General features: G+C 46.5%; 1 protein-coding gene, 2 long non-coding RNA genes, 18 other non-coding genes and 1 pseudogene across 21 annotated transcripts; 12 read left to right on the top strand and 10 right to left on the bottom strand.

Moving 5' to 3' along the window:
* Positions 1 to 8,171: 8,171 nt before the first annotated feature.
* Positions 8,172 to 10,415, bottom strand: LOC148665948 (T-cell surface glycoprotein CD4-like). Its single transcript, XM_088631686.1, has 5 exons — positions 10,292 to 10,415; positions 9,815 to 10,147; positions 9,207 to 9,485; positions 8,625 to 8,909; positions 8,172 to 8,300 (listed from the first exon to the last, which is right to left on the bottom strand). Exons 1-3 carry the CDS (start codon positions 10,332 to 10,334, stop codon positions 9,454 to 9,456), a joined length of 408 nt encoding a protein of 135 aa, XP_088487812.1. The 5' UTR covers positions 10,335 to 10,415; the 3' UTR covers positions 8,172 to 8,300; positions 8,625 to 8,909; positions 9,207 to 9,453.
* LOC148665949 (uncharacterized) lies at positions 10,358 to 16,772 on the top strand (annotated as a pseudogene).
* A 4,750-nt stretch (positions 16,773 to 21,522) lies between these two features.
* trnad-guc (transfer RNA aspartic acid (anticodon GUC)) lies at positions 21,523 to 21,594 on the top strand. The gene has a single exon. It is a non-coding gene; the product is annotated as a tRNA-Asp (tRNA).
* A 1,393-nt stretch (positions 21,595 to 22,987) lies between these two features.
* On the top strand, positions 22,988 to 23,059 carry trnah-gug (transfer RNA histidin (anticodon GUG)). Its single transcript has one exon. It is a non-coding gene; the product is annotated as a tRNA-His (tRNA).
* Positions 23,060 to 23,633: 574 nt separating this feature from the next.
* trnav-aac (transfer RNA valine (anticodon AAC)) lies at positions 23,634 to 23,706 on the bottom strand. The gene has a single exon. It is a non-coding gene; the product is annotated as a tRNA-Val (tRNA).
* A 109-nt stretch (positions 23,707 to 23,815) lies between these two features.
* Positions 23,816 to 23,888, bottom strand: trnaf-gaa (transfer RNA phenylalanine (anticodon GAA)). The gene has a single exon. It is a non-coding gene; the product is annotated as a tRNA-Phe (tRNA).
* Positions 23,889 to 27,098: 3,210 nt separating this feature from the next.
* On the bottom strand, positions 27,099 to 28,246 carry LOC148665954 (uncharacterized). Its single transcript, XR_015936591.1, has 3 exons — positions 28,098 to 28,246; positions 27,433 to 27,491; positions 27,099 to 27,261 (listed from the first exon to the last, which is right to left on the bottom strand). It is a non-coding gene; the product is annotated as an uncharacterized LOC148665954 (long non-coding RNA).
* A 1,669-nt stretch (positions 28,247 to 29,915) lies between these two features.
* On the top strand, positions 29,916 to 30,080 carry LOC148665955 (U1 spliceosomal RNA). The gene has a single exon (XR_015938234.1). It is a non-coding gene; the product is annotated as a U1 spliceosomal RNA (small nuclear RNA).
* A 620-nt stretch (positions 30,081 to 30,700) lies between these two features.
* On the bottom strand, positions 30,701 to 30,819 carry LOC148665956 (5S ribosomal RNA). The gene has a single exon (XR_015937273.1). It is a non-coding gene; the product is annotated as a 5S ribosomal RNA (ribosomal RNA).
* A 6,803-nt stretch (positions 30,820 to 37,622) lies between these two features.
* On the top strand, positions 37,623 to 37,792 carry LOC148665957 (U1 spliceosomal RNA). The gene has a single exon (XR_015938662.1). It is a non-coding gene; the product is annotated as a U1 spliceosomal RNA (small nuclear RNA).
* Positions 37,793 to 42,627: 4,835 nt separating this feature from the next.
* Positions 42,628 to 42,709, top strand: trnal-aag (transfer RNA leucine (anticodon AAG)). Its single transcript has one exon. It is a non-coding gene; the product is annotated as a tRNA-Leu (tRNA).
* Positions 42,710 to 43,722: 1,013 nt separating this feature from the next.
* trnat-agu (transfer RNA threonine (anticodon AGU)) lies at positions 43,723 to 43,796 on the bottom strand. The gene has a single exon. It is a non-coding gene; the product is annotated as a tRNA-Thr (tRNA).
* A 9,212-nt stretch (positions 43,797 to 53,008) lies between these two features.
* trnav-gac (transfer RNA valine (anticodon GAC)) lies at positions 53,009 to 53,081 on the top strand. The gene has a single exon. It is a non-coding gene; the product is annotated as a tRNA-Val (tRNA).
* A 562-nt stretch (positions 53,082 to 53,643) lies between these two features.
* On the bottom strand, positions 53,644 to 53,715 carry trnah-gug (transfer RNA histidin (anticodon GUG)). Its single transcript has one exon. It is a non-coding gene; the product is annotated as a tRNA-His (tRNA).
* A 694-nt stretch (positions 53,716 to 54,409) lies between these two features.
* Positions 54,410 to 54,482, top strand: trnav-cac (transfer RNA valine (anticodon CAC)). Its single transcript has one exon. It is a non-coding gene; the product is annotated as a tRNA-Val (tRNA).
* A 621-nt stretch (positions 54,483 to 55,103) lies between these two features.
* Positions 55,104 to 55,175, bottom strand: trnad-guc (transfer RNA aspartic acid (anticodon GUC)). Its single transcript has one exon. It is a non-coding gene; the product is annotated as a tRNA-Asp (tRNA).
* Positions 55,176 to 56,381: 1,206 nt separating this feature from the next.
* On the top strand, positions 56,382 to 56,454 carry trnav-aac (transfer RNA valine (anticodon AAC)). The gene has a single exon. It is a non-coding gene; the product is annotated as a tRNA-Val (tRNA).
* Positions 56,455 to 62,646: 6,192 nt separating this feature from the next.
* On the bottom strand, positions 62,647 to 62,719 carry trnav-aac (transfer RNA valine (anticodon AAC)). The gene has a single exon. It is a non-coding gene; the product is annotated as a tRNA-Val (tRNA).
* A 1,204-nt stretch (positions 62,720 to 63,923) lies between these two features.
* On the top strand, positions 63,924 to 63,995 carry trnad-guc (transfer RNA aspartic acid (anticodon GUC)). The gene has a single exon. It is a non-coding gene; the product is annotated as a tRNA-Asp (tRNA).
* A 1,383-nt stretch (positions 63,996 to 65,378) lies between these two features.
* On the top strand, positions 65,379 to 65,450 carry trnah-gug (transfer RNA histidin (anticodon GUG)). Its single transcript has one exon. It is a non-coding gene; the product is annotated as a tRNA-His (tRNA).
* Positions 65,451 to 73,159: 7,709 nt separating this feature from the next.
* On the bottom strand, positions 73,160 to 73,232 carry trnaf-gaa (transfer RNA phenylalanine (anticodon GAA)). The gene has a single exon. It is a non-coding gene; the product is annotated as a tRNA-Phe (tRNA).
* Positions 73,233 to 88,414: 15,182 nt separating this feature from the next.
* Positions 88,415 to 92,625, top strand: LOC148665969 (uncharacterized). Its single transcript, XR_015936582.1, has 3 exons — positions 88,415 to 88,548; positions 89,516 to 89,654; positions 91,351 to 92,625. It is a non-coding gene; the product is annotated as an uncharacterized LOC148665969 (long non-coding RNA).
* Positions 92,626 to 106,440: the final 13,815 nt, after the last annotated feature.

Below are 106,440 nucleotides of genomic sequence, written 5' to 3' on the forward strand. Positions count from 1 at the left end.
AATTTCATCTTAAAAATCTGTGTTCATTTACTGGCCTTCAAGCAACAACAGTAATGCTGTAGTACTGGGGTGTTTCCCGAATGCATCGTAGTGCTAAGATCACCTTAAACTCGATCTTAAGATCGATCGTTAATTTAAGGGTGTTTCCCAAAATCCATCGTAACTAAAGTAGCACATTAAATCATTCGCAATCTACGTGGTCCCCGACCCACTCATTAATCACTAAGTGCTTCTTGCACCAACCTTAGCGGCAGAGATCGCCAGGCAGAGCATATTAAATTCACGTCATGACAATTCTCTGGAAATTTAGTATACAAATATTTTATATTAAGGATTTTGATATTTTGTTGTACCATGTAAGAGGAAATTTGGAAAAAGAACATTTATTTATACAGTAATGAATTTATAAGTCTGCCTGGGTGAATTTCATATTCATAAGTCAAATGGTCCAATAATACTCCCTCCTTTAGTACCTTTGAGGTGAAGTTTTAATTGTATTTAAATTCCATAAAGAACGTGCTAAATGTTAAAGCTTAAGCTCACATTTGATATATGTAAACATATAACTTGGTTACATAGATATTTACCTCATTACCGCTGGCAGTTAATTGTTTTTTTGTTCTGTTTATGTTTTCTTTCTTTTATCTGTATTTTCTCTTCTACTTGTATTTGTATGGGAGCGGCGAGGGTGCATGCCCAGAGATCCCCAATCCGTTACAATGCACACACAAAAAAAAGTTAAGTTTTATACTTGACAAGATGATATGATTTTCATGAAGAAATGCAGTAATGCATTAAGTTAAATCATTGGGCCTAACATGTATTTATAATGTAGCGCCACGCAGGGCGCTTTAGCATGCGCACGCAAGGCGGGCTGAGAACGGCACCTGGGGACTACCGGACGCTATATAGTGGGACAGAGGCAGGGATAGTCTCTCACCCCTTCGTGTGTGTGTATGTTAGTGTAGGTGCAGTGCTGTAACCCCTGTCCCTGTGTGTGTACCTTTCACGAATACATGTGTTGTTCAACCCCATTCCCTGAGTCCCACGCCTGCTCCATTCCCTACCGAAACCCGCAGTCGATACAATATTTCAAGTTCGAATACCGTTTTATGTTCTGTCGTGGTTGTTGACGGTAAAGTTTAGACCTACTTGTTTTAAAATGTTATTATAGGTCCTGTATTTGTTGAGTGACACATGCCAAGCTTTGTAGTTAATTTTTTCAGATGTCATGTTAATAAGGAGTTCCAATAGTATTTTTCTCATGAAACACTGAAACACTTAACAATGGCAGCGCGCCAAAAATATTGCTTTAAATCAAAGATGTCGTGCAGGACGCATAAACTGTCCACGCAGTCAATCTTGGTTTTGTTTTATGGCATGTCAGTAATTTATTTTATTTTCTCTTAGAAACAATGTGTCCCATTTTGTGCCTGTCTATACGCTTTCGCTTACGGTAAATGGTTGTTAAATTATGATGTCATGTTGACTTCATATTCCTTTTCACAACTCAATTTCATCCCACTGAAGGACCAAAACCGACACCATATAATGAAAGTATTGTCAATCGATTGTTTTTATCGACTTGTGATGCTTTTTGCTAAGCGACTTCACGGGCGGGGTTAGCAAAGAAGTACTTTATACTCGCTCGTAAAATGACCGATTAAGAGGGGTTTGGGAAACGCAAGAAAAAGTAGCACGTACGTTACGTACGTACATCGTAAAGTTGCTCGTTAGTGTCTAAGATTAATCATTTTCGGGAAACTCACAACAGTCCAGTTCACGGTCAGCTGCCCAAGTGCAATGAAAGGCTTATGCGCATGTAGGCTCCAGGACAGAGACATTGAGGAAACACCAGAAACATAAACAGCAGCAGCAACAACGAGTTAAATAACACACATCTTTAAAAAGAGAGCATCAGTGTGAGCTGGTGGTGGGGGTAGAGTTCAGAACTTGAGTAACGTGTCAGAAAACACAGAAACGTGCAAGTAAAAAAAAAGATAAAATCGCTTTTATAATTGTAAACATTAAAATAAGCCCCATGTAGGACCAGCAGTAGTGAGGTACAACATCAAAATAATACATCAATTTAATAAACTAAGGGGGTCTCTTTAATTCAAGACTCCAACCCAGCCTGCACTCAGGGTGAAACCCAGGATCCGTCTCTTCTCGGCTCGGGGACAAGGAACATTTCGGAAGCTTTGAGTCCCAGTTTTCCCGTCTCTCTGGGTGGGAGCCCGAGAGCCGCTGTCACTTCAGATCCGGACAGCAGCTCTCGGGCTTGCACCCAGAGAGACCGGGAAACTGGGACTCAAAGCTTCCGAAATAAGAACACCTTCCGAAGACAAAGGACAAACAAGCCCATTGTGTCTGATTCTTTTATTGATAAAATAAATCTTTTACAACAAGTGTTCCAAACCAAACTGGTGTTTGTAAGTGATAAAAGTACAGGTCTATGTTATCTTCTGAAAGAAGACCGTTCCAGTTATCGTGCCCAGCCTCAGGTTTGGGAACAAATATCTGAAATATCACAGCAGCAGTATTGCATGATCTGGAACATATTTTAAGTGCCTGCTGTGTGATAAAAAATTACAACTTGGCTCATTCCATCTTCTTCTCCTCTGAATCTCTGATTAAGTCTCAATATTAAAGCAACATTCAAGTGTGTTTGTTTTGTCTCAGAGACTAGGACATGGCCTCCTGTAACAGTAACAGTTCCCTCATACTGCCAGCACCCAACACAAAGACGGCACTTGAAGAATAAAAGTAAGGCCAGCAACAGGAAGAGGATATTGGTAGTTAATGGCTCATTAATGATTCTTTGGCAAGGATTCGCTTCAACAACAGGGCTGGGCAGCTTGTTCCCCACCCCCACCACCCTTTGTGTAAAGAAGAGCATCCTGCCCTGACTTCTCTGCAGCTGTGTCTGGAGAAAAGCCAGGGTATCGGCTTCAACCACATGGCTGGGCAGTTTTGCTTCCCACTCCCACTGCCCACACAATAACCTTTTATGTACCTTGGGTGTGCAATGAATAACACTCACATACAGTACATGGCACATGTATTGAAGCCATTCCAGTGGGGAGCCTGTACAGGCTCCACAGGAAAAGGTAAAGGTTCATTCCACAGCTCAGGGCAAGCAGCAGATCAATAAGGCACAGGAGAACAGCAGGAGCCGGGAGGAGAAGGGCATTCAGCAGGCGGGAATGAGCCCCACTCAGAGAGAAGAGGAAAGGTCTGGAAAGCCAAAACCTGCAAAGGAACTGAACAAACTCCTACTGAACGAAGCCACAAGTGAATCTGCAGGTTTCGGCTTTCCACTCCTCCCCGAGACTGGACGACAACAGATCTGCTGCATACCCTGTCTCTCCCTGGCACCTGGAGACGAGATCACAGACCCCCCACAGACAAGCTGCAGCATGAACCTTGACCTGCTTTTATAAACAGGCCTAGTCAAAGCCCAGATCTGAAATCTCAAAACTGACAAGAAAACTTCATGTAAATACTGCACAAACCCAGAGAGCTAAAATCCCTCTGGTTCATATGGCTCCAATAGACACATCTCACAATTAACAACATTACATAAATCTATACAAAGAAAAATTCACAAATACATAGATAAAAAAAACGTCTAGACAGCTGAAGGTCAGATTTGAACCCATGCCAGATTTGAAAGCCACATGTATCTGACACTTCAAAACACCCCAAACCCCTCAGTACAAACCCCATACATCCGTTCATTCCAGCTGTCAACACTGAACATTTTCCACACTCAGTTTGTACAGCAGCAACTGTATCAGTGTGGATGTGACACCCCATAGACAAAAATCCCATCAACGCAAAACCACAAAACCATGAAATTCCTATGAAAGCTCAACCACAGGGCACAAGACATGAAGAAATGTACCGAACATATAAAATTACAAAAAACCTAGTACGTACACATCTAATGGGTACTTTTTTACCACACTACAGGGGAAATCACATCATGGCTTGTAATCTGTTGGCAGCTACACTGGAAACACTGCCACTTGATTATTGACATTCAGCAACACCGTGTATCTTCTAGTCCAGTGGTTCTCAAACTGTGGTACGCGGACCGGCAGTGGTACGCGGCGTGCCGCCAGGTGGTACGCCAAATGACCCTGGAACTGTGTCCTGTGCTGTGAAAAATCGGGACGGGTTTTCATATTTTGTATTTTAATACGTGTTGAATACGCAGCCTACGTACTACAATACAGTGCGCGCTAATACTTCAGTGGACACAAGAGATACTCTGTAATTCTATACCACTCTATAGGAATGCGTGCTACGGACGCAAGTGACCAACTGTATTTAAAAAATGCTACTGTATCTCCCGCAAATAGGGAGAAAGGAGAATGTGCGTGATTTTGGAACAATGCCAACGTTGTAAACACAGGAATGCATAGAAATGCGTTGCTAGAACGGTGGTGATCTTGTGAGCACAGGAAAGTGTGATAGATAACAGAAAAATATTTAAGAACTGTTCTAAGTTAATTTGAGAAAAATACACCGAGCGTCTCTGTGTTTCGCTCCCATGCGCATGAAATAAAAACTTAAAATAAATACGGAAATCAATACGTAAAAGCGGAAAAATGCAAGCTTGCAGATTTCTAAAGCGCTATTTTTGAAGAACCTTATTTGCCATTGGCAAAAGAGCTGACACGTATTATGTGTGGAGAAAAAGCTGCTAAACAGCTCGACCTGCTGCCCCCTCTGAAAGACAGTCACTCACAGAATTATTGAAACGGCGGATGATGTCAAAAGTACGCTGATAGAGCGCGTTCAGATGAGCCGATGCTTCTCACTGCAATTAGATGAGTCTGTAGTCGATTTGGCCGGTTCGTTTGCTTACGTTAGATACGAGTTTGAGGGCACGTCCCGTTAGGACTTTCTGTTCTGTAAACCGCTACCAACAGGAACTACAGCAGAGCACGTTTCAGCTTCTGAATGAATTTATCGAAGAGAATGGCATCGAGTGGATAAAACGCGTCAGAGTTTGTACAGACGGAGCTAGAGCTTTGACAAGCAGACATAACGGTGTAGTTGCACGAATTAGAGAGGTTGCTTCAGAAATGAATGGACGAATTGCAACATCCACCGCGAGAACTTTGCCGTCAAGAAAATGAATATCGATTTAAAATCTGTTAGACTCTGTTGTGAATTGTATCAAGGCTCGAAAAATTAATTCACCTCTGCTTTGCTCGACTGAACAGGCTCACCCCCTCACTGAAATGGTGCTTTTTTATTAGTTGTTTTTAGTGTTTTTATTCTGTAAAACACTTTGGGAAGCCACCTTTAAAGGGGCTATATCAAATAAAGTTTTTTATTATAATATTTATTATATGTGTGTGAGTGTGTGTGCACGCGCGCTCATGTTGGTCATTGAGAATTTCTGGGGTTCCCATGAGATGATGACTTGTAGGTGGTACCTGGATGCTTTAGTTGGATTAGGGGTGGTACTTGGTCCAAAACGTTTGAGAACCACTGTTCTAGTCCCATTTAATACAGTCTAGATTCTTCTGCAACGATTCATATTATTCGGCAAACCGGTTTTAAGAATCTTTTTTATTCCCAGAAATTATATTGTTTAGCTTCCCACTTTGGGACATTCAGGAGTTTTGTATCCAGACTCACTTCTATATGTTAAGTGCTTAAAAGCTCTTTGAGCAAAATAAAAAAAAAACTCCTAGGGCTCCAGATTTCTCTTATACTCTGTGAATGACTGGCAATAACCTGTGCACAAACCAATTCATCATTTTAAAAAAAACAAATCTCTAATCAGTGCATAATCCAGCCTGGAGTGTGTGATGCTCCCAGTAACACATATAGAGATGTTGTATGATATAGAGATGCTGTAGCAGTGCAATGATACACTCAAAACACTCAGATCTGATCGATTCAGAGCCGAGTGTTACACATAAAAAAACGTCCAAAGGAACGTTCCTAACACACTTCCTTCTAGATATGTGCAAATGAAAATAAGACATATCAATACTGTAAATTCCCTCTGCAGTCTTCTGCTCCCTCTCCCTCTCTCCAATTTTTCAGTTATTCCCGAAATCCCATAGGACACAGAGGCATCTAGGCTTCTGGTAACTTGTGTTTTGGTTCCTGAAAAATGGTGGAGCTGATTCTCCAGTGTTTAGACACCGTCAGTAAAATGTACAATCCCAGATCAAGATCAGCCCTGCTGGGAACTGGGGGAGGTATTGAGCATGACAGACCGGTAGATCTGAGGAAGTCAGGAGAACGAGGATTCAAGAGTGGAGAGCAGAAGACCGTCGCTGTGAAGTCAGACTTGTCAGTGTGCAATGAGCTTCATATTGTGTCAGTGTATGGCACACACTGTAGACCATCACAGACTCCTTCTGTGGTCGTCCCTCAGCACTGCAGTTCAGTCTGGAGACAGTGCTGAGAAGCTGCTGTTAACAGAGGGAGCGACATGGACCAGAACACTGAGCAGAATAAATAACACACCCCCACCCTGAAGGGATGTTCATAAAGCACCTCCTACTGGATAGGTACAAGAAAAAAAAAAGTTATCAATATTGCATTATCGTTCTTCCTAAAGGACCCGAAGGTGCTTCACACATAGGAGGGCACTGTTCACCCATACACCTTAGCCTGTTCAAGCTCTGATCTTGCCAGGAATGAGGTCAGGACACTTGACTATGAATACTGCTAATCTGTCTCTAATCAATACTCATAAGAATTGAAAGAATACTGCTGGCATTAATTGATTATTAATACTGATTTGCATTCATTTGGCACTTGTCTTTCCAAACAATCCCAGGGTGTTTCATGTGTAGGAGGGGATAGTTCAAGCTCAGATACAGCCGGGACTCTGGGACGCTGGGACTCCACACGCCTGCTCCTACAATCAATGTCTCTGGAATATTAACCAATTAAGCAATCAGGACCTCAGCTGTAATCCTTTTTTGATCTAATTCTGACCTCCTACGGCTCAGTGTCCCTGGTCATCTCTAGTTTGGAAATGACATCAGACAGAGCGCCACCTACTGGTCCACCAGTACTAGGTGGCCGAGCTGCCACAACCCAACTGGATCCAGCCACCAAGTAGTAAGACTGCTCCCCACAGGCAGCCCCACAGTGGGGAAACCAGAGAGTGGGCTCACTCGTAACCACAGCTGAGCAGCACTGTCTGTACAACAACAATAAGAGGAACATGCGTACAAGCATGAAAAGCACATTGATTCAATTTCACGTTTGGCACATGAAGTTGTCCTGAGAACAGGTTTTTGTCCAGGTCCATCTTTACAGATACAGCGCTTAGGGCTCTATCAGCAGGGCTGTGCCCAGTAGAACCAGCAGAGGGAAAGTCCCAGTCAGTACCCAGGAGCTGCCACTAGGGGGTGGGAGAGTGTCAAGGCTGCCTGTGTCCTGAGGCTCTTTTCCTGATCTCTTCAATGTTTTGTCTAAGGGAAACTGGTGGTCTTTGTTCAGCTCTGGAGCAGGCAGGAGAGGGAACCCTCTTGTGAAGGTGAGGTTCCTGTGGGGAGAGTCGCCCCTGGATGAAGATCAGACTGGTGGAGGTGAAGAAGAGCTGTCGGTCCAGGGGGTCTCTCTCTGATCAGTCTGTCTCCCCAGTACAGCAGGAGAGCTGGGAGTCCCTTCACCTTGACAAGTGAAATAATCTCACCACTGTGACGTCAGCAGCTCTCGTCCTGGGCTTGACCATGTCTCTCTCCGTCTCTGCTGTCATTAATGTCCTCCATCAAACAGCAGAGCCTCTTCCAGACTCGACTGCCTCTCCTCCACATAGCAGCTGGGCTCCTGGTCTTCAGGGTCAGCTGGGGTCGTCACTCCACTGAGCTCCAGGACTAATCCTTCTTCACCTGGAGGAGGCAGCTCACCTTCCTCCTCCTCCTCCTCAGATGGATATCCTGAGACTGTCCCCTGCTCTGGGTCTTTCACAATAACTGTGCCTGAAGGGATTCCTGGAGTAACACTGGGAGAATGATCTACTGGGAAAACTGGAGTAGATTGGGGTTTCAGCGCTGGAACAATCTCTCCTCCTGTTCCATCGTCTTCTTCCATGCGCAGGGACACAGCATCACTGAAGCTTTCAGACCCCTAAAGGAATTCATTTTCTTTACGGATATTAATATTGTTGCATGCAACTGGTATCATGCTTCTCTCCTCTCTCATCTTCAACCATTTCTTACACACAACAGCACCCAGTCCAGCACTCATCAGCACAGCCACTGCTGCTGTGATGACTAAAATAATTCCAACCCATGACACACTCCTCATCTCTAAAAAAACAAGAACAGAGACAGTTATACAGAAAGCAAATCTAGAACAGCAAGAAGGAAAAAAAAACTATCTAGCAGCCAGTGTCTGACAGCGTTCTTGCTGCCCGGTTTCACATCCCAGCTCAGAGCCCAAGAAACACCAGGAGAGGAGCTGGAAAACTCCAGTTTCTGAAATACCAGCTGAAACACTGGACCGGTGTGACTGGTTTCAAACCACAGGAGAAAATCAGCACTAAAACAGCTGAAGTCAAGTATTTTCTTTATATGCAGGTAAGTTCAGGTGGAGATCAGTTTAACTCAATTTCTCCTGTACTAAAGACTCACCTCCCACAGTGACAGTGAGGGAGACAGTGCTGATGGCGTTTCCCTTAAGGTCCCTCACTGTGTAGTTGCCCTGATCAGCTGGAGTGAGGGAGCGCAGTGTCAGAGGGCCGTCCTGCACCAACACTCTCTGCTCGTACCTGGGGCCAGGGAGCCCTGCGCTGCTCAATAAGACTCTGGGAGACTGGGCAGATCTTGCAGGATCAAAAAGCACCTCTACTGGAGCAGCAGTGTGGAGAGGAAGAGTCAGATTGTCTTCAGACCGCAGGGTGAGGACTTCTGATCGAGCTGAAATTCAAGGAAAGGAGCAGAGTGTAAGAATGATGCAGACAGCAATTAAACAGCTGTCAAGACTGCACGCACTCAGAAGAGAAAGTATGTCTTGAAATTGAAGATAGTTTCATAAAAGCAACACTGATTTAGAGTTTTAAGTTAAAATATATTCAGGTGCTATAATGAAAAATCCTTAAATATCAGGAAATCAATACCTAATCACATTTAGCTCCTATAAATGCAGATGTCAGGGACTGACACTTGTGAAAGAGTCACACTGTGCAAGTTCCCCATTGGAGCCCCACTACTCACCTCCCACAGTGATGTGGACAGTGCTGATGGGGTTCCCCTGGGAGTCCTGCACTGTGTAAGTGTCCCCGTCTTCAGCTCTCACACTGGAGATTTTCAGCACCTGGTCTTGAACCCAGGCCTTCAGCCTGCTGGAGTCTGGGGTCACAGTGCTGTTGAGCACAGAGCACAGCCTGCGAGACTCTCCTCCCTCAGGCCTGAACCACAGCTCTAAAGCCTGCTGTGTGCGCAGAGGGACACTGAGGGGGTCTCACCAGGAGAGACTGATGTTCTCCTCATGTCCTACAGGAAGACATTGACAAGTGATCAGTCAGCAAGACCAGACAAGTCACATGGCCTTCTCCCAGAATTCCCTGTCTGTCCTGAAGAGTGAATTCAGTCAACATTGTTTAAGCTGAACCCCGGCTCAAATTCACCAAGGGCCCTGGTCTGGGGTTTGGGATGAAGGAGAAGGCAAAAAAATTATAAACAGAAGATGCTGGTGCACCCTAGAGAACTGAGAGAGAAAACAACTGTAGGTCAGGTTAGTCGACACGAGTCAGGAATCACTACACTGTAAACACCCGATTCCCTCAAACTGCCCGGATCACAAGGAAGGAAAAGGAGATTACCTAGAACTGTGAGCTTCACATCTTCGAGGAAGTTCCTGTTGCTCTTGTCATCCACAAATCGACACTCATAGATATCTTCATCCAAGAACGTCACGTTATGAAGGATCAGGGAGAAATCCCCATCTCTGATCCTCTCTCTGGACAGCTCAGCTCTATTCTCGAACCCAGGGCCAGTGGGGTTTAGCCCTCTGTTGAACTCCAGCATATAGCGGTCAGCTGTCTCCCACTGTATAATCTTTCTCTCCTCCAGAGTGTCTCTGTAGGAGCTCCCATCACAGGGTAGAGCAACTGTGTCCCCATAGAGCCCAGATACAGAGAGGAGAGCAGAGCACACTGGGAGACAGAGGACAGAGACAGAGAGAGACTTCAGCTCCCTTAAAACACACAACAGTGAGACACAGCTCTCTGGATGTGACTGTAACTGCTTGTGGACAGCATTTCTTCACAGGCGAGGGAACGAGAACTCTCATCTCTTACCTTGAGAGTAAAACACCGTCAGGACGATACTCAGGACCAACATGATAAGGGACCTGCAGTAAGGATATGAGCGACAGGAGTAAAGCTATAACAGAAAACAATGACCCTGATGCTTTAGTAGTAGCAGAGTGAGGAGTTCATTGCCCTGTGTTCGTGAACACTGAAATTCTTATTTGCACTGAGCTCTCAGGGCATGCACAATACTACACACGTACTGTAGAGCAAACGGGTGTTGGTATAACACCATTTTTACCGTTATTGTGATTAAACAAGCAATGACTGAAATGACATTTAATTCGAGAAACTTCTCAGACCGAACAGTTTTCAAGAACATTACTTGCTTTCGTAAACGGCGCGCTGATTATCCGAGATCAGCCTCGCCCAGAAATGTGAACTACGCGTCACTGGCCCTATGTACAGCCGCCGTATCACCTGTCAGCCAGACTAGTCCCGATTTCTTTCAACCTTGGAGTGAATCACAAGAGACCTGCAGAGTGCTATTCGTGTGTCAGAGGACGCGGGGGGGTTAGAAAGATTGAGGATCTCAAAGCGTTTCCTGGGTACCTTCCCCGGTGCAGTGTGTGATCATACACGTCTGCACAATTGTCACGGAATAACAGCATTTATCTGACTCGGTTTTAGGCAGTGGGATCGATTTCATCGCACGGACGACGGGTATGAGCGACCTCGTGGTTACACGACTGTGCTTACACGGGGTGCAAACTGTATCGTGTTGTAACGCCCTCGCCTGGTGGTGAGGAGGAAGCGCCCCTAGGCGCTCGTAGTGCTGCTGGGCATGCTGGGAGTGGTAGCAGGGAAGAGTCTGAGGGTCAGCACGATGACCAGCGGCTGACCCTACCTGTGTAAATAATGTCCTAGTAATTCTAGTGCCCTGTGTAGTCCTGTAAAAGTAGAGTGTGTTGTTAGGTAATTACCACCCTAAATGTGTGTACGTGTTCGTCAGTCTCCTCATGTGTGTGTAGATCCTGTGTTTGGGTTTGGTGTGGTTGTTAAATAAAGTCAGTGCTTGGTTAATTGTGTCTCCACTGTTCTTTAGTTCTGAAAAAGAACCTGCAAACGCTACATTGGTGTCAGAAGCAGGCAGAATGAACAACTTGTGGCAGACACTACCCGATTCCGTAAAGCGCCGGCTGACACTGAAAGATGCAGAACCCATCGGCGGCGCACATAGGGAGCCTGAGCAACTCCTGGGTGCGACAGGTGGTCACAGCCCTTACCAGGGCTACCCAGTTGTGGTCCCGCCAGTAGAATTGGGGCGGCCGCCCCGGAGAGAGGATGCCCTCCCTGCTGGAGCCGATCAGCGATTCCCACACCCATCGGCGCGGGTGCGACCAGGTCGCTACGATGGTGAGGCGCCTTGGGAGACCTATGAGGCGCAGTTCCAGCTCGCGGCCCGGACGAATGGCTGGAGCCGGGCGGAGATGGCCGGCCACCTGGCGGCGGCGCTGGAAGGAGCGGCCTGCCAGGTGCTCCTGGACGTCCCGGAGGAGGACAGAGGCGACTACACGGCGCTGGCAGCAGCCCTCCAGCTGCGCTTCGGTGTAGAGGAGGCGCCGGACTTGATGCGGGAGAGGCTGGCCCTGCGGCGGCGCCAACCAGGAGAGCGACTGGGCCCGGTCGCCGCGGATGTCATGTTCCTCGCCCGCCGAGTATACCCAACTTTCCCCCGGGAGGCGCAGCGGGAGATGGCTCTCCAGGCCTTTCTCAAGGCCCTCTCGCCCGAGGAGCTGCGGCGCCACGTGCAGCTGGCCACGCCAACATCGCTGGAGGAGGCCTTGGCCCTTGCTACACGGGCTGAGGTAGTGTTCGGGGTGACTGGCAGCGCCAGCAGACGCAGTGCGCCCTGCCGGCTGATCGAGGCGGCGACGGAGGAATCCAGCGAGGGGGAAGAGGAGCCAGCCCGTGCAGCGACCGCCACGGAACAGCCCCGCACGCTGATTTGCAACCGCTGCGGGAAGAGAGGACACCGAGCTCGGTTCTGCCGGGCACCCGAACTTCGCTCTCCCCGATCGGCGTCGGGAAACGGGAACGGGGCGGCTCAGCCAAGGGGAAGGCCGCCCTTGAACACCTCAACCCCCGCTCCGGAGAGCGCTGTAAAAACCGGCGCCCCTCACGCCACCGTGGGGCGAGTCGGCTGTAGCCAGGGCCTGTACCTCCACTGCCCTGGCTCCACTGATTGAGGACCAACCCTGCAAGGCCCTACTCGACACCGGTTCATCAGTAACCCTACTTCGGCCGGGCGTCCTCCCCGACACCGAGGGCACCAACCCCCCAGGATGGGAGGCCTCCAGCCTGCGGCTGAGGACCGTGACGGTGCGCCACCCCTGCTACCTTGCACCCATCCAGGAGGACTGCATTCTGGGGCTGGACCTACTGCAGCGAGTGGGGGCCAGGTTGGACTTGGACCGGCAGGAGTTGGTGTGGCAGGGGGAGCGACTGCACCTGGTGGAGGGCAGGTCCGGCGAAGGCCGAGGGATGCGGGCTTGCCGGAGCCAGGGGAACAAGAGGCAGCGGCGGCGGCGGCGGCGGCGTCAGTCGCCGGGGCAGACCAGGCCTGCGAGCCAGGGAGCGAGCGTGCCGGATCCTGCCCCTGAGTTGGCCGGGGGGCCAGACAAGGCGGCGGCGGGGGCCGAGCGTTGCGTGGAAGCGAGGTGTGCCGTTGAGGACCTCTTCCAGCGGAGCTGCGAGGGCCTCGATCAGGACCAGCGGCAGCGGCTCCAGGAGCTACTCGCCCAGAACGAAGACCTCTTTGCGGCGAGAGATGAGGACTGCACCCGCACTGCCCTGGTCCAGCACGAGATCAACACCGGCGACGCTCGGCCCATCCGCATCCCACCGGGACGCATGGTCCATGCCAAGCGGACCGCTGCCGAGGAAAAGATCCGGGAGATGGCCGCAGCGGGGGTGATTGAGCCCTCCGCGAGCCCGTGGTCGGCGCCAGCTGTACTGGTAAAAAAAAAAGACGGCTCGTGGAGGTTCTGCGTCAACTACCGCAAGCTGAACGAGGTCACCCGGAAAGATTCCTACCCCCTGCCGAGGATAGATGATGCCCTGGACTACATCACCGGGTCGACCTGGTTCAGCTCCCTGGACCTCCGCTGCGGCTACTGGCAGGTACCGCTTGCTCCCGATGCTCGCCCGAAGACGGCCTTTTCCATCGGCCAGGGCCTCTGGCAGTTTACTGTCATGCCTTTTGGCCTGTGCAATGCCCCGGCGACGTTCGAGAGGCTGATGGAGAGGGTGCTGGCATCGGTCCCGCGGAACCAGTGTGTGTTGTATCTGGACGATCTGCTGGTTCATGCACGGAGTTTCGACCAGGCCTTGACGAACCTCCAGGCGGTGCTGGCCTGCATCTGCCGTGCTGGCCTGAGGCTCAACCCCCGCAAGTGCGAGCTCCTGCGGCGGGAGGTGACCTTCCTGGGACATGTTGTTGGACCGCGAGGGGTGGCTACGGACCCAGGTAAGGTCGCCGCAGTGAGGGGCTGGCCGACTCCACGCACCGTCGCGGAGCTCCGCAGCTTTCTGGGGTTGGCCTCGTACTATCGGAGGTTCGTCCGGGACTTTGCCAGCATCGCTGCCCCGCTGCACCGCCTCACCGACAAGGGCCGCCGTTTTGACTGGGACTCGGGCTGTGAGACTGCCTTTGGCCGGTTGCGTGAAGCTCTGGTGGGGGCCCCCGTGCTGGCCTACCCCGACCCGCGGTTGCCGTATATTCTCGACACCGACGCGAGTGACTCGGGGGTGGGGGCGGTGTTGGCGCAGGAGGGGCCGGATGGGGAGCGCGTAGTGGCTTACTATAGTCGGGCTCTGACTAGGCCTGAGAGGAACTACTGCGTGACCCGTCGCGAGCTGCTGGCGGTGATGGCGGCGGTCCACCACTTCAGGCCGTACCTGTTTGGGACCCGGTTCCGGTTGAGGACCGACCATGCGTCCCTCACCTGGCTGCTCCACTTTAAGGAGCCAGAGGGACAGATGGCGCGATGGATAGAGATCCTGCAGGAGTACGACTTCACTGTCGTGCACCGTGCGGGGTCTCGCCATCTCAATGCCGACGCTCTCTCGCAGCGCCCCTGCGAGGCCGCGGACTGCCATCACTGCGCCCGGCGGGAGCAGCGTGAGGAGGCTGTCCGCACCGTGGCGGGGGTGAGCGCCGCGGCCACGGCCCGGGAGGGGCCGCTGGGGGTGGGCCTGCCAGACCTGGCGCAGCGTCAGGCAGCTGATCCTGACGTGGGGCCGGTGCTCCGCTGGAGGGCAGCAGGAGTGCGGCCTACGCGAGAGGAGCTCATCCCGCACCCGAAGTCCGTCAAGGCCCTCTGCGCCCTGTGGGAGGCCTTGGAGGTAAAGGACGGGGTGCTGCGCCGGGGGTGGCGGGTACCCTCCAGTGGCGAGGTACGGTGGCAGCTGGTGGTGCCTCGGTCGCTCCGCGGGGCGGTGCTCCGAGCGGTGCACGGCCAGCCGGGTGTGGGCCACTTCGGCGGTAAAAAAACCCTGCAGCGTCTCCGAGGCCATTTTTATTGGGGTCTTTGCCACCGGGACGTGGAGCGGTACTGCCAAACGTGTGCGGTGTGCGTGGCACAGAAGGGTCCCCCCGAGCGCTCTCGGGCCCCCCTCCAACAACACCCGTTTCTGCGCACCGAGGCCGGGAACCGCTACGTCTTGGTGGCCATGGACTACTTTACGAAGTGGCCGGAGCCCTACGCCCTCCCGGACCAGAGTGCCCCCACGGTGGCCGATGCACTGCTGGAGGGGATGTTTGCCAGGCTGGGGGTGCCGGAGGAGTTACACAGTGACCAGGGGCGTAACTTTGAGTCCCAGGTCTTCGCCAGAGTGTGCCACCACCTGGGGATTACTAAGACGCGGACCACCCCGCTGCATCCCCAGAGCGACGGGTTGGTAGAGCGGTTTAATCGGACGCTCGCCACCCAGCTGGCCACCCTGGTGTCCCGGCACCATCGGGACTGGGACCGCCACCTCCCCCTTGCGCTCTGGGCGTATCGGACCGCGGTCCAGGAATCCACCGGGTGCACCTCGGCCTCGCTCATGCTGGGCCGGGAAATGCGAACACCGGTGGACCTGGTCTTCGGCCCGCCGCCCGGAGACGGGTCGGCACCGCCGGCTGGACCGGACTACAAGTGGGACCTGTGGCAACGGATGCAGCGGGTGCACAGCTTTGCACGGACCCACCTGACACAGGCGGGGATCTGGCAGAAGCGGTACTACAACCTGCGCTGCAGGGGGCCTGCCTTCCAGCCCGGGGACTCGGTTTGGGTGTACAACCCGCGCCGCCGCAAAGGCGTCAGCCCTAAGCTGGCGCCGTCGTGGGAGGGGCCCGCTGAGGTACTCGGGGTGTTGGGCGAGGTCTGCTACCGTGTCCGGTTGCGAACACGGGGGAGAGTGGTGGTCCTGCACCGAGACCGCCTGGCCCCCTACCGGGCCCGGGAGGAGGAGCCGTGTGGGTAGGCTCCAGAGGAGCAGCCGGGGCCGGAGCCAGCCGATAGTGGGGCGTCCGTGGATCGCCAGCCGTCACCGCGGCGCAGCGGCCGCTCACGCAGGGTTCCGCAGCAGTTGGCCGAATACGAGTACAGCCTGAGGGGGGTGTTCGACGTCGGCGAGACGCCAGACGCTTCAGGTGGGGGCAGTGTAACGCCCTCGCCTGGTGGTAAGGAGGAAGCGCCCCTAGGCGCTCGTAGTACCGCTGGGAGTGGTAGCTGGGAAGAGTCTGAGGGTAAGCACGATGACCAGCGGCTGACCCTACCTGTGTAAATAATGTCCTAGTAATTCTAGTGCCCTGTGTAGTCCTGTAAAAGTATAGTGTGTTGTTAGGTAATTACCACCCTAAATGTCTGTACGTGTTCGTCAGTCTCCACATGTGTGTGTTGATCCTGTGTTTGGTTTTTGGTGTGGTTGTTAAATAAAGTCAGTGCTTGGTTAATCGCGTCTCCACTGTTCTTTAGTTCTGAAAAAGAACCTGCAAATGCTACAATATTTTTGCCACTTTATATCGAACCTATTATACTCTCAAAAGTGCACAGTAGATTGTACTTAAAAAAATGCACAATCCACCGCTGGTATAAACAGATGTGTGCCATGTTTGCCTTTGTCAGCATTTGTTTCAAAAATAAGTTCATGATACGTTAAAAACACAAAAAGCACAAACTTAATAACACAACGATACAAAATCAAAACCAAATCATAAAGCCAATTAAGTACCTATCCTTTGAAAACAGAGAACACCTTTATATCTACAAAAAAACCGTGACATTTGTATCTATATTTGAATTACAAAGCAGACCAAGTAGTCGCTGAATTCAAAGTTCAGATCTTGGCCAAAACAAGAAAATCAGACCTGAGCTAAATTCGGAACAAAAGCCTCTGCTTGAGCTTTTGATCAACATCTGAGTGAAAAAGCCACTCTCTGGCACATACTGCCCAATGTAGCGTAATGTTTCAGGTGATCTAAATCCCAGTTCGACATCAAGTTTCCAACTCGTTTCCTTAGTCTTGTTTACCCACGAACCAGGATTCTACTGTATGAACTTCCGGGGATATTACAAAATGTTTGATGGGGCATCAATCATTCCAGGCGGAAATGGCCTCTTTTTTTTTCTCGAGGGATCATATTAAACATTTCATTCATATCGAGAGGAGGATCACCATGAGACACAAAACAAACAGTTTAATTCTGTCTTTTTTAGAAAGTAGCGTTTGTGATACATTAATAATATTTTCGTGGAAATATAGAAGTTGTAAATTTTTTAATTTATATTTGAATCGAAATGTGGTTTTGAGTCAAATATTAGCATGTTCATGTAATTGGTTTGTGTTTGTCATTACTATATATATATTGCCATGTTACTAGAATTTGTAACTAAAGTTTACTAGTTGTGTTTTTTTATGATGATTAGCCATTTGTTGATTACAATTTAAAAGGTATGGGTTCAATAGTCGTATATTCTACATCTTTTGCCCACTGGGATGTGCCGGTTTTAATTGAACAAAGCTAGTTACACATTTTCTAATGCAGCCTTCATTACAAGACAGTTTATTTCTCAAAAGCGTGATATGTAAAAAAGAGAAAAACGAAAATATATGGATGACAATATTTCAAAGATGAAGATATTACTTTTGAGAAATTGTCATTTTACGTATCAAGATGCTTTTCAACCGCTGGTTTTAGACCTTTGCTATGCTTCCTGAATCATTTTCAGTGTTATAAACTGGGTGTGGAGGTAGCGATCACTTTGTAGAGCAGTTGACAGGCTGGAGCTGTTCAGACTACTCTTGTTATTTCTCAAATGCTTCCATCTTTTTTCTTTCACGCTAGGACGCGAGTGTGTACATGTGTTTGGTTTTCATTTCACTGATTCTCATTGAAGATTTGGGAATTAACGACGAAAGAATCAGTTGCCTTGGAAAGCAGAAGCTTTGGTTCACAACGATCTTGAAGACACGCCCATGTAGTGCAGCGTGTGATATTTGTACTATAAAAGACCAAGTGCTCAAAGTGACGTCTGCGTTTACCTTTTAGACTTTTCATCTTGGGCGCACTTTTAGAAAGCAAAGATAGAGCAGTTGTGTTGAATCACACCATGACAGCTGTCAGCAGAGTGGCGCAGCGGAAGCGTGCTGGGCCCATAACCCAGGATCGATGGATTGAAACCATCCTCTGCTATACACACCGTCAGTTTAATGAAGTGAATTAAAACGTTTTTTTTTTCTCTCGTGTGTGTGCAAACTTCACACTTACTGTATTCATTAATCTTTACCAATAGCAGATGCCCAAATGTATCTTTGGTTGTTCTGAGATCCTTGATAGTTTCCTCAAATACTTCAAATGAACATCCATATCAAAGCACAGTGTACGAAGTTAATTTATTATATTTATTACTATATTTATTATACACGTGTAAATTAATTACTTTTTCGCAGTAATTAATTTATTATATTTATTACTATATTTATTATACACGTGTAAAGTAATTACTGCGAAAATAATTTACTTCGTACACTGTGCAGAGTGCCGTATACTCCTAGTTGCGGCACACACGATACATACTGTAAAAAGCCTCAGGCACTGTGTTAGATGTGTTTTCGACGTTATATATGCGTTTATTAAGGTCGTCGATTTTACGGTTGCAATTCGACGTTGATTATACGTCGAGGCGACGTATATATACGTATAGCCGTATTTTCGCCGTGAATATACGTATATTCGACGAATCAATGCCCACAGCTTGGCATACAAGGGTTTTGCTGAGGGGGTCTTGCCACCTGCCTGAAAAAAAAACAGTAAAATGTTTGAGTGCCTATAGAGTTTCTATTTTTATTTTCTTGACAAAAGTTGATACCATTTCCTGGACACCCCGTCCCCCATCACTGCGTGGTGCCCGGGGAAAAATCTGTAGGGGGGCGTCTGAAATTCTGAGGGGGGGTGATATTTCGGTTGAAACGGAGCTGTACGGTGCAGCTACCCAAATGAAATCTCGCAGCTATGCCATTGATTAGTGCTTCATGATAGAAGATAACGACTAGCAATCTGGTATTTGCGATGAAGTTCAGTTTCACATTTTTCGTCACTCTCACGGTTTGTATTGCCTGGAGCGAAAAGTACCATAAGCGTTCATTTTTGCAGCTACATGGATGTTCTGAATCGTTAAGAAAAAAATGTTGTAAAACCAACAGAAAGCACAGACTGCTATAACTAGTCCTAGTTATATAACGATTTTAAGTATAATGATAAACTACTGCAAGGAATCGGTCCACCTGAGCAAACAAGATCGTAATGTTGACACTCAATAACGACACTGATATGTGCAGTTCCTGGACGGATAGCCCTCCTGCCCATCAAACAGACTGAGTGACTGTTCGTGTCATTTAGTGTTGTCTGACCATTGACAAAGTACAACTATTTTTTTAGGGCGCAAATTAAGTTAGGTAAATCTTTTTGCCCAAAACTGAAGGGGCGACATTCCCCCCTCCCCCCGTGATGCCAGGCCTGTCCCCATCCTATTCCATAATGTCATTATATATAATACCATACAACAGTGACCGATCCTTACTAACTGCATGCGTTAAAATTGCACATCAGCTCATAGCAGGGGGCACATAGCCGCGATGTATTATCAATGTTAAATTTCAACCATAATATCGACAACATTAATAAACGCATACGTTGAGAAAATATCGAACCCAGCATATTTTCCGGTTATATACCACAATGCATTGCTAGTATTCGTTGGTCACCATTTTGGACACGTTTTTCAAACGTAGAAGTATATCTGCAAATATCTCAGCAATCCTCTTTTGACGAGTAAGTATGAACAATAATAATACTATCTGAATACATACAGATCTTTCTTAATATTATGTGCTTTCTTAATGGCACATAAAATAGTGTGAATGGGGAAGATGACACAAAATCGTTTTGCCGTTTCTCTTATTCTTATTCTATGTTGTACTTTCAAAATTTGGGTAATTAGGACAGACTTTATTGCTCAACTGCTATGATGCAAGCCAAATTCTATACATTTATTTCAGCTTTGAGCTTAGTAAACCGTTCATTTTTTAGATTATACTAAAGAAGATATTAATCATCATTTATTTGGGAAGTAATATTATATAATTTTCTCCTAGCTGCGGTGCTGAAGTCCCACCCTACATCAACAGAAAAAGAAATAAAGGAGCACGCAATGTGTTACTTGAAGAATGCATATGCAAGGCAGGGGGCCAGGAGATCTGGACTCTGAAAATAATAGGTTTTTGGTTCTAACTGTTAGGACAATTAGACAGGGTTTGCAAATAGTGGACAAAAATCGTCTTAACTTCCATTGTAATATTTTTTTTCTTGGAAATATAGAAGTTGTACATTTTAAAATGTATATTTGAATCAAACTGTGGTTTTGAGTTAGTGTGTTAATGTAATTAGTTTTGTGTTTGTCATTACTATACTGTATATTGCCATGTTACCAGAATTTGTAGCTGAAGTTTAAGACTAGTTGTGTTTTTTATGATTATTGCCCATATGTTGATTGTTGATTGATTGTATACAATGTATAATTTGAAATACGTATGTTTCAGGTGTGAATGTGTATTTTCAGAATAAATTTCTAAACCTAATCATTGGCTTGGTTTACTTGTTTCTACACCTATAAAATCTATCTTTGATGTATAATAGACCTCTAATGTTATCCGTATAATAGACCTCTAACCATATACGTATAATAGACGTCTAAAGTAATCCGTATAATAGACCTCTAACCATATACGTATAAAAGACGTCTAAAGTTATACGTATAATAGACCTCTAACCATATACGTATAATAGACGTCTAAAGTTATCCGTATAATAGACCTCTAACCATATACGTATAATAGTCCTCTAAAGTTATCCGTATAATAGACCTCTAAAGTTATCCGGAACTCTAACCATATATGTATAATAGTCCTCTAAATTTATCTGTATAATAGAACTCCAACCATTTATGTATAATGAACGTCTAAACAAAGACGTATAATTGACGTATAACTTTAGACGTATATTAGAATTTCATTCTAGATGAATTGTAGACCACATTTAGACGTCTAAGGTATACGTTTGATAGACGTATATTATATGTCTTTTGCCCACTGGGTTCCTCCCAGGAGCTCTTGGACACGACGCACAGACAGGGCGCGGGGAGCCGCCGCCTGCAAACACGGCTCCAGGCGGGACTCCACTCCGCAGGAGCCGCAGAGCAGAGGAGATGAGGGCAGCTTAGCTCCTGTGCAGAGACCTGAACTGTTGTTGCTGTGGATGCTGTCTTTTCTGCACTCGGGGTAGGAGTGAATGTTGAGTTGCCCTTAGAAATGAAGCAGAGCACTTCAACGGCACGGGTGTGTGTGTGTGCGCGCCCTGGTGATTCTGGGAGACAGATCGAACCTGGGCTAAAAGAGAGGGGGCTTAGCCCTCTTCCATTTGCTAGTTCAAAGTTGTACAACCCATTTGTATCTGCTAGGCGGCGCAGTCGTCGTGCACAAAGAACGCTTTGAAAAGCGTCAAAGGCAAGTCATTCCGAGTTGGTCGTTTGTGTTTTCCGTTCAGACGCGAAATGCGGAAATGATCTCTCGGCTCCTCGGTTGTCATTTCTGCTCCGTAAAGGGATCACAGCACGCGTCGGCTTCCAGCATGCTGGGTCGGGACACGATGCCGGGGGTTGGAGAGAGCGATATCTTCCTCGTTAGTATAGTGGCAAGTATCCCCGCCTGTCACGCGGGAGACCGGGGTTCGATTCCCCGACGGGGAGTAGCTTTTCTTTCACCTCCTTAGAGAAATGACTGCCTTTCACTTCTCTGTTTTCTTTCACAGCGTCGTGCACCTTTTCATTGCTCTCGCTTTCAGAGCCTCCGCACGGCACACGACTCGACATCAGGAAGCACATTGAAGTGAAAGCAGGAAGCGCTGCGACATGCACTGTGCAGATCCCGCCACACTAAGAGGTGAGTGGGTCTGTTCGATGCACAAAGAACGCTTTGAGAAGCGTCAAAGGCAAGTCATTCCGAGTTGGTAGATTGTGTTTTCCGATCAGACGCGAAATGCTGAAATGATCTCTCGGCTCCTCGGTTGTCATTTCTGCTCCGTAAAGGAATCACAGCACGCGTCGGCTTCCAGCACGGTGGGTCGGGACACGATGCCGGGGGTCGGAGAGAGCGATGTCTTCCTCGTTAGTATAGGACCTGTCACCTGTCCCCACCTGTCACGCGGGAGACTGGGGTACATCAGGACGCGCCTTGAAGTGAAAGCAGGATGCGCTGTGACATGCACTGTGCAGATCCCGCCACACTAAGAGGTGGGTCCAGTGGGTCTGTTCGATCACAGCGCTAGGCGAATCCCCAATCCCCTTTTGTGCCTGGCGACAAAAGATGTCTGTTTCCGCCCGATTTCGAACCGGGGACCTTTCGCGTGTGAGGCGAACGTGATAACCACTACACTACGGAAACGGTGGTAAGACGTGTCCAGCGGCCCAGCGCTGAGCTTCGCCAATGCGATTCAGCTGCTTCCAGTGCCTTTATTGGAGTGCGCTGATGGACCGTGCTCTCTCTCCAGAGACCAGCACGCCTGTCATGGACGGAGCAGGAAAGGCGGCGCCACATTCTACAGCCCTCTCCACGCAATCGATGAAATCGGGCTACTGAAGTGGAGAAAATCGCCTCTCCAGAAAGTGCAAATATCATCTTGGAGACTATAAATCCTATTGCCGAAGGTCAGCCCTGTCTACCAAAGTAACCCTCCCACCTGCAGCGATGATCAGCTTGTCTCACACGCGAGAAGTTTCGGCTGGAAACAAGCGCCCCCTCTTCTCGCACGTTTTGCACATTCGAGTAGTTTTAATGCGGCTCTTTCGTACACGGTGCTGATCTTTTGGAAAGCAGGAGGCAAAACCGAGTCGAACCGCCTGGGTGAAAACCAGGAACCCTAACCGCTAGACTATATGGCAGCGAACAACCATGCTGTTCCCGGCATCATGCAAGCAAACTACATAACTATGAGAAAACACGCAAGAGAGTTGTCACTCAGAGTGTCGAAGGGTCGATGTATACTGGGGCTCAGTTGAAATGCAACGTCAGGACTTTTCCGAATTATGTCACACGAAGAGAGCACAGCCCTTTTCCGCCCTGCCGCGTGTGTCTCGGTAACTCGCTGTGATCGTATAGTGGTCAGTACTTTGCGTTGTGGCCGCAACAACCCCGGTTCGAATCCGGGTCACGGCAGAATAGGGGCGTCTGCTTTTACTACTCGCACGAATGAAGGCAAAAAAAAGCCAATCGATGTGAACGAACGGCGCTTTACAGAGGAGTACTGCCTGACTGGATCGTTGATGAACGACAGAGGCCACTCCGACCTCTTCTCGGTTTTCTTCAATGACTTACTAAGGATCTTCTTCACATTCGCCCATGCAGGGGAAGCCAGTTACACCAAAGCAAACGCAGGAAAGTGCATTTCAAGCAGAGACCAGGAGGGACTTGTTTACACCGAGAGTGGGCGGAGAATGGAACAATGCGCCCAGCCCTGTTGCTGGAGCCGATTCTTGATGAGCTCTTGGGCTCACTAAGAGGCCCCCGCTGGATGCTAATCTTTCTGTTGTTCTTGCAGGTCCTGCGCTGCTTTTGAGCCGACAGAGCTCGTCCTGGTCTGTCGGCACAGCCCAATTGCAAACGATCGGCTCCGCGTACAGAAGGAACGTGCGTTTGGTACAAGAGTGCACGAAGGCACCGGAAATACATTGGGAACAAATGACCGGTCGCTCAAGACCTCTGTGAAGTACAGGAGCGTGCAAAACGAGGCTGTTTCCGCCCGGTCTCGAACCGGGGACCTTTCGCGTGTTAGGCGAACGTGATAGCCGCTACACTACGGAAACCTGCAGGAACCGCTGCTGGTGTCTCGCTTGCGTTTCGGGCTGAGAAAGGGACGCGTCACTTTAGGCAGGGGGCGCTGGAGAGAGGAACAAAGGGCGCGATGAAACAAAATGCCGAAACCCGGGATCGAACCAGGGACCTTTAGATCTTCAGTCTAACGCTCTCCCAACTGAGCTATTTCGGCGGTGCGCGAAGCCCACAGCCACCTGCTCCAGCCTTCCTGTGTTGTGGCATGAGCGCACCAAGAGTAGCGGGAGAGTGTTGCAGGAACGTCACTCAGAAGGAAAGCCACCCAGCTGCGCCCTCTGAGCTCTGTCCAGCGCATCTTCCTCGCATGGACTCCTGCCTGCGACGGGCAGGAAACAATTAGCAAGAACAGAACGACACCCCATGGGTGTCTCATGACCGCACCTTAGGTTGTGACACGTGCAGGTGTGAGGGGTTGCCGGGCTACTTTGGAGCAGAGCTTGGGCGGAGGGGGGGCGGGAAAGCAGACAAAGAGGTGACACCTCAAGGTCTGCACGATCACAGCAAACTTAATTCTAATCACGACTAATTTCACTAAAAATAATGTAATATAAAACGGATGTTTTTAACTTTATTGTAGTGTTTTAGAAACGAATATGTCTTCAAAAATTGTTATTTTTCACTCCTAGGAATGAAAGCTGTTGTTATATGATGTTTATTTTCAAATTTTGAAAAAAGGATTCTAGCTTTCTCCCCTTGCAGGCATCGGACACAGAGAACCTCATGGTTTTCCTAAAAATCTTTTTTTTATGTTCCCTGGTGTTCCAAACTTAGTTTTAATCAATTTTAATTTGTTATTATGTTAAAAACAAGGTAATAACTTCTTAATTGGACTATAAATAATGTCATATTGTCTGCTATAAAACTGATGTTTTCAACTCTATAGTAGAGATTCAAGAATCAACTAATAGAGAATTGAAATATAAAAAGGGCATAAGAAGACAACAACGACCACAAGATAGAGATATTGTCCAAAGAGGCAAGAAGGGCAAAGCCGCAATAAGGTAAAATCCTTTTTTGAAAGAGATTGCTGTCAGAATGCACATCCGTATCCCAAACAGAATCTCTAGTAAAATATGATCATTTGTGAAACAGACAAATGAGTGTCTGCTACAATATGATTGCAACATATCTGCATTTGTTGGTTTTTAAGGAGTAAGAGTGCAGGGGGTTTAAACCTGCGATCCAGTGTGTTGAAGAATTTCACAACACTACCTCTAGCACATCTGGAAATAAATCCTCAGGCTGCTTACTGCCCTGGGCATATACCAGGAAATTACAGGAGCACATCTATATATCACTGCGTTGAAGGAGGAGACACACAGTCACTGCAAACACATCCTAAATACAGTGTTTCAGCACTTTTGACCTCATCCAGAACGTATCATTTCTTGAAAGGGATTGCTGTCCGAATGCACATCTGAATCCCAAACAGAATCTCTAGTAAAATACGATCATTTGTGAAACAGACAAATGACTGTCTCAGGGGCCCATTCCTCATTCTCAAGACACATGTATGCAGTACGTATACCATGCATTGAGCAATAGGGACTGAAGACACCACAGGTAAGGTTAGATGTCATGTTCTATGATCATTTCATTCAGCATTAGGGACTAAATATAGTAAACGTATGATGCTAAAATGTTATTTTCACATATATTAATGTAATAACTGATTGCTTATGCTTTATAAACAAATCTTATTAAAATAAAAGCTTATGTTTTGTATTTATCTTGTACCATAGAACATGATTTTCATTGTATTTCAAGCCCACAAAGTGTCCAAATGTTCTATGATTATTTCTTTCAGCATTAGGGACTAAATTTACTAAACGTATGATGCTAAAATCCTGAAAAAAGGATGTGCTCCATCTCGTCAGTAGATTGGATTCCAAAACTGATTTGGGTCAATATACATTACCTTTGAAGATAAGGTACAGTCTACTGTAGGGAACCATCAACTTAGAAAGCATTGGCCTTCCCTGGGGGGCAGGTAGGTGCAAAAGATAAACCTTTATCCTATCTTTATCTTAAGATAAGTGGCCAAGCAGTATTTTTCCAAGTTTCACCAAGCTCATCATGTTGCCATAGTAGACAAAGTTCTATAAAATGTTAAATAACTTTTAAAAAAAGCATCTTGGTCTTTCAGTACTGTACAAGGTGAATTAAACTGTCCCTGGTAATGCAAAGTAATTAGAAGCATCCCAGAAACTTTATCTCTAGAAACATTAGCTGTTTTATATCATGTAATTTAGTGTGATGTTGTCAGAATTCAAGGACATTATCACACACAGAAATTGGTTCAGTTAAATCTAAAAAACACAGCTAAACATGGGTTTAAATGTAAAATAGAAGTCTTACCTATTGTCAAAAGATTTAATTCAAGAAGTGATGTAATAAATGATTGCTTATGCTTTATAAACAAATCTAATTAAAATAAAAGCTTATGTTTTGTATTTATCTTGTAGCATAGAACATGTTTATCTTTGTATTTCAAGCCCACAAAGTGTCCAAATGACGCACTACATGATATAAGGAAGATTATCACATGCATATCGGTATTATCTTTCTTATGAAAATGCATTCCTTTCATTACCGTTTACTTTTTAAAATGAACTCAAATTGTGTATAATGTAATAATTTAAGTAGAATAGATTCAGGTAGAAAATATAGAGTCATGATGTTTATGGCTAACATCATTTCACATGGGTGAATTTTAAGCTAAGAAATAAAAACATTTACAATGAAGATACCATTGCTTAATTTTAAATGCCTTTAAAAAATAAATACCTCCTGAGAATAATTTGCCACTACCAGATCCGTGGTAAGGTACTGTTTGAATCCAATCAGGAGAGGAGCATCCATCTATAGAGTCCAGCTTGGGCCGCTCTCTTCTGGAGAGCCTGCTGATACTTTTTAACTACTCGGGGCCTGTAAGGATATAAAACACCGGTTTAAACATTTTATACCTATAAGACAAATTAGAATTTTAGTAAAAAATAGATCTGAAAATTAAAAAGTCTTACTGCTGATAGAGTTCTTCAGATCTCACATCTTCCCCTTCCTTATCCGCTTCTGCTTCAGTTTCTAGAGCAGCCTCTGGCATCTCTTCCTCCTGGACAGTGGCCTCTTGCTCTGGGCCGCTGGAATGCAGGTAGATTCTTTTCAACATGCTTTTACATAATATGTTGTAACAATGATTTCAAAAAGAAACTACAGAAGCCTTACAGATTAATAATATCTCACCTTGCCAATGTGTCTTCAGGCTTCCCATGTACAAAAAGGCCCAAGGACTCTAGCAGTCTTACAACCGCTATCCTGTTTGCCTCACCAGACACGATCTCTATTCTGTTGTAATCCACGATGACCCGTTCTTCAGGTGATTTATCATGTCCTTCCTCGCCTGTTGAGAGGCCATCCTGATCTCTTCTGCCGTGGCGTGCTTCATACACGCCCTCTTCAAGTGAGCAGGAAGCTGATCAAAAGTATTCAGGCACATCTTGCACACCAGGGGAATCCTCGCGGGTTTCCTTTGAAAATAAATAATACCATCTGTGTATAGAAACAAGCTAAGACTGATTTCTTAAATTATCCTTAATTTTCTCTCTCATAGTTTGAGCATAATGATTTTATTGCATTTATATAAGAAATGCTCATTGCTCCAAAATAAATAATGGTTTCATAAAAAAGTGAACACTTACTTGGTCTCAGTCACAGACTTTCTAATAGGAGCCATTGTGGAGTTCAGCAACTGCAGGTCCTAGAAGTGGGGAAGGAATTTTAAAAGAGAAATTGACTTACAATACAGAAAGAATGGCTGAGGGATCACTAAAATATATATATATACAAATTCCAAAGACTGAGTCCATATAGAAACAACTACCTTTCATATTCAGTATAAGATGGAGAGATGAATTGGCCCTGAAAATCCACTGCAATGAGAAACTGCTCCTGCCATTGTGTAAGAACAAACATACATTCTCATCTATATTAATTTGCAGTTACACTATTGCAATTAATCTGTATCCATTCTGCATTCATATCTACTAGAAAGAGCTCTCAATTAATTAAATGCCCCATTGAACTGGCCCTGATTATACAATGCAAGGAGAAGTCTTCTAAGCCAATACTTGTAACCAGAAAGAGGCTGTATTTCAATTATACAATATATAAAACAATACCATTTAACACAAAGATATAGTCCACACCTCAGCATGCACATGATGAGATTCTTGATATTAGATTAGTAAAAACAATATCAATGCACTGAGAGATGCTTAAGAATAAAGATGCATCTGCCTGACTGCATATTAGTTTTAAAAGGTTATCAGCAAATGCATTTAAAAGTAAAAATGTCAAGTCTTACCTCTTGATCGTAGTGGTGATTCAATATCCAGGACCTTAGTCAAGTCTCAGAGTTACTGTACCTCCTGTCTCGATTGCAGGTGAAAAGTGAAAGGTATATTGCACTCAGCAGAAAGTTACCCCGAGCAAAGACTCCACCCCTCCCAGAAAACAGCACTTCCCTTTGGCAAAGCAGTGGGTGGATGAAGCCTTTGCTACCATTATCAAACACAGAAATCGTTATAATATAATTTTAAAAACATGGCTAAGCATGGCTTTAAAGTATATTCAACAGTGCAGGTGCATTCAAAGAAACAGAGTTTCCCAAGCCCTCGGAAAGAATGACCATTTCTAAAGATGTCTAGTTTCAAGCATTAACATCTGAAGTACCTGTCTTAGCTGGGGCAGGAAGTTTGCCAAGCCACCTGAAAGAATTACCATTAAGAGTGAGATTTTTTATCAGAACTGGAGGGAGCCAAAAGAAGGACATGATCTAAGGCTGCAAGAGAAGAGAATTAAGGTCCTGGGGGTGTATTTTGGAGAAGAGGTGGGAACAGTAAATTGGCAGAACAAATTGCCAATCTTAAACAAAAAACTGATGCAATGGAAGGACCGAGACCTCACCATGACAGGGAAGGTGCTGGTCATCAAAGCCGAGCTCTTGCCTGTCTTGAATTTTCTGGCTTCTACCTTCCCAATCCCACACCGTGTTGCGGCGGTGCCAAGGAGATTGATGTTTCAATTTCTATGGGGTGGGAAGCAGGAAAGACTCAGAAGGGAAATAATGTACAGGCCGCTACCCTGAGGGGGGAAGTCTGTCCCAGATATTCTTACGAAGCTGCTGTGCATTTTCCTAGCCTCTGTGCTGAGAGGCATTGCAACAGCACTTGCAGCACGTACCTGGACTTATTTTTCCAGGCTCTGGGTAGGTAGGGAGGTGTTCAGAGTGTGGGGTGTCAGACCCAAGCTGGATGTCCCACTCTCTGACACATGCCCTGCAATTTATGGGACAGTTAAAAGTTTTCTAAGATCTCACCCAATTGGCCATATTCCCCTCCGAGATGTCAGCATCCAAAAACTGGAAGATTTCGTTGCAACCCAGAACAATGGGCAGACCCCTGTGGGCATTTTAACATCAGCCCAAACAAGGAAGGTGTGGAAACACACATCCTCTAAGTTTCTGTGCAACATTCACAGAGATTTAGCCTGGAGTGTCGTCCACCAGTGCTTACCGGTACGAACTTTCTTGTACCGTAGGGGCCTCACCCCCAGCCCTCGCTGCGTTAGGGTGGGCTGCGGCGAGGAGGAGACTGTGACCCATCTCCTGTGGTCCTGCTTTTTTGCTAAGGCCTTCTGGGCACAGTTTGAAGATTGGTTGCAAGCTCTCTCGCCCCAATTTACCCTGACCGCTGCTTTTGTCATATACGGCATCTCTCCTGTCAAACTTCCTCCTGACGTGTTTGACATCTGGGCCGTGGTGAACAGTGGGAAAGACGCCCTGTGGAGAGTGAGGAACATGGGGCTGTTCAAAGGCATCGAGGTCCCAGTCAAGGCAGCAGGTAGCCTGGCCCTGTTCATCACCCGAGAGAACTATTACCTCAGAGAAGGGAGAGAAGGGAGGGAGGAAGCAGAAAATCTGTGGGAAATAGAGAGCATAAGTCAATATCTCAAGAAACTGTGAAAAACATTATCATGTTTAAGTAAAGAATGTGATTTGCACCAGAAAAAAAGAAAATTGTTGCTATGTAACTGGTACCGTGTCAAAATGTAATGAGATGTGATCATATATACTGTTTTAAGTATGTATATTAATGTAAAGCTTTCTAATTTGTGATGTCCTGTATTTTTTGGTGAAAAGAAAATAAAGTTCTTAAAAAATCGGTTCACCCAGGGTGAGGCTCGGCCATTGCACTCCGGCTATGCTGACCCCTGCGAATTCCCCAAATGTGGGAATCTCGACTGCATAATTTCTGGTAGTGGGGGACTGCGTTCGCGCTCTCCCCTGATGTGCTTGGTCCAATATCAGATACAGAAGAGTTACGACACCACGATCTGCGATAGGATCCCAGTTCGAAAGGAGTCGATGCCACTGCTGGTTCCCAGTTTCTTTTAGTTAGAGGTCCGGAGAAGCATTTCAAGCTGGTTACACTACTCCTTCCAGACATTCATTCCCTTTTCAAAGTCAGTCGTTTTGCTGTAGTCTGCATTATTTAGGCTGATTATCGAGGTTAGCCTTTATTTGGTCATGGGGGCCTCAGTACTGTATGCTAATTCTCAAGACAGTTTCACCCGTTTTCTGATTGCTAGGTTCTGTACCAGTGCAGACAAGTCAAACAGTGAATGGTTGTACCTCTATTGTATCCGTGCTCAATGAATGAAATCAGTAATAAATGAATATATATATAGTTATACGAAAAACAAGTGGTTTATCGACTCATCTTTGCAGATTTAGAGGCAGCTTCGATATTCGTTTTACAAACGGGTTTTTTTTTTATATGGGTCACACACATGCCATAGCAACAAAACATCTCTAGAGATGAGGCTATAGATCACCTTTCCATCCTCCAGGTTTTCCTCCCAAAGCCTACGGTACCAATGGCGACCCCTGCTGGCCGAGAGAGCAAAAGCTTGCAGCACCTGGTATTCCCAGGAAGTCTCCCATCCAAGTACTAACCAGGCCCAACCCTGCTTAGCTTCCGAGATCAAACAAGATCGGGCACATTCAGGGTGGTGTGGCCGCAAGTGAAAGCCATGGCGCCTAACTCGCTACTTGAAGCTGTGTGTGGCTGGGGCTCTGTGCCCCCCGAGCGGGACTGAAGGATCGTTCGTGTGCAACTCTTTGGGAAGGAGCCTCTTTCCAAATCGCATTGCGTACCTGGATGTTGGCGAATGTGCTCCCTTGTGTTGGCTTGTCCCGCACTGGAGGAGAACAAACAAACTGCACGGAGGAGCACAAGCCAAGTCTTCACAAGACAAAAACCTCCAGTGCACAGCACTCTGAAAACATTTCTGGGCTGTCGCGGGTTTATTTCAGCACATAAAGCGCACCAGTCCAACACGTTCGCGCTTTGCCCCCGGTCTCTTGCGCGAGTACTAAATCTCACGGCGCCAGCCAGCGGCCAGGAGACAAATACAATATCGCGGGACAGGGGGGCCTCGTCATTGATTGTTACATATGAGACGGGGATTAGGAGGAGACCCCGACTGATTGGTAAAGGGGAACACTAACACCAGAGAAACACCCCCGGAGTCTCTTTTTGAGAGACGCCCTGGGATTTCTTAATGGCCAAGGAGGGTCGGGACTTCGGTTTTATGCCTCCCCCGAAGGACGGCGGCTGTTTGTGCAGCAGAGTGTCGCCATCAGGATGCTGGGGCATAAGAAAGCCACACAGACCGCAGGGTGAGCGCTCCCTACTGGTCCCAGTCACACCTCTTGTAGGAGCAGCAGCAACCTGAGCTTTTCCGGGGGGAATCTCCCATCCGGGTGCCGGCTAGGCTCACACCTGCTGGACTGCCGTGGGTGAGCCCAGTCGAGAGTCGCAGGGTGAGATCTAGTCACCGGGGAGAAACGATACAATCGAAGGATTACTCGACTCCCAGCACTTGAAAAGACCGACAAATGACTCGTTCCCACCGGAGCTGAATTTACCTGCATGTGTCGTGTCGTCTTCTTCCCCCGCCCCGCTGTGTTTGCTGTATTGTCTTTGAAGCCGACCCCCGAGACGAGACGGGCTGTTCCTGTGCCCCAATTAACACTTTACAGGTGCCATTCCCCGGTATTGTGGCCATTGTCGGTGGTCACACACGATAAGATAAGGTGGAGGAGAGCGGGGCATGCCCAGCGCCAGACATTCAAGGAGGGGGCTGTGCGAGGTGAGGTGAGGTGCGACATGCCGGAGCCCCGACGCTGCTAATGCGGAGCACTTGTTGAACTAGCATTGAAAGGACGTGTGCGCACGGAGCGAGCCTTCCCTGCGGCGGAGTGTGGAAACTTTCTCCCCGCGCTGCAGGAGTAGTGTGCGCTGCAGCGGTGCCGAGAGAACAGCACAGAAGGCAGCAGGCTCTGGAGAGCGGGTAAGAGACGGAGCCTTGTGGGCAGGCGAGCAGGCCCGTTTTTTGGAAATTGCCGAAAAGGCTCCGGTGTTTGTTCGGTGCGTGGCAGGCGCACGACGCGAGCTTGCGTAGCGATTTGCGGGTCTGGTGCTATGCAAATGAGGCCGAATTGCGTCCTGGGACATGCTGCGAATGCGCATTTGCGACTGCAGATGTGTAGGAAACGGCGCGCTCGTTTTCTCGTTTTGCCCACCCTTTTGAGTGATAGTGTGGCGTGTGAGTGTGCGAAAGAGTGGGCCCAGCAGGAGGCGGTGGCGTGCGGGGCGAGGAGCTGGCCTAGGCTGCGCGCTTTGTGCTGTGGGTGCGGGCCGCTTGTACAGCTCATACTTACCTGGCAGGGGAGATACCTTGATCAGCCTGTAGGTGGAGTAGTTGGATTGTTTTCTTGTTTTGTGGAAGCAGTGTTTGCTTTGCAGTTTACGAAATGGCAAATTTTGGATCCCGCAAGAATGCTGTGCGTTTTGAGCTTTTGGATGATCTCTTCATGGATCGTATGCAGTTCAGCAGAAAATTGTTGCAGAAGGAACTTGGCTTTGAACCTCGGCACTTGGATTTCATCTTCGCTCTCCCAGGTCAGAAAGCATTTGAGGTTGTTTTTGCTACCTATTCTCTGTTTGAACAATGTGTGGATGTGTTTGAGGCAAAAAGAGGGAAAGTTCCTGCCCTTGAGAAGATCAACTTGCAGCCTCTGACACAGAGAGAGAGGAAAACAGTGCATGTTGTTATGTTCTCGAATCTGGCAAAGACGGAGGACATTCAAACCTGGCTTAACCAGTACTGCACCGTCCACCATGGAACTGAGGTTAGAGATGTTGACAGTATAAAAACAGGAGGCAAGGAAATTCGAGGTTCGTTTGCTACCGGACAATGTAAATGGAGGCTTAAGGCACCTGCCCTCTACAATCCGGCTGGGCACCTGCAATGGCTATGTTTTTTATGTGGGACAACCAAAGGTGTGTCAGCGCTGTGGTGCTGTGGGACACCTGGCATTGTCCTGCACTGTGAAATGCTGCAAGACCTGTGGCAAACAGGGATATTTAGCCTCTGACTGTTCAATGCTGCCAAATTGCAATTTATGTGGCTCGGAAGGACACGTTTTTAAGAACTGCCCTCACGCCTACGCCAATAAACTCAAAATGAGAAAGGATGAGGCAGTGCTTGTTTCAGCCAAACCGGCCCGAAAATCCAAAGCAAATAACAAGTCAAACAAAGAACCCTTGTTGGACAAAGACTCTCAGCCTCCAGCCAGGATCAGTCCTGCTGTGGCTCCGGGGCCGGTGGAAAAGAAATCCACTACGCCCCCACAACCGCAGACTGCACCAGACAAGCACGAGGGTTTGAAAACCCCCGAGAACAGCGAGGACCCCTCCCCCACTCCTGCTCCTCAGAACAAGGGCCAGTGTGGGGCCCCCCGGTGGAGCGGGTCCAGCGAGGATACCCAGGATTCAGCGGAGCTGCTTTTCTCAGACTCTGCAAGTCCTACAGATGCCCTCCTCTCCTCCATCCAGTCCATCACGGAGGATCTGCAGCAGATGGTGGGTGAGGGGGAAGAGGAGACTGGTGGATCGGCTGCACCTCTTTCCCCTCAGTGCTCCCAGGAGCTGGACTTGAGGAAAAGGAAAAATGACTCTGTTTTCTCCCCGAGCGAGGAGGAAGGAGAGCATGGTGATGGGGACAGCTGGAACCCCTCCACCCCTCCCTCTACCCCCTTCCTTGAAATGGACTCCGTGAACGCTTTTACTGCTGCCACCCTGATGAAGGCTCATTCAGAGGATGGCTGGCAGGAAATTGGTAAGAAGAAAAAGAAAAAGGTAACAGGTGAGACAGAAGAGAAATGTGTTTTGTAAAGACTGGTTCCACTTTATTATGTAATATGGCTCTAAACATAATTTCTCTTAACACCAGAGGTATCAATGACAGAGTTAAATGCCAGTCTGTCTTTGATTACCTCCAGCAGAGAGGGAGATGTGTTGATGTTGCAGGAGTGTGCTTTAGCCTATCAAGAGAGGTATAAAAGCTTTGAAGATAGGTGGGATAAAGGGCCTTCTGTTTGGTCAGGGGACAATAACAACAGAGCCTCTGGCGTGGCCATTCTTTTCAAAGGATGGGCTTTCAAATTGAAAAGTATTCAGAGGGTCATAGATGGCAGGTTGCTGGGTGTGGATGTCGAATGGGGGACTGTTAACCTGCGTCTAATCAATGTGTATTGTCCTACTGACGTGGGAGGAAGGGTGGAGCTACTCAAAGCACTCTCTCCCCTATTGTTATGTAGCACAGACGTGATAGTGGGAGGGGATTTTAATTGTATCTTAGAGCACACAGACAGGCAGTCTAGCTCTCCGATAAAATTGGATTCCAGCTCACTGGCCCTGCAAAACTTAGTTCAAGACTTTAAACTCTCAGACACATATAGATGTATATAGCCCACAACAGCAGGATATGCATGGTCAGGGAGGAATCAGAATTGACTATTGCTTTGTCTCAGAGAGAGTGAAAGTTGTTGGGGTCACTCTTCAGCCTGTCTTCTTCTCAGATCATCAGGCTTTAGGGTGTAGAGTGGAACTCCAGGGCGGGACTGTCTTTGGCCCAGGCCTCTGGAAACTCAACACAAAGCTGCTAGAGAACGAGGGGGTAGTATCCTGCTACAAGGAGAAACTATCACAGTGGCTGTCCTTGCAGTGTCGGTACAGGTCAGTAGGAGAGTGGTGGGAGGAGGTGAAGGTGAGGACAAAGGCCTTTTTCATGGCTGCGGGAAGGAAGGCTGCTGCCAGACGATGAGGAGTGCTAGCCAGGAAACAGAGGCAGCTGCAGCGTCTCTACACGATGCTGCACAGTGGCTTCGATGTGCTCGAGGATATCACCCTTTTAAAAAAGGACATCCGGAGCATAGCCGAAGAAAGTAGTCGAGGAGTGCTGTTAAGAAGCAGAGTGCAGTTCTTGGAAGAAAATGAGAAGTGTACTCGCTTGTTTTTCAGGAAAGTGGTAGGCTCCAAGTTTGTCATGGAAAGTGTAGTTGATGAGGAGGGATGAGAGAGAACAGAGCCGAGTGCTATCCTCTCCTGCACCGAGGCCTTCTACTCAAGACTGTACAGCTCTACAGAGATAAAGGATGAAGACATTCATTTTTTTACCTCAAAGCTAGAAAACGTTTTGAGTGAAGAAGATAGGGAAGTACCTGAGAGGGATTTGACAGTAGAAGAGCTGAGACAGGCTATGGAGAGCTTACAGAAGGGGAAAACTCCGGGTGCTGATGGGCTCCCTAAAGAATTTTATTGCACCTTTTGGGATCTGCTTCAGGATCCGCTACTGCTCCTATTCGAGGAAAGCTATAAGACAGAATTGCTGCCTGACTCATTAAGAGAAGGCACTATCTCTCTCTTGTTTAAGAAAGGAGCAAAGAATGACATAAAGAACTGGAGACCCCTCAGCCTGTTAGGCGTGGACACTAAGATCCTGTCCAAAGCCCTTTTCCTGTGCCTACAAAATGTAGTGGCCTCACTGGTAGGGAAAGAACAGACTTGTGGGATAGCAGGACGCCTGATGAGCGAAAACCTGGCCTTGTTGAGGGATGTCTGTCTGTACTCAGAGGATCGCTCCCTCCTTCTGTGCATTTTAGGTGTAGACCTAGAAAAGGCCTTTGACCGCCTAAACCGGCAGTACTTAACATCGGTACTTGAGCACATGAATTTTGGCCCCATCATGAGAAAGTGGATTAACCTGCTGTACACAGGTAGCAACAGCAGAGTAATGGTTAATGGCAATAGATCACGCCCCTTTGAAGTCTGTTCAGGGGTGAGGCAGGGCTGCCCATTATCCCCCTTGTTATTCGTTTTGGCTATGGAGCCCTTAGCCTGTGCCTTGCGCCAGGATCAGGCCATTAATGGGATACCAGTGCCTGGAAGTGGGGGAGGAGAGGTAAAGACATCTCTATACATGGATGACATCACCCTGCTCCTCTCTGACAATGCCTCAATTAGCAGAGCTCTGCAGCGCTGTGATCGTTTCACTTTGGCTTCCTCTGCAAAAATTAACAAATCTAAGAGTGAGATTTTTTATCGGAACTGGAGGGAGCCAAAAGAAGGACATGATCTCAGGCTGCAAGAGAAGAGAATTAAGGTCCTGGGGGTGTATTTTGGAGAAGAGATGGGAACAGTAAATTGGCAGAACAAATTGCCAATCTTAAACAAAAAACTGATGCAATGGAAGGACCGAGACCTCACCATGACAGGGAAGGTGCTGGTCATCAAAGCCGAGCTCTTGCCCGTCTTGAATTTTCTGGCTTCTACCTTCCCAATCCCACACCGTGTTGCGGTGGTGCTGAGATTGATGTTTCAATTTCTATGGGGTGGGAAGCAGGAAAGACTCAGAAGGGAAATAATGTACAGGCTGCTACCCTCAGGGGGGAAGTCTGTCCCAGATATTGCTACGAAGCTGCTGTGCATTTTCCTGGCCTCTGTGCTGAGAGGCTTTGCAACAGCACCTGCAGCGCGTACCTGGACTTATTTTTCCAGGCTCTGGGTAGGTAGGGAGGTGTTCAGAGTGTGGGGTGTCAGACCCAAGCTGGATGTCCCACTCTCTGACACATGCCCTGCAATTTATGGGACAGTTAAAAGTTTTCTAAGATCTCACCCAATTGGCCATATTCCCCTCCGAGATGTCAGCATCCAAAAACTGGAAGATTTCGTTGCAACCCAGAACAATGGGCAGACCCCTGTGGGCATTTTAACATCAGCCCAAACAAGGAAGGTGTGGAAACACACATCCTCTAAGTTTCTGTGCAACATTCACAGAGATTTAGCCTGGAGTGTCGTCCACCAGTGCTTACCGGTACGAACTTTCTTGTACCGTAGGGGCCTCACCCCCAGCCCTCGCTGCGTTAGGGTGGGCTGCGGCGAGGAGGAGACTGTGACCCATCTCCTGTGGTCCTGCTTTTTTGCTAAGGCCTTCTGGGCACAGTTTGAAGATTGGTTGCAAGCTCTCTCGCCCCAATTTACCCTGACCGCTGCTTTTGTCATATACGGCATCTCTCCTGTCAAACTTCCTCCTGACGTGTTTGACATCTGGGCCGTGGTGAACAGTGGGAAAGACGCCCTGTGGAGAGTGAGGAACATGGGGCTGTTCAAAGGCATCGAGGTCCCAGTCAAGGCAGCAGGTAGCCTGGCCCTGTTCATCACCCGAGAGAACTATTACCTCAGAGATCTGTGGAGAGAAGGGAGGGAGGAAGCAGAAAATCTGTGGGAAATAGAGAGCATAGCTCAATATCTCAAGAAACTGAAAAACATTATCATGTTTAAGTAAAGAATGTGATTTGCACCAGAAAAAAAGAAAATTGTCACTATTTAACTGGTACCGTGTCAAAATGTAATGAGATGTGATTATATATACTGTTTTAAGTATGTATATTAATGTAAAGCTTTCTAATTTGTGATGTCCTGTATTTTTTTGTGAAAAGAAAATAAAGTTCTTAAAAATCAAAATCGGTTCACCCAGAGCAAGGCTCGGCCATTGCACTCCGGCTGTGCTGACCCCTGCGAATTCCCCAAATGTGGGAATCTCGACTGCATAATTTCTGGTAGTGGGGGACTGCGTTCGCGCTCTCCCCTGATGTGCTTGGTCCAATATCAGATGCGAAAGAGTTACGACACCACGAGCTGCGATAGGATCCCAGTTCGAAAGGAATTAATACAAATATATTAAAAAGCTTGAATAGTAAGATTGTAACTCCACTTTAAAACGTGGCAAGAAATAGACACATGGCAGGCTAAACCCTGGGAAGGACTCCAGTCCATCCCAGGGCAAAGATATAAAAAATAAACATATAGGCAGCACATATCAAGCCTTACAAGAAATCATTAACACCCTCAACACACACCACAGGTCCATTAAACTCAAATACACCAAGCATGGTAGCCTGATAGACTTCCTAGACACCATCACATACAAGGTTTCTTCCTTCAACAACACAGACAAACTGGACATCAAGGTATTTTTCAAAGACACATTTACACGGCTTACTGCACAAGGATAGCCTCCACCCAAAACATACTTTAAAAGGACTGGTAAAATCACAACTCCTACACTTCCACAAAATCTGTACACAACAACAAGACTTTGAGGAAGCCAAATACACACTCTTCCAAGCTTTATGCCAGAAAAGATACACACAAAGTTTCCTCAAAAATGTGGCACAAACATTTCTAAATAAAAAAACTCCAGATGACAGAAAAATACCCCTCAACACATCATATTCTCAACTCCAAAACCAACCAACCAAAAACCATGATATTAGAAAACACAAACATACTGAGGGAGCACAAAATCATATCTGCACACAAAAAAAAACAAAAACCTTCAGCATTAATTAGTCCAAAGCAAGCTAAAACCTGTACACAACAGATCATATACACCAAGAGCCAAACATTTCATAACAGAAAACAACGATCCAAAACAAAGAACTAAAGAAATCTTCCATTTGCAAAGGGCACTCTCAGAAAACATCAATAACGCTATCTACAGCATCCAGTGCAAAAAGTGCGGGGTGACCTATGTGGGGGGAACGGGTAACTCCATCCGAACCCAGCTGACACAACACAGGTACATCAGGAACCACGGGACTGGAAAGCAACCCCAACTGGACAGAGACAGAAAGAAAGAAAAAGGAAAGGGAGTGGATCAAAAGACTTAATACTATCTTTACACAAGACCTGTACATCAGAAAAACTGGGAGGGTTTTAGTCGTTGGAAGGAGAGTCCTCTCCTTGTCCCAGATGGTCCACTCTCGGATAAAGTCTGGGAGAAGGAGCTTCGTTCCCCTCTCCTAACTAGCCAGATCCTACAGGGACTGGAACTCTTCACCATACTAACACGCAACAAACAGAAGAATAACTGAAACCAATCAGCTATGGAAACTCACACAGCTTGCACAGTCCTACTAGGGAGGAAAACAAAAGACCCTGATTGCCTATTGAGATGTTAATGGTCCATGCATAATCCCCACCAGGGAAAGCAGAAACCCATTCACCAACTGAAACTGCACCTACTCATACAGAAACGTACAGAAGGAACACAGACCATAGGATACAAACTAGCCCCCTAGGAGGAACTACAACACACTGCCCCTTACAAAACAGGATAAAAACAAGCCAGCATGGACACAGTGTTCCAGAACAATGCCTGAAGAAGACCCAGGCAGAAACATAGCGACACACAGAAAGGCAAGATAGTCTTCCTATGGAGCCACAGATTCTACAGAGTTAAAGCTGCCTAACAGTGGAAACCTAACGGTGGATCCTGGAGTGGCAGATTGCTCTCAGGAGGTATTTATTTTTTAAAGGCATTTAAAATTGAGCAGTGATATTTCCATAGCACATGTTTTTACTCCTTAGCTTAAAATTCACCCATGTGAAATCTCAGCCATAAACATAGTGACTCTACATTTATCAGGTAGAAAATGTTTCCAGATTCCTGTTTTTATGGATCCATCTGCATCTTCCTTAAACTTTGTAAAGGGCCTATCCAAAACAACAATTATTGTAACCAAATGAAGACCACTGGACTGTCTCACCAAATCATTGCTAATTATATTAAGAACATAAACCATTTTCCGGGCTACATCCTAAATGATATCAGTGTGAAAGTAGAGGATCCCAGCCTGGCTAACCTCATCATCAACTTCCAAAGTATCCTAAAGGATATTCAGAAGAAGAACAGTAAGAATGTTGCCAAGAGATTACTAAAATTAGGTCATTTTCATTATAAAACTTCTTTCAGTTGTACTTTTAATTTGAATACAAAAAAAGTTGATGAGTAGTAATTTCTCCCACAGATATAGACAGTTGCAGAGTCCAGAACCAAGTACGAAGGATTGCTGGAAGGTGTTGATGGTTGCAAAGAGAGATGTGTTGCACAGACTGGGCAAAACATCACCTTGCCTGAGCAGCTTCTTGTACTGTATTACCTGCAGGCCTTTCTCCACCTGAAGCACCTGCAGCACCCAGGGGTGGTAAAGAACATGTTAAATCTTTGCGCATAGCGCTCCTTTGGAAGTACTTTGTCCAAGTTCAAAAGCAATCGTGGGATTTACTTCATGCGTGCAAAAAGCATGCCTCGCACGACAGATTTAAATGGGGAATGGAGCCTGCTTCTTGCTGTTTTTCCTGTGGTTGCAGTTACAAAGTTGATCGTGCTTTCACATTCTGTTAACAGTATTCACTGGCTGAGCTTTATCAGTTGGTTCGTAAAGGAATCTCTGCTTCGGTTCCAGAAAAGTCATCTGTAGTGTGTTTTTTTCCGTGCCCATGGCAGACTTTTAAAGCTGGTAGTAATGGCGGCGAAGTTAATTTTTTATCCTCTTTAAAAGAATAAGGACGGGCTGGGGCGAGCTCCATTTACCACTCTTTCAGCTAACCGCCGAACTCGCGAACTGATTACACTGCAGAGCCACAGGCGCCTCGCTTTTCTCCATTCTCTGGGTTAGGGTGAAAAAAATTTTTTGCTGGTATTAGCTGGCCTGCTGGGAGTACCTCTTCTTCACTGATAAGCAAGATTTGTGTTTCATCTTTCGCAAGCTGTATAGATTTCTTTCAAAACAAGTTGTTCCAGAAAGGAAACGGACACTTGCATTCACCTGAATTAAAAGGCATGAGATTTGCCCATAAGGATAAATTCTGTACAGTAAGACAGGAAGAAAGGCACCGCTGGGAATCGGACCCAGGATCTTCTGTTTACTAGACAGGCGCTTTAGCCAACTAAGCCACGGCACCGGCAAAGTGCTGTCCTTTGACAGCCACTTGGACACGTCTCAACTGCTCTGAGACATCTGCGTTCGGTGTGCACCGAGCCTGCTCGCCTTGCAAGTTGCCTCATTTACATGCGATAGTTCCACCACTAAGAGAAAGGATGAGAAATGGCTTTTATCTGTCACTTTTCATGTCAGAGGATCTCAATCTGCTTTCCCTGTACAAGAGGATGTCCAACTCATGTAGCTAAAGACGTAGACGACAGTGCTCCACTGAAATCTTGATCTCACAACCCTCGGCATGACTCCGCTGTGTTCCGCTTTAGACAAAGGGGGGAAAAGACTTCTTTCATCACACGTTTTGCACTGTTTACGGTGTTTGCAGTGCTCTTTCTTAAATGAAAACCAGGAATCGGCACCATATGAGGTGAGACTAGATAATATTGGAACAAGTAGCCTCGCCATTCCATGCGTGACGTGAGCAAAGTGTAATTCCTGTCTTTATAGTGTGCTTGTTAGAGACATAGCTGGCACCCAGAGCGCTTTAAATCCGGGAGTCAGCAGCCCAAGACAAGAGAGTTTCCTTCGTCTATGTTTTTTGCGTGAAGGGGGAAACCATGCGTGTGCTGCAAACGATCTTAGTATCGAAGTGCCGTCCCACATAACCGATCCGAACAATCTGCTTTACAGAGGAGCACTGCCGGAGCTTATCGTTGGCAAACTGAAGACCAGGCTGACCTCTTCTGTGACTCTTGAACACTGAGTCTCAAGGTTGTGAATTCAATCTCCACGCTGGCGGGAAATTCTATAGGTAATGATCACATTTTCTTGCATGCTAATCAAAAGAAATATTAAGAAACTTTTCCCGATACCAGTTTTTTACAAAAGTAAAGGCACACGGCACATGTGTGCCACATCACGTCCGAGTTTAGTGACAACTACCTCAGAGATTGTAAGCTGGGTAGTCTCAGATCAGATCACTTTTTTATCAAAGGTTCAAGCAAACCCAAATACTTTTGCAAGAGACATTTCAGAATCCCAGACAAATCCGGTACGATTGCTGGATCCTTTGAATTCGACTGAACTATAGCACAGATCTGCAGTCCACCATTAGAATACTGTGGGTGTGCTGTATAAGCCATACCGCCCAAAATAGTTCTAAAACAGGAGAAGCATCCTCGTTTAGGAATGTGGTATAAAGTGAAATGGTCTGGGAAGAGTCCTACATTTGAACAGTTCAAAATAGACGTAAAGGGGTATTTACGGACTCTTTCGAAATGTAAGAACAAGCTGTGCGGACCTTATCTTTATTTACTTTGTGTAATCATTTTTCATAAAGTGTCATTGTATTATAGCATGTGCCCCTGACGATTTTCTTGATACGTTATATGTGCTCTTGTTTGTATTGTATGTAGTTTTGTTGTTCAAATAAAAGGTAAAAGACACAACTTTCCGGATGCGGCTGCTGTAAAAATAAAAGGACATCAAGGGTGCTGTACGCAGAGGTCTGAAACCTGCTCAACAGAAGATCTTTATCAAGAGGTGTTAAAGAAGTAGAGATCTCGTCATGAGAGGGGAAGCATCTCAGAAAAAGCAGGTGCAGTCGGTTCCACGGTCATAACGCCACTAATTCGGGCGACAAGAGCAAAACCCACCCGGCTTCCTCCGGGCAAGTAATGAGACAAAGAGACAGTGCACAGCGGGTAGCGTGGCCGAGCGGTCTAAGGCGCTGGATTAAGGCTCCAGTCTCTTCGGGGGCGTGGGTTCAAAACCCACTGCTGTCAGGTGCTTCTGTCGAGACCCCCTTTCAGCTGGCTTCAGACGAAAGGGAGGGAACTGCTTTTTGGCAGTCTCTCGAGAAACTAAGCAAAGTGTTTAAAGATACTTTCTCAGCTTGAGATCAAGGCACAAAACAAAAACCTTCTTGCGTCCTCTCAACCCAAAAGCGCTTTGTCACTTTTTGCGTTATGCAGGGAACGATGTCTGCCCAGATCACTTTTGTGTCAATGCAAATCGTAGTGTGCCCTCCGTTTTAATGTTGGCTGTGCTGGCGTGCTGCTTCTGTCTGTGAAACTTGAATGTTCTGCTTCTTCACACCAAATCGTCGGCGGGGGTTGAGCTTGTTAAATCTTTGCGCATAGCTCTCCTTTGGAAGTACTTTGTCCAAGTTCAAAAGCAATCGTGGGATTTACTTCATGCGTGCAAAAAGCATGCCTCGCACGACAGATTTAAATGGGAAATGGAGCCTGCTTCTTGCTGTTTTTCCTGTGGTTGCAGTTACAAAGTTGATCGTGCTTTCACATTCTGTTAACAGTATTCACTGGCTGAGCTTTATCAGTTGGTTCGTAAAGGAATCTCTGCTTCGGTTCCAGAAAAGTCATCTGTAGTGTGTTTTTTTCCGTGCCCATGGCAGTCTTTTAAAGCTGGTAGTAATGGCGGCGAAGTTAATTTTTTATCCTCTTTAAAAGAATAAGGACGGGCTGGGGCGAGCTCCATTTACCACTCTTTCAGCTAACCGCCGAACTCGCGAACTGATTACACTGCAGAGCCACAGGCGCCTTGCTTTTCTCCATTCTCTGGGTTAGGGTGAAAAAAAAATTTTGCTGGTATTAGCTGGCCTGCTGGGAGTACCTCTTCTTCACTGATAAGCAAGATTTGTGTTTCATCTTTCGCAAGCTGTATAGATTTCTTTCAAAACAAGTTGTTCCAGAACGGAAACGGACACTTGCATTCACCTGAATTAAAAGGCATGGGATTTGCCCATAAGGATAAATTCTGTACAGTAAGACAGGAAGAAAGGCACCGCTGGGAATCGGACCCAGGATCTCCTGTTTACTAGACAGGCGCTTTAGCCAACTAAGCCACGGCGCCGGCAAAGTGCTGTCCTTTGACAGCCACTTGGACACGTCTCTACTGCTCTGAGACATCTGCGTTCGGTGTGCACCGAGCCTGCTCGCCTTGCAAGTTGCCTCATTTACATGCGATAGTTCCACCACTAAGAGAAAGGATGAGAAATGGCTTTTATCTGTCACTTTTCATGTCAGAGGATCTCAATCTGCTTTCCCTGTACAAGAGGATGTCCAACTCATGTAGCTAAAGACGTAGACGACAGTGCTCCACTGAAATCTTGATCTCACAACCCTCGGCATGACTCCGCTGTGTTCCGCTTTAGACAAAGGGGGGAAAAGACTTCTTTCATCACACGTTTTGCACTGTTTACGGTGTTTGCAGTGCTCTTTCTTAAATGAAAACCAGGAATCGGCACCATATGAGGTGAGACTAGATAATATTGGAACAAGTAGCCTCGCCATTCCATGCGTGACGTGAGCAAAGTGTAATTCCTGTCTTTATAGTGTGCTTGTTAGAGACATAGCTGGCACCCAGAGCGCTTTAAATCCGGGAGTCAGCAGCCCAAGACAAGAGAGTTTCCTTCGTCTATGTTTTTTGCGTGAAGGGGGAAACCATGCGTGTGCTGCAAACGATCTTAGTATCAAGTGCCGTCCCACATAAGCGATCCGAACAATCTGCTTTACAGAGGAGCACTGCCGGAGCTTATCGTTGGCAAACTGAAGACCAGGCTGACCTCTTCTGTGACTCTTGAACACTGAGTCTCATGGTTGTGAATTCAAACTCCACGCTGGTGGGAAATTCCATAGGTAATGATCACATTTTTTTGCATGCTTCTGTAGGGTTTGGGCATTTACTTGGACAATTATTAATTGTAGCAGTAAATCACAAAATTGATTCTTTTGATGGCTTTAGAATCCAACCATGCAATATAACTCAAACAACGCACACACACAGGTACTAATACACGAGGATACATTTATTAATACATAGAATATGCATATAAACAGATCTTATCGAGAGGGTTATCAGAATACAAAAGATATATATTCAGTCAGTTACAAAGAGTTACATATATCAAGAGGACATACATTCAGTATATCATTCATTTAGACCGTTTTGTAATTGAACTTGGTTATAACTTCTACATTAGATACTCAAAACAAGTACATAACTCTTGTTGGGATAACAATTGAATTCTCGAGCAGTAATGCAGTGAAGTTGAATACTCATCCAATCTCTGGGGATTCAGATCTCCTGCGGGCACAAAGAAACAGTTGCAGGCTGTTGCTGTCCAATCTGCGCTCTCTGGCTCGGTGCCAGGCTGTGCTGTGCGGCTTGTGACGGTGCGCTGCTGATGCTCTCTGAATACTGGCTAGTTAGTTTTGGCTGAAACTAGCGAAGTTTGTGCACAGGAGAAAAGATGACTGTGAGTCCCAGCAGGTCAGGAAGAAGACCAGTTCGTTCCTGATGAAGCGCTAGTTCTGAATAGTAATTCAGCTGTCCACAGTTCTGACCTTTTCACCAGGCCTGCTGCTGGTGCTAACCTCGGGTGGATCCTCTGGTTACTCTCTGGCAACCTCCGCTCTCGACTCTTAGAACAAAGGAAAGTTCTGGCACTCGGACACACTGGCCGTTCCGTGGTTGTCCGGGCTGAGTCTCAGGATGGTCAGGAGGCGCGCTGCGAGAATGTCCTGCCCTTAGGAGCCTTCTGCTCCTGGGCCGTCCTGCCCTGGAATTCTCCTTTGAATTCCCTTTAGAAAAGTCCACAGAATTCTACACTTAAGGCTCTCTGTGTTGCCTGTTTTTACCTGGAAGAACTTCAGCTCGTTGATTGGCTGAAAGTTCCATGGGCATCAGAGTCCCACGTGGGTTACTCGGCCCTACCAGTCCCTGATTGGTTGATCAAGGTGAGATATGAGTCACTTACTCCTGACACTTAGGAATGCAATCCAGATGTCCATCTGGCACTCCCTAGACAGATAGGCGCCAATGGATGCCTATTGATCATGATAGCCAGGCTTAGCTAAGTGCACCCCCCTTTGGGAGCTGTCCCTTATCAAAAGAAAACATCTTTAAATCAGCCTGCATGAATAGTTTCTCTGTGGCTGCACCACAGAGATGAACAGAGAGATGAGGCCTCATTTGGGAAAGCACTGAAACACTTAATTCTGTCTTATTAACAAGCATTGCCGCTACACTGGGATAGGACATTCCACACTGGAGTATTATTATTGAGAGACAGGATCACTGTCTGTTCCCCAGGCTGGGGCAGGAGATCCCACACTGTATCATTATTATTGAGAGACAGGCTCACTGTCTCTTCCTAAGGCTGGGAAAGGAGGTCTCACGCTGTATTATTATTATTATTGAGAGACAGGTTCACCGTCTGTTCCTCAGGCTGGGACAGGAGATCACACACTGTATTATTATTTCTGAGAGACAGGCTCACTGTCTGTTCTTCAGGCTGGGGCAGGAGATCACATTGTATTATTATTTTTGAGAGACAAGCTCACTGTTCCTCAGGCTGGAACAGGAGATGACACACTGTATTATTATTATTGAGAGACAGCCTCAGTGCCCCCCAGGCTGGGTCAGGAGATCACACACTGATCTATTATTATTGAGAGACAAGCACACTTTTTGTTCCTCAGACTGGGACAGGACATCCCACACTGGATTATTATTATTGAGAGACAGGATCACTGTCTGTTCCTCAGGCTAAGAAAGGAGCTCACACACTGGATTATTATTATTGAGAGATAGGTTTACTCTCTGTTCCCCAGGCTGGGACAGGAGATCACACACTGTATTATTAATATTGAGAGGCAGGCTCACTGTCTCTTCCTCAGGCTGGGACAGGAGGTAACACACTGTATTATTATTATTACTGAGATACAGGCTCACTGTCTGTTCCTCAGACTGGGACACGAGATCACACACTGTATTTTTATTATTGAGAGACAAGCTCACTTTTCCTCAGGCTGGGACTGGAGATCACACACTGTTCTATTATTAGTGAGAGACATGCTCACTGTTTGTTCCCCAGACTGGGACAGGACATTCCACACTGGATTATTATTATTGAGAGATAGGTTTACTGTCTGTTCCCCAGGCTGGGACAGGAGATCACACACTGTATTATTATTATTGAGAGACAGGTTCACTGTTCCTCAGGCTGGGACAGGAGATCACATTGTATTATTATTATTGACAGATAAACTCACTGTTCCTCACTGTTATTATTATTGAGAGTCTGGCTCCCTGTTCCCCAAGCTGGGACAGGAGGTCACACACTGTATTATTATTATTATTGAGAGACAGGCTCGCTGTCTGTTCCTCAGGCTGGGACAGGAGATCACACACTGTACTATTATTATTGAGAGACAGGCTCAGTGTTCCCCAGGCTGGGACAGGAGATCACACACTTTATTATTATTATTGAGAGACAGGCTCACTGTTTGTTCCTCAGGCTGGGACTGGAGATCACACACTGTTCTATTATTATTGAGAAACAGGCTCGCTGTCTGCTCCTCAGGCTGGGACAGGAGATCACACACTGTATTATTATTATTGAGAGACAGGGTCACTGTCTGTTCTTCAGGCTGGGATAGGAGATCACGCACTGTATTATTATAATTGAGAGACAGGCTCGGTGTCTGTCCCTCATGCTGGGAGAGGAGATCACACACTGTATTATTATTATTGAGAGACAGGTTCGGTGTCTGCTCCTCAGGCTGGGACAGGAGATCACACACTGTTGTAGTGTGCTCTCACGAGGCACCAGTTCTGTAGGGGTTTGTGCATTTACTGGGACAATTATTAATTGTGGCAGTTAATCACAAAATTGATTCTTTTAATGGTCTCAGAATCCAACCATGCGAGATAACTCAAACAACGCACACACAGGTACTAATACACGAGGATACATTCATTAATATATATAATATGCATGTAAACCAAACAGATCTTATCGTAAGGGTTATCAGAATACAAAAGATATATATTCATTCAGTTACAAAGAGTTACACATATCAAGAGGACATACGTTCGGTATATCATTCATTTAGACCGTTTCGTAATTTAACTTGGTTACAACTTCTGCATTAGATACTCAAAACAAGTACATAACTCTTAGGAATTACATTGATATCAACTGGTTGGGATAACAATAGAATTCTGGAGCAGTAATGCAGTGAAGTTGAATACTCTTCCGATCTCTGGGGATTCAGATCTCCTGCGGGCACAAAAAAACAGTTGCAGGCTTGTTGCTGTCCAATCCACACTCTCTGGCTCCGTGCCAGGCTGTGCTGTGCGGCTTGTGACGGTGCGCTGCTGATGCTCTCTGAATACTGGCTAGTTAGTTTTGGCTGAAACTAGCGAAGTTTGTGCACAGGAGAAAAGATGACTGTGAGTCCCAGCAGGTCAGGAAGAAGACCAGTTCGTTCCTGATGAAGCGCTAGTTCTGAATAGTAATTCAGCTGTCCACAGTTCTGACCTTTTCACCAGGCCTGCTGCTGGTGCTAACCTCGGGTGGATCCTCTGGTTACTCTCTGGCAACCTCCGCTCTCGACTCTTAGAACAAAGGAGTCTCAGGATGGTCAGGAGGCGCGCTGCGAGAATGTTCTGCCCTTGGGAGCCTTTCTGCTCCTGGGCCGTCCCGCCCTGGAATTATCTCACAGCCCTGGAATTCTCCTTTGAATTCCCTTTAGAATAGTCTTGGAGCTCTGTGTTGCCTGTTTTTACCTGGAGGAACTTCAGCTCGTTCATTGGATGAAAGTTTCATGGGCATCAGAGACCCACGTGGGTTACTCTGCCCTACCAGTCCCTGATTGGTTGATCAAGGTGAGATATGAGTCACTTACTCCTGACACTTAGGAATGCAGTCCAGATGTCCATCTGGCACTCCCTAGACAGATAGGCGCCAATGGATGCCCATTGATCATGATAGCCAGGCTTAGCTAAATGCATCCCCCTTTGGGAGCTGTCCCTTATCAAAAGAAAACATCTTTAAATCAGCCTGCCTGAATAGCTTCTCTGTGGCTGCACCACAGAGATGAAGAGAGAGATGGGGCCTCATTTGGGAAAGCACAGCAACACTTAATTCTGTCTTATTAACAAGCATTGCCGCTACAATTAGTAGAAAGAAAGATACAATGTTTTGAAAATGTAATATGTTTTAAAGGATTAAAGGGAAAATAAATACTTTATATACGCAAACTAATTCAACTGAGCTCCTCTAAACAATATCGCCTGAAGAATTGCCAAAGCACAGTGTATCAATTTGGGTGACACTGGGGGAAAAGGATCACAACATTCTACACATTCTCACAATATTACACGCACGGAAACCAATATTTACCACTAGGATAGAATGCAGCATAGAACAGTTGGATAGAAGGTTAGTGTAACTCTATAGTGCATCACAGAGGTCAGTCTCTTCCCCCTCATTATGCAGGCTGACTTCACTGTCCTCCAGCGATAGTCAGCTGTAATCACTGATGCAGACATGATGTTAATACTCTGACAGCATCTTGGCTGATTTGGTTAAAGTGTTTTCCTATTAAACAGGAGATTCTGCGCTCAAATCCCAGCAGTGTCTTTCTTCCTGTCTTGTCTTACAAAATGTATCACTATGGATGATTACATGCATCTTGATTTTGTTTAATGCAAGTTTTCATTCCCTTTCTGATGGCTCTCTAAAGTAATTTTTAAAAGTACTAATCGGGATGGATTACTGTACATATCCTCAGTAAAGGGGAATATATAAGTAGTGACTATCCAAATTGCATTTTTGTGTGAAACACATTTCAGAAAATCGAAAACCAATTTTCAAAACTCACAATAACAAGACAAAGGCAAAACATAAGTTCACTTTCACTTTATGCATATTTACCACAACCTTGCCTTCTGATCATAAAAAGTCTTAATTTTAATATAGCAGTTTTAAATGGGACATTCAGAACATGGCATATGAGAATATATGGTTAACCGAGGATGAGCAAAGGATGATCGCACTTTCTGCTTATTGCTATGAACCTACCCCTGGTTATAAAAATGTCTCAAAATTCTGACACTGAGGTGTGAGACACAATGTAACAGGCTCTCATAATCCCGAAATACAAGAAATTTTACTGTAGCGTTTTATAAATTTGACCCTGTGAACATTGCATGTCCCTCCTTACTCATTACCAAAACATCTCAATGTCCCGGCACTATGTACATTTGTAATTACAACACTTCACTGTTTCATTTATGAGTTGTGACATTGTGAACATGGCATGTTAAAGTATATAGAAAATCTAGATCAGAACAGGCTAAATGCAATTCCTAGTGATTTATCATTTTCTTACTTTCTAAATGAAAAAAAATATTTTTTCAGTGATTATGACACTTCAGTATGACATAAAATATGCTTCAATGACAGAATAAATAATAATAATAAATAATCATGGAAAAAATACCCAAAGTGGACATTCATAGTTGTGATTATAGAATGTTAGATATCGGGTGGGTAGCTGCGTCAGCATGCGTAGGCTGCAAAGGAACAAGTAAAGGACTATTCCAGCTGAAAAGAGAAGAAAATAATCACAATGTTTCGGCTGTGGGGCCTTCTTCAGGTGTCCGAAAGACAGGGCAGTAAGCAAAGATAATTTTCTTTTTATCTTTGCTGAATGCAGTTTATCGCTGATGACATCAAAGACATTAAGGACATTAAGGAGTTTTTACGGCTAACAGCTCCACATCAACTTCCTTTCATAACTTTCATAACTAACCTCATCAGATCCTTCAACTCTTTTCTTGGGTGAATATGGTTTTCTGGGGAGTTGCGATGTTGGGCATACAGTAACTGGACATTTCCCGGTGATTCTGACACGTGTTAAGCACTCGCATTTCCTGCAAATATTAAAATGGTAAAGGTTTCGCTGAGAAATCCAATCGACCTTTGCGAAGACAATGTTTACATCGCAACAGAAACCCGTCCTTTGGTGGACTCAAACCACCGACTTTTCAGTTAACAACCGAATGCGCCACACAGACGGAATGGTGGATTCGTGTCTCACATCACAACTTTCCGGTTAAAAAAAAATATTTTTTTGCCAGCTGGCAATATTTCTTCTGCACTGATAATCAAGAATTTAATTTAATTTCTCGCAAGCTGTGTGAATTTCTTGAAATACAAGTTTTCCAGAAAGGAAATGAATACATGCATTTAACGAAATCAAGCCCTTTGTGATAGTCCGAAATGGTACGTTATGTACCACAAGATAGGAAAAAAAACATGATTGGGATTTTAAGCTACTGTACGTGACCTATGGTACCAGACCGGGGTAAAGTTAGCTTGAAGTTCGAAAACGATTTTGGCACGCCTGTAGCGTTTACACGAAACCTCTTAGAATCGCGAGAATACTTGCTTTGTGCATAAAATACATTGTGAATGCTTTCTCAGCCTTTACTTTTTCGTTTATATTACATTTTTTTGGACCAAGCACGAATATTCTTTTGTCCATATCTTCGCAACGGAAGCACAGAACGCCTTCAAACCAAATGCATTTTAAAGACCACGACGTGGATATTTCCACAGCCTCTACATCAAAGTATCAGTGAGCTAATTATCTTTTTTTAAACCTCCGGTTTTTCATCGATGAGTAATTACGCACTAACTGGAACCAGGGGGACCGCTGTATACACAAGTTCACAACGCGAGAAATACTGTTCAATACGGCTTCATGCGAAAAACCCGTATATGACCATAGGAAGCATAACTGTGCAGTCTCCAATTACCCAGACTGTAAGCACGGGAATAAAGCTTTGTCTGAATTCTGAAACCCTTCCTTTACGTCCTGTTTTCATTCAGGTAAGAGTCAACTATATGCAAAATACTACTGACAGCAAGAAGATTAAAATATTCTTTACTCAGCAGCTTATTAAACACAGCTCCCATGATGTTCAAACCGATTTTTTACACAGAACACTGACACAACTTTGCGTTCTGAATCTCTTTTTCTCGTGTGTTTATTTAATGTGGCACAATGTACTGGGATAGGGGTATTCTGTTCACAAACCAATAGCATTTAAACCACAGCACCCACAATGCTGCAAGTAAGTGTTTTGCACACTAAGCAGAGAGCGATGTCTTCCTCGTTAGTATAGTGGCAAGTATCCCCACCTGTCACCCGGGAGACCAGGGTTCATCAGGACATGCATTGAAGTGAAAGCAGGATGCGCTGCGACATCCACTGTGCAGACCCGCCACACTAAGAGGTGAGTGGGTCTGTTCGATCACAGCGCTAGGTGAATCCCTAAACAGTGTGCGTGGCAACAAACGAAACGGGCCTGTTTCCGCCCGGTTTCGATCCGGGGAAATCGGGCCCAGTAGTGGCGGGATCTGTACAGTGCATGTCGCAGCGCTTCAATGTGCTTCCTGATGTCCTACCCCGAGTGCAGAAAAGACAGCATCCACAGCAACAACAGCTCAGGTCTCTGCACAGGAGCTAAGCTGCCCTCATCTCCTCTGCTCTGCGGCTCCTGCGGAGTGGAGTCCTGCCTGGAGCCGTGTTTGCAGGCGGCGGCTCCCCGCACCCTGTCTGGGCGTCGTGTCCAAGAGCTCCTGGGAGGAAGAGAGAGCCCTCCCACTCGGGGGCTTTTCCACGGTCTGTGTGAGGAGGGGCGGGTGTGTCCAGTAGCTTATCGAGCGGAAGCCTGGGGCGGCGGAGAGCTGTGATCGTGCAGACCTTGAGGTGTCACCTCTTTGTCTGCTTTCCCGCCCCCCCTCCGCCCAAACTCTGCTCCAAAGTAGCCCGGCAACCCCTCACACCTGCACTTGTCACAACCTAAGGTGCGGTCATGAGACACCCATGGGGTGTCGTTCTGTTCTTGCTAATTGTTTCCTGCCCGTCGCAGGCAGGAGTCCATGCGAGGAAGATGCGCTGGACAGAGCTCAGAGGGCGCAGCTGGGTGGCTTTCCTTCTGAGTGACGTTCCTGCAACACTCTCCCGCTACTCTTGGTGCGCTCATGCCACAACACAGGAAGGCTGGAGCAGGTGGCTGTGGGCTTTGCGCACCGCCGAAATAGCTCAGTTGGGAGAGCGTTAGACTGAAGATCTAAAGATCCCGGGTTTCGGTATTTTGTTTCATCGCGCCCTTTGTTCCTCTCTCCAGCGCCCCCTGCCTAAAGTGACGCGTCCCTTTCTCAGCCCGAAACGCAAGCGAGACACCAGCAACGATCCCTTCAGGTTTCCGTAGTGTAGCGGCTATCACGTTCGCCTGACACGCGAAAGGTCCCCGGTTCGAGACCGGGTGGAAACAGCCTCGTTTTGCACGCTCCTGTACTTCACAGAGGTCTTGAGCGACCGCTCATTTGTTCCGGTGCCTTCGTGCACTCTTGTACCAAACGCACGTTCCTTCTGTACGCGGAGCCGATCATTTGCAATTGGGCTGTGCCGACAGACCAGGACGAGCTCTGTCGGCTCAAAAGCAGCGCAGGACCTGCAAGAACAACAGAAAGATTAGGATCCAGCGGGGGCCTCTTAGTGAGCCCAAGAGCTCATCAAGAATCGGCTCCAGCAACAGGGCTGGGCGCATTGTTCCATTCTCCGCCCACTCTCGGTGTAAACAAGTCCCTCCTGGTCTCTGCTTGAAATGCACTTTCCTGCGTTTGCTTTGGTGTAACTGGCTTCCCCTGCATGGGCGAATGTGAAGAAGATCCTTAGTAAGTCATTGAAGAAAACCGAGAAGAAGTCGGAGTGGCCTCTGTCGTTCATCAATGATCCAGTCAGGCAGTACTCCTCTGTAAAGCGCCGTTCGTTCACGTCGATTGGCTTTTTTTTGCCTTCATTCGTGCGAGTAGTAAAAGCAGACGCCCCTATTCTGCCGTGACCCGGATTCGAACCGGGGTTGTTGCGGCCACAACGCAAAGTACTGACCACTATACGATCACAGCGAGTTACCGAGACACACGCGGCAGGGCGGAAAGGGCTGTGCTCTCTTCGTGTGACATAATTCGGAAAAGTCCTGACGTTGCATTTCAACTGAGCCCCAGTATACATCGACCCTTCGACACTCTGAGTGACAACTCTCTTGCGTGTTTTCTCATATTTATGTAGTTTGCTTGCATGATGCCGGGAACAGCATGGTTGTTCGCTGCCATATAGTCTAGCGGTTAGGGTTCCTGGTTTTCACCCAGGCGGTTCGACTCGGTTTTGCCTCCTGCTTTCCAAAAGATCAGCACCGTGTACGAAAGAGCCGCATTAAAACTACTCGAACGTGCAAAACGTGCGAGAAGAGGGGGCGCTTGTTTCCAACCGAAACTTCTCGCGTGTGAGACGAGCTGATCATCGCTGTGGGAGGGTTACTCTGGTAGACAGGGCTGACCTTCGGCAATAGGATTTATAGTCTCCAAGATGATATTTGCACTTTCTGGAGAGGCGATTTTCTCCACTTCAGTAGCCCGATTTCGTCGATTGCGTGGAGAGGGCTGTAGAATGTGGCGCCGCCTTTCCTGCTCCGTCCATGACAGGCGTGCTGGTCTCTGGAGAGAGAGCACGGTCCATCAGCGCACTCCAATAAAGGCACTGGAAGCAGCTAAATCGCATTGGCGAAGCTCAGCGCTGGGCCGCTGTGCACGTCTTACCACCGTTTCCGTAGTGTAGTGGTTATCACGTTCGCCTCACACGCGAAAGGTCCCCGGTTCGAAACCGGGCGGAAACAGACATCTTTTGTCGCCAGGCACAAAAGGGGATTGGGGATTCGCCTAGCGCTGTGATCGAACAGACCCACTGGACCCACCTCTTAGTGTGGCGGGATCTGCACAGTGCATGTCACAGCGCATCCTGCTTTCACTTCAAGGCGCGTCCTGATGCACCCCAGTCTCCCGCGTGACAGGTGGGGACAGGTGACAGGTGCTATACTAACGAGGAAGACATCGCTCTCTCAGACCCCCGGCATCGTGTCCCGACCCACCGTGCTGGAAGCCGACGCGTGCTGTGATTCCTTTACGGAGCAGAAATGACAACCGAGGAGCCGAGAGATCATTTCAGCATTTCGCGTCTGAACGGAAAACACAAACGACCAACTCGGAATGACTTGCCTTTGACGCTTCTCAAAGCGTTCTTTGTGCATCGAACAGACCCACTCACCTCTTAGTGTGGCGGGATCTGCACAGTGCATGTCGCAGCGCTTCCTGCTTTCACTTCAATGTGCTTCCTGATGTCGAGTCGACTGCCGTGCGGAGGCTCTGAAAGCGAGAGCAATGAAAAGGTGCACGACGCTGTGAAAGAAAACAGAGAAGTGAAAGGCAGTCATTTCTCTAAGGAGGTGAAAGAAAAGCTACTCCCCGTCGGGGAATCGAACCCCGGTCTCCCGCGTGACAGGCGGGGATACTTGCCACTATACTAACGAGGAAGACATCGCTCTCTCCAACCCCCGGCATCGTGTCCCGACCCAGCATGCTGGAAGCCGACGCGTGCTGTGATCCCTTTACGGAGCAGAAATGACAACCGAGGAGCCGAGAGATCATGTCAGCATTTCGCGTCTGAAAGGAAAACACAAACGACCAACTCGGAATGACTTGCCTTTGACGCTTTTCAAAGTGTTCTTTGTGCACGACGACTGCGCCGCCTAGCAGATACAAAGGGGTTGTACAACTTTGAACTAGCAAATGGAAGAGGGCTAAGCCCCCTCTCTTTTAGCCCAGGTTCGATCTGTCTCCCAGAATCACCAGGGCGCACACACACACACACCCGTGCCGTTGAAGTGCTCTGCTTCATTTCTAAGGGCAACTCAACATTCACTCCTACCCCGAGTGCAGAAAAGACAGCATCCACAGCAACAACAGCTCAGGTCTCTGCACAGGAGCTAAGCTGCCCTCATCTCCTCTGCTCTGCGGCTCCTGCGGAGTGGAGTCCTGCCTGGAGCCGTGTTTGCAGGCGGCGGCTCCCCGCGCCCTGTCTGGGCGTCGTGTCCAAGAGCTCCTGGGAGGAAGAGAGAGCCCTCCCACTCGGGGGCTTTTCCACGGTCTGTGTGAGGAGGGGCGGGTGTGTCCAGTAGCTTATCGAGCGGAAGCCTGGGGCGGCGGAGAGCTGTGATCGTGCAGACCTTGAGGTGTCACCTCTTTGTCTGCTTTCCCGCCCCCCCTCCGCCCAAGCTCTGCTCCAAAGTAGCCCGGCAACCCCTCACACCTGCACGTGTCACAACCTAAGGTGCGGTCATGAGACACCCATGGGGTGTCGTTCTGTTCTTGCTAATTGTTTCCTGCCCGTCGCAGGCAGGAGTCCATGCGAGGAAGATGCGCTGGACAGAGCTCAGAGGGCGCAGCTGGGTGGCTTTCCTTCTGAGTGACGTTCCTGCAACACTCTCCCGCTACTCTTGGTGCGCTCATGCTACAACACAGGAAGGCTGGAGCAGGTGGCTGTGGGCTTTGCACACCACCGAAATAGCTCAGTTGGGAGAGTGTTAGATTGAAGATCTAAAGGTCCCTTGTTCGATCCCGGGTTTCGGCATTTTGTTTCATCGCGCCCTTTGTTCCTCTCTCCAGCGCTCCCTGCCTAAAGTGACGCGTCCCTTTCTCAGCCCGAAACGCAAGCGAGACACCAGCAGCGGTCCCTGCTGGTTTCCGTAGTGTAGCGGCTATCACGTTCGCCTAACACGCGAAAGGTCCCCGGTTCGAGACCGGGCGGAAACAGCCTCGTTTTGCATGCTCCTGTACTTCACAGAGGTCTTGAGCGACCGGTCATTTGTTCCCAATGTATTTCCGGTGCCTTCATGCACTCTTGTACCAAACGTACGTTCCTTCTGTACGCGGAGCCGATCATTTGCAATTGGGCTGTGCCGACAGACCAGGACGAGCTCTGTCAGCTCAAAAGCAGCGCAGGACCTGCAAGAACAACAGAAAGATTAGCATCCAGCGGGGGCCTCTTAGTGAGCCCAAGAGCTCATCAAGAATCGGCTCCAGCAACAGGGCTGGGCGCATTGTTCTATTCTCCGACCACTCTCGGTGTAAACAAGTCCCTCCTGGTCTCTGTTTGAATTGCACTTTCCTGCGTTTGCTTTGGTGTAACTGGCTTTGCCTGCATGGGCGAATGTGAAGAAGATCCTTAGTAAGTCATTGAAGAAAACCGAGAAGAGGTCGGAGTGGCCTCTGTCGTTCATCAACGATCCAGTCAGGCATAACTCCTCTTTAAAGCGCCGTTCGTTCACATCGATTTGCTTTTTTTTGCCTTCATTCGTGCAAGTAGTAAAAGCAGACGCCCCTTTAGGGAGCCTGTCAGCACCCGGAGTTTTCCCCTTCTGTAAGCTCTCCATAGCCTCTCAACTCTTCTACTGTCAAATCCCCCTCAAGTACTTCCCTATCTTCTTCACTCAAAACATTTTCTAGCTTTGAGGTAAAAAAATGAATTTCTTCATCCTTTACCTCTGTAGAGCTGTACAGTCTTGAGTAGAAGTGTCATGCCCTCTAGTGCCAGAGGGCGGTCCTTCTCTGTCCTGTCCCTAGTTTCTGGTCTGCTGTCCTTCCTGTCCCTCTCTTTCCCTTGGGCTAAATATTTCAGGGGCTTGCACTCTGTCCTCGCTCAGCACTGACGTTCGGATGTCCTGAGACCCGCCTAGCACCAGGGCGCCCCACGTCCGCTCCCTGAGGGCACAGGTTTCTATACGGCATTCCTGAACTCTTTGCACTAATGAGCCCGGGCCTTTTTCCCGTCTCGCCGCTACGCATATGGGTCTTTTTCCTCCCTCCTGCTCCCTACGGTTAGTCCCTTTGGACGTCCGTGACAAGAAGGCCTCGATGCAGGAGAGGATAGCACTCAGCTCTGTACTCTCTCTTCCCTCCTCATCAACTACAGTTTCCATGACAGACTTGGAGCCTACCACTTTCCTGAAAAAGAAGCGAGTACACTTCTCATTTTCTTCCAAGAACTGCACTCAGCTTCTTAACAGCACTCCTCGACTGCTTTCTTCGGCTATGCTCCGGATGTCCTTTTTTAAAAGGGTGATATCCTCGAGCACATCGAAGCCACTGTCTCGTGTAGAGACGCTGCAGCTGCCTCTGTTTCCTGGCTAGCACTCTTCTCCGTCTGGCAGCAGCCTTCCTTCCCTCAGCCATGAAAAAGGCCTTTGTCCTCACCTTCACCTCCTCCCACCACTCTCCTACTGACCCGTACAGACACTGCAAGGACAGCCACTGTGATAGTTTCTCCTTGTAGAGGGGGATACTACCCCCTCGTTCTCTAGCAGCTTTGTGTTGAGTTTCCAGAGGCCTGGGACAAAGACAGTCCCGCCCCGGAGTTCCACTCTACACCCTAAAGCCTGATGATCTGAGAAGAAGACAGGCTGAAGAGTGACCCCTACAACTTTCACTCTCTCTGAGACAAAGCAATAGTCAATTCTGATTCCTCCCTGACCATGTATATCCTGCTGTTGTGGGATATATACATCTATATGTGTCTGAGAGTTTAAAGTCTTGAACTAAGTTTTGCAGGGCCAGTGAGCTGGAATCCAATTTTATCGGAGAGCTAGACTGCCTGTCTGTATGCTTTAAGATACAATTAAAATCCCCTCCCACTATCACATCTGTGCTACATAACAATAGGGGGGAGAGTGCCTTGAGTAGCTCCACCCTTCCTCCCACGTCAGTAGGACAATACACATTGATTAGACGCAGGTTAATGGTCCCCCATTCCACATCCACACACAGCAACCTGCCATCTATGACCCTCTGAATACTTTTCAATTTGAATGCCCATCCTTTGAAAAGAATGGCCACGCCAGAGGTTCTGTTGTTATTGTCCCCTGACCAATCAGAAGGCCCTTTATCCCACCTATCTTCAAAGCTTTTATACCTCTATTGATTGACTTCTTTTACTTTTTCTTCTTACCAATTTCCTGCCAGCCATCCTCTGAATGAGCCTTCATCAGGGTGGCAGCAGTAAAAGCGTTCACGGAGTCCATTTCAAGGAAGGGGGTAGAGGGAGGGGTGGAGGGGTTCCAGCTGTCCCCATCACCATGCTCTCCTTCCTCCTCGCTCGGAGAGAAAACAGAGTCATTTTTCCTTTTCCTCAAGTCCAGCTCCTGGGAGCACTGAGGGGAAAGGGGTGCAGCCGATGCACCAGTCTCCTCTTCCCCCTCACCCACCAGCTGCTGCAGATCCTCCGTGATGGACTGGATGGAGGAGAGGAGGGCATCTGTAGGACTTGCAGAGTCTGAGAAAAGCAGCTCCGCTGAATCCTGGGTATCCTCGCTGGACCCGCTCCACCGGGGGGCCCCACACTGGCCCTCGTTCTGAGGAGCAGGAGTGGGGGAAGGGTCCTCGCTGTTCTCGGGGGTTTTCAAACCCTCGTGCTTGTCTGGTGCAGTCTGCAGTTGTGGGGGCGTAGTGGATTTCTCTTCCACCGGCCCCGGAGCCACAGCAGGACTGATCCTGGCTGGAGGCTGAGACTCTTTGTCCAACAAGGGTTCTTTGTTTGACTTGTTGTTTGCTTTGGCTTTTCGGGCCGGTTTGGCTGAAACAAGCTCTGCCTCATCCTTTCTCATTTTGAGTTTATTGGCGTAGGCGTGAGGGCAGTTCTTAAAAACGTGTCCTTCCGAGCCACATAAATTGCACTTTGGCAGCATTGAACAGTCAGAGGATAAATGTCCCTGTTTGCCACTGGTCTTGCAGCATTTCAAAATGCAGGACAAATCGAACCTCGAATTTCCTTGCTCCTGTTTTTATACCGTCGACATCTCTAACCTCAGTTCCATGGTGGACGGTGCAGTACTGGTTAAGCCAGGTGTGAATGTCCTCCATCTTTGCCAGTTCCGAGAACATAACAACATGCACCGTTTTCCTCTCTCTCTGTGTCAGAGGCTACAAGTTGATCTTCTCAAGGGCAGGAACTTTCCCTCTTTTTGCCTCAAACACATCCACACATCATTCAAACAGAGAATAGGTAGCAAAAACAACCTCAAATGCTTTCTGACCTGGGAGAGCGAAGATAATTAATAATAATAATTAATAATTGCTTACACTTATATAGCGCTTTTCTGGACACTCCACTCAAAGCGCTTTACAGGTAATGGGGACTCCCCTCCACCACCACCAATGTGCAGCATCCACCTGGATGATGCGACGGCAGCCATAGTGCGCCAGAACGCTCACCACACATCAGCTATCAGTGGGGAGGAGAGCAGAGTAATGTAGCCAATTCATAGAGGGGGATTATTAGGAGGCCATGATTAGTAAGGGCCAATTGGAAATTTGGCCAGGACACCGGGGTACACCCCTACTCTTTTCGAGAAGCGCCCTGGGATTTTTAATGACCACAGAGAGTCAGGACCTCGGTTTTACGTCTCATCCGAAGGACAGCGCCTGTTTACAGTATAGTGTCCCCATCACTATACTGGGGCATTAGGACCCACATGGACCACAGGGTGAGCGCCCCCTGCTGGCCCCACTAACACCTCTTCCAGCAGCAACCTTAGTCTTTCCCAGGAGGTCTCCCATCCAGGTACTGACCAGGCTCACACCTGCTTAGCTTCAGTGGGTTGCCAGTTGTGAGTTGCAGGGTGATATGGCTGCTGGCCAGATGAAATCCAAGTGCCGAGGTTCAAAGTTCCTTCTGCAACACTTTTCTGCTGAACTGCATACGATCCATGAAGAGGTCATCCAAAAGCTCAAAACGCACAGCATTCTTGCGGGATCCAAAAGTTGCCATTTCGTGAACTGCAAAACAAACACTGCTTCCACAAAACAAGAAAACAATCCAACTACTCCACCTACAGGCTGATGAAGGTATCTCCCCTGCCAGGTAAGTATGAGTTGTACAAGCCCCTGCAAGCGGCCCGGACCCACAGCACAAAGCGCGCAGCCTAGGCCAGCTCCTCACCCCGCACGCCACCGCCTCCTGCTGGGCCCACTCTTTCGCACACTCACACGCCACACTAACACTCAAAAGGGTGGGCAAAACGAGAAAACGAGCACGCCGTTTCCTACACATCTGCAGTCGCCATTGCGCATTCGCAGCATGTCCCGGGATGCAATTCGGCCTCATTTGCATAACACCAGACTGGCAGATCGCTACGCAAGCTCACGTCGTGCGCCTGCCACACACCGATCACGGAGCCTTTTCAGCAATTTCCAAAAAACGGGCCTGCTCTCCTGCCCACAAAGCTCCGTCTCTTACCCGCTCTCCAGAGCCTGCTGCCTTCTGTGTTGTTCTCTCGGCACCGCTGCACCGCACACAACTCCTACAGCACGGGGAGAAAGTTTTCACAATCCGCCGCAGGGAAGGCTCGCTCCGTGCGCATACGTCCTTTCAATGCCAGTTCAACAAGTGCTCCGCATTAGCAGCGTCGGGGCTCCGGCGTGTCGCACCTCACCTCACCTCGCACAGCCCCCTCCTTGAATGTCTGGCGCTGGGCATGCCCCGCTCTCCTCCACCTTATCTTATCGCGTGTGACCACCGACAATGGCCACAATGCCGGGGAATGGCACCTGTGAAGTGTTAATTGGGGCACAGGAACAGCCCGTCTCGTCTCGGGGGCCAGCTTCAAAGACAATACAGCAAACACAGCGGGGCGGGGGAAGTAGACGACACGACACATGCAGGTACATTCAGCTCCGGCGGGACCCTCCTTGTGTCAGTGTCTCAGGGAGAGGATGGGCACTGTGAGACTGACAGGGCTGTCTGGGAGAAGCTCCTCCTACAGGTCTAGGCACAGAAGATCTTCACCAACAGAGTCACACAGCGAACGTGATAACCGCAACACTACGGAAACATGCAGGGGCTGCTGCTGGTGTCTTGCTTGCGTTTCGGGCCGAGAAAGGGAATGATGGGAACTCGTGCCCAGTGGCCCAGCGCTGAGCTTCGCCAATGCTATTCAGCTGCTTCCGACGAAATCGGGCTACTGAAGTGGAGAAAATTGCCTCTCCAGAAAGTGCAAATATCAGTATAAATCCTATTGCCGAAGGTCAACACTGTCTACCAGAGTCACCCCTCCCACCTCCTGCAGGTTTCCGAGATGTAGCGATGATCAGTTCACATACCAGGAGTTGAGCCCCGGCCACCTGGGTGAAAATCAGGAATCATAACCGCTAGACCATATGGGAGCATACGGCCGTCCTGTGTCGTGCGTCATGTAAGCAAATTGTAATTGCTGCCTTCATTACCTGCTTGATGAAGAAAACACACAAGAGAGTTGGCACTCAGAGTGTCGAAGGGTCGATGTATACTAGGGCTCAGTTGAAATGCAACATCAGGACTTTTCCGACTAGTGTCACACGAAGAGAGTACATCCTTTCCTACTGGCTGTGTATGTCTCGGTAACTCCCTGTGATGGTATAGTGGTCAGTATTTTGTGCTGTGGCTGCAACAACCCCGGTTCGAATCCGCGTCCTGGCAGAATAGGAGGAGTACTGCCCGACTGGATCGTTGATGAACGACAAAGGCCACTCCGACCTCTTCTCGGTTTTCTTCAATGACTTACTAAGGATCTTCTTCACATTCGCCCATGCAGGGGAAGCCAGTTACACCAAAGCAAACGCAGGAAAGTGCATTTCAAGCAGAGACCAGGAGGGACTTGTTTACACAGAGAGTGGGCGGAGAATGGAACAATGCGCCCAGCCCTGTTGCTGGAGCCAATTCTTGATGAGCTCTTGGGCTCACTAAGAGGCCCCCGCTGGATGCTAATCTTTCTGTTCTTGCAGGTCCTGCGCTGCTTTTGAGCCGACAGAGCTCATCCTGGTCTGTCGGCACAGCCCAATTGCAAATGATCGGCTCTGCGTACAGAAGGAACGTGCGTTTGGTACAAGAGTGCACGAAGGCACCAGAAATACATTGGGAACAAATGACCGGTCGCTCAAGACCTCTGTGAAGTACAGGAGCGTGCAAAACGAGGCTGTTTCCACCCGGTCTCGAACCGGGGACCTTTCGCGTGTTAGGCGAACGTGATAGCCGCTACACTACGGAAACCTGAAGGGATCGTTGCTGGTGTCTCGCTTGCGTTTCGGGCTGAGAAAGAGACGCGTCACTTTAGGCAGGGGGCGCTGGAGAGAGGAACAAAGGGCGCGATGAAACAAAATGCCAAAACCAAGGATCGAACCAGGGACCTTTAGATCTTCAGTCTAACGCTCTCCCCACTGAGCTATTTCGGCGGTGCGCAAAGCCCACAGCCACCTGCTCCAGCCTTCCTGTGTTGTGGCATGAGCGCACCAAGAGTAGCGGGAGAGTGTTGCAGGAACGTCACTCAGAAGGAAAGCCACCCAGCTGCGCCCTCTGAGCTCTGTCCAGCGCATCTTCCTCGCATGGACTCCTGCCTGCGACGGGCAGGAAACAATTAGCAAGAACAGAACGACACCCCATGGGTGTCTCATGACCGCACCTTAGGTTGTGACACGTGCAGGTGTGAGGGGTTGCCGGGCTACTTTGGAGCAGAGCTTGGGCGGAGGGGGGGCGGGAAAGCAGACAAAGAGGTGACACCTCAAGGTCTGCACGATCACAGCTCTCCGCCGCCCCAGGCTTCCGCTCGATAAGCTACTGGACACACCCGCCCCTCCTCACACAGACCGTGGAAAAGCCCCTGAGTGGGAGGGCTCTCTCTTCCTCCCAGGAGCTCTTGGACACGACGCACAGACAGGGCGCGGGGAGCCGCCGCCTGCAAACACGGCTCCAGGCGGGACTCCACTCCGCAGGAGCCGCAGAGCAGAGGAGATGAGGGCAGCTTAGCTCCTGTGCAGAGACCTGAGCTGTTGTTGCTGTGGATGCTGTCTTTTCTGCACTCGGGGTAGGAGTGAATGTTGAGTTGCCCTTAGAAATGAAGCAGAGCACTTCAACGGCACGGGTGTGTGTGTGTGCGCGCCCTGGTGATTCTGGGAGACAGATCGAACCTGGGCTAAAAGAGAGGGGGCTTAGCCCTCTTCCATTTGCTAGTTCAAAGTTGTACAACCCATTTGTATCTGCTAGGCGGCGCAGTCGTCGTGCACAAAACGCTTTGAAAAGCGTCAAAGGCAAGTCATTCCGAGTTGGTCGTTTGTGTTTTCCGTTCAGACGCGAAATGCTGAAATGATCTCTCGGCTCCTCGGTTGTCATTTCTGCTCCGTAAAGGGATCACAGCACGCGTCGGCTTCCAGCATGCTGGGTCGGGACACGATGCCGGGGGTTGGAGAGAGCGATATCTTCCTCGTTAGTATAGTGGCAAGTATCCCCGCCTGTCACGCGGGAGACCGGGGTTCGATTCCCCGACGGGGAGTAGCTTTTCTTTCACCTCCTTAGAGAAATGACTGCCTTTCACTTCTCTGTTTTCTTTCACAGCGTCGTGCACCTTTTCATTGCTCTCGCTTTCAGAGCCTCCGCACGGCACACGACTCGACATCAGGAAGCACATTGAAGTGAAAGCAGGAAGCGCTGCGACATGCACTGTGCAGATCCCGCCACACTAAGAGGTGAGTGGGTCTGTTCGATGCACAAAGAACGCTTTGAGAAGCGTCAAAGGCAAGTCATTCCGAGTTGGTCGTTTGTGTTTTCCGTTCAGACGCGAAATTCTGAAATGATCTCTCGGCTCCTCGGTTGTCATTTCTGCTCCGTAAAGGAATCACAGCACGCGTCGGCTTCCAGCACGGTGGGTCGGGACACGATGCCGGGGGTCGGAGAGAGCGATGTCTTCCTCGTTAGTATAGGACCTGTCACCTGTCCCCACCTGTCACGCGGGAGACTGGGGTGCATCAGGACGCGCCTTGAAGTGAAAGCAGGATGCGCTGTGACATGCACTGTGCAGATCCCGCCACACTAAGAGGTGAGTGGGTCTGTTCGATCACAACGCTAGGCGAACCCCCAATCCCCTTTTGTGCCTGGCGACAAAAGATATCTGTTTCCGCCCGGTTTCGAACCGGGAACCTTTCGCGTGTGAGGCGAACGTGATAACCACCACACTACGGAAACGGTGGTAAGACGTGCCCAGCGGCCCAGCGCTGAGCTTCGCCAATGCGATTCAGCTGCTTCCAATGCCTTTATTGGAGTGCGCTGATGGACCGTGCTCTCTCTCCAGAGACCAGCACGCCTGTCATGGACGGAGCAGGATAGGCGGCGCCACATTCTACAGCCCTCTCCACGCAATCGACGAAATCGGGCTACTGAAGTGGAGAAAATCGCCTCTCCAGAAAGTGCAAATATCATCTTGGAGACTATAAATCCTATTGCCGAAGGTCAGCCCTGTCTACCAGAGTAACCCTCCCACAGCGATGATCAGCTCGTCTCACACGCGAGAAGTTTCGGTTGGAAACAAGCGCCCCCTCTTCTCGCACGTTTTGCACGTTCGAGTAGTTTTAATGCGGCTCTTTCGTACACGGTGCTGATCTTTTGGAAAGCAGGAGGCAAAACCGAGTCGAACCGCCTGGGTGAAAACCAGGAACCCTAACCGCTAGACTATATGGCAGCGAACAACCATGCTGTTCCCGGCATCATGCAAGCAAACTACATAAATATGAGAAAACACGCAAGAGAGTTGTCACTCAGAGTGTCGAAGGGTCGATGTATACTGGGGCTCAGTTGAAATGCAACGTCAGGACTTTTCCGAATTATGTCAGACGAAGAGAGCACAGCCCTTTCCGCCTTGCTGCGTGTGTCTCGGTAACTCGCTGTGATCGTATAGTGGTCAGTACTTTGCGTTGTGGCCGCAACAACCCCGGTTCGAATCCGGGTCACGGCAGAATAGGGGTGTCTGCTTTTACTACTCGCACGAATGAAGGCAAAAAAAAGCCAATCGATGTGAACGAACGGCGCTTTACAGAGGAGTACTGCCTGACTGGATCGTTGATGAACGACAGAGGCCACTCCGACCTCTTCTCGGTTTTCTTCAATGACTTACTAAGGATCTTCTTCACATTCGCCCATGCAGGGGAAGCAAGTTACACCAAAGGAAACGCAGGAAAGTGCATTTCAAGCAGAGACCAGGAGGGACTTGTTTACACCGAGAGTGGGCGGAGAATGGAACAATGCGCCCAGCCCTGTTGCTGGAGCCGATTCTTGATGAGCTCTTGGGCTCACTAAGAGGCCCCCGCTGGATGCTAATCTTTCTGTTGTTCTTGCAGGTCCTGCGCTGCTTTTGAGCCGACAGAGCTCGTCCTGGTCTGTCGGCACAGCCCAATTGCAAATGATCGGCTCCGCGTACAGAAGGAACGTGCGTTTGGTACAAGAGTGCACGAAGGCACCGGAAATACATTGGGAACAAATGACCGGTCGCTCAAGACCTCTGTGAAGTACAGGAGCGTGCAAAACGAGGCTGTTTCCGCCCGGTCTCGAACCGGGGACCTTTCGCGTGTTAGGCGAACGTAATAGCCACAACACTACGGAAACCTGCAGGGACTGCTGCTGGTGTCTCGCTTGCGTTTCGGGCTGAGAAAGGGACGCGTCACTTTAGGCAGGGGGCGCTGGAGAGAGGAACAAAGGGCGCGATGAAACAAAATGCCGAAACCCGGGATCTTTAGATCTTCAGTCTAACGCTCTCCCAACTGAGCTATTTCGGCGGTGCGCAAAGCCCACAGCCACCTGCTCCAGCCTTCCTGTGTTGTGGCATGAGCGCACCAAGAGTAGCGGGAGAGTGTTGCAGGAACGACACTCAGAAGGAAAGCCACCCAGCTGCGCCCTCTGAGCTCTGTCCAGCGCTTCTTCCTCGCATGGACTCCTGCCTGCTACGGGCAGGAAACAATTAGCAAGAACAGCAAGAACTTCCGGTTCCGGTCGAGAGGGAACGCTGGCGCATTTGGCTGCCGCTCCTCTCACCAGTTTTTCATTTCTATCTACTTATTTATGTTTTTTTTCCCTTTTTCTCCTCGATTGCACTGATTTCTAGTTTATCTATTTTCATCCGCTTCACGTTACAAGTTCACGGGTGCGACTTCCACTGCATTGTGAACTTACTCAACTGAAGACTTTCACCTCTTGCTACCGCCTTCTCTGGATTTCCTTCCCGTCTCGTTTCATCAATCATGTCTCTGAGGTACACTGCACTGCAACTTCTTCAACTAAAACAAAGCTACTTCCTGGTCAAAGACACATTCGATTACTGCCGTTTTACTGGGATTTTACGACCGACTCGCTACATCCATCGCAGCACAGGACACCGTTCTCTACGTTCGTCTGCCTGCGGAGTCTCTATCCCTGCCTTTCGCCGCACGTCTGTAAGTCCATCACGTACCGGCGCCGATCTAAAAAATCTCCTCTCACTACCGCACCTGGACCGCACTCCGCTTCCCCCCGCATCCCCGAGACTGGCCAGATCAGCGCTACTCAACACCCGCTCCGTTAACAGCAAGGCTCTTCTTTTATGTGACATTATCAAAGAAAAACAACTGGACCTTCTGTGCTTAACCGAAACATGGCACAAACAAAACGATGGACTCCTGTTCAACCAACTAGTTCCTCCTGGATATGGTTTCTTTGACCTTCCGCGTCTTTCAGGCAGAGGCGGGGGCATCATTGTTATTTACAACCTTTTTTACAGTCTAAGTCCTATAGCTATACCTCCTCCCTCTTCTTTTGAGTGTCTTGTTTTAAATGTTTCTATCCCCCAATCTACTATTATTGCCACAGTTTACAGACCACCCAAACCCAGTGGAGTCTTCTTAGGTGAGTTTGCTGATTTTCTCTCATTCTTATCCCTTACATTTAAAAGGATCCTTATTCTAGGGGACTTTAATATACACATTGATTCAACTTCCTCCAGTCTGGCTAAAGACTTCCTTTCTCTTTTGGGATGCTTTGACCTTGCTCAGTTTGTTTGTACCCCTACACATAACAAAGGACACACCTTAGATCTAATTATTGCAAATGACTCCTTTGTCTCCCACTGCTCCCCCCTTGATCTAGGCCTCTCTGACCACTTAGCCATTCTCTTCAATCTGGAATTACCTGTTTCTAACACTTCCCCCTCACGCTCTGTAAATTTCCGCAACTGGCGATCAATTGATCACCCAAGGTTTGCAAATTCTGTTCTGTCCTCCTTATCCTGTTTCTCTTCCTCTGACCCTCTAGAGGACAAAATACAGTTACTTGACAATGCTCTTTTATCTACCCTCGACACCTTTGCTCCTTTAAAAACTCGAACCATCTCCTTCTCTCGCCCTGCCCCCTGGTACAATGACCATCTGCGTTTCATGAAGGCAGCCTCTCGCAAACTTGAGCGTAGGTGGCGTCTTTCCGGCCTAAATGTACATTATCAGGCCTGGAGAGATTAGTTATCTGATTATAAGGTTACTATAGAGTCTGCTAGATCCACCTACTTCTCTCACATCATTGAAAATCACCAAAACAATCCCAGACATCTTTTCTCCACCATCAACAGACTGCTCAAGCCAAACTGCCCCACCACATTACCTGCCTCATCACAACTTTGCAACACATTCTTAGATTTCTTTAGTTCTAAGATTGACAACATCCGGCATCACATTCTCTCCACTACGGATATAATTTCCACACCTCCTCCCTCCTCATCCAACTTCTCTGGTTCCCGTCTCTCCAGCTTCTCTCTTCTTGACTCAGCATCCCTAAACAAACTAGTTACGCGCATGAAACCCACCACATCTATTTTAGATCCCATTCCCACCACTTTATTCCAGTCCTGTTTCTCTTCTCTCTGTCCCATTGTCCTCAATATAATACATGAATCCTTGAGCACCGGCATTGTACCAACGGTCCTCAAAACTGCTGCTATTACCCCAGTGCCAAAGAAGCCTAACATGGCTCTCGACAATCTTAACAACTTTCGCCCCATCTCCAACTTACCCTTTCTCTCTAAAATTCTAGAACGTGCTGTCACACTTCAGTTACATAACCACCTCATGACAAACAACCTTTTCGAACCCCTCCAATCTGGCTTCCGTCAACTTCACAGCACAGAAACCGCCCTAGTCAAAGTCACCAACGATCTCCTAATAGCTTCTGATTCTGGTTCTCTTTCCATACTCATCCTTCTTGATCTCAGTGCTGCCTTTGACACTGTTGACCATAACATCTTGCTTTCTCGTCTCGAGACTGTGTTTGGAGTCTCTGACACTGCCCTCAAATGGTTTAAGTCTTACCTCACTGATCGCTGTCACTTTGTCTCTCTCAATGGGTACAGGTCTGAAATTGGTCTTGTCAAGTCTGGTGTCCCTCAGGGCTCAATACTGGGCCCCTTGCTCTTCAGCATTTACATGTTCCCACTTGGTCAGCTTTTAAGATCACATGGCCTCAGCTTTCATTTTTACGCTGACGATACTCAAATATACATCCATACCAAACCCGACACTGATGTGGCTGTCTCTATTCTATCTAATTGCATCTCTGACATAAAAATTTGGATGACTCAAAACTTCCTTCATCTTAACTGTGACAAGACTGAAGTCATGCTTATTGGTACCCCCCATCAACTTCGCAAAGCCAGTCCTGTAACCCTGTCTGTAGATGGCTCTGTACTTGAGCTCCAATCAAAATTGAAAAACCTTGGGGTTATATTCGATTCTGGCTTAACATTCGACCCACATGTACAGCATACTGTCAAAACATCTTTTTTTCACCTTAGAAATATCGCAAGACTACACCCTATGCTATCATTAACTGTGGCTGAAAAGCTGATCAACATATTTGTATTCTCTCGAATTGACTACTGCAATGCTCTGCTCCCTGGGGTATCTAAATCTACTCTGAACAAGCTGCAGTATGTCCAAAATTCAGCAGCCAGAATCCTGACCAGATCTAGTGCAAGTGTTCACATTACTCCTATCCTGGAGTCCTTGCACTGGCTTCCGGTCAAATTCCGCGTAGACTTTAAAATCCTCATGCTCACCTACAAGGCTTTACATGGCTTGGCACCTCAATACCTGTCTGAACTTTTATCGCCCTACTCCCCACCTCGCAACCTCCGCTCTTCAAATTCTGCCCTCCTTACTGTCCCCCAAGCCCGTCTACATTGTATGGGCGACAGGGCCTTCTCCTGCTATGCCCCCAAGCTCTGGAACTCCTTGCCCAAGGATATTAGAGAGTCACCTTCTCTAAACTCCTTCAAATCCAGACTCAAAACCCTCCTTTTCAGAAAAGCCTTTACTTAACTGGTTCCATTCTTCACCCCTCTGCTCTTCTTAATACCATCTTCCACGGTCTCCTCTATTGTTATTGTTGTATTGCTGTAAATATAATTGTGTCCTGTCTTGTGAAATTTTTCTTATTTATTGTTGTAGTCTTCTTATTTATTGTTATTGTCATCCTGTAAAGCGCTTTGAGAAGCCACCTTTAAAGGCGCTATATAAAATAAAGTTTATTATTATTATTATTATAACAGAACGACACCCCATGGGTGTCTCATGACCGCACCTTAGGTTGTGACACGTGCAGGTGTGAGGGGTTGCCGGGCTACTTTGGAGCAGAGCTTGGGCGGAGGGGGGGCGGGAAAGCAGACAAAGAGGTGACACCTCAAGTTCTGCACGATCACAGCTCTCCGCCGCCCCAGGCTTCCGCTCGATAAGCTACTGGACACACCCGCCCCTCCTCACACAGACCGTGGAAAAGCCCCCGAGTGGGAGGGCTCTCTCTTCCACCCAGGAGCTCTTGGACACGACGCACAGACAGGGCGCGGGGAGCCGCCGCCTGCAAACACGGCTCCAGGCAGGACTCCACTCCGCAGGAGCCGCAGAGCAGAGGAGATGAGAGCAGCTTAGCTCCTGTGCAGAGACCTGAGCTGTTGTTGCTGTGGATGCTGTCTTTTCTGCACTCGGGGTAGGAGTGAATGTTGAGTTGCCCTTAGAAATGAAGCAGAGCACTTCAACGGCACGGGTGTGTGTCTGTGTGCGCCCTGGTGATTCTGGGAGACAGATCGAACCTGGGCTAAAAGAGAGGGGGCTTAGCCCTCTTCCATTTGCTAGTTCAAGGTTGTACAACCCATTTGTATCTGCTAGGCAGCGCAGTCGTCGTGCACAAAGAACGCTTTGAAAAGCGTCAAAGGCAAGTCATTCCGAGTTGGTCGTTTGTGTTTTCCGTTCAGACGCGAAATGCTGAAATGATCTCTCGGCTCCTCGGTTGTCATTTCTGCTCCGTAAAGGGATCACAGCACGCGTCGGCTTCCAGCATGCTGGGTCGGGACACGATGCCGGGGGTTGGAGAGCGTGATGTCTTCCTCGTTAGTATAGTGGCAAGTATCCCTGCCTGTCACGCGGGAGACCGGGGTTCGATTCCCCGACGGGGAGTAGCTTTTCTTTCACCTCCTTAGAGAAATGACTGCCTTTCACTTCTCTGTTTTCTTTCACAGCGTCGTGCACCTTTTCATTGCTCTCGCTTTCAGAGCCTCCGCACGGTACACGACTCGACATCAGGAAGCACATTGAAGTGAAAGCAGGAAGCGCTGCGACATGCACTGTGCAGATCCCGCCACACTAAGAGGTGAGTGGGTCTGTTCGATGCACAAAGAACGCTTTGAGAAGCGTCAAAGGCAAGTCATTCCGAGTTGGTCGTTTGTGTTTTCCGTTCAGACGCGAAATGCTGAAATGATCTCTCGGCTCCTCGGTTGTCATTTCTGCTCCGTAAAGGAATCACAGCACGCGTCGGCTTCCAGCACGGTGGGTCGGGACACGATGCCCGGGGTCGGAGAGAGCGATGTCTTCCTCGTTAGTATAGGACCTGTCACCTGTCCCCACCTGTCACGCGGGAGACTGGGGTACATCAGGACGCGCCTTGAAGTGAAAGCAGGATGCGCTGTGACATGCACTGTGCAGATCCCGCCACACTAAGAGGTGAGTGGGTCTGTTCGATCACAACGCTAGGCGAACCCCCAATCCCCTTTTGTGCCTGGCGACAAAAGATGTCTGTTTCCGCCCGGGGACCTTTCGCGTGTGAGGCGAACGTGATAACCACTACACTACGGAAACGGAGGTAAGACGTGCCCAGCGGCCCAGCGCTGAGCTTCGCCAATGCGATTCAGCTGCTTCCAATGCCTTTATTGGAGTGCGCTGATGGACCGTGCTCTCTCTCCAGAGACCAGCACGCCTGTCATGGACGGAGCAGGAAAGGCGGCACCACATTCTACAGCCCTCTCCACGCAATCGACGAAATCGGGCTACTGAAGTGGAGAAAATCGCCTCTCCAGAAAGTGCAAATATCATCTTGGAGACTATAAATCCTATTGCCGAAGGTCAGCCCTGTCTACCAGAGTAACCCTCCCACAGCGATGATCAGCTCGTTTCACACGCGAGAAGTTTCGGTTGGAAACAAGCGCCCCCTCTTCTCGCACGTTTTGCACGTTCGAGTAGTTTTAATGCGGCTCTTTCGTACACGGTGCTGATCTTTTGGAAAGCAGGAGGCAAAACCGAGTCGAACCGCCTGGGTGAAAACCAGGAACCCTAACCGCTAGACTATATGGCAGCGAACAACCATGCTGTTCCCGGCATCATGCAAGCAAACTACATAAATATGAGAAAACACGCAAGAGAGTTGTCACTCAGAGTGTCGAAGGGTCGATGTATACTGGGGCTCAGTTGAAATGCAACGTCAGGACTTTTCCGAATTATGTCACACGAAGAGAGCACAGCCCTTTCCGCCCTGCCGCGTGTGTTTCGGTAACTCGCTGTGATCGTATAGTAGTCAGTACTTTGCGTTGTGGCCGCAACAACCCCGGTTCGAATCCGGGTCACGGCAGAATAGGGACGTCTGCTTTTACTACTCGCACGAATGAAGGCAAAAAAAAGCCAATTGATGTGAACGAACGGCGCTTTACAGAGGAGTACTGCCTGACTGGATCGTTGATGAACGACAGAGGCCACTCCGACCTCTTCTCGGTTTTCTTCAATGACTTACTAAGGATCTTCTTCACATTCGCCCATGCAGGGGAAGCCAGTTACACCAAAGCAAATGCAGGAAAGTGCATTTCAAGCAGAGACCAGGAGGGACTTGTTTACACCGAGAGTGGGCGGAGAATGGAACAATGCGCCCAGCCCTGTTGCTGGAGCCGATTCTTGATGAGCTCTTGGGCTCACTAAGAGGCCCCCGCTGGATGCTAATCTTTCTGTTGTTCTTGCAGGTCCTGCGCTGCTTTTGAGCCGACAGAGCTCGTCCTGGTCTGTCGGCACAGCCCAATTGCAAATGATCGGCTCCGCGTACAGAAGGAACGTGCGTTTGGTACAAGAGTGCACGAAGGCACCGGAAATACATTGGGAACAAATGACCGGTCGCTCAAGACCTCTGTGAAGTACAGGAGCGTGCAAAACGAGGCTGTTTCCGCCCGGTCTCGAACCGGGGACCTTTCGCGTGTTAGGCGAACGTGACAGCCGCTACACTACGGAAACCTGCAGGGGCCGTTGCTGGTGTCTCGCTTGCGTTTCGGGCTGAGAAAGGGACGCGTCACTTTAGGCAGGGGGCGCTGGAGAGAGGAACAAAGGGCGCGATGAAACAAAATGCCGAAACCCGGGATCGAACCAGGAACCTTTAGATCTTCAGTCTAACGCTCTCCCAACTGAGCTATTTCGGCGGTGCGCAAAGCCCACAGCCACCTGCTCCAGCCTTCCTGTGTTGTGGCATGAGCGCACCAAGAGTAGCGGGAGAGTGTTGCAGGAACGTCACTCAGAAGGAAAGCCACCCAGCTGCGCCCTTTGAGCTCTGTCCAGCGCATCTTCCTCGCATGGACTCCTGCCTGCAACGGGCAGGAAACAATTAGCAAGAACAGAACGACACCCCATGGGTGTCTCATGACCGCACCTTAGGTTGTGACACGTGCAGGTGTGAGGGGTTGCCGGGCTACTTTGGAGCAGAGCTTGGGCGGAGGGGGGGCGGGAAAGCAGACAAAGAGGTGACACCTCAAGGTCTGCACGATCACAGCTCTCCGCCGCCCCAGGCTTCCGCTCGATAAGCTACTGGACACACCCGCCCCTCCTCACACAGACCGTGGAAAAGCCCCCGAGTGGGAGGGCTCTCTCTTCCTCCCAGGAGCTCTTGGACACGACGCACAGACAGGGCGCGGGGAGCCGCAGCCTGCAAACACGGCTCCAGGCAGGACTCCACTCCGCAGGAGCCGCAGAGCAGAGGAGATTAGGGCAGCTTAGCTCCTGTGCAGAGACCTGAGCTGTTGTTGCTGTGGATGCTGTCTTTTCTGTACTCGGGGTAGGACATCAGGAACCACATTGAAGCGCTGCGACATGCACTGTACAGATCCCGCCACTACTGGGCCCGATTTCCCCGGATCGAAACCGGGCGGAAACAGGCCCGTTTCGTTTGTTGCCAGGCACACTGTTTAGGGATTCGCCTAGCGCTGTGATCGAACATACCCACTCAGCTCTTAGTGTGGCGGGTCTGCACAGTGGATGTCGCAGCGCATCCTGCTTTCACTTCAATGCGCGTCCTGATGAACCCTGGTCTCCCGCGTGACAGGTGGGGATACTTGCCACTATACTAACGAGGAAGACATCGCTCTCTGCTTAGTGTGCAAAACACTTACTTGCAGCATTGTGGGTGCTGTGGTTTAAATGCTATTGGTTTGTGAACAGAATACCCCTATCCCAGTACATTGTGCCACATTAAATAAACACACGAGAAAAAGAGATTCAGAACGCAAAGCTGTGTCAGTGTTCTGTGTAAAAAATCGGTTTGAACATCATGGGAGCTGTGTTTAATAAGCTGCTGAGTAAAGAATATTTTAATCTTCTTGCTGTCAGTAGTATTTTGCATATAGTTGACTCTTACCTGAATGAAAACAGGACGTAAAGGAAGGGTTTCAGAATTCAGACAAAGCTTTATTCCCGTGCTTACAGTCTGGGTAATTGGAGACTGCACAGTTATGCTTCCTATGGTCATATACGGGTTTTTCGCATGAAGCCGTATTGAACAGTATTTCTCGCGTTGTGAACTTGTGTATACAGCGGTCCCCCGGGTTCCAGTTAGTGCGTAATTACGCATCGATGAAAAACCGGAGATTTAAAAAAAGATAATTAGCTCACTGATACTTTGATGTAGAGGCTGTGGAAATATCCACATGTCGTGGTCTTTAAAATACATTTGGTTTGAAGACGTTTTGTGCTTCCGTTGCGAAGATATGGACAAAAGAATATTCGTGCTTGGTCAAACAAATGTCATATAAACGAAAAAGTAAAGGCTTAGAAAGTATTCACAATGTATTTTATACACAAAGCAAGTATTCTCGCGATTCTAAGAGGTTTCGTGTAAACGCTACAGGCGTGCCAAATTCATTTTCGAACTTCAAGCTAACTTTACCCGGTCTGGTACCGTAGGTCACGTAGTTTAAAATCCCAGTCATGTTTTTTTTTCCTATCTTGTAGTACATAACGTACCATTTCGGACTATCACAAAGGGCTTGATTTCGTTAAATGCATGTATTCATTTCCTTTCTGGAAAACTTGTATTTCAAGAAATTCACACAGCTTGCGAGAAATGAAATTCAATTCTTGATTATCAGTGCAGAAAAAATATTACCAGCTGGCAAAAAAAGTTTTTTTTTAACCGGAAAGTCATGATGCGAGACATGGACCCACCATTCCGTCTGTGTGGCTCGTTCGGTTGTTAACTGAAAGGTTGGTGATTCGAGTCCACCCAGGGACGGTTTTCTTTTGCGATGTAAACATTGTCTTCGCAAAGGTCGATTGGATTTCTCAGCGAAACCTTAACCAATTTAATTTTTACAGGAAATGTGAGTGCTTAACACGTGTCAGAATCACCGGGAAATGTCCAATTACTGTATGCCCAACATCGCAACTCCCCAGAAAACCAAATTCACCCAAGAAAAAGTCGAGTCGTCATTTATACCCCCGTTGCATCCTCTGCTGAAATATTTTAAAAATACAATGCAGACTTGTTTAAGAACTTGCAAGCTTTGTTACATTAGCACCGTGCATTTGGACTTCGATATTTTGACACATTTACTTTAATTTTAAACATAAATACTGTACAATCTATTGTAGTTTTGTTGTACTATTAAAATATGTTAGCTGAGGATGCAAAGGGGTGAAAGGGAAAGGTCAGAGGGTGTAGTAACACCAAGGTTAAGTTTGGTGGAGGTGATAAGGGTGTTGATGGTTTTTCTCTGTAGAGGATTTTGAGTTTTTTATCCGTCTCTGAAGTGAGAAACTGGAAGAGTTGGGAGTTGAAGGATCTGATGAGGTTAGTTATGAAAGGAAGTTGATGTGGAGCTGTTAGCCGTAAAAACTCCTTAATGTCTTTGATGTTGTCATCAGCGATAAACTGCACTCAGCAATGATAAAAAAAAATTATCTTTGCTTACTGCCCTGTCTTTCTGTCACCTGAAGAAGGCTCCACAGCCAAAACATTGTGATTCTTTTCTTCTCTTTTCGGCAGGAATAGTCCTTTACTTGTTCCTTTGCAGCTTACGCATGCTGACGCAGCTACCCACCCGATATCTAACATTCTATAATCACAACTATGAATGTCCACTTTGGGTATTTTTTCCATGCTTATTTATTATTATTATTATTATTTATTCTGTCATTGAAGCATATTTTATGTCATACTGAAGTGTCATAATCACTGAAAAAATATTTTTTTTCATTTAGAAAGTAAGAAAATGATAAATCACTAGGAATTGCATTTAGCCTGTTCTGATCTAGATTTTCTATATACTTTAACATGCCATGGTCACAATGTCACAACTCATAAATGAAACAGTGAAGTGTTGTAATTACAAATGTACGTAGTGCCGGGACATTGAGATGTTTTGGTAATGAGGAAGGAGGGACATGCAATGTTCACAGGGTCAAATTTATAAAACACTACAGTAAAATTTCTTGTATTTCGGGATTATGAGAGCCTGTTACATTGTGTCTCACACCTCAGTGTCAGAATTGTGAGACATTTTTATAACCAGGGGTAGGTTCATAACAATAAGCAGAAAGTGCGATCATCCTTTGCTCATCCTCGGTTAACCATATATTCTCATATGCCATGTTCTGAATGTCCCATTTAAAACTGCTATATTAAAATTAAGACTTTTTATGATCAGAAGGCAAGGTTGTGGTAAATATGCATAAAGTGAAAGTGAACTTATGTTTTGCCTTTGTCTTGTTATTGTGAGTTTTGAAAATTGGTTTTCGATTTTCTGAAATGTGTTTCACACAAAAATGCAATTTGGATAGTCACTACTTATATATTCCCCTTTACTGAGGATATGTACAGTAATCCATCCCGATTAGTACTTTTAAAAATTACTGTAGAGAGCCATCAGAAAGGGAATGAAAACTTGCATTAAACAAAATCAAGCTGCACGTAATCATCCATAGTGATACATTTTGTAAGACAAGACAGGAAGAAAGACACTGCTGGGATTTGAACGCAGAATCTCCTGTTTAATAGGAAAACACTTTAACCAAATCAGCCAAGATGCTGTCAGAGTCTTAACATCATGTCTGCGTCAGTGATTCCAGCTGACTATCGCTGGAGGACAGTTCACTGTGAACAAGTCAGCCTGCATAATGAGGGGGAAGAGACTGACCTCTGCGATGCACTATAGAGTTACACTAACCTTCTATCCAACTGTTCTATGCTGCATTCTACCCTAGTGGTAAATATTGGTTTCCGTGCGTGTAATATTCCTTTTTTTGTCAAATATTTGCAAGCATAAATTTTGCTGTTGAAAATAACCCTTGTGGTTTTCAATGTTGTGATCCTTTTCCCCCAATGTCACCAAAATTGATACATTGTGCTTTGGCAATTCTTCAGGCGATATTGTTTAGAGGAGCTCAGTTGAATTAGTTTGCGTATATAAAGTATTTCTTTTCCCTTTAATCCTTTAAAACATATTACATTTTCAAAACATTGTATCTTTCTTCCTACTTATTGTAACGGCAATGCTTGTTAATAAGACAGAATTAAGTGTTGCTGTGCTTTCCCAAATGAGGCCTCATTTCTCTCTTCATCTCTGTGGTGCAGCCACAGAGAAGCTATTCAGGCAGGCTGATTTAAAGATGTTTTCTTTTGATAAGGGACAGCTCCCAAAGGGGGATGCACTTAGCTAAGCCTGGCTATCATGATCAATGGGCATCCATTGGCGCCTATCTGTCTAGGGAGTGCCAGATGGACATCTGGACTGCATTCCTAAGTGTCAGGAGTAAGTGACTCATATCTCACCTTGATCAACCAATCAGGGACTGGTAGGGCCAAGTAACCCACGTGGGACTCTGATGCCCATGGAACTTTCAGCCAATCAACGAGCTGAAGTTCCTCCAGGTAAAAACAGGCAACACAGAGAGCCTGTAGTGTAGAATTCTGTGGACTTTTCTAAAGGGAATTCAAAGGAGAATTCCAGGGCAGGACGGCCCAGGAGCAGAAGGCTCCCAAGGGCAGGACATTCTCGCAGCGCGCCTCCTGACCATCCTGAGACTCAGCCCAGACAACCACGGAACGGCCAGTGTGTCCAAGTGCCAGAACTTTCCTTTGTTCTAAGAGTCTAGAGCGGAGGTTGCCAGAGAGTAACCAGAGGATCCACCCGAAGTTAGCACCAGCAGCAGGCCTCGTGAACAGGTCGGAACTGTGGACAGCTGAATCACTATTCAGAACTAGCTCTTCATCAGGAACGAACTGGTCCTCTTCCTGACTTGCTGGGACTCCACAGTCATCTTTTCACACAGGTACTAATACACGAGGATACATTTATTAATACATAGATTATGCATGTAAACCTAACAGATCTTATCGAGAGGGTTATCAGAATACAAAAGGTATATATTCAGTCAGTTACAAAGTGTTACATATATCAAGAGGACATACGTTCAGTATATCATTCATTAAGACCGTTTCGTAAAGTGAACTTGGTTACAACTTCTACATTAGATACTCAAAACAAGTACATAACTCTTAGGAATTAAATTGATATCAACTGGTTGGGATAACAATTGAATTCTCGAGCTGTAATGCATTGAAGTTATATACTCATCCAATCTCTGGGGATTCAGATCTCCTGCGTGCACAAAGAAACAGTTGCAGGTTGTTGCTGTCCAATCCGCGCTCTCTAGCTCGGTGCCAGGCTGTGCTGTGCGGCTTGCGACGGTGCGCTGCAGATGCTGCTGCCCGGTTAGTTAGTGTTGGCTTTAACTAGCAAAGTTTGTGCACAGGAGAAAAGATGACTGTGGGTCCCAGCAAGTCAGGAAGAGGACCGGTTCATTCCTGATGAAGAGCTAGTTCTGAATAGTGATTCAGCTGTCCACAGTTCCGACCTGTTCACGAGGCCTGCTGCTGGTGCTAACCTCGGGTGGATCCTCTGGTTATTCTCTGGCAACCTCCGCTCTAGACTCTTAGAACAAAGGAAAGTTCTGGCACACGGACACACTGGCCGTTCCGTGGTTGTCCGGGCTGAGTCTCAGGATGGTCAGGAGGCGCGCTGCGAGAATGTCCTGCCCTTGGGAGCCTTCTGCTCCTGGGCCGTCCTGCCCTGGAATTCTCCTTTGAATTCCCTTTAGAATTGTCCACAGAATCTTCCTGAATCCCTTCTGAATCTTACTGAATCTCACTGAATCTCTCAGGCTCTCTGTGTTGCCTGTTTTTACCTGGAGGAACTTCAGCTCATTGATTGGCTGAAAGTTCCATGGGCATCAGAGTCCCACGTGGGTTACTCGGCCCTACCAGTCCCTGATTGGTTGATCAAGGTGAGATATGAGTCACTTACTCCTGCCACTTAGTAATGCAGTCCAGATGTCCATCTGGCCAGCTATATACTGTATGTTTATGTTCCAAAATTAATATCGTTTATGACCTTCAGATGCGTTATGCTCCTCTTCTTTTTATGCTCAGCTACTAAAATTTCCCTTTAGTGGTAAAATTCCATATAAATATTCAAAACTAAGTGGATTGAAATGTGCACAGTCCAAAGACATTAAATGATTAAATCTTTTCACTACCAACCAATGCACCACGAGTGCCCCTGTCGGTCATTTTGGCCAGCCAATCACTTACCACAGTGCCCTGCGGGTTGGTTACTGTACCGTGGGTTTTTACCGCTCATTTTGAATGGCTGCATCTGTACCAGATTCACACTCACCTTTTTTCTATACATACATTGTCATTGATCTCTGCAGTACTAAACACATCATACTGAATTAAAGGTCCGGAAATATATGTTTCTTGTCTTCTTACACAGCTCGACAATAACAAAGCAGATTTACACTCACCTGTTTTTATACAAACGGGATGTTTACAGTGTTAATTACAGTCCAGATTCAGAGCGGAGTTTTACAAACCGATATTTTACACAGAAGATTGACACTGCTTTGCGTTGTGAATCTCTTTCTCTATTGGTTTTATTGAATGTGGCACTATTAGACAGGCAATGCACTGGGATGCTGTTCATGAGCCAATAGCATTTAAACACCCACACTGCTGCAACTAAGTGTGTTGGGTAGCGCACACACAAATCTTCATTTACTGAGCTCCTGTAGCCTTTTTTCAGTGTTGGCCAGTACTCAGGGAAGAGACATTTACAACCCATTCGACAAGGGTTAAACACACACAAGGGCAATAAAATGTATGACATTACATGGACAGATCTGTCCGTGAAGAAAAAAACTTGCCGCTGCCACCAAACAGATGTAAAATCTTGGGTTCAGTTTAGTGTTTTGGGCTTTCATATGAAGGTAAACAGAGCTTTCACTGGGCGATTATATCAATTTATTGGGAACTAAACATCTTACAAACTACAACTCCCATAAACACCCTTAGCCACTGTAGGAAAACCGTAGCCGTGGGACGCCAAATATGTAATGTTAGTGGCTCTCTGAAGGCACCAGTTCTGTAGGGTTTGGGCATTTACTGAGACAATTATTAATTGTAGCAGTAAATCACAAAGTTGATTCTTTTGATGGCTTTAGAATCCAACCATGCGACATAACTCAAACAATGCGCACACACAGGTACTAATACACAGTTCTGACCTGTTCACGAGGCCTGCTGCTGGTTACTCTCTGGCAACCTCCACTCTAGACTCTTAGAACAAAGGAAAGTTCTGGCACTCAGACACACTGGCCGTTCCGTGGTTGTCCGGGCTGAGTCTCAGGATGGTCAGGAGGCGCGCTGCGAGAATGTCCTGCCCTTGGGAGCCTTCTGCTCCTGGGCCGTCCTGCCCTGGAATTCTCCTTTGAATTCCCTTTAGAACAGTCCACAGAATCCTCTCCAGAATCTTACTGAATCTCTCTGAAACTCCCCTTCTGAATCTTGTTGAATCTGAATCTCCCAGGCTCTTTGTGTTGCCTGTTTTTACCTGGAGGAACTTCAGCTCATTGATTGGCTGAAAGTTCCATGGGCATCAGAGTCCCACGTGGGTTACTCTGCCCTACCAGTCCCTGATTGGTTGATCAAGGTGAGATATGAGTCACTTAGTCCTGACACTTAGTAATGCAGTCCAGATGTCCAACTGGCACTCCCTAGACAGATAGCCGCCAATGGATGACCATTGATCATGATAGCCAGGCTTAGCTAAGTGCATCCCCCTTTGGGAGCTGTCATAGGACCTTAAATCACCCTGCATGAATAGTCTCTCTGTGGCTGCACCACAGAGATGAACAGAGAAATGGGGCCTAATTTGGGAAAGCTCAGAAACACTTACTTCTGCCTTATTATTAAGCCTCGCTGCTACAACACTGACACCCTGTACAAAAAAGGTCAGAGCTGACTATTTTGATAGAGGTCCTTTGGTGTGTGTGTGGAACACTGCTACACATTATTTATGAATCAGTGGTGGCAGCGGCCATCTTCTACACTGTTGTGTGCTGGGGCAGCAGCATCATGACAAGAGATGCAAATAGGCTCAATAAACTTATCAAGAAGGCTGGCTCTGTGTTGGGGCTGAGCCTTGACCCCCTGGAGGTTGTGGCTGAGAGGAGAATGCTGCCCAAGCTCACAGCCATCATGAACAACACCTCTCATCCGCTTCATGGGACTGTTATTAGGCAGCGGAGCACTTTTAGCAACAGACTGCTCCAGCTATGGTGTTCAAGGGAACGTTTTCCCAGGTCTTTCCTCCCGGCGGCTGTGTGTACAGTATAACGCTGCCCTAGGCTAGGACTGTCAGCCCTTCATTTGCTCATCTATGGACAGCATGTTGCACTATTGTACTTTTTTAAACACTCAATCTATATTTACCTGTGCATATTTTGCGCACACCTATATATTTATTTTATGTTTATTTTGTATTACTGTATGTATTTTAATTTTTCGTCTATTCTGATGTTTGTTTTTGCTTGTCTTGGGCTGGGCTGTTGTAACACCTCAACTTCCCTTTGGGATCAATAAAGTCTTATCTATCTATCTATATGTCTACTGTACTCTATCTGTACTGTACTGTATCTGTACTGTCTCAATATCTGAACTATAACTATATGTCTAATGTACTATATCTGTACTGTATCTCTACTGTAGCTGTATCTATAGATATATTCACTAGATCCATATTGTATTTATTTTAAACCTGTGTGCCTGAAGCAGTACCAGTACTGTATCTGAACTGTCTCAGTATCTGTACTATATCTATATGTCTACTGTACTATATCTGTACTGTATCTCTACTGTAGTTGTATCTGTAGCTATAGATATATTCTCTAGATCTATATTGTACATGTATATATTATTATTGATATATATTGTATATTTGAAACCATTCCCAGTACCAGGACTGTACTGTCTCAATATCTGTACTACATCTATATGTCTGCTGTACTCTATCTGTTCTGTATCTCTACTGTAGCTGCATCTGTATCTACTGTATAAATATATTCCCTTAATTTTAAACCCTGTGCCTGTAGCAGTGCTGTGGTATGTGTGAGTGGTGTGTGTCAGTGTGTCTGTATTAACCCCCCTCTCTCTCTGTGCAGTGTTAATGTACAGGAGTGTCCAGTCAGTATGTCTGTATTTACTCCTCTCTCTCTCAGTGCAGTGTTAATGTACTGGAGTGTCTGTATTAACTTTAACATCCTAAATTTTCATTTGTCTTAATTTAGACTGACATTTAGCTTTTAGGTTTTCTCTATCTTTTGTTTCTTGTCCCACAGAGCTGTTTAATTTACATTACTTGATGTATATTTTAAACTTATTGCACTTGCCCTATTATTGTGCTTGGAATGGCTTAATTCACCCTTTCCTGAATGTCTATGAGAAGCAGAGCTAGTGCTGTCTCCGGTGCGATCTTCTGCAGCTGAAATTTCACTGTTTAAACAAATGAGAAATCCGATTACTCATACATCTACTTATTCTATGTAAACACGAAGTAGTTGTTCTCTGAAAAGGCTCTTTTTCTTGTTCGTTTTGGAGACCTTGATGAAACTGATCTGAGATGTTAAAAAGCATTTATCTTCTATTTGTATTTATGCCCCTGAACAGTCACACGTTTCCAACATTCCTCTGTTTTTTGAGATTTTAACTTTATATTTAGGCTCAGAATTCAGCCATAAGTCTTACAGTAATTACAAGCAGTAAATACTGATGTTTTGCTCCCCCTGACCACAATAATATATTTGTATCATTGCTGGGATTCACTTTTTTCTCTCTGGCCCGCTGCGATTGGGACATGGAATGGTTAAACATGGCGCCAGAAGGAAGGGTGGGGGTCTTCCTGCTTTTGTAACTACAGTAAATGCCAGGAAAGGCTTAAGTGATATACAGAGCCAAGTAGCAGACAGTTGCAGAGAGCCTGGCGAGTAAATTTCACTTTGTTGTTGATACTTACGCTTACGAAACTCTTCCAAAGAGTCATGTGACAGATTTTTGGCCCTGGTCAGTTGGTTAAATTCAACAATCTCCACCATGTTAACCCTCCTGGTGGAAGAATTTTCACCTCGACAGTTTCCCAAGGCTTAGAAAGCCTTTATAAATATGCTTAAATTTTCACATGGAAAACTCTGGAACCCAGGTCTTTATAAAATTCAGATTTTGGTATTAATATTGTGTATAAATAGTAATGGGTGGTGGGGTGGCTAAGGATCTGTGCTTGGGCTGGAAGGTTGCCAGTTCAAATCCCACAGCTGGCAGAGGAATCCTGCGTTGTTGGGCTCCTGAGCAAGACCCTTAACCCCAGCTACTTCAGGGGCACCATATAAATGGCTAACTCTGCTCTCTGACCCCAAGCTTCTCTCTTCCTGTCTGTGTGTCTCATGGAGAGCAAGCTGGAGTATGTGAAAAGACAAATTCCTAATGCAAGAAATTGTATAGGGCTAATAAAGTGATCTTATCATTCAGCACAATTTATCTTGGCAGTTCCCTTGCTTTTCCAGATTTCTGTCACAGAAATTTTAGGATGTCTGTCTGACCTTGTCAAAAGACTAAAAATGCCTGAGTGCATAGCTCAGCAGCACCAGGTACTGACGAATTTCAGTTTCAACAAACAATGTCCTGCTGTTCACACCACAGGCAGAGGAGCTAACAACAAAACGAAAGAAGAGTTTCACAAATCAAAGAAAGGTTGTGAAAGATCACGGGTACTGTCTGCTCCATAAAATGCTTGACTTCACCTTGGCAGGACTTTCATGTTTGCTCGAGTACCTATCTTGTATCACACCTGGTTAAAGGTTGAATATGATGGTAGTCCAATTAATAATAACAGACAGATAGAATGTGGTTTCATATAGCACATATATGAAATTCCTTCCCTGTCTCCTATAAGCACTTTTTTATGTGGTACTAATTTATACTAATGATAAATTATTTGCTAAGAAGTCAAGTAATTATTGTTATGAATCATCCCTTCGAGAGACTCAGAGTGAAAGACAATTTCTCACAGAAACTCCAACTCCCCCAGACCGGAGGACACGGGTGAGAGAAACGGCCAGCATCGTCATCATCATCATCATTATTATTATTATTATTATTATTATTAGACCAGCAAAGGAGGGTTGTCACGGGGGGTTTGGTTGGTCCGGTTTCCATGACGACGGGCCCGCTGACAGTCCGGCGGCTCCGATCCGGATTCATTCCTCTTCAGTAAAAATCCACTGCAGCCTGACAGCAGGTTTGACAGGTCAGGTTCGTGTGGGTCTGCGGGTTGAACTGAGGACGGGAGAGAGCTGTCGGTGCAGAAGCACACGAGTGGACAAGAGCTGACATTAAAGCGCCGGGTCGTGTTTTTTATATAGCGCCTTTAAAGGTGGCTTCTCAAAGCGCTTTACTGAATGACAACAACAATTAATAAAAAAATTGATACAGGATCAAACACAGTTACACTATCAGCTGCAGGTCTCCCAGGAGTTAAATAATAATAACTAAAGGTTATAATAAACATTAAAGGTTTGTTCTTGCTGAAAAGAGAAAACATAACGTTTCGGCTGTGGAGCCTTCTTCAGGTGTGAACTGTATCTATAGAGACATGTCTCTCCTCTTACCAGCAGGGAATAAAGCTGTTACTTGTTCAAGTGTACAAGAGCTGACATTAAAGCGCTGGGTCATGTTTCTATGCCAGGAGCTGTTACTGAGGATCAGCTGGGAGTGTTGCTGTACAGTACCGGAGCCCTCTGCTTGTGAGGAGCTGACAGGTGTGAACCTGCTGTATCTGGCGAGCTGCTTGTGTACTACATTACCAACAATACCCAGAAATGGAGGGTGGAAGTGAGGTCGATCAAGTAAAGACACACGAGTATTCACATCCCTTCTCCGAGTCTCTCTATTAATAAAAATACAAGAGCATTGCAGCAGGAATTGATGGCAGCTTCTATCAATGACGATTTGAAGTTTGCACATTTTAGTTATTTTTATTATTGTACCGCTCTTGGGTTCACGTGGGTATGCGCCCTCACTGTTGCCACCTCAGATCAACCCCCCACCATCAGGAACTCAAGCCTTGGACTCCAGCATCACTCAACAGGGACCCAGCCAGTTGAGCTAAAGGTAGATCTCCCGTCAGCCCGACGGCTGCGGTCCCTGCTATTCACAGGGAAGGGCGGTGACGTCACAGCGCTGGTAAGCCGGCTCGCACAACCTGCAATTTTGGCCGTATGCGTTTCAGTTAAACATGTCTGTAGAGAGCCATCTACAGGGGAAAGGCGATATAACATCACAGCAGCAGCATTTAAGGTGGAACGAAAAACGCAAATAAGAAGCCAACTTCAGCCTCGTGGGGGAGTAACAGTCAAGAGATGAAATCTTTTTCTAATAAGAAATAAATAATCAATTTCTGGAAGGAACAACTCATTTTAAATTGTTTTCTTGAGAGTGAAGTAACGGGACATTTTAATCAGAAAGTGTTGCTGTAAAAAGCGAATTTCCCGGTTTTTATACTCGTCCAGAAACTCTCCCCTAAACACACGTTCTGTCTAAACACACGTTACAGGACTCCCGTCTCATGTGGAGACGCATGTGGGGTCTTGTCAGGGCAGAAGTCCCACATTTTAAACCAGTTTAAACTGGGACTGGGTACAACCCGGATCAAGACAAGAACTGAGAGATTCATCAAGCACTCTCTCCCACTGGTGTCCTTTTGTCTCTGTCCTGTTTCCTAAAAAAACCCACTAATACCCCATGTAGGAAAGAAGACTCGCTCATCACTCCCGTTCTGTCCCGGTGTCTCAGTAACTGGGACTGAAGCAGACGGAGAGGAGACGCGCACTTCCAGAACTTTCCTTCCCGCTCGGTTATTCCCGCTGAGCCCCAGACGGACTTTTCCCCTCCTGAGGAAAGAACATCTTCCCACACAAACAGCCCGTTTCTCTCGGAGACACCGGCAGCCCACAACACCCACAGCACAGGGAGCGTTTTTACCAGCTGTGCCGCCACACGGGCAGCAGGACTCCCCTCGTCTGCAGAAACACCAGGGAAGAGCCTCCGCCATCCCTCCCAGCCCACAGGAGATTCCCGCTGGAAGGAGCTGGCGAGGGATTCCCAGTCATTCCTGGGATTTCCAGGAAAGAAGCGGCTCCTCACCTGGGACTAAAACAGCCCTGAGAGGAGCTCGAGCGCTCAAACTCGGAGTGTCGCTTAGCAACCGGCGCAGCAGCGGTATCCGGAGGACGAGCCGGAAGCGGGTTTTGGCGCCAGTTTTTCTCTTTTATTATCGGCTCATGAGAATAAAGTCAATATAAAACATAAAAGTCAATTTCTCTCCCTTATCTGTCTGAACATAAGAAAGGTTACAAACCACAGACACAGACAGGACACTGTAAGAGTAGGGGTGTTGACAATGACACATACAGTATGTATAAATATAAAAAAAGTTCTGACTGCTGGTCAGTACAGATCCCTGGACACTGTGTGTGAGAGTAGGGGTGTGGACCTCAGTGTCCTGACTGCTGGTCAGTACAGATCCCAGGACACTGTGTGTGAGAGTAGGAGTGTGGACCCCAGTGTCCTGACTGCTGGTCAGTACAGATCCAGGACACTGTGTGTGAGAGTAGGGGTGAGGACCCCAGTGTCCTGACTGCTGGTCAGTACAGATCCGTGACACAGTGTGTTAGTGTGGAGGTATCTTCCTTTTTCAAGTTTCGCTGTGATATACTGAAATACTTCCTCAGTTTCTGTTCCTCTTTGCTGTTTCTTACCCTGGTCAAATACTCAGCTTCTCTATTTAAGTTGAAGTAGTATTTCAGTTTGTGTGTGTGTTGTTTAGTGTGTGTTGTGTTTGTGTGTGCTCCAGTGGGTAAGGTTGTGTTGTATGTCTTTTGCTGTGATTCGACTTTGATTTGTTTTGTGGTGGTTGTTGTTCTAAGGCATGTCACTGATTCACTGAGAGGATAGGAACTATTCCCCCTCAGTTCACCTGGAAGATGGAAGGAGAGAGAGACTGTACTGAGTCCTGTCTGTAGGATACCCATTACGACAAGCACACAGTGTATATAAATGAGATATTAATGAATCTGTACTGTTATAGACTGTACTGAGTCCTGTCTGTAGGATACCCCTCACAACAAGCACACAGTGTATATAAATGAATCTGTACTGGTATAGACTGTACTGAGTCCTGTCTGTAGGATACCCATCACAACAAGCACACAGTATATATAAATGAGATATAAATGATTCTGTACTGTTATAGACTGTAATGAGTCCTTCTATCTCAACAAGCACACAGTATAAAAACGATTGTAGCTGATGTAACATCTAATCATGATATACACTAGATAGATACGATTTTATTGTCCCCTGAGGGAAAATTTTATGGACACCCAGCACTCCTGTACATTTAAACAGAATGGAAACATAAAAAAGAGAGAAGAAAAGAAAACCACAGCACATTATTTTATTACAAAAAATAAGAAAAATATTGCACATGTACAGTATAACACATAACAACATGTAACATGTATAACACGTCACAAAACATATCTCACTCACTCATGTGTTTATTAAAATGCAGATTACATTATATCGAAATTATTTATTTCATTTAAATTTGTTTGCTGATATAATTTATATAATTTAATAACTGCTACACATGCACAGTTAAAACAGAGCCTCCGTATAGACACACCTGTCAGCTCTCCTACCGTTTTATCTCTACTATAGAAGTCCCCGCATTTATTGGAGCCTCGGTCACCGCTAGTACACGGCAGCCCCACAGAAGAAACTCTTCACAGTGGTCTGGGCACGAACACTCGTGGAACCCGCCCGTCTTCTCCGTGGACATGGTTTCCCTGCGAGAGCCGGGCGAGGCGGGTCCTGGACGTGCGAATCTCTCAGGCTGCAGAGGCGCCTATTCTCGCAGTATTACGGCGCGCCGGTGCCGTGACTCGCTCCCGGCGGTGCCTCCAGTTCCTCCGCATTCCTGAGTGCCGGTTCCTCCGGTTCTGCTCATTTCATGTGAACTGCGCTCGGACCTGCGGACCGGAGCGGGTTAGAGCGCCGGCACGGCCGCTCCGAAGGTCAGGAGAAAATTCTGAACTTTTCTCTCTTCTCACGGTGTGTCGGTTTAGCGAGAAATTATGGATTTTCAGTTCTGAAATCGAGAAAGTGCTCGAAAATCACGCTTTCAGGATATACGATCAGCTCCTGAAAGCTCATCGTACATCGAAGCCTGTTTAAAGCATATCAGTTTCTTTTAAATCGTATTTAAATCCCCGAACAATTTCTCTCTCCTGATCCGTGATGCCTGGAATACAGCCTTGGGACAAAATCTAAAACAAAAACAGCACAATTGATTCTTTTTATACACAGAGTTTATTAATATACTTCCTTAATTCTTTGCAGGTAAATTAACAACGCTGAAGTGAGAACATTAATAATATGTATCTTATATAGCGCCTTATATTCCAGAGAAAAAGTCCACACTGAGAGGAAACAGCAGAATTACACAGGGGCAGTGAAATTAAAGCTCTTTTATTGAAGAAGGTTTAGAGTCTGGATGTGAAAGACTTCAGGGAAGTAGACTCTCTGATGTCCTTGGTGATGTTTTCACCTGTTTCTCTAAATACTACTTGTTTCTTTTAAATTAATTTTACATGCTTTTCCCCCAGTAAGAGTGTTTGTTTGATGCACATATAAAATATTAGCTCTTCTTAATACAGGCACATATCAGAAAACACTGACTCAGTGTTCCAGGTTCACAGGAGAAGTGGCTTTTTCATTCCATTTGTAGTTAATAATTGTATTAAAGACACAGCTTGTGCGATTTGCCTCAGTTACTTTTAAAATATCTGGGTTTTCTTAGTCTTTCACCTGAAGCAACTTTCATTTGTATTGATTGACAGACCTGCCTGTTACTGGAACAACACGAGTCACATGAGAGTTTACTCATGAAAAGTATTTTAATGTTTAATGCTTCCTGAGTGAATAGATGCGTTATGAATTTTCCTGGCAGTTTATTAAGTTTCGTTTGTACTGATCTACCAGGTGGCGCCAGAGAAGACTCTTCCTCACCCAGGTGAGCTCACCTTTACCTGAAGAGAACAGGAAGTCTTTCTCCTTCAGGTCACCAGGAAGAGGGAAGGAGAGAGAGAGATGGCATCTGAGAGCTCAGCGCTCAGCCCTGGTGAGATGTCTCTTGTTCTAACTGTCAGAGTGTCGGTAAGGGAGTCACTGAAGGTCTCTTCTCTGTCACAGAGCACAGCAGCAGCTGGAGAAGTTTCTTCCTGTCTGCTGAGAGTTTGTTCTGTCTGTCAAACACACAGGGTCTGAACTAAGAGAGAGGAGCTGATTTACTTTCACTTTCTCTTGTCAGCGATCGGAGATTAGTACTGTGAAACCTGAACAGGAAGGACATCATATATTTCCCCTGGTTTGTACTAAGAAGTTAATTTACAGTAAAAACAATTTAATTGGTGTAAAACCTCAGGTTCACTAATGTATCTGCAGGAGTTTTAAGCTGATATGTTCAGACATGGTTGTTTCCTGTTTGAAACCGGAGCAGCAGAGAGACACGCAGAATATAAAAAGAGTCTTGCCTGTTCGTTATTTAGTCACTGATGGATACAAGGGCCAGATGTGACAGTAGCCAGGGAATTTCTACTTTCAGTGTTTGAACTTGAGTCCCCAAAACTTCTGTCCTTGTTTTTTGTTTTCCTACTTCTTGTGTTCAGAAAGTTGATGACCGGAGAAACTGACCCATAGCTGTAACTGGGATTTTTATCACCTCAGACAAATAAAACTGTTTCTTTTTGAATAGGTCATTCCTCATGTTTTTTTTCCTTTCCTGAGCTGTACTGTCACCTTGACCTGATTCTTCCACTCCATCATGAAGGAGGTGAAAACACATCTCTGCTGTACAGAATTTCAACAGCAGGACGGACACAGCATCTCTGATCAGCTGGCTGTTCTACACCAGTTAACTAATTAAAACTTAGTACTGTGAAGAGGGCCTAGACACTAACTCCATTTTTCCTTTGACCTCTGCCATTTCTTGACTCATCTGTCCTGAAATGATCATCTATAATGTGAATCTTGGACACAGGTAACATGAACAGATGTAGCTTCACATGCATAGTTTGACTGGCTTTGGAAATCCGTGAGAATATTCTGAATTTGCTCTCTGATGGAAGAGGTGAAATCACACCAACACACTTCGGGGCTTGGTGACCTGTGGACTCGGTCATTAACTATCTAATACAAGTTCAATACAGCTTGCATGTGAAAGAATCCGACAGGTGGTGTGGAACTCCGAAGTCCACGTCAGGCCCATGACTTTCACACTTTTGCACCATCAGTTCTGCCCTTTGCTCATCTCACCCTCTGTTTCTGTATCTCGGCCTCGCTGGTGGTGAGGCACTGTGTTCAATCAATGAGCTCTCTGAGGCGGTGAACAAGTTGACCTGATCTTCACCAGCAGGGGGTGCCTGCAGGCAGTGAGAGGTTTCCACAGGTTGGGAGTTTTATCTGTCATCTGCTCTTTCCTCCCTGACCGGGTGCTGTGAGCTCGGGTCTTCACACAAAAAGGAAAATCTTGCACTTCCTGTGCCTCTGCCATGGTTGGGAGACATGTTGGTGTCACAGTTAATAGCTGAGTAAACAATGAGGGGGGAGATTGAATAAAATAAAGAAAATAAAGAGAAGGTGGGGCAGAGCTTAAATTTCAGCAGGCATCTTGAATTGGTCACTTGAGCCCCCATATATTTTAGTAAAAAATAGAACAAATCATCTACCATCAAAGGACATGTGTCTAGAGAGAGAATAGATACAAAAATTGCATGTGTGATAAAAATTTGGTAATCTGTGATCTTTCTCTCTGACAGGGGAGCAACAGGCTGATTCCCATGAGGCACCACAGTGTCTCTCAGAGATCAGGATCATGCTGCTGGGGGAGAGATGGTCTGGGAGGAGCTCGGCAGGAAACACCATCCTGGGCAGAGAGGAGTTTGACACTAAGAGAGGAATGGAGGAATTTGAGAAGAGACAGGGTGAAGTAACTGGGAGGCAGGTCACTGTAGTTAACACACCAGAATGGTATTTCTGTGTTCAGTGGTACTCAGGTGGACAGGAGCATCCTTTCGAGGACACTCTAGACTGGAATAAAAAGGTGATTCAGCCCAGTGTGTCTCTGTGCCACCAGGACCCCACGCTCTCCTCCTGGAGATTAATCTGGACTCAATCACAGACCACTGGAGATCAGTGGAAAAGCATCTCAATCTTCTCAGTGAGAGAGTGTGGAAACACACAATAGTGCTGTTCACCTGGGAGAACACACTTAGAAACACAACCATTGAGCAGCGCATTGAGAGAGGAGGGAAGGAGCTCCAGTGGCTGGTGGAGAAATGTGGGAACAGGTATCATGTTCTCAACAACAAGAACAGGGGCGACCACACTCAGGTCACAGAGCTCCTGGAGAAGATAGAGGACATGGTGGCAGGAAACTATGGGCTGTACTTCACAACTGACATTGAGCAACTACACACTGAACCAGAAAAATATATTAAGCAAAAGGAGGAGAAGAGACAGAGAGAGACAGAGGGAGGGGGAGAGACAGAGAGAGACAGAGGAGTTGAGACAGAGGGAGGGGGAGAGACAGAGAAGTTGAGACAGAGAGAGGAGGAGAGACAGAGAGAGACGGAGGAGCTCACACAGAGGGAGGAGGACAGATAGAGAGACATAGGAGCTGAGACAGAGGATTGAGGAGAGAGAGAGATGAGGAGCTCAGACAGAGGTTGGAGGAGGAGTGAAGCAGGAGAGAAGAGGAGCTGAAGGAGAAGATGAGAAAGACACTGAAGGAAGAGGAGCTGGAGAAAGAGACAGAGGAGCCCAGACTGGCTGTCAAGAGGAGAAACAGTAAAGAATTCAACCCTCCCAACAGTGAGTGTGATTGAAGCTGTATTACTGAGTCACTGATTTTACTGGTCATCAAACTCAGAGATTCAACCATCTTGTTTCCTGTTAGGAATTAAAATAATACTGTGCTCCGCTCTGTACTGTATTACTAACAGTGGCACACAGATGTGTGTCTGTTTAAATCCTCTGTGCTGTAATTGAACTGTTTTCTATCTGGATGATTAGATTTAATCCATCACACAGCAGCTCAATCTCTGTAATATGTTCCTCAAGACTGTCTGACCAACAATCAATCAATAATCTAGGCTTATTTATCAATGCACGAACAGTACAGCACACAGCAGTGTTGTCGGCATTGAAATGCTTTCGCCGCGAGTTGGTTAAAGGTTCGTTAAGAGGGATAGAAGTGTAGAAGGACAGGAATTTATAGGGGTTAACATTAGGATACAACAGATTACACAATTGCAATTTACAGATAGTGCAGAGGTAACACAAGGATAGGTGGTATTTACAGATGCAGCCATTCAAAGTGCGCGGTACAGACACGTACCGGAGGTAATTGGCTACTGCGTCACGCATTGTGACGCACGATGACGCGCGGTACCACGGTACGTGATTGGTTGACCGACAGGGGCACTCGTGGTCCGTTGGTCTGTCGTAGAAAGATTTACAGTAAACGTCTTTACTGTGCCCGTTGTAGTATTGAATATTTATATAGAATTTTACCAATGAAGGGAAATCTTAGTAACTGAGCATAAAAAGAATAGGAGCATACTGTAACGCGTGTGAAGGCCATAAACAATATTAATTTTGGAACATAAACATACAGTATATGGCTGGTCTCAGTAGTTTAAAGAAAACATACACACCAGTATTCCATTTCTCCCTAAACATTTTAAGCATCGAAGTCTTTCATTAACCTGATACCGGAGTCAACAAGCATACTTTTTAGAATTTGATTAAAAGGGAATATAAAATGGAATTGCGTATCTAAAGAAATTAATAACGATATAATTATATTCATGTACTGCAGCACAAGAATAGTACACGCTGTACATTGCCTGTTGATAATGTTTCTGTAGTGCCTTTTCAGCATTCTCCATGTGATCTTGCTGGTGACGCTGTGGGTTAGGTTCCTGACTCCCATGTCACATGGTCTGTGATCAAATCCCACAAGATTTATTTTTCTTAACTAGTATACTTTAGATCTTTTTTTCTGAACCGGGGAAAATGTGATCATGTTTATAACAATAATAAAAAAACATTATTTTACATATCACCTTTATGTGATATCACCTTAAGGACAGCACTTACAAGGGTTAATTGCACAATGGACCGCGCAAAGAAATTTAAAATAGTCTTCTTTAGGTGTGAGGGCAGGAGTGGATCGCAGAAGGCATAATCGGCAAATTAGGAAAACAAAGAACAGGACAGGTGAGACGTTTATCCAGAGCGCGAGTGATCAGAAAAAGGAACAGCTGTTACGCCCAGGTTTTACGCTCTCTCTCTGCTGAATGAATAAAAGCATTTTATTAAAAACACGTTTGCGTTTGTCTGGGTATTTACTTTGTAATCTGTGGTTTACATCTACTGTATTGTTTTGAGATGCCACTTTTAAAGGTGATATGTAAAATAAATGTATTATTGTTAGAGAAACATGATCAGATTTTCCCTGGTTCAGAAAAAAGAGGATTAAAATCTGTAATCTTTCCACTTGTATGTCATCGGAAAATACAAGAAGTTTCTGCTTTGTGTAAGGATGGTATCAAAAAGTAATCTAAGTGGTGAGAAAGCTGTGCTCCTCAAAGCGCTTTACAGGATAAAAACAATAACAGCAATGGTGGCTGGGCAAACGATTTTTTTATAGAAATACAAAATGAGATATAATGATGTGTCCTGGCTAAGACATTAACGAGTACAACCCCCCTCTCTGCGGGAGTGCTGGCTGTGACGAATTAAACCAGTTTCACAGGTATTTTCAAAGTAGAAGGGGGCGAGATTTCCAGCTTAATTTTCGTTAAATTAAATAATTTTTTAAAATTAAAATTCATTCTATACAGCAATTGTATATTTGGGTACCGTTTCAGAAAACTTTCATGCTTAAAATGTTTAGGGAGAAATGGAAGACTGATAATGGAATGAAATGAAATGGAATGAATGATAAGTGTCGCAGTTTAAATAATTTTCGTAGTTAGAAATTATGAAACGCTCTGTTAAAAGCAAGAGAGTTTTTATGTCCGTTGCAGTAAAAGAAAATGCCTGACAAAGTAGGGCTTTGACAGATTCCAAGTGCATTTTTGCAATTTACGTTGCATTGTCCATTGTGCTGCTGTAATACAGTTTAAAATAAGTCTAAACTGTATCAGCTTTATTTATGGGTTGCAATTTAGAAAAAGTCAAAAACCGCACTCAAAATGCAATTTAAAGCTTTCTGGCAAGAGGAGACACCCAAATTAATAATGTAACATGCCACTGTATGTGCATGAACAAAGTTATACTGCCCCGGTAGTTATATACCCCGGCGGAACACATTCCATAAGAATCAGAGCTATTATGTATCGCCTTTAAAGGTGGCTTCTCAAAATGCTTTACAGGATAAAAACAACAATTACAGCAACAACAACAATATTGTATTTCATTGCACTTTGAAAACCAAGTAATAACTTAACTATATGTGCAAACGTTTTATGATATGTCGCTGTTGTGAATGTCTGTGGAGTGTTTCTTATTTGCCTGTCTTTCCTGGCTCTTTTGCTCGCCCTCCCCCCTCTCTCCCTCAATTAAATTCAAGGTGCTTTATTAGCATGACAATCAGTGTTGGATATTTACTTTGCTTTGAGATTCCACTTTTAAAGGTGATATATAAAATCAAGGCTTTAACTTGCTTTAACTCCGCAAGTCTGAGTTCTCGTTTCTGTCCTATCCGAACCGAAAGTATTACAATATGTATCTTTATAGCAGGTGGTGTACAACTGTTTAGCATAGATTACACTTTTATAAAATGTATTTAACAAATAAAAACAATTACAATCTAATCTTTCCACGTTTGCTCCCAAGATCCTAAGAAAAATAAATCTAAACGGGGAGGAAGCTATGCTGAAAGTTTATTAAGATACTTAGAAGACAAAGATATCAATTTATGTTGCATTTGTCTGATTGTGAATCAAAAAACACATATATTTAAATACGCGTTTATGATTTAAATCAAAACGCGATTCAAATCAATATAAATGTTTATTTTGTAACGCATAGGTGACTATTCATTGTTATTAAAATGACTTAAATTCGATCATGTTGTGATATTTAGAAATATCAATTTGTTTGGTGCGAGTGAGGTTTTATTTAATCTCTGACCAAGGGAAACGTTTCATTTTTTCAAAGAAATGTTAGTTAAAAAAAAGTAATGGTTTGCAGTGGAATTCAATCACAGGCTGTGTGACATGGGAGTCAGGAACCTAACCCACAGAGCCACCAGCAAGGTCACATGCAGTGTGCTGAAAAAGCACTACAGAAACATTATCAACAGACAATGTACAGCGTGTACTATTCTTGTGTTGCGGTACATGAATATAATTATATCGTTATTAATTTCTTTAGATACGCGATTCCATATTATATTCCCTTTTAATCAAATTCTAAAAAGTATGCTTGTTGACTCCGGTATCAGGTTAATGAAAGACTTCGATGCTTAAAATGTTTAGGGAGAAATGGAATACTGGTGTGTATGTTTTCTTTAAACTACTGAGACAAGCCATATACTGTATGTTTAAGTTCCAAAATTCATATCGTTTATGGCCTTCACACGCGTTACAGTATGCTCCTATTCTTTTTATGCTCAGGTACTAAGATGTCCCTTCAGTGGTAAAATTCCATTAAAATATTCAATACTTAAATGGGCACAGTTAAGACATTAAATATACATATACATACTGTATACAGTACAGTTTGCATACGGTAATATGTTTATGTTCCTAAATCAATCTCTTTTATGAGCATGTGAAAGGCATGGTGAATCGATTCTCAAAAATTACTGTACTTTGCATGATTGGAAACAAATGCGTGATTGCGAAATGCTCTATAAAAATTTACTCTATTACAAATTTACAATTTGTTGATAATAGAAATGTTAGGTTCTCTAAAGCTTTGTGATAGTTCACCCACCCAGGCAGCAAAAGATCAGCTGCACTGGTAAGATGTGACACTGAAGATATGATTAATAACCTTTTAAATCTGAAGGGAGATCTGAAGGGATCCCTCCCCCCCCACACACACACACAATAGAAGCAGGAAGCAGAAGCAGGGACCGTTGTCAGAAGGGAAGAAGGTGACTATTCATTGTTATCAAAAATGACTTAGATTCAATCATGTTATGATATTTTGAAATATAAAAGTCAATTGATTGTCCATAATATTGCTATTCTATTTTTTCGAAGAAATGTTTGTTTAAAGAAAAGTCACAACGCCAGCTGGATTTGAACACACAACCCATGAGTTGGTAATCAGGCACGTAGACCAGTGGGCTACAAGGGAAGTCACATGAAGAGAGAGGCGAAACAGCCCTACACAGCCCTGTCGCAGTACACGAATATAATCATATCGTTATTAATTTCTTTAGATACGCGATTCCATATTATATTCGCAGAAAAGCTTAAAACTACCACTTTTTCACACGCTATTTCACATGTTAGTTAAATACTTCGATGCTTAAAATGTTTAGAGAGAAATGGAATACCGGTGTGTATTTTTTCTTTAAAGTACCGATTCCTCGAATCTGACTGGCTCACACCCTTCTGAAGTGGTTCCATAATATCTGGTATACGGAAAAGAAAGCGTTGATAAAAAAGCCTGGATACTCATGTATCTGATACAAGTATCTTTAAATACAGTCTTTGCTGTGCTCTTGAGGATCCTTGTGATATTTTGAGCTCTAGTTGAATGATAAGTGTCGCATTTTAAATAATTTTCGTAGTTAGAAATTATGAAACAACCTGTTAAAAGCAAGGGAGTTTTTATGTCTGTTGAAGTAAAAGAAAATGCCTGACAAAGTATGGCTTGGACAGATTCCAAGTGCTTGTACAAATGTGCTAAAGAAATTATACTTTGAGTATACAGCTTGTCCAAAGTCATTCATTATTAATACTATTAGTAATATCTTCGGTAAAGGCTTTGATGCATAAATATTTCTTATTAAGGTAGGTTGTGTACTTTTGTCCAACTAAGCAATCTTGCTTTCATAAAATATACCAACATTTTAATGACTGATGATTAACATGCTGTAATACACAGTTTAAATTTAAAAGCTCAAATGCTGTACATGAGAGGTTAAGCTTTATTGGCTCCTACTGGTGGTTTTACAAGGTGATGCCGGATACTTTCTGGCATGACGTCAAATGACGCGATTAACCCCGTGATACTGTGTGATACCGCGACACGCCCACCGGGGTATACCGCGAAATACCCCACCCATTTTGAATGGCTGCATCTGTAGGTATTTAGGTGTCCTGACAGTAGTAGGGTACAGGGTAGGAGGTATTTAGTGCTCTTCGTAGGTGTCCTGAGAGTGCAGTTCAAGGAGGTAACTGCAGGCATCTGCTGTGGTTGGCTGTTCAGTAGTCTTACTGCCTGGGGGAAGAAGCTGTTACGAAACCAGGTGATCTTGGTCTGTATACTTCGGTACTGTTTCCAGATGGTAGTAGACAGAACAAGTTGTGGTTTGGGTGACTGGGGTCCCTGAAGATGGACCTGGCCTTCCTGAGGCATCTAACAGAGTCGATATCCTCTGTGTTCAGTAGCGCAGCCGGTAGTGTTTTGAGTCAGTTTCACCACCCTCTGGAGGACCTAGCGCTCGTGGGCGGAGCAGTTACCACACCAGGCAGTGGTGCAGCCGGTTAGGATGCTTTCAGTGGTGCAGCTGTAGAAGCTGGTCAGGATGTGTGACGGCATTCTGAACTTCTTCAGTCTGCGGAGAAAGCATAGCCGCTGTCTTGTCTACGGGGTTGGTGTGGTAGGTCCAGGTTAGATCGTCTATGATGTTGACACCTAGGAATTTGAAAATCTGGACCACTGCAGACCCGCTGATGTGAATGGGTGCGTGGTCTGTTACTTGGTGCTTCCTGTTGTCCACGATCAGCTCCCTAGTTTTGCTGGTGTTCAGAGAGAGGCTGTTGTCATGACTTCATGCTGTCAGCGTTTCTACCTCCTCCCTGTTTGCAGACTCATCACCGTTCGTGATCAAGCTGATGATCGTTGTATTGTCCGCAAACTTGATGATGGAGTTTGTCTTGTTCCTGGCGATGCAGTCGTGGGTGAATAGGGAGTAGAGGAGAGGTCTGATTACTCAGCCCTGGGGGGGCACCGATGCTCAGAGTCAGGGTGGAGGATGTACTTGTGCTGACTCTCACCACCTGTGGTCGGCCTGTCAGAAAGTCCAGGATCCAATTGCAGAGAGGGGAGCTTAGTCCTAGGTCCTGGAGCTTGGTGATAAGCCTTAAGGGTATGATGGTGTTGAATGCTGAGCTGTAATCGACAACATTCTCACATACGTTTCTCTCTTGTCTAGGTGTGAGAGGGTAGTGTGTAGAGCAGTGGCGATGGCCTCCTCAGTTGATCTGTTAGTGTCAAAGGCAGCTCTGAAGTCCTGCAGGACAGGAATGGATGAAAGAGCCCATCAGCAGGTCATTAGAAACCCAGACAAGAGCTGTTTCTGTACATCAGTCTGAAAGACTCACAGCTTGTCTGCAGATCAGTGAGTCTGTGACTAAACAGCAGCAGCCTGTTGTAGAATCTGTGTCAAACAGGGTGAGATGGAGAATTACTGAACAGCCTGGAGTCTGAATTTTGCTTTTTTAACAAAGTGGTCAAGACTGAAGGTCTCAGTGTTGAAGGGACAGTTCCTTACCGACTGAGGAAGAGAATCACTGCAGGACAGCCCAGCCGTGGGGATGTGGTACCAGGAACATGAGGTTGAGTTTATTCCGCTGAGAGGTGCTAAGCTTTAAGGCTGTTTCTCTCTTCTCATACTCTGAAGTAAAGACACAGTGGACTCTGACTCTGGGTGTGATCAGTTTCAGAGTGAAATACCAGAAGGATGATTGCACTGGACTGCACACTCTCCTAGAGTGCTGTTCTTAACTGGATTGAAGAGATTATCTCTCCTTTTTCAATTAACTTCCTTCTACACTCTGCCCCTGTCACGCCCCACACTCTCCCTTGCAAACAGCATTGCATTCCCAAGCCCACTGTTTCACAATCTCACTCCTAATTGAACCCCTCACATTCCCACATTCTGCAAGATTCATGGTTGCGCATAAAGTTCCTCCTGTTCTACCAATTGGTTTCCTGGCAGCCCCTGTAACAGTACAGTACTACAGCATGACTGTTGTTGCTTGAAGGCCGGTAAGTGAACATGATTTTTAAAATGAAACTTGACTCACTTTGGGGGGGAAAAGTTCTGACAAAAGTTCACAAAATCATGAACATCCCGTAAAACTCTGTAGTTAGTTGATGCTAAAGATTATGAGTCTCTTTTATAATGGCTCTTTAAGTTTTGACTCTTGAGCAAACTGAACCCTTCTTATCTGTGGAAAGGTTGGTCTCCTCTCATGTGTATCCTCCCTGATGTTCCTGTCTCTCCTCCTGTTGCAGTGAATTAAGTCAAACCCAGACTCCAGCCCCGCCCCTCTGAGCTGAGACTGGTGCTGCTGGGCAGGACTGGTGCTGGGAAGAGTGCAGCAGGAAACACCATCCTGGGCTCAGAAGAGTTTCCCTCCAAAGCCAGCAGCTCCGCGGTCACTCAGGAGAGCCGGAAGAGGACAGGAAGTGTCCGGGAGATGGGTGACTGTAGTGGACACTCCAGACTGGCTCCACACTGGACTGTCTGAGGGGGACAGGAGACAGGATGTGGGGCTCTGTGTTAACTTGTCTGCCCTGGGACCCCATGCCTTCCTCCTGGTGACCCCGCTGGGCCGATCCACAGGGGAGGAGAAGAGGACACTGGAGATATTCGGGGAGAAGGCCCTGGAACACACCATTATCCTGTTCACCCACGCTGATGAGCTGACCAGCAGGACGCTGGAGGAGTTTGTGCACACAGGCAGCAGGGAGCTCCAGTGGCTGCTGGGAAAGTGTGAGAACAGGTATCACGCCCTCAACAACAAGGACAGGGGCGCCACTCAGGTCACAGAGCTGCTGGAGAAGATAGAGAAGCTGGTAGCAGGAAACAAGGGCAGCTACTACAGCAGTAAGATATACCAGGAGGCCAAGTCCCAGATCAGACAGGGGCAGCTGCAGATCCTGATGGAGACAGAGGAGAGGAAACAGAGAGAGGAGGAGGAGAGACTAAGGGAGAAGCACCAGAAGGAGCTGCAGAACTACTTCCGCAGGATGGAGGAGGAGATCCAGACACGAGAGGAGATCAGAGCGCTGGAGGAGCAGATAGCAGAGCTGGAGGAAAGGGATGAGGGGAGAAGGAGAGTGCTGAAGGAGAAGCTGAGGAGAGAGGCTGCAGAGAGAGATGGAGGAACTGAGAGAGGAGAGGGAGAGGAGAGAGAGAGGAGAACACACAGGAGGGAGATGGAGGAGCTCAGGCAGCACTATAAGGAAAAGGCCAGAGAGGAGGCATAGAGACACCTGGACCTGGTGAAGCAGCAGCTCAGCACAGGAGCAGTGATACTGGGAGCAGGACTGAGGGCAGCATTTGGGCCCCTAGCAGGAGCCCTGGGGGCCCAACAGGAGCAGCTGTAGGAACAGTGATAGGAGCAGGAACTCAGTGCTTTACTGTGAGGAGAAGCCAGAGCAGCACAAACTCACGCACAGGAGCATGCACAACCCACAGGCACACAAGAACAAACACAAAAATGAAAACTAATTTTAAATTAATATTCTGTTTTGATCATGTTTTTATTATGGTATTTTTTGTATATGTCATGTATACTTTTTGGAGGTACTGTAATTGTAACAGTGTATATGTATATACTTGTAACACTAATGTCCGTAACTTGGGGGTGTGCTTTCTTTCCTGTTCTCTCTGCCTTGAACAGCACCCCAGTTCTTTTAAATTATTAGTCTAAATTGAAAAACCTTGGGGTAATATTCAATTCTGGTTTAATATTCGACACACATGTGCAGCATACTGTCAAAACATCTTTTTTTTCACCTCAGAAATATCACTCGACTACGCCCTATGCTATCGCTAACTGTGGCTGAAAAGCTGATCAACACATTTTTGTTCTCAGGAATTGACTACTGTAATGCTCTACTCGCTGGAGTTTCTAAATCTACTCTGAACAAACTGCAGTATGTCCAAAATTCAGCAGCCAGAATCCGGACCAGGTCTAATGCAAGTGATTACATTACTCCTGTTCCGGAGTCCTTGCACTGGCTTCCGGTCAAATTCTGTGGGGACTAATCCTCATGCGCACCTATAAGGCTCTGCATGGCTTGGCACCTCAGTACTGTACCTGTCTGCACTATTATCGCTCTGCTCCCCACCTCGCAACCTTCACTCTTCTAATTCTGCTCTCCTTACTGTCCCCCAAGCCCGTCTACATTGTATGGGTGACAGGGTCTTCTCCTGTTATGCCCCCAAGCTCTGGAACTCTCTCTCCAAGGATATCAGAGAGTCACCTTCTCTAAACTCCTTCAGATCCAGACTCAAAACCTTCTTCTTCAGAAAAGCCTTTACTGAACTGGTTCCATTCTTCACCTCTCTGCTTTTCTTAGTACCACCATCCATGCTCTCCTCTGTATATTGTAATTGTGTTTTGTCTTGTGTATGATCTTGTTCTATTGTTGTCATTCTGTAAAGCACTTTGAGAAGCCACCTTAAAAGGCGCTATATAAAATAAAGTTGTTTTTTTATTATTATTATTACTTGTGATTTTGTGTGTTTGACTGATGGGCAAAGATCCCAGATAGTGACTGGATCCCTGGATTTCTTGAGATCCACCAGCAGGATCAGGGAAAGGGTCACTGTGTCTGAACCTCTTTCCAAGGCTAAAAACTTAACTGGGATACTGTTGATATAAAAGAGTGAAATATATATTAAAGGTGAAATGTAAAACAAAAATACAGTGTGTTTATTGCAAAAGACAGGACTAACAAACTCTTCTTCAATACCCCATCATAAAATGACATTTTCTTGATCAATTGGCACTTTTTTAATTATTTTTTTAAAGAGAAGGAAGAGGATGTACAATTTGAAAAATTGAAGTATCTTTATGTTTTTTTTTGTGAGTCTATTATCTATATCACCACCCAACCTACAAAGTGATTTTTTAGCTGATGTGACAGAAGACTAGTATATCTCGCAATTGCGACTTAAAGTCTCAGAATTACGACTTTATTTTCGGTAATTAGGACTTTATATCTCACAATTACGAGTCATAAAAGTAGTAATTTTGAGAACTGAAGTCAAAACGGTGAGATACCATAGCGCGTTTTTCTTTTTACTCCCTGGTGGAAACTTTATTCTCATGAGCCGATAATAAAAGAGCAAAACATGCGCCAAAACCCGCTTCTGGCTCATCCTTTTAATTACGGCACCAAAACTCGCTCGTCCTCCAAATCCTGCTGCTGTGCCGCTTGCTAAGCGACGCTCCGAGTTTGAGCGATCGAGCTCCTCTCAGGGCTGTTTTAGTCCCAGGTGAGGAGTCGGTTCTTTCCTGGAAATCCCAGGAATGACTGGGAATCCCCCGCCAGCTCCTTCCAGCAGGAATCTCCCGTGGGCTGGGAGGGAGGGCGGAGGCTCTTCCCTGGTGTTTCTGCAGATGAGGGGAGTCCTGGTGTCCGTGTGGCAGCGCAGCTGGTAAAAACGCTCCCTCTGCTGTGCCTGTTGTGGGCTGCCAGTGTTTCCGAGAGAAACCGGCTGTTTGTGTGGGAAGATGTTCTTTCCTCAGGAGGGGAAAAGTCCGTCTGGGGCTCAGCTGGAAGAACTGAGCGGGAAGGAAAGTTCTGGAAGTGCACGTCTCCTCTCCGTCTGCTTCAGTCCCAGTTACTGCGACACCGGGATAGAACAGGAGTGACAAGCGAGTCCTCTTTCCTACACGGGGTATTAGTGGGGTTTACTGAAACTGATTGAGGAATCTCTCAGTTCTTGTCTTGATCCGGGTTGCACCCTGTCCCAGTTTAAACTGGTTTAAAATGTGGTGCTTCTGTACTGGTAATAATAATAATAATAATAATAATAATAATAATAATAATGCTATATGTCTCTCTCACCTGTGTCCTCCGGTCCTGAAGAGTTTTATAAACTGTCCCATTAAGACGGCAGATAACATTTATACTGGGAAGTAAAAAATCAGCTTGCGAACTATTTTCTTCCCAAATGTCCTGTACCTGTTGGTAAATTGCGTTAATTTTTTCACCGAGTCATGAATCAGTGTTACTAAAGCACATATAGATATACATCTGGTCAGTGCCGAAGAGCGTGTGATTAAAACTAAAAGAGGAAACACTGAGTCTGAGACGCTGAGGTGAGAAATGGTACAGGATGTGTGAAAAGTTTGACTTCAAGATCCAAATGTTACAAGAACAACAAAAATAATAATAATTAATATTGTAATGCTCCTGGGCTTACGTGGGTACGCGCCCTCGCCACTGTCGCCCCAGGTCGGCTCCCCAACGTCGGCGACTCGAACCCAGGCCTCCGGCATCACTCAACAGGGTCCCAGCCAGCTACTTGAGCCAAAGGGAAATCTCCCATCAGCCCGATGGCTGCGGTCCCTGCTATTCACAGAGAAGGGCTCAAATAACCTGCAATGGTGGCCATATGCGATATTATTAGACGAGCAGGGGAGGTGGTTCGGTTGGTCTGGTTTCCATGGCGACGGGCCCACTGACAGTCCGGCGGCTCCGATCCGGATTCATTCCGTTTCAGTAAAAACCAGCCGCAGCCCGACAGCAGGTTCGACAGGTCAAGTTCGTGTGGGTCTGCGGGTCGAGTTGAGGACGGGAGACAGCTGTCGATGCAGAAGCACACGAGTGTGCAAGAGCTGACGTTGTGTGAGTTTTATATAATAATAATCCACTTTATTTTATATAGCGCCTTTAAAGGTGGTTTCTTAAAGCGCTTTACTGAGTGACAACTACAATAAATAAATATATATACAAGATAAAACAAGTACCAGGTTTATTCCTGCTGAAAAGAGAAGAGAGAAAACACAACGTATCGTCTGTGGAGCCTTCTTCAGGTGTGAACTGTATCTATAGTGACATGTCTCTCCTCTTACCAGCAGGGAATAAAGCTGTTACTTGTTCAAGTGTACAAGAGTTGACAGGAAAGCGCTGGGTCGTGTTTCTATGCCAGGAGCTGTTACTGAGGATCAGCTGGGAGTGTTGATGTACAGTACCGGAGCCCTCTGCTTGTGAGGAGCTGACAGGTGGGATACCTGCTGTATCTGGCGAGCCGCTTGTGTACTACATTACCCACAATACCCGGAAATGTGGGAGGAAGTGAGGTTGATCAAGTAAAGACACACGAGTATTCACCCTTCTCCGAGTCTCTCTATTAAACAATGAAAATATGAGAGTGGTACATAACAGAGCATTACAGCAGGAACTGTTGGCGGCTTCTATCAATGACGATTTGACATTTGTACGTTTGAGTTGTTGTTGTTATTATTATTATATTATTATTAAACACCGACTCCTTCGCGGGCTGGTTTGTATATTTCTGCTTTCAGTAAGGGGCATTTTATAATAACAATAATTATTGCTGACACTTATATAGCGCTTTTCTGGACACTCCACTCAAAACAATTTACAGGTAATGGGGACTCCCCTCCACCACCACCAGTGTGCAGCCCCACCTGGATGATGCGACGGCAGCCATAGTGCACCCGAACGCTCACCCCACATCAGCTATCAGTGGAGAGGAGAGCAGAGTAATGAAGCCAATTCAGAGATGGGGGTTATTAGGAGGCCATGAATGGTAAGGGCCAATGGGAAATTTGGCCAGGACGCCGGGGTTACACTCCTACTCTTTTCGAGAAACCCCTGGGATTTTTAATGATCACAGAGAGTCAGGACCTCAGTTTTACGTCTCATCCGAAGGACGGTTTTGACTATATTATCCTGTTAATAATCTTTTAAATCATAAAGGGGCTTATTACCGCACCTTACACCCTCTCTGCCCAGACGGAGGGGTGAGAACAGATGTAGTGTAGCAGGTAGAAGAAATATAACATTTTAATTAAAATATATATTAATATACCAGTGAAGATTCCTATTTTACAGAATTATTACTGACCATTTGTTTCATGTGAATGTAATTCTCATTCACTCAGTAAGGTCTTTATTCATATTGCAATATGGTTTAGGGACACACCTGGGAAAAACAGCCACAGTCACCATATTCTCCTACTGGTGAGTGTGTGTGGGTCAGTAACAAGATGTCCTCTGTACAAGACAACAGTACACAACAGTACACTCCTCTGCACCATGTAGTATTTCTTGTATGGAGGGCTTTTTTACCAATAGAAATATAATTGTTTATATATTGTTTATATATTGTTTTGTATATCTGTCCATTTTCTAATCCAGGATTGCAGGGGAGCCATAGTCTGTCCTGACAAGCAATGGGTGTAAGACAGCACACACACCCTGGACACAGACACACAAACACACACTCACACACCCTGGACGGGATGCCAGTCTGTCTCAGGGCACACATAGACACACAAACACACACTCACACACACCAGGACATCCCGTCCCGCCAGTCTGTGTGTGTGTCTGTGTGTATCGCAGGGTACACACAGACACACACACACATTCACACCAGGGCCAATTTTCCCACAAGCCAATTAACCCGAAACCCAAGTGAACACAAACATGCAAACACCACACAGACAGTCCCCCAGGAACTGAAGCCAGGCAGCGATGTTAACCACTGCACTACCCTGCAACTAAGATGTAGCAGGTATAAAAGGGTGAAAACAAGACTTAATATTGTGTGTATTTCTGCCCTCTGTAGAGCAGTTACAGTTTACAGCTCTGTGCTCACTACTATGTCAGCTGATAAAAACAGAACCATTGAGGTGTTTAAGTTGTATGGTATGTTT

Source organism: Lepisosteus platostomus, chromosome 5 (genome assembly GCF_059453375.1).
Source record: "Lepisosteus platostomus isolate fLepPlt1 chromosome 5, fLepPlt1.hap1, whole genome shotgun sequence".
Taxonomy (NCBI): Eukaryota; Metazoa; Chordata; class Actinopteri; order Semionotiformes; family Lepisosteidae; genus Lepisosteus; species Lepisosteus platostomus.

Coding starts and splice junctions, on each gene's coding strand:
- LOC148665948 (XM_088631686.1), bottom strand. CDS start 10,334: ATGTTGGTCCTGAGTATCGTCCTGACGGTGTTTTACTCTCAAG. Junction 10,148..10,291: donor GACGGTGTTTTACTCTCAAG/GTAAGAGATGAG, acceptor TCTGTCTCCCAG/TGTGCTCTGCTCTCCTCTCT. Junction 9,486..9,814: donor TGTGAAGCTCACAGTTCTAG/GTAATCTCCTTT, acceptor GTCTTCCTGTAG/GACATGAGGAGAACATCAGT.